General features: G+C 42.6%; 5 protein-coding genes across 16 annotated transcripts; 3 read left to right on the top strand and 2 right to left on the bottom strand.

The window, feature by feature from the left end:
• Nucleotides 1-11498: 11498 nt before the first annotated feature.
• Nucleotides 11499-20484, bottom strand: LOC134145218 (G-protein coupled receptor 83-like). Its single transcript, XM_062584526.1, has 4 exons — nt 20107-20484; nt 17622-17747; nt 15835-15968; nt 11499-15293 (listed from the first exon to the last, which is right to left on the bottom strand). The coding sequence occupies exons 1-4, from the start codon at nt 20482-20484 to the stop codon at nt 14669-14671; spliced, it is 1263 nt and encodes a 420-aa protein (XP_062440510.1). The 3' UTR covers nt 11499-14668.
• Nucleotides 20485-49989: 29505 nt separating this feature from the next.
• Nucleotides 49990-74539, bottom strand: HEPH (hephaestin). Of its 5 annotated transcripts, none has more exons than XM_062585089.1 (21): nt 74393-74539; nt 71008-71203; nt 68576-68820; nt 67638-67850; nt 66873-67052; nt 66206-66460; nt 65461-65629; nt 64112-64251; nt 61486-61617; nt 60663-60874; nt 59432-59582; nt 58916-59128; nt 57903-58113; nt 57487-57626; nt 56431-56562; nt 55379-55485; nt 54376-54601; nt 52766-52905; nt 52231-52393; nt 51564-51596; nt 49990-51113 (listed from the first exon to the last, which is right to left on the bottom strand). In XM_062585089.1, exons 2-21 carry the CDS (start codon nt 71169-71171, stop codon nt 50875-50877), a joined length of 3465 nt encoding a protein of 1154 aa, XP_062441073.1. In that variant the 5' UTR covers nt 71172-71203; nt 74393-74539; the 3' UTR covers nt 49990-50874. The 5 variants fall into 5 exon arrangements, 4 of the variants coding, with proteins under 4 accessions (XP_062441073.1, XP_062441074.1, XP_062441075.1 ...); XM_062585090.1 differs by having other exon boundaries at nt 67638-67790; XM_062585091.1 differs by lacking the exons at nt 71008-71203; nt 74393-74539 and having other exon boundaries at nt 67638-67821; nt 68576-68694.
• Nucleotides 74540-75129: 590 nt separating this feature from the next.
• On the top strand, nt 75130-96472 carry LOC134145373 (heat shock factor protein 3-like). 6 transcript variants are annotated; one of them, XM_062584803.1, is made up of 14 exons: nt 75130-75264; nt 78261-78369; nt 81007-81134; nt 83830-83954; nt 84797-84872; nt 85659-85720; nt 86177-86258; nt 86551-86684; nt 87531-87776; nt 88658-88763; nt 89823-89888; nt 91061-91127; nt 91698-91844; nt 96284-96472. In XM_062584803.1, the coding sequence occupies exons 1-14, from the start codon at nt 75148-75150 to the stop codon at nt 96370-96372; spliced, it is 1554 nt and encodes a 517-aa protein (XP_062440787.1). In that variant the 5' UTR covers nt 75130-75147; the 3' UTR covers nt 96373-96472. The 6 variants fall into 6 exon arrangements, with proteins under 6 accessions (XP_062440787.1, XP_062440784.1, XP_062440782.1 ...); XM_062584800.1 differs by lacking the exon at nt 96284-96472 and adding an exon at nt 92150-93742; XM_062584798.1 differs by lacking the exon at nt 96284-96472 and having other exon boundaries at nt 91698-92242.
• Nucleotides 96473-98497: 2025 nt separating this feature from the next.
• On the top strand, nt 98498-108376 carry LOC134145238 (V-set and immunoglobulin domain-containing protein 4-like). Its single transcript, XM_062584576.1, has 8 exons — nt 98498-98681; nt 100195-100551; nt 101209-101490; nt 102535-102603; nt 103831-103977; nt 104729-104842; nt 106725-106746; nt 107822-108376. Exons 1-8 carry the CDS (start codon nt 98627-98629, stop codon nt 107979-107981), a joined length of 1206 nt encoding a protein of 401 aa, XP_062440560.1. The 5' UTR covers nt 98498-98626; the 3' UTR covers nt 107982-108376.
• A 6698-nt stretch (nt 108377-115074) lies between these two features.
• Nucleotides 115075-123735, top strand: LOC134145240 (V-set and immunoglobulin domain-containing protein 4-like). 3 transcript variants are annotated; one of them, XM_062584577.1, is made up of 8 exons: nt 115075-115264; nt 117888-118244; nt 118989-119270; nt 120315-120383; nt 120938-121003; nt 121756-121869; nt 122547-122568; nt 123382-123735. In XM_062584577.1, exons 1-8 carry the CDS (start codon nt 115210-115212, stop codon nt 123593-123595), a joined length of 1179 nt encoding a protein of 392 aa, XP_062440561.1. In that variant the 5' UTR covers nt 115075-115209; the 3' UTR covers nt 123596-123735. The 3 variants fall into 3 exon arrangements, with proteins under 3 accessions (XP_062440561.1, XP_062440563.1, XP_062440562.1); XM_062584579.1 differs by having other exon boundaries at nt 121756-121889; nt 123382-123470; XM_062584578.1 differs by lacking the exon at nt 123382-123735 and having other exon boundaries at nt 121756-121889; nt 122547-123040.
• Nucleotides 123736-134290: the final 10555 nt, after the last annotated feature.

Raw genomic sequence — 134290 nt, 5'->3', positions numbered from 1 at the left:
AAAAGTTAATAGAGTTACCTGCTGATATCAAAATTTGGAGGACAAAATGGTTTTCAGAGCAGTAGGTCTTTTGCTGGCTACTTCTACTCTCATACTAGGCATCTCTGAGGAATGCAACAACAAGCTCAGTTCTCTAAGGTGGGAATAGTACAAAGTGAACTGTGTTACAACAGCTCATAATCTCTACTGCCAGGTGGATGAAATAACATTGCAAGAATTCAAGAATTATATCTATCTTACCCATGTCTAACCTCAGCCAGCAATGCTTCGGCAGATGCCGTTTCAATCCAGCCCTGAGCAGTGCTTTCAAAAGCACTGGGTGAACCACAGAAGAGAGTGCTGTAAAGGCAGACGCTTTCAAAGCATACTGCATCTGCATGGCCTGCAGAAGAAATCAGCAGATTTCAATGCTTCTTGTTATCCAGCATGATATACAATTACCCCACTGGGCCCCTCTGAGTTGCCATTTTGAGGACTAGATATTATTGGACTGTTAACCAGCTTGCCTGGGAGGAGAGCACTGTGGCACAGGATGAGGACTCTAGTGAGTAACTTGTTTATCTCTGTTATGGCCAGTGATCCTTGAAGACAGGCAGCTGCAGACAGCAAGGCCAAAACTCTGTCACTAAAACCTCAAACCTAAGAGCAATGTCCAGCTTCGAAGGACAAACTGCCCAAAGAACTGGCCCAGGTTAAAGGAGAGAGGAGAGTCTCCTGATGATTTCTGCAGTTCCCGAGATGAACATCCATCACAGAATGAGTCACACTGTCATTTTTGGAAGAGTAAAACCTTCCTACGTGCAAAGAAAAGTAATGTATAAGCTTGTTTCAGAGCGCCATCTTGTGATGCCCCTGCATGAATAACGGATTTGCGAGCAAAACCGGACAGAAGAGCCAGAGGAAATCAGAAATAAGAGCCCTTAAGAGCATTTTCAAACTTGACAGGGAAGTAGAACCAAGCAGTTCCCATTGATTCTTACTTCGTTGAAATTATCTGCTTTTCCCTTCCCTGCTAAAACAGCGTTGTACGCTCCTTCAGGTTTGGGATTTTCCTTTCAGACTTGACTCTTACTGTTCTGCTTTGGGGTAAGATTATCATCTTCAGCTTTGTTAAGGAAGCTTTCTAGAGCTGAAGACAGAGAAACAGGTGGACAAAGTCTACTTTGAAGAGCCAGCAAATAGCAATAATAATAATAATAACAATAAGTTAGTTCACAAGCCACTCAGTCAAAAGGAAATGCCAGAAAAAGGTAGAGAAAAGCAGTAACATATGTGGAAGTCAATGACTAACTCGAGATGGAGACATTAACTTCTCTCTGTTTGCTTTTCTGATTTTTCTGTGTACACTTGCTTTACTCTCCTCTCCCTCTTTCCTTCCTTGAAAAATAATACAGTCAACAAGCAATAATACATGCTGACGAAGGAAGATGTGATAGTTTTGTGTGCAACTGCTGCAACAACATGCATTTCAGAGCAGCAGGCTAGAAGATGCCAGACAATCTACGATTTAAATTTAACATTATCCTGCAGTGCAGTAGGGGGATCCGAGCTAATCTGAAACATGCCAGTACCAAAAAACTGAAATAAATACATAAATAAATACCAGAAGGCAGGAATAAGCATGCTTACCAACAGCCTGTCCATGGCAGGGTGGACTTCACACAGGCCATTTCACCCCAATGCATTTATTCCTTCTCTGAAGATGTGCTGCTCTTCTGGCCTCCATGTTTCTTCCCACCAGCTGCCCCAGCGCTCACTGGACCCAGGAGCCACCAAGCTTGACCAGCAGCAGTACAGCTCCTGTCCAGGCAGCACGACACAAGGACGCACTGGGCTCCCACAGTGCCGTCCGGCAGCACCCACAACAGAGGCAGCAGCCAGGCAGCAAGGTGGGGGGTGAGGTGGGACTACAGCTCTTCCTTTCAAAACCTGCTGAGAGCAGAGGAAACCTAGGTGCCAACAGCCAGTGCTCCACCTCACACCACTGAGAAGACTCCCACAGCTGCAGCAAAGCTTGCGGTGTAAATGTTATTCCAGGCTCTGCTCTTCCACCTAAAAAGCATCCTTCACCCTAACCAGCAGTCCAGTGAGTTAGCAATGCTAACACTGGAAGGAGGGACAGGTGCATACTGTGAAATCCTCAACACAGCCAGGAGGAGAGAGGCTAAGACTTGGCCAGCGCAGGAGAACAGCTGAAGCCCTGCCCGTGGGCAACCACATTAATCCTTGCACTGTTGCAACTTGCAAGTGCAAACAGCAATTCTCTTTGCTTGTCAAAAGCTTGAACTTGAGCAGGCAGTTACAGAAATAACAGAAATATGGCTGCTTTTCCATTAACATTGAGTTCTGATCTGAGCCTTGTAGCACTTTTCCTTCCCTTGGGACTCTAGGTACTTTGAACACAAATAAGATTTCCCAGAGCAACATTAACAACATCTCTGTCACCTCCGTGCCTCTGACATTATGCACATCTTCTTGCTGTGTCTCATCACCATGCTGTTCTAACAAGCCCAGGACACATGGGTTCCTTATGAAAGCTAGGCACTGCACAGGGGGACACACTCCCCTCCTAAGTTCTTCACACTCCCAGGAGATGCAAGCTCTTTTTCATCACCCTGGATTTGGACCAAGTCAAAAAGCTAGAATGCAACATGAACATTTGTCTGAACTAGAACTAGAGATAACACAAAAAGAAGAAAGCAACTTGTTTTTTTTTTCTCAACATGCTATTAAAAAATGTCTTTATATGATTCTGTAGTAGGCACACTTGAGCAAGCCACACTAGCAAGGTATATGATGTGAGGTTTCACAGCTGGGCAAGCAGGTGCTGGGAGTCAACGCTGCCAATTAGGAATCTGTTGCTCCATCACTGGAGTGCCTTTGCACCTGTCCCAGGCTGTGTGAGGCACTGAAGTGAAGAGCAAAGATGTTCTTATTTTTCATTCCATTGGACTACTGCAACTATTGCCTTATAACTTCAGAGACAAAGATTCATTAAAGAATCTGAAGTAGATAAAAGATTTAATTTCTGACTAAACAGTTTTCATTTTTGATAAATTAGCTTTTTTATCAGGAAAATGCTTTGTCAGCAAATTTCTGTCGAACTCTGCTTGCAGTGACGTGAATGCACACATTTACCCAGCCTTTCTGCAGCTGAAATATTCCCAGATGAATCCGGCACTCCCACAACATCCTCCTCTACCCAAGGGCGGTCTAGAGGCTTTGCTGATGTGATAACGCGACAGGTCCAACGGATGCTGCTTGTGGAAGAAGGTGACTGCTTTTCAGCCCTCCTATGCAGAGGGTTTGTAAATGTACCCAGCACTTCTCAAACACATCCCTTCCACTCCAGAGAATTTACTCTTTAAGAAAGGCAGCATATGAAGTCAAGCTTACAGTCAGTGTTGGTGGCATTGCTGTGGGAGTGAAGGACTGAAGAGCCACAGGTCAACGAAATGAGATTTTTAAGGAGGTACTTGTCCAAACAGAGGAATAGCAGAGGACTGGAGGAGCCTAAAGAACAGATAGAAGAACAGGTGGGAGGAAAACTGATATTCTTGTCTTAACAGGCTAACTGGGATCTTGGGTGTATAATCAAAGGCTTTGATTTGGTGGAGCAAGAGGCAGGAATGCAGCACAGAGAAGTGGTACAGATGGAAAAGATAGGACCGTTTAGCCCAGAGGGAAAGGAGCAAAAGGAAAAACCATAGAGGAAAAATGGACAAAAAAAACTTTGTAGTTAAGACTGTAGAGAAGAAGTGATAAGATATGGAAATACTGAGGAAGAAGCACCAGATTTTGCTAAGGGGAGAGTCAAAGACTAGTAGAGATAGAGAGCCTAAAAAACAGATAATGCAGTTGGCAGCAGAAATAGAAGCAGCACGTAGGGGGAGAAACATTAGTTCAGCTTTGGAGAAGCTGAGCTTAAAAATTATCACTTAAATGAATATGTAGGTGAGATACTGAGCAAAAAGGGAGAACTTAATGGATCCACTGTGGACACTGTGTGTCCCAATTAATAGTAAGAGATGGGGCCACTGAAAAAGAGTGTGGCAGCAGAGGGGAGTTTAGAGTCATCTGGATGGTGCAAGGTTCAAAGGTTGCACAGGATGACATCGGGAGGAGATCACAAAGGTGTATAAATGATCATACAAAAAATACATGATTAACTGTGCTAAGTCTCCTGGGAGCTCAGAGGGAGGTAGAACAGAAGGTCATTTTGTCCTTCACTGTTAGTGGTCGAGGTGGTTTAGGTGGAAGATGGCTGAACACATGTCAGGAAATGTCACAGCCTTTGCTCTGAGCCCTGCTTGATGTGAGCTGAGGACACTGAAGGTAACAATGAGGCTAAGTTCAAAAAACTTTATATCTACAAACTAGCTAGACATATCTGTATTTTCATTATTAGAGTTTGTGATCAGTAGAGAAAAATGAACTTGCAGAAGGATTTTAAGGTCACATTCCCCCTTACTTTTGACTGTAGTTCCAAGTAGGAGTCATCTTGCCTAGCACTTATCACCTAGAAGTTAGGCGTATTGTCTGAGACAACAGCTAACCTCTCTTTGTGATATGTGGCTTCAAAAAATAAGTAATTTCTTATATTCCAAGGGTAGGACAGGTCTTCTGCTGGAAGTGGCTGTCTCTCTCTTCACTGATTGAGGAGGTAACTGGTTTAGACTAGACACCTTATTTCTGGCATCCAAGAGTAGATAAGCTGAATCACTTCCATTTCCTGCCGGGCAGGATGGTTTGAGACCGTTTACTCACAGCTGGAAGACTCTTGACAACCTGCTGACTGGACTGTAGGCAAAGATAGATGTTTCAGTCTGAGATACTCTCCTAGTGAATGGTGCAGGGAAGAACCCAACTGCAACTGCCCAGCAGACCTGCTTGAAAGAAAAGAGGGATGCTAAGCTTTGGGGTGTTTGTAGGTCACACTCTCTCAGCTGCTGCATTAGGAGGTGTTTGACATGTTGATATGAGAATGCAGTCTCTTCACAGGGTACTGACCTGAAATAAGGCCTCCATTCTGAGCTTGGCCTCATCAGAAAACTTCAGTCTGGGTGCAGGATCCCTGCAGGGCTATGAGGAAGGTCATGAACACTTCATTAATGCACAAGCAGAAATGGGTTCTAAGTAGTGAGGGAGATAGATAGCAATCACTTTACTGACAAGATCGAGCAGTAAACACAAAGAGCATGTTTCTCTTGCGCACCGTGGTTCACTAAGGATTTTGACTCTAGCTATTGTTTTAAGTTAGATTATGGTCCTTAGGACTGTGTATATTTTTTGGATTTTTCATTAAAAGATAATGCTGGAGGAATCAGTTTCTATACATTGGGGTAAGGGTCAGTAAGACATTATACAGAGGAGTGAGCTGAGGTCATCCCTTTTCAGTAACATCCTCCAGGAGATAATAAAGACATGGACTTCCTGTTCCAGACTAATTCTAAATGGGTCATTTCCTTTGAGCACCATCAAGAAAAGGAGAGGAGGAACAAAAGCAAGTACCAGTTCTTTGCACAAAGGGAGAAAGCTTGCTTCTCACTCTCTACTTTTTCAATGAAAGGGTGAGAAAATTGCTTCTTGAAGGGCCTTTTAAAATGGAAGAAAAAAAAAATCCTTCCTTTTACTACATCTCTGTTTAAACACTTTAAAAAAATGTTGACCTCCAGATATTATGTGATTTCCTTTGTGCTAAGGATCATCCAGTAAATGTACAGGAGGATTACTAGGAACATTCTGAAACTTGTTGTCATTTGATTTAATAATGTTGGGTGTTGAGCTTCTTGGCGGCTCTGATTCAGAACAAATCATTAATTATTAGTATCTCACCTCTAGGTTTCTTGGAAGCTCTTACATAGATGAGACCTGCTATAGTTTCATGGGTTTTTTTAACATCAGACTTCTTTTGCAAAAACAAGGTGCAAAGTGGGCTGTGAATCATAAAAACGCATACAAAAGTTATTTAAAATTGCAGATTGGTCAGTAATATTTGAATTGGCAGTAATCCACATGGTGGAATCAATTTTTCTTAGACCTGTCCTTAGAAGTTGCAGCCACTGTTCAAACACTGCATGGACAGTAGATACTGGCAATTGAGGACCTGAACCTGCTCCTCAAAGCACAACAGCATGGATGTGAAGAGGAATGAAGCTCTTCTCATACTTCACATGTCAAGAGGAGGGACTGGCATGAGGGGCTGCCTTCCTAAGAACACCTACTTGCAGCACAACGTGCAGCAGCAACCACCCCCTATGCTTCCCGTCCAGTTCTCATCCCTGAAGCCACTGTCATGCAGCAGTTTGTTCCTGTTGTGCTGTCACCCTGTTTGGAGATCCCAGCTCCTGAAATCTCACACATGATATAAATGGTACCCTAGCCTTTTGGGCTTAGGATGAGACAAGAAGTGAATCCAACAGACCAGCGATGGAAGTCAAAGCTAGTTATCTGAGTCTGGTGTAGGTTCCTCCCTGCCACTCTTGAGACAAGCCTGAGTTTGGATAAAAACATCTGTTGTTTTGTGACTGCTGGTGACAGTGCCCTTCATGTCCCATCTGCCATCATTTATATCTGGACTCCATTACATTACTTTACCAGCCAGAAAGTAAGGAGTCCTGTCAGCTAAGCAAGTGCTGGGGAGACATGAACTCAAAGGCTCAAAGGCTCAGGCCCCTGTGCGCATGGCCCGACCTGCCGACACTCCAGTGGAACAAAACCTCTGTTTTCCGTTGTTGAAAAGCATTTCTTTTTTCCCCCCGCCCCAATCTCCTCCAAGGTCTTAAACGTAATTAGTTCTCCAGCTAGCTAAAATGACAGGGTTTCATTTTCTAGTAAAACGTCAAGATGCTGATGGTGCCATATAATCCCAGAACTGTATGCCACCCTTGTCTCTGTTGGGTCTTAACCTCTTTAGCTTACTTGAAAAGTCCATTTTGTACCTCACCAAAATATTCTGGAATGAAACAAAGCAAACTACAAGAGAAATAAACCACTTCACTTTAGCAAAAGAGCAAAGTTGTCAGCTGTTATTCAAGTAAAATAATTGAGCAGTCCTGGTAATGCTAATCTTATAAAAACAATGACAAGGTCTCCAGCGAGGTCAGAACCTCGGTGTGACACATCCCATCTGAAGAATAGGTTCCCATCTTGAGGAGCTTTGGACTTGCAGTGGGGGGAGACATCACGTAACGTACTCATGTCACCATCCAGGCCCTCAGCCCTTCACGAGTTACCAACCAAACGATTCCCCGCTGGTTCTCCATGATGCCTCTCCTTACGGTGTCTCCATTTATGAAGACATGTTTTCACATCCTGGCTTGTGACTCCATAGCTGAGAATAGCAGCTTGTCAATAAACAGCAGTGGGATTTTAAACAATAAATGAGACACCTTTAGATCAGATTTCCATGAGCTGAATATCAATACAAATCCCATTTCACTTGTCAAGGGAATATTAAAAAGGAAAAGGAATTGGGAAAAGTTTGAGTCAACACAGATGCTGAGCATGAGGGTTTTCCACATAACAAAACTGAGAGTTTTGTTTCCCTAGGGAAAAAAAGAGTCACTTCTCATTTTGTTTTGAAAAATCCACTCTTCTTCACCTTACTGGACATTAACCTCTTTGAAAAGAGTCACGCTGCAACAGTTATGTCTTTCTTGTAAAGCGAATAAAGTCATCACCAAGGAGCAATTCTTGAGTCTGAGTCAGTGACAAAATCTTCAAAAACTTGACAAAGTCCATGGTAGAAATAAATACTAGCTTAATAATTATGCAAACAGCTAATAATTACTGCACTAGAAAACTTACCTCCTGCACAATTACCACTGAATTACTTAATAATAGCAATAATCCAAATCTAAGTCTGAAAATAGGTTATCAATCTGACTAGTTTATAGTAATCTGTTTGGGAGCGTTTCTCTCATTCTTTGGGAGAAGAGGAGGTAGAGAGCTATACAAATAGTTCTTCAGATTTCTTCCTGTCACAATTAAAATCCAAATCGTCCTACAAGGATGGATTTATTTCCCCATTCCTCTAGCTCACTTCCATCTCTCTGTTTCTACATTTCTCGCAGAATAATGGCATTTGGTCTTGTTTACGAGAGCGCCACAGTGCTTTGCACTTCACTGCTGCTGTGAAGTGAACCCAATTAGCTGGTCCTGTTCTAATAGCTCAGGATATGACTAATTCCCTCCTAGCCTGTGGCGTTAGTCATATCCTGCACCAGGAGAATGTGGGGATATCTATCCTGCCTTTCCTTCAGATACTGAGGACAAATCACTGTAGAAATTCATTGCCTTTTGCACCAAATGCTTGATGCAGACCTACGTGAAATCAGTGAAGGCTTTTCCACTGAATTTAAAGACCTTCAACTCGGGTTGCAAAGGAAGGAAAAGAAGTAACTTTTGCCAAGTGCTAAAGGAGGAAAAAAATCCATGTGAAGCATTGTTATTTTTAGATCTTTGATTTTTTTTTCAAATATTATATAGAAAAGAAATATTTGCTTCTGTAGCAAATGGATGGCAGGGCACAGACTAGATGCGCATTAAAAAAAAAAAGAAAAGGCAGATTCATATTAAAAAAGGTTACTTAGTGCCAAACTTCCTCCACCTGGGTTACTCAGGACGGCGGGTGTTTTTGCTATGCCACATGACACTTCTGTTCTCCGGCAAGCTGTCGTAAGAACACGTCTTTAACTTCCGAGAGATAAAAGAAAAATCCTTACAGAGCCTTGTTCATAGGGGCCTCGCGTTGTTTTTACAGCACATTTCACACCACCACAGTCTGCTAAAGCTGTCAGTAGCCACGACCCAAGCACACAGGTCTGTACCCAGGATGCCAGCTGTTACTTCCACCATCAAACAAAGATGTTGCTTCTTTGTCTGCTGCGCCCAGCGTGGCCCGAGCAGAGGGAGGGGAGTGCAGACCCCGCAAAGCTCGTCTCCTCGTTGCCTTCCCGGCCCGGCTGCAGCCTGAGCCGTCGGGGCTGCAGCACCCCGGGGCCGTGCTCACTTCTGCGCGTCCCACCTCCTCCGCGCTCGGTGGCAAGGGATGGAGGTTTACAAGTGAAATGCGCTGGTTTGTGTCTCCAGGGACCCTTCCTTGCCTGTGTATCGCCACGTCTTTCTAAAAGGGTTTTTCACACAGTTTGCAAAGAAGGGGGCTGATCTTTTTTCTGTCTGAACCATCCTCCAGTACAAATAACCAGAAAAAAGTCTTGGATGTGCTATTGTTTGGACATTCATTGTCTGCTGCCTATATTCAAGTCACTGTATTCAGTATTAAATATGTTTTCATATATCAAATCCCTCCCAGGAAAGAGAGAGAGTCTTCTGACCTTTCTGGTGTTGCGTGGAATGAAGCTGATTAGAGCTGGTTAAATGATTTGCAGCTGCAAGTTCATTATTCTATTTGTAAAGCTTCTTGAAAAGAAGAGATATGAGAAATGACTCTTAAAAGAAGACAATGAGATGTGCTTTCCTTTTGGTATTATTGCTTAATTTTAATATTTTGAACAATAAAGGATTATTTTAATGTAAATGTGAGACTTCATATATTCAGAATATCACTTTTTTCAGGAAGCGAGGAGCTGAGAAGCGGTGTAGCTATAACTTTCATAACCAAGCTGCCTACCATACACTTTGGTAGTCACACTTTTAGCTTTGTTTCCAAAGAGACTAAATCTTGCTTGACTGTGGTGCATGTGTAGCTGCCAAGGAGTTGCTCTCAAATAAATTTGACTTCATCAAGTGGTTTTCAGCGGGGCTGTAGTAGTCTCAAAGGTACATACTTCCTGCCCTGTTTGCTTGATGGCTGGTGATGGAGAGAGATATGTCCCCAAAGAGAGAGAGGGGGTCCCATGAGATGTCTGAGGATCCCTGCTGGACCACTTGAAAGAGAAATGCACAAGCATCAGACTGTGCTTCCACTCTTGGAAATGTCTGTTGGAGAGAAAGATTTAAATTCAAGCTAGATGTGTGTGCACCCCTGTACGGATTGAGGCAACCTAGCTAATGGGAAGTGCTTCCAAGATCAGCTGTTTACTACATGGAGCTGCAGGCTGGGAACGAAATAGTACTTATAGCTGGTACACATGCACTGCTGACTTCTGCCCCAGGTGATCATAAATCTGCTTTTTCGAAGGACTTTTCACACTGAAGGGTGGCAAAACGCGTGGGGACATGAGCTGTGGTCATGGTACTGAGGATGTCAGGAGCATTTGTTCTGTGCTGACTACTTAACTCTCACAATGAAGAGGGGATACCTCCCTTTCAAAAGTTTAAAATTTATTTTTGAATTATAGGTTTTTCAACAAAACCTACAGGAAAGGGAGGGTCTTAAAGTGGATATTTTATTTGGATGTTATTAACCCCCTGACAACTTTTATGAATTGAATCTTATTGTACTACAACCATACAGAAATTTTAACAGAGCTTATTTTAAAGCAAGAGTATCTAGAGGTTGTCAGCATGTAACAGCGGTAAAATCTGCCAGATTTTTACAAAAACATAAGCTTTTGACAACTACCTGTTGGAAAGAATTTGTTTTACGGCAGCACAACACTGGCAGCTTGCCAAACTACAGATTCTTTCTGATGAGAGCACTGGTTGTGTAAGAGTTAGCACCAGATGTGCAGTTAGAAAATCAACATCGGTTTTCAATCTGGGAGCAAACCATCTGCCGCAGAGATGCTGCCAGGCTGCGGGAACGTCTCCCAGCCCCGCGGTGCCACAGGTGCACGAGGTGCGCTGGCCAGCTGGATGAGATCTTGACATGTCGTTGTGCATCCCTCTGTGCAATGACTGAAAGAAGCTGGAACGGGCTTGCTGTCCAGCTAAGAAGATGAATAACCAGAATAAACTCTGAAACTCCTTGCTCTGTGCCATATGGCAAGGCACAAGGACTGAAATACTCCTAGTCAGTAAGGGGAAAGCGCTGTCCTGGTTTCTGCATGTGTTTGAGCAGGCTTGAGCGTGGGAATGCCTTTTCTTCTTCTTCCTAAAGTCTTCTCTTCTTTTAAGAGTGATTATTCATTTGGCCACGAGTCAACACTTGAGAAATGTTTCTGTGTTGTTTTTGCCCAAGTTAGCAGGATTCAGTCTGTTACTCATGGCACCTCCCACCCCCAGCCCAGGTCAGTGCATCTGGCTTTAAATAAGAAGGGTGATTAATTCCAAGCAGCCAGAGGCAGGTAGACCAGCAGTTTACGAACCAGCAATGATTTTTCTGAACATTTACTTACTTACCATTGACTTACAGTTGCGGCCATAAACTCTGCAAGCTTGCCTGTGCAGCAGTAATTTCCGTCCAGCATTGCAGAGTCTCAGTGCCTCATTTCTTTCTTGGTATTACCCAAATCACATTTATTCCCGAGGAATAAGTTCTAACAGTTCTCTGGGAGCACAGTGGGACACGCATTCAAAGTGTAATATTTAGTTAATTAATTCTTTCCAGTGTAAAAAAGAAGAACATTTGAATGAAGAGATGTGTCAGTAGATTACTGATTGAACAATGTTGTATTTTAACAACAGACATCATGTTTCTAGAAACATTCCTGAACAGTTACATTATGGAAATGCCATTTGCAGCACTACAAATCCCAAGTATTCCAGCTGTTAAAAAGAAAGCTAGTGGTAGGATCAGGTTTATGTTGTTATTTGCTGGTAATGTAAAATGAGAGATCCAGGTGCTTACCTCTGCTGTGCCAGCTCTGCTCAGATCTCCGCTCACGCTTGTCTGTTAGCACAAACCAAGTTAACCAAGAAAGCGCTTATAAGCCCACGCGATACTGTCTGTTAAGCAGGTTTCTTGCAGGTGAATTGGAGAAGATATATGAGTCTCAGGTGCTTGTTCTCTGTGAAAAGGTTTTCTAATTCAGTTTCTTTCCCTAGGCAGATCCTTCTGCACAATAATCCCTGTAGAAATGTGGTCCTGATGGGTTACAGCAAAATATCGCTATTTCTAACAGGGAACATTTACTTAAATGGTTTGAATTGAATATGCCAGTGTATATGCAGTATTCAAAGCAATGTATGATCACTATTTTTGTGTGGTGTACTTCTATCCTCTCCTGCTTGCTGTAATTACCTTAGTAAGAAGTAAGAATTGCATTTTACTTAGTCTTTCCTCAGCTTCACAGTTTCTCCATTAGATGCAAATACACTATCAGGTTACACATTCACATTTTATGTGCCTATCAAAGTAACTTGATTTCCAGATTAATATATTTTCACTCGCACTGCCAATCTTCAGCAGTAATTCTAAGCTGTAGTAGTGTAATTATTATTTTGCATAGGAAGGATGAATCTCATTTTCCTTTCACTGTACGGAGACTAAATCCTTCACAATCAAGAAAGCTGAGCCAGTACTGAGTAAAAAAAAAAACTCATTATTCTTCCTGAGTAAAAAAACAGTGCCACACTGGTTGATTTTCAAAGCCATTAGTTTCAGTTTGGCCATGTGCTCTCACTTGATATTTCTCACTGCTGGCCCAAACTCAGCTCTGAAATGACTGGGGCTGGCTCCCACTGTGACCAGTTGCACCAGTAGCTGTCTGCACCAGCTGTCCAGGCCCTGCACACCTGCCTGCCTCCTCGCTGAAGAATCTCAGCTATTTCATCATGTATTTGGAGCCACTGCTCAAAACAGAATAAATACGGTTAAAAGCTCTTCATCAACACCAAGAGCAGCATGAATGGAATATCAGTATTTGAGGTAATTGCTGTGGCAATTATGAGATATTCTGCTTTATGAAGTGGTGGAATATATAAAGGTTTATAAATAAGCTCTCTTCATCTAATGCCACCTTCTCCTGTCTTCAGTCAGTGGGTCTTAAGAACTGCTTATCTTTTCTTAATACTCAGAGTTAAAATGGAAGATTTTACCTCTCACACAAAGCAAAGTGCCCTCTTCAGCAGCTGTCAAGCAGTTATCATGATTAGTTCTAAAAAGCGAGGGCAGCATGGCAAGCTCTGGGTAAGGACTGCGGGTCTGGCCCAGGGACACAGCTCTTGAAGACTGTTAAAATATTATTGGAATTGAAAATAGTTGACACTTTATAAGAATTGCTGATTAACAATGTTAAAACACTACAGTATATGTTTTCTTAGAAAATATAGTAATGTGCAAAGTTCTTTGGGGAAAGCCTAGACTGTTAACGAAGTCCTACAAATGTCAGCAGGGCAGGTTCCCACAGGCGAACACCTCTCTGGTCTCCACACACATCCTGTCAAGGCAATTCAGACTTTACCATCTCTGGCTGCTTGCGGAGCCCCTTTATTCCCAACCAGGTTTTCGGGGAGTGGATCAAGGGAGCTGTATTTGTGCAGCACTGCACTGGGTCCACCTCCCCTCACGCCCCATGCGAAGCCCCCTGCACTTGCCCTGCCACGAGCCCACGTTCCCAGCACTGGGGAGAGCCCCTCGCGGGCCAGGTCCCATCCCTGTGCTGCCACGCTACCACCCCCAATTTAGGAATGAGGTAGGGAGCTGTTTCTGAGGTCTGTTGGTTGCTGAGGGCCTTCTTTGAACGTACCTAACGAGGTTTTGTCATCCAGCCTGGGCATCTGCCTGGGAGTCACCAGCCTAACCTGCTGGGACTGGTGGAAATGGCTCTCACTCTGCTGGACTCAAACTGGTGTATGACTCTCATTCTGCTGGACTCACACTGGTGTCTGCACTGGTTATTGGTGCAAGCCACATACAGTGACTTTCATTACCAACTCTTGACTTCCAGATTATTTTCTCCTATGTGTATCTCTGTGTATTATTGAAAGATATCAAAAAAATAATTTTGTAAAAGGTGCAAAAATTGGACAGTTCCTCTGAAACCAGTTGCAGTTAATGGCTGGTGAGTGGGCATTTGTTTAGTCTTTAGGAAATTGATATGTGGTACATATTTTAGCAAAGGGTTGCTTCCTTAGCTGGCTAATGCTTCAGAGCGATCTCACTTGAAAAATTTCTTTCTTGATCACAGATTTCAAAATAAACTATGTGTTACGGGAGTACTAATAATCCTTACTGAACAGAAGAAACCATTTAAAGGTGAATGCTTGCAAATGGAGTGAGTTTTTTGCTGTTCTACTTCCAAGTTGTTCTCATTTTGTTTTTTGAGGTATTTCTTCAACTGTCACTGGGAAGCACAGCTGTCTGTGGTCCTGGCAGAAACACCTGAATGAATCAGATGTCCAGATCTGCGTAATAAAAATAACAGCAGATTCAGGAGCTAAAATTTTGCATTTTTAAATTTGAGAATAGCTGTAAATGTTACTCATCTTGAATAAATCAAAAATAAATTCCAAAATGGAACCAGCACAGTGTTTCTCTATGTATAAACAGATATCCCATTAAAAAGGGTGTGCATTAGTTGGTGTGTATACATTTGCGTAGGCTATGAAAGATTTCATGTGCTATTAATTACTTTGCTTAATTTTTGCCAGCTGTTCTGATTAACAATGCACCTGGTACTGCACACTGGGGCCAACATGTGGGCAGTCCATCCTTGGAGATTTTCTGAACCTGACTGGACAAGGTCAGGAGCAACCCAATCTAACTTCAAAGTTAGCCTGTTTTGCACAGGAGGTTGGACTGGATGATCTCCAGCAGTCCCTTCCAACCTGATTTTTCTGCAGTTTTGCAGTTATAACACAATATGGCCTGGTGAAGAGTTTAGTTTCCTGTCACGATTGGCTGGACACTGGATATATCTGTCTTTGCAGAGTTCCTTTGGGATGAGGCCCTTGTTTTCTGACAGGCGCTGTCTCTTTTATAATGGCAATTCTCAACCCAGGCATGCCTGAAAGGAGGGGATATGGACTGCAGAGCGTGGCTCTGGGCTGCACTCCTTCGCCGGCACACACACAGCAAGGATTTCAGCTCAGATCGGAAGCTCTCGTTCAACCAGCAATAAATGAAGGGGTTGTAGCAAGTGCTGCTCATGGCAAACCAGTGAAAAGCAAAGTACAGAGCGTTGTTGCTGTTGATGGCCCTACAGGAGATTAGCACCACATAGCAGTTCAAAGGGAACCAGCACACTGCAAACACTACAACCACCACCATTAACATCTTCAGTGTCATCTTCTTTTTCCGCTGATGGGCATAATATTGCTCCATGGTGATGTCCCCAATAGCATTTCTCAGCCAAAGCTTCTTGGCCACCATGGTGTATGTAATGGAGATCACAAGCAAGGGCAGGACATACAAGAGAACAAAAGTAGTTAAGTCCAAATACTTCCAGAATAGATCAGCAGGAGGAGGGAAGCTGGGAAGACAGACCATTCGGATTGTTCTGTTCCTGAAGATCAAGGAAGAAAGAACTGTTAACTCCCCTATCAGATGCACACAATACCTGGAGGGCAAGCATCTCAGACATTCTGAGTTTCAGTAAAGATATAGAGAGCAGAACTCATTCAGTAACGTGGCTGAGCATCTCCCTCAACAGAAAATCCTACATTAAGTTTGACCTTTGGCCTCAGTGATGACCTTTTTAAACAAATCACCAAAAAAAAAAAAAAAAAGAGTTTACCCATATTGACCTCTGTTCCTCTCTAATGAAGGAGGGGTTTCTGTGCCTGACTCAAATTACAGCACTGCATCTCTGAGCTGAAACCATCTAACAAACAAGCCTGAAAGCAATTTCATCGATTTTTGTTATCCTTTTGTGAGAAACACAGCATCCGGTCAAAAATACAAAAGACTTCTCTGTTTCACTATACCTTCTGTTTTTACGAACACAGATGGAGAATTGTGTGCATTAGAATCTGTGGGACTTTGATTAAGTTGAGTATTAAGTTGAATATTTATGAGTATAAAAAAGCACTGTGTAAATACCTTACCCGATATAAAATCTTGCCAGAGTTTGATAAATGGCATGAGGCAGTGAGAAGCAGCTGGCCATAACCCAGATGATAATGATGCAAATCCCTCCTTTCACCATGGACATGCGTGGCTTCAGAGGGTGCATGATAACCTGCAGAGAACAGACGTTCCAGAGGATTTGAAATGTCCTCAATTGAGAAAAATAAACTGCAGTTTTTGGACAAAAATACCCTTTCACTTTATTCCTGTCAGAGGGCAAACATTTCTCACTGACCAGAGTGAGAAGCAAACAGCGTGTATGCTCTCTGGGACAGCAAAGCACATTCAGCATGGATGTTGAGCGTGGTGCAAGTTGAAAGCCTGGAGGCTGTTCCGGCTTGCATTATAGACAGTGGAAGTTGTGTCTTGATTACTATAGGTGAACATGTTAAAAGGGGAGGTGGAGAGGATCATTTCATAGGACTTCTGAAAGTATAAGGACAGGAAAATGCAAAGAACTGTGCGAATATTAAGTGCTACTGCTGGCATGGTGCCTTCCAAGCAGAGAAACATGTCAGTATCACCCACCAGCTTGGCTTCAGAGATCATGAAGGCTGGATGCCCTTTGAACTACACAATGACTATTTTGGGCAGTGAAATAGTAGTTAAAAATAGACCTATCATGTCATCCAGATGGACTTTTGGCTAATAAGGTCTTCAGTACTTTTTGCATGTCTTTCCTATCCATTATAAATACCTACTTAACTGAGCTTTCTCAGCTTCCCTGGAGCATCTGCTCTGCTCAGATAGCTCTCAGGGCTAGAAACATCTTTAGGGACAAGTGTTGCTTTCTCTTTGCTCAGTTACATCTCCTTACTTTTATTTATATCTCTTGGGGCTATACTAACAAATTCCAGTTCTGAGGAATCTACCTCCCATGATCTTAAAGGCAACTATTGTGCTTGGCCTTAATTAAACGAACACTTCTTGATACCTAGGAATGCTTTGCAATCAATCCAGGAGATGATGATTAAAATGAATTATTATTTTAAAGATCCTTTTTGTGAATCAAAACTTTCTGCTTACAGGAGCTGCAACATTGCACGTAGAATACAGAGACTACCAAACTTCATATGGTAAAAAAGAAAGAAGTAGATAATGATCCATATTCCGGCAGTCATTGTAATTTTCTGACACCAGATGGAGCACATCACAGACAGCCAGAGTGGGATCCGTTATTATTTTGAACTTCATCTGGCCATGTCATTTATCATGTGAAATTGCTTTTCAGTTATAACAACGACTTCAGTGCTGCAAGAAAAATACAGTCTGCCTGAGAGCAAACCTTGCAGAATTTGCTGTCCAGTGCACAGTATTTATCAGCCAGGAAAAATGTCAAATTGTATTACCCTCCAAGGAAACCCTTAGGTTTCCCTGCACTCATTGGTTGACCTGTAACATCTTTCTGGTTCGTATTTGCCAAAAACAGTATCTTGGTGGGGGAAGGGGGAGTTACTCAGCTTAAGCTGAATGTACTACAACAGTTCTCAGTCCACCTGGGCACAAAATGCCAGTTGTAGGCATTTCAAAATAATGGGTCAAACCTAAATATCATAAGACCCATTGAAAATAAATAGTACTGGTTTGCTGGCATCTGAACTTCAGCACGTATTCATGCCACATTCATGGCTGTGCTCCACCACCATGAAAGCTGGAATCCATCCCTCCATACTTTGATTCCCAAGATAACACAAGGGTCTAGGGAAGAACTGAGTATTTAGCCCCTTATTTTCTAGCAAATATAGGGGTGAGGTATATTGCATACCTGGTGTCGATCCAGAGCAATGGCAGCAAGGGTCAGTACAGAGACGTGAACTGAGCAATACTGAACAAACCGGCTTATGTGACACATCAACTTTCCAAACACCCAAGTGCTGCTTACAAACCGCACCTGAAGAACATTAAAAAATGGATTAAAACTGAGCGCATTATCTGAAGCATAGGTTTCCCATGAGTTTTGTAAGGATGAATTGCTTTAATATAGTTTCCAGATGCTTTGTAGAAGTATTATACCCAGTACTCCTGGGAGAAAAAAATGACTATGCCAAAGGCTTTGAAACAGTAGATTTTTGTTATACTGAGCAAATAAATCTAGCTGTCTTTCTTGAGTAGTGCTCTGTGTACATGCATTTGTGTGCACATGTGTACACAAAATATGGGCTTTATGGATAAAGCAAAAGAATCTGAGCTCTACCACTTGGTGAGATTCTTTGCAGGGAAAAACATTAGCTGGCCTCCTTGAAAACATTTCCATTTTTATTATCTTTCAAATGTTTAAATTTGTGGATGCTAAAAGTTGCAAATGTCCAAAGACTGACGAGATAAATTCGTGGAAGAAAAATCCTTTGAGGGCTATGAAATACAGAAATAGCATCTCTGGGAGAGGAATTGCCTGCCTGTGGGGTATCCCTGCATGCTTCCCCTGTTTTTATACTCCTCCCGAGGTCTGCAAATGTTAGCCACTCTGAGAAACGATCTGGAGCTCCAGAGGCATGGTAGGGTCTTGCCTGCACTCTGATTGCTAAGCCAGTCTCCTCCTATCACATTGTGCAATATGCATCAACAGCAATTTCAGTGTTGTCAATTAAGTTTCACAATTTTACCGTTTGGCTGAAAAAACAACTAAAACTTTACGAGTTTGGTTGACTTCCTCATTGGTCTGAACCCTGCACTTATTAGGGCTATCATCACCTGGGCATGAAATCTAACTGCTCTTCAGCAGGGAGGGCTTAAAGTGTATCTTGAGATGGCAATGGAAAGGTCACAGGCACATTTCTTATTAATGCACAGTGTTGCTTATTGTGGCTTTTGTAGAAAGGAAATTATTCCTGAATAATTGTTCTTGTTTTAACCCCTGTGCAAACATTCTTATATTTGCAATACTTCCTTTATGTACAATATTTATTCCAAATTAGTGTAACCCATTTTGGAAGCAGATCAAGCTGATTTGAAATAAAACACATTTACTCCAGGCATGTGTCCACACAGAAGATTAGTCAAGACTGGCTAACATGTTTTCAGGCAATTTACAGTTTTAATCCAAGCTAATTTCCCTATAAGGAACTCAAGTAGCTATTCAAGTAGCAATGACTTGGTCAGTGAAGCCATAGCAATTTGCTGTTTCTTTGAAGGTGATTTAAAACTCTTCTCTAAGCAGAATTATAAGTATTTAATTACTTGTGCCTAATGTGTTGTGCAAACACACAAGAGGGCACTGTCCTTTCCCTGAACAGACTAAGGAATGCAAATCCCACCAGAGAAAGGCAGAGACCCTTGGACAGCTTACGGGCAAGGACGGAAGGAGAAGTATTTGGGATGCTTTCAAATCAGAGGACTTTGTCAAATTCAGATATACAGAAAGTCATACTTACACATTGTTTATGAAACATGACAGTGGAGCAAGAAGTGAATTAGTTGAATTCTTCCTGCCTCATTATTTAATTTTCTTTTTATGTCTTATGTTTTTAGTAACTAAAATTAAATAAAAGACAATCAACTCCAAGTGCACAGTTTGCAATGCACAAATAAGAGATGAGCCACACTGACACAGCTCAGCACAGAGCTAGCTGTTTCCTACGCAGTCATCTGCACGAGCAGTGACCTTGTTTGCATCATTTCCTTAGGAAACTGGCAGCTAAACAGACTTTGTAGTGCAATATGTGTCCTCATTTCCTTTCTCATCAAAAGACAAATAGTTCTTAGACATCTTTATCTCGCCAGAGTCTAGAAAGAAGGACAGGAAGAAAGTTAGAGGAGAGTGCCTGTTCCTGCGAGGTTTTGCAAGGTGACGGGCATGAACCCTGAGCCTGGGCTCCCTGGCTGGGGAGTCTGTGTGTGCGGGGAGGGGGAGCACGGCTGCAGCCCGCTTTACAGTGCAGGAGACAGGAGAGGGGAGAGAGCCGACGGGAAAGCGAGTTTCAGCCTGGCCCCGGGCAGATCAGCGTGCAGAGGCGCAGCCCTGACGGGCACAGCTGGTCACCAGCAAAGCACTCCCGCGCCGTGTGCACCCGTGCCCTCGGATTCGGACACGCGCGTGCGTACGCGTGCACGCCCTGCGTCCTAGCACTCCGAGCGCAGAGGCGAGCCGGACCCGCGCCGTCCCCAGCGCTGCTGCCCGCGGCCGGGCTCCCGGGGCGGCTGCGCTCCGCGGCGCCCTGCCCTCGCAGGCAGGCTGCAAAGCCCCGCGGCCAGAGCTGCCGGGCGGCAGCACCGCGAGGCAAGGGCCCCCCGGGCGAGCGCCAGCGGCTTACCAGCGTGAAGGGGGTGTTCAAAATGGTGATCATCATGTCTGCAACTGCCAGATTGGCGATGAAGAGGCTGGTGGCTGAGTGCATCCTTTTGTTCTTGATCACCACGTGGCACACCAGGACGTTGCCGAAGAGCGAGATACATATAATCACTGAGTAGGCTACTATTAGCAGTGCCTGCACCGTCTGGCTCTGTGACTCACCCTCATACTTGGTCCCACTGGCAAAGTCACCCAGGTCCTCCAGGTCCAGCTCGCTGTGGAAGAAGGACTGGTTTGGGAAGCCGTAGAGCGCAGAGAGGAAGCTGGTGCTGTTGTGAGTGTCTGCTCGCCAGAAGGGCTTGGAGATGTACTGGAAAGGGAACCATGTGTGTCTGCTCATGGTCAGGAGGTAAAGCACGAGGTCTGCCCGTGTCCCTGCACCCAGAGGACCCGCGAGGCTCGGTGTCCCTTCTGCCCTCCCTCTTTCTAGGAGCTCAGGTGCTGAGTGGGCAGCTGCCGGAGAGCACACGCTTGCGTTTTAAAAATACGTCCTATGTTTGCAAATTGTATAAAAGACTTGATAAATGGGTCCTTCTTCCTGTGCTGATTACATTTGAGCTTTGCTCCAGGGACGCTCCAGCTGCTGCTTTTTCCAGTTCCGTATGTCCTACAGACAAGAGCTGTTTTGATGCCGAAATATCAAAGATCCCGAACCACTTTCTCTGCGCATCTAGGAAGAAGTCCTAGTGAATATTTCCTTTTGGAGACTGCTTCTCTCTCACAACTTGTCCTTGAAAATCTGCTTTATTGTTTTTCCACATAGTCCTTAATTCAGTAGATCTCTATTTCCCAAAGAGCTTGTCAGGATCAAAACAGCAAGGGCAGCTTTCCCTACTTCTTTGCATCCTTAAAGTATCTCTGAGTGATGCACTGGAGGCAGCTTTGCTCAGAGACTGAGTGATCCCTCCTTTCCCTGTGATATATACAGCCTGCCAGATGACACACTGCACGTGAAATAGCCAATAGTGTATCTCTCCCTAGCTTATTCTGAGATGTATCGCTACCCCACAGATACGTGGTGGGAGACCCTGACATTTGCAGATGCTAGCAAAGCAGCAAAATGCAGAGAGAGCAGATGTTTCCTTGTCTCCTCCTCCTCCTCCTCCTGTTGGGTACCCGGCACAGTGGCTATGTGGGGTGAAGCATCTTGACTGATTTTCAGCATCTTTCTTTTTCTACCTTCCAGAGTTTGTGCAGACAGAGCACCTCTAAAGATTTCTGCCTCTGGAGAGCTCCCAGCTTTGTGCCTGGCAATGTCCTCTTCTCAGTCTCCCACGGAGCAGGGCACAGTGTAAGAAGTGGAATGGAATTTGAAAAGGAGAACATAAGTTTCCAGATGCTTTCACATGTCCAGAGTAAGAGAAGAGAGCTGGCTGCTACCACAGGCAGACCTTCTGGGTGCTGAGGCAGGAGGTAGGGGAGAGCAGGAGCAAAGGGGACCGAAGCAGCGTGGGCAGAAATGCTTTCTTTTCTCCTCCCTTTCCTTCCCAGATATGGTCATTTGCAGAGCAGCCTCAGGCTCTGAGCTCAGCAGTGCACAGGATGGATCCCTTCCTGTCCTACTCCCCAGCCACGGACCTCTAAGTTCTAGAGGGGGGAGATGGACTACTGCCCCAGCAGCCCCGGGCTGCTCTGCAGGTGGAAGGGGAGAACACGCAGCTTTTTATGCACTGGATTGGAGCCAAAAATCAACTTCTCCTGGGAGGTAGGGATGCCCCGAGTGCAAGATCGGAAGCAAGACCCTGGTTACCAAAGAAATGGCAACCGTTTCCCTGCATGTATCTTCTCACAGACTGACAGAAATTGCTGCTGATAGCTGAGTGGCAAATGCCAAGCTACTGCTGCAACTCTCATTCTCTTTGCTGCCTCCACCACCTTCTCTGGAGAGAAGGATCTGAAAAAACAGCAACAGTTCCAGTGCTTGAATCAGTCCTAATTCCTGGGACTCTTATATTGCCAATTGGCAATTTTCAGGTGCTGTTCAGACAAGAAAAAATAGCTGGCATTTGCTATTAGCAATGAAATTTCATTCCTCTGTTCGTCTTGGAAACCTGCCGGCATTATACGCTCTGAGATCAGAATGATGTTACAGGGAGCTCTTTTTCTCTGAATCTGGTGATTCTTTTTTCTGTAACTCTGGTGGCTATTCTAGCATCATAAACCTCACTCTTGTATGAGCCATATACTTCTTAAGGCCAAGACAACTTTTTGTTGTATCTACGTGCCCTGTCTCATTGGGTCTTCTACCTGACCGGCACGGCAGGCAGGGGTCTGCAGCACGGCCCTGCTGGGATGACTGGTTACCCTCGCTGCGGTCCCTGGCCGCGGCGGGCAGCACAGGGAGTCACGGGAGAGCCCGCTCTCCGTTGGGCCAGCCTCTCCAGCCCCGTGTGGGGAAGCCCCCAGGGATCGCTGTAACGACATTATGCAGGCTGTGGACCTGCGCTGCAGAAACATGCCGGGTTCCTCCAGAGATGTTACTACGTTTCTTCATTTGTCACTGTTCCCTTCCATTTCTTCGTAATGTGTTAGAGAGACAATTTAGCAGAGCAGCATTTAAATGCACATGCATAAAATAGATAATTTTAAAACACTCGGCATGCCAAAGACATGTCATTTAGTATTGTGTGCGTGTCCTAGTATCCTTGCGGAATTCTGCCAAGGGTTCAAACACTTAAGCAATCAATTGCTATTTTGCTGCAGTTATTATCCACTTACAACTGTTCTGAGCTGTTTCTGACTAGACTTCAGTTTACATTATCCATCATAACTTAACATTTGTGCTAGTTGTTCCAAGTCAAACAGAGAAAGCAAGAGAGAAATGTACTTTTTCAAACAAAATTTCATTGTACATCTGCTACATTTAAATTGCTGCATTTCAATTCCCCAAAGTCAACCTTCATTTCTATTCAAGACTTTGATGCATTTAAACACTACTTAAGCCAATTTTTTTTCAACTTTTCATTCTCATGAGGATATTTAGTCTTTGATTCTTTGTCTGTATCAAAAAAAAAAAAAAAGTCAAATCACTGAATTTCCCATTGAGATGAAGATATACTTTCCTAGTAGATCTAATGCAGACTAAACATTGATGAGCTGCAAAGAAATCAGAGCTATACTATAAAAATTCAGGTCCCTACTTGGTCAGTAGTCTAGCAAAACTAAATTTTAAAGAATCAAAGCACTTACTTAAAAAAAAAAAAAGAAAGAAAAAGAAAAATGTGGTTTGAGTTTGGCAGGTAAAATAAGGAAAGGTGTGAGCTTCTCAGATACAATTTTCCATTTGTTCTATACAACAGATATTGGTCCCATGAGGCATGTCATTAGCACATGTAATCTGATTCAGGTCCTGTTACTAGCTTTGTAAATCTACTTGGAAACGGACACATGTGTTTTTAAAATATACACTCAAATCTCATCAGCGCAGCTGAATTGTCTATTAAGAGATTAGCTGTGTCTGAATCTATAAACTCTTAAGGATTTCCTCCCACTTGGGAATATTAAATCACCAGATTATGAAAACTTTCGCAAGTCATTGCTGCAGTTCATTTTTAAATGGTGTTTCACTTGTTCTTCACCTTTCTAATTGTAAATTCCCTTATGACTAGCAACATGGGACAGCATGATCTTTCAGACAAAATCACAAAGATTGAATTGCCTTCACTCAGAGAGGAAGAGTTCGGTTGTTATGGATGAGTCACTGGACTTGGTTTCGTGATGTCTTCTGAGTACTTGCCTGCAAGGACATTTTCCAGACCGACAAACACAAGTCAGATAATTCTGCAACCAGTTTCATTGTGCATTATGTAGAGGTGTCCAGGGTCAAGACTGCTCACTCCTACACCTTAATTCAAGCTAAGTTTAAAGAAATGGCTTCTAAAGACTTGATTCAGCTTCACTATCTCACAGCACATAACTATGATCCAAATTGTATTTATGGTGTCTATCCCCCTAAACTATGTTACCAGTCTTAGTAGGTATACATTTTTAAAGTCTTCTCCCTGCCTGCTCCCATGAAAAGCTGTTGAGAGGGTTTTACTGACTGTCCATAAAATTTTTTTGAGGGGGGGATGCTGATATTTGAATGCTGATCAGTGTGAAAAAGACGTAATTCCGCTCATGGATAAACAGAGGTACAAAAGAGAATAGAAGAACTCATTGCTCCTCAGTGTATCTGGTCTGATTAGCTGATATAGAGTCAATCACACAGGCTCAGCCATGTACACCACCTTGTTAACGAGCTACTGGTAAATGACAGGCTGCTCCCTTCCTCATTTCCTCCAAATAACCACAGGATAGAGCCAGTTCCTTTTCTGATACAGTCCTGAAGGACCTCTCCATAGGCCTTCTTCCCATTTCCTCTGAGATTGATGAGAACCTGGTAAAATATGTCTTTTCATAAAATTTACTAACATAAGGTTGGCAGAAGGGTTAGACAACCCTTTCTCCAGTAGGACAGAAACCCTCCATGCCATGGAACAGCAGCAACAGCATTAACAGTATCAGCCAGTAATAATACCTGTTTTTCACACAGCATGGTCCCGTGGTGGCTGCCAAAGAATGTATGCAGATTAGCAGGATCAGCCTCTTCTTTTCCCCATCATTCTGAAAGGAGAGAAAAAAAATCAGTCACAAATAACTGTCTAGGAGAAGAGAGGCCACAACCAGATATGGAAGGGTCTACTCACACACCAGCACCATCTACCTTTCGCTAGGGTGCTCCTGCACAGTGGACCGTCATCAATCTTACCTTCAGCCAGGAACCACAATCTAATAGATCATTCTGGGCTTCATCTTGTAATTAAGCCTGCCTGTTTAATCAAGAGAAATAGCCAAGTTGAAAGATAACGTGTAGTGTTATTCACCGCAGATCTCTAGCAGACAAAGACCAGGACTGGCCTGGATATTGACGGGAAGGTGCATTGGTCTACTTTTGAGAGCTAGTATAGGTATCAAAAGTTTTGCTCAATCAGAGTTGGTAGACCACTTTAACGACTAAAGACTGGCAGTGCCGGAGGCGTAAAATGAAATGAATTGATGGCGTTGTTCAGAACTTCATCTAAATGGCTTCTTCCAATACTTGGCTAATATCGGTGGGAACAGTTGCATCGTTTAAATGGATATGGGATCTATGGCTGAATTGTTCAGTACAACTAAAATTCTTAATAGTGACATTTTGGGTAATTTTTCAATATCAGAAAATAATATTTTAATATATAATCCATCTATGATCTTTGTATCAGGTGCTGGGAGACAGATTGGCTGGTGAAGTCAGAATCTGATAAACAAAGATGTTATCGTGCAGCAAATGTAACGGGAAAAATGCTTGCATTACTTGAGTAATGAGTTAGTAAAGCTGCATAACATCCCTAATGTCCCTAGAGGTTATTCTATTTCATACCATAATTTATGTAAATTGAAGATAGATACTGAATTGAACATTTTCCTAATCCAAAAGCTCCTATCACGCGTAAAAGGTGTATTGCCCCCCTCCCCCGTGCGTCCCCCCTCGCTCTGTCTCTGGTGCTGAGCACGGCCCTCCCGCGCCAGCCGGGAGAGGTTGTGCGCAGCGGCCTGGGAAGCAGCAGCCAGGCTGCAGATGCTCGCCCTCCCCGCGCAGGCTTTGGAGCCTTTTCTCCTTTTGCCTCAGAAGGTAGGAGCAAAGCTTCAAAGAAGCTCGCAGTGCCTCCGCCAGAGCTTCCTCCCGGCAGGGAGCTGCGGTGCCCTGCAGGAATGCATCACAGGAAGGAGGGATCACGAGGTCTAGCGCCCTGGACGTCAGCACAAATTATTGCAAAAAAGTTAAAACAAGAGCTTCTGGTGAGATAATGAGATTTCTGGCTTGAAAAGGAAAAATGTCTCTGCTTTGCCATCCAGATTTCAAAGAGGCTGGAGCAGAACAGTTATGTTTCATTGCTTGAGCCTTGTCAACAGGAAGAAAATTCAAAAGCTAAAACGTCCAAGTGTAAATGAGAAAAAATACCCTCAATGGGCCTATTGCATCAGCCAGCTTTGTAAAAGATTTCTGATCCCTAGAGAGCTGCGGTGATTCGACTAGAAGTCGTGCACACCAGTGCTTTGTTTCAATTTTTTGATAAGCTTGATAAGAGAAGTTCACACTTCTCTGTTTTAAATACACAGTTTTGGTAAATAACAAAAAAACAATAAAAGCTATATTTCAAATGCTAGATTTTTTCTTCCATTTAAAAAGTAGGTTATAAATAAGACTTTGGATGGTCCTTGAAACCCATAATCTGAGAAATTTTCATCATATTTACTTTAATGCACTGAGGACTCTGCATTCTTCTTCATTTGCAATGACCAGTACCGCTTTTATGACTCAGAAAACATGCAATGAACACACAGAAATCTTGCAGGACTTTACATGGACTTCAGCAAGACTGACTAAATCCACCGTGTTTATCGATAACACAGCGAGTGCCCCAGGAACAAATTATAGAAAGCTTCCCTGTAATACAGACCAACGCTGTCAACTCAGACCTGTAAATGTATTTAATTGTCATGCAGAACAGTCTGATCTCTTGACAACGACGAAGCTTAGAACAGACCACGTCTGAAAACCGGGAAGGGCAGCGGAGCCCGGGGCGCGGGGCGGCAGGACGGGGCCGCGGCCCCGCGGGGCGCGTGCCCCCTCCTCCGGCGTGGGCGCTGCGGGGAGCGGGCACCGCGCGCCCCGTGCCAGCGCCAGCGCGGGCGCTTGCACCGCCCTCTCGAGACGGCGCGTTGGACTGTCCGTGGGGCAGAGCCCCGCCTGCCCGCGGCGCGACTTCGGACCCGTGTGCCCCTTCATCCCTGCTGGTGTTACTCAGCACAGGCTCTCGGGCACATTCCCCACCTGCAACGTAAGAGCCGTTTCAGACACGATACAGATTTTACATAATTTTTGAATTTACTGAAAGCAGACTTTCAGGCAAAATCATAAAACTGACACTCTGAAATAGTAACAGCTGCTAACACTTAATTTAGATACGCAGCTAATTCCTTCTGAATCTACCAGAAGCAATAAAATTGGTGGATATGTTTGGTGAAAATAATGATTATGCAGGATTATCTAATAAGCCTACAGTTTAACCTTCACATTGTGAATGCTTAAATGACTCTGTGCAGCCCAGAAACGGGAGACCCTTCTCTTTAAGCGCAGCACCCTGTGTCAGTGTTGGGTGACTCATTTCCAACCCGGACAGGATCCCCGCAGGTGTAGAGACAAATGATTACATCTCCCACCTCTGCTGTTCTGTCTCAGGATCCAATTAATGATCCATTTAATGAACTTTTAATGATGTGGACACTGAGCTGAAGTTCCCCAGTTATTTAACATAGACCACGGAAGCTGTTGGCAAGGTCTTTGGCCCTCGGCACACAGGCAGATGTGAGCTAGAGACCTCGGAGAAGATGGGCTCTGCTCCCTTCTCCTGACCCACGCTGCCTCACCCACTCCTGCCCTAGCGCAGAAACTTGCTTCAGAGAGGGGCAACCTCATACACAAACATCAAAAACCTGCCAGGGAAGTATTCCCATGAAAGCCAAGGGTGCTGCATTTGCAGGAGACTGCGCAGCAGTTAACTCTGATGGCCACCGTTGCCGGTGGTAATGTAGCATCACCGCAGAGCCTTGCGCCTGGCAGTGTCGAGGAGCTGTTGCTGCATAAATCTCTGTTCTCAGACCTCAACAAGCTGCAGCAAAGAATAGCGACTTTCAAGGCATTCGGTAGGTGGGGGCTTACAACACTTCTTTGGTTCGGGTTCTTTCAGTCCCAAATTTTAAGGTACTCACACTGTCAGTGTGAAATGTATATTTTTGTTATTGTTTTTACCAATTTTCCCTTAAATCAATTAAACAAATGAGTATCGTTCTATCACCCTTTTTGTCTTTTCAAGCTCGTGCAACTCAGAGCGACTCTGCGGTTTTCAACATGACCCAGCCACAAAATGAAAAGTTTACATGTAGGAACAGTGCACAAGCATTGGCCAATAATTCAAAGTTTGGATGTTTGCAAAATAAAGAACTTACAGAGGAAAATTGAGTCTTTTAGACCATTACTTCTGAGGGAGAGAGCAGGAAATATAGCCCTATGTCTCTCCCAATAACCTATTCGTCCCATGGTGGGTTTGAGAGGAGAAGACTAATCCTAGCTCCAATATGTGAGTGCACTACATCCCTTCCCAAAATCCTTATGCCCCTTTACTCCTTCTAGGAGACCCAGTAGGAAAGTATGTTGAGGAAAAGATCCCTCCAAGGTGGGACTTGCTATGGAACAGCATTATCCAAAGCTCACCAGAAGTCGCTGCAAATCTGCTGCAAAACTTTCTTCCTGACTAATGGGACTGACACAGGAGATGAATTAATTCCTTTTAATTATGTCTAATGTATGTGAAATCACTCTTCCTTTTACTGCCACACGCTCACCTATGATGTTAGTAGGGGAAGAGTCCCTTACTAAGAGAATACATCATAATTCTGAAGGAAAGGATACCTCACCACAGCCAGTTATCCTCAATTGAAGCATGAGGCTGCTTCTGATAATGACAAGCAAAACAGGGCCAGGTGCGAGTCCTCTCGCCCACATCTGCTGAATGCTGCTCAGGTTGAGCTCCTGGAAAGGACGAAGCACTCCTTTCCCGTTCGTTTACCTGCTCTCCCATCAGCTCTCACCTCCACGTCGCGTTGCAGAGCAAGTGTTAACATCGCATCGCGCTCAGAAACATCAGTTTGTGATTGTGCCTGGGGACAAATCCAGCCCAAGATCTTCCTGTTACTTAGCAAAACCATCCTTTTCCCCTTGACCCAAATCTGAGACAAGGTGCAAGCTGACCAGTCTGCTGGCAGCACGGATGGTGGCGTCCGCAAGCACAGCTTGCTCCGCGCCCGGGATGGGCCAGGAGCCCACGCGGGCAGCAGCTCCCCGAGCGGCAGGACCGTCGCGGCGGCAGCAGCACCCCTAACCCCCTGGTACAGCAGTGCCTGCAAGGCAGGGCCATGCTAAAATCCACATGCTCATAAGCCTATGCAGAAGAAGCAACTTATACCTGCTTTCTTCTTGGAAAAAGCAGCATCAGAAAAAAAAGGAAAAAAAAGAGAGAAATTAATTGTATAACAAGAAAACGCTCAGCCAAAAAGGAAGGGTGTGGTCGCTCCAGTCAGGAGTAATATACAGAACCTTTTGCATGGTCAATTTAAAAAAATTATCAGGCTTCATAATTTAACAGTCATCAGCTAATATACCGCATACCGATATTCTATTTCTCAGAAATCATGCTCCTCTTTAACAGAAGAAACCTATTCATAATGCCACAACGTGGAGAAAAAGCTCCCAGGAATTCTGTTCTCACCTGTGGATGGTTTTACTTTGTCTCTCTTAAGCTTTCAAGTCCATCTTGTTACACGTAGCTGGGATGCTGTCCTCACACAGTTTTACTTGCGAGTTGTCCTTTGGCAGTGAGTTCTGCAGCTTCTACAAAGCAAAAACAGGCGGAAAACAGAAATGGAGTAGGCAAATCCGTGAGTGCAGCAGAGACAACAGCCCACCAGGTGCTTACAGCCAACACCACAAGCCAGGTGAGGGCTCCTTTGCAATCCCCTCTTCCATACAGGTCTCTGGTGAAACCTCTGAAAGCCTTCACAGGGGAACACAAGCTCCTAAGCGTCAGTTTGGCTGTCACCCTGGGCAGTCCAGCTGTGCCATTCAGTTCTGAGCAAAGATGAAGTAGACATACCTGCCCACTTGAATAAGCATTTAGTATATTCAGTTTTGATGTTCTCCTTTAAAACCTGCATTGTGTTGGTTAGAGCCATACCAGCAACACCCTGGCTGTCCCGCTCCCAGAGGTGGGTCTTACCCCCTCCAAGGTCAGTGCTGCAGATTCCCCCAGCTCCATTTGAGTGTAGAGCACTGCCAGGAGCAAGGGATGCAGGCAGGGGCTCAGAAACTGTCCCTTTCAAAACACAAGGTGACCTTTGCAGCCACAGAAGCAGCCTGATGGTTTTGGAGCAGAAACAACACTGGCCACTAGACTGCTTCACTGAGAAGCCTTTGAGGTTTGCCAGGAGTTCCCCCTTAAGAGACCATCTCTATAACTTGCCTTTACAGACATCCTTGTAGAGAACATTTTAGGTATTTACACAATGGTGGCATTTAATGTACAGCAAATACATCCACTTGTTGATGGAGCCCTTTAAATGTGCTCTTAGTGCAGGTTCTGGTGAATAAAGCGAGGAAGGAGAGAGAATCAGTGTATACTGACCTGGAGAAAGAGATCGTTTCCCAGGGCTACCTGCGTAGCCGAGCACTGAGGGCAATCAGTCCCACCAGGATTACAGGTGAGATGTCGCTGAGCTCTGACAGAGCAAGGGCAACTTCTCTCCCTGATTAGGATGTGGCAGGAAATATCATCCTGAGGTTATCCCCCAAGGCAGGGCATCTTTTCAAAAACAGACATATCAAAAAAAGTATGGCTTTAAAGTGATGAAGTGTCTGAAACAGCCCAGAATAGTCAGAGGGCCAAGAAATTATGAGAGACTTAAGGAAACGGTACTGTGTCTAAGAGGTAATAATTGAAAATGAACAGGGAATTTCTTCTTCTCTAATCTCATGGGCCTGTGTGGGAACAATCTGAACCCTATGGGTGATCCTCGTCCACGCTTTCTGTACTGCTCCACAGCGTTGTCGTTGTCCATCTCTAGGATCATTTTCAGCTGCAATGTGCAGAGAAACATTGTCACTAGCTCTGAGGACCAGGGAGAAGATAGAGATTTACTTTCATGAAGGTGTAGCTCATAACACAAACCCTTGTATTTTAAAATTCACTGCCTGGTATAAATCTGAAACTACTCTAGAATAAAAACTGAACTGACTCTGATTTTACCGGCAGCTATGAATATTTAAATAGGAACTGAGAGCCCTGTTCCTTTACTATACAATGCAGAAGACAAAATGATTTGAAAGCAAGAGTAAAATGAGAAGCCTTGAAGCATTTCTGAAGACTCTCTGGAGGCAGAGATGCACAAGCTGTGAAATACACTGCTGCAAAAACAACTCTTGAACATCAGATTCCTTTTGTAAAAAAGGTGACTGGAGAACAGGTGGAGTTCTTCAGGTCATATTTGTGTTCTGTTTTCCTAATGAAAATGCTGATTTTTCACTGAAAATGTGAATGAAAGCCAGGATATAAATGTAAGCAATGCAAACTTGAAAATTTAGCTATAGACCAGAAAATTTACCCATTAAGAAAAAAAAAATTCCTTAGGAGGCAAGTATTTCTTTATAAAAATAAAATTTTCAACTTCAGTCTTTCAAGCCAAACTACTGTTCTTCAGTTTGCTGCCAATGCATGAGGCTCTCACTTCAGAGCTGAAAGCTGGAGGAGGCAAGCAATTTAGGAAGAAACAATCTTTTGCAGAAAATGTGTCTTTTAGGGAAGAAATTCATGGTAGAATGAAGGATTGCAACCTATATACATCTGAAACATTAGATGTGGAAGATTGCTCTATTTTAGATACATAGAAAGTAGCTTTGAAGCTCACTTTGACATATCACTCCCTACCTTCATCAGATTAGCACTCATCTACTTTACAGCAGCCTTTTACAGCTTTTATGGCTCTGGCATCTTCCGCTGGGATTCTTTTGTCCTTATCATATTCCTGGTCTCTTGCAACAGGATTTACTCTTCATGGGATTTTCTTAAATAAAATATTCAAATATTCATTCTTCAAATATTGCAGTGTTTCTGGGGATAAGTTTTGGAAACATTGACTAATCCAGTTTTGATTTGCATTCACACTGCAAAAAGTGTTTCTTCCAAGCAGTTCCTTTTCTCTTCCCAAATGCACTTCATTCAGCTCTCTTCCTATAATCACAGGAAAAGCAGAAGCACCCAGTGCTTTCCCTCCTTAACTTTACTGCCACAACCCCAGCTGCACTTGCTAAAATTCCTGCCTATCAAGAAAACAAGTCTACATCTCTTCTTTCCTTTCAAAGGTTAGGTGCACTGTTCATTTTTCTGAATGATCTCTGCAACCCTCCATCTGCTTTTGAAACCCAGAATTTTAGGGATGGTGACACCACACACTCCTCAAGGCAAAACTCTTGCCCCTGTGAAGGGACACATGGAGATAATTTCATCATTAGTAGGAAGAGTCTCTTCCTGAAATAGCTTTCTCTGACTCTCTGTGCTTGAAATGACTTGCTTGCTAAACTGCAATTTTTATGTTAGCGACATTCAGTTCGGTGCTCAAAAACAGCGGTCTCTTAGGTACAAAAATATTAGGCAGGATGTCTTCAAAAACGCCCTTCTGCTCATCTCTGTGACACGGTGCTCTGCTGAGTGGTACAAGGAATGCTGAGCCAAGCAGCAAGACATGGCCCCACATGACAATTTCTCTGGTAGCCAGGTGATTTTAAGAGGTTGTTGACCATCTCCCAGCTATACTTCAGTACCTTCCAATCTGTGCCTAGACAACTCTTTATGGAGCTGTAAACCAACCCCAGGAATAAAAGCAATACTTACCACTTCAGCTATGCATCTGATGAAAGGGAAGGTTTTTTAACACTCCTAATCTTTTGCTGATCCATTTTGGAGTGCAGCGCAACCATAGCTGTATCAGTAACGCAAAGGGATGTTACTACAGCACAAGGACAATATGCCAAATCCTTCTAAAATTCCTTTGTTACATAAAGTTACACAGCAGCTACTTTCCCTACGCATTACAAGTAGGATGTGAAAGACTGTCTTATCCAAGGTTTCCTCTTCTTTACCTCCTAACTCTCTCATTTCTAGGGAGATAGCTCATGTATGTGAGACCAAAGCAAAATCCTGCACTACCAGAGGCCTCTCATCAGGAAAGAAGGGAACTGTGTGTCAAGCATCTCCAGAGGCTCAAAGTCCAAGTGATAAAAAACTGCCTGCAGATGCTTTGTGATCATGATGAAGCAGCAGGAGGGAGATGACTCACAGCCCATTAGCAGAATCAATTTTAATTAACTGAGCTGTGATGATTTCATTACTGTTTTCAATAATCTTAATTAAATACTAAGTGATAACATATTAGGTAAGTTGAGCTAAATCAGCTTCTCATTTATCCTTGATTACCTTGAGATGGTTCCTAAAGATTCAAATGTAAAGGTCCAATATGTCCCATTAAAGATAGCAAAAGTTTCAATACAGGCCTAACTGGGGGAGCACAAGCAAAAGGGCTTACTAAAATGTAACCCATTCCTTATGAGGGGCATCAGTGGCAGGATGACATTCAGAATCACTCGAATTAATTTTTCCTGCCCCCAGAAGTGAGCAGAAATCTTGTAGGCACTACACCAAGCAGACAGAGGACTGCACAGATCTGAAAGTGGAATCTATGACTGGTACTGTACATCTCATGTACCTCCATCTGTGCCTAAACATCTCTTTGCTAAGTAGCAATCATACCTTTGGCTACGCATTTGACGACTCCGCTCTTATAAGCATCTCTCTCTTACAGACGTAGGCCCCAATGGCAAAATTGAACAGTGGCTGTTCAACTACAGGCAGGACTGCTGAAGAAAAAACAAGGCTGGAACCTTCAAATGCCAGAAGTACACATCCTTGCTATCCGAACTACAGGAATAGCTCTGATATCTTCAGATAAGTACTAGTACTCTGATGTGGTATGGGCATGATGACAGAGTAAATGCAGGGTATATATATATATAAATTTTTGGATAAAAGTATTTTCAAGAAAAGATTCTAAGTGACTGGGCCTGATTCAGCTCTCAGTTGTGCCAGTTCTGCACTGATGAAACCTTCTTTCAATTTCACACCTTATGGCATCTCATCAAGTCCACCTTGCACTTGGGAAATTGTCCATTTTCCAAAGAATTATGTGGGTGTGTTTTCCTCTGCACAATCAGCCGGTGTGTTGCCAATAGTTTTAAACTAGCTAACACCTTCATGAAAACAAATTATACCTCTTGTGTTTGTCTGTTTGTTGACAGGTGAAATCTTTTTCCAGGCGCAGTGGTGCTAGATATAACAGCAAGGACCACTGAGCTTTTGAATTTGCAGTTTGGTAGATGCTGGATCCAACAAATTAAAACACCTACACGGAAGGCGAAGAATTCAGAGTGGGTTGTGGCAGAAACCTGAATCCAAACAAATGATTAAGCGTAGGAGATGTTAGCACAGAGAGGCACCCTCCCTTTCCACCTCAGAGCTGTGCTTTTCCTTCTCAAATGTTGTTGGTCCAGGTGCTGTGGCAATTCCTCCATTCTACTCTCTCTGTTATCCCTAGAAGCAAAGGTCCACAGCTGAGTCACACCAGGGTGTCTCTACTTCAGGCCAGCCTCAGGAAGAAAACCACAGCTACACAGAAAAGAGCCTGAAATGTGCAGGGGTAGAAGCAAGCACTCCAAACAAACCAGTGCAGGTCCTTGAGCACAGCTGGGGGGTTAGCTTGGTGCCTGCTGTACCCAGACAAGCTGTTAGCAATGCATGTCTGTGCCATAGACCTCACCAGAGGTCTGTTCACAGCCCAAGCTAGCTCTGTGTGTTATGTGTTGGAGAAATAAAGGTGAAATTCTCCACCCATCGTCCAGTGGATCTCACGGGCTACAGGCACAAAAACTCCTTCAAGAAACTGGGCTTACCCAGCTCATCCTGTATGATGCAGGAAACCTGACCGCCAAATCAATATCCTATTCCCATGCTACTGTTCGTAAGTGTCAAACCCACATCCAGCACTGCTCTGCTCTGCCTTTGAATTCTGACTCTTGGGTCATGGTAACACCACGTGCGTCTCTACCCATCCAGTTACTTCTACGCTCTCTCCCACATTGCCTTCACCTATCCTAAACTCTTCCCCCAGTGAATCATTTTCCTCTTTAAAACATTTCTTGAAACTGTTTTTAAGTTCTGAGAAACTTGTGCTTGGAAGTGCTTGGTAATACTGTAAATTACTAGTGATCAGTGGAATAGAAACGATTCAGTCTTGCTTTTCTCTCCCGGTACACAAGTACTTGCGGAGTGTTTCTTGGAGTGAAGGAACAGCAGTTAAGCATCTGTGCTTACCTATTTCTCTGTAACATGTTCTATAAGAGCATGAATGCAAAAATATCCCAAAGCTCCTTTTTACCTGGTCCAACAAAAATAAGTAAGACTGGAAGAACATTTTCATGTTGTGTTCCCTGTGAATCAAGCAAGAGCTGTTAGCAAACTTTGAACTACCCCCTTCCTGAAAGTAATTAATGTAACGATAAAGGGGAAAATTTTCTGAAAATTAGGTAGTCATTCATTTTTCCTGTTGGGCTGTTTTGAAAGACCAAGGATTGAATCACTGAAAACACAAGTTCATCGGTGCAAAGAAAAGCACATATTAAGGAAAGCAATACTACCTAAAGTTTCTGCTTTATGATTCAGAGCAGTCGTGAGCCTCCAAAAACATTTTTTATGACAATGTCATTTATTTCTCTAAAATTAATCATTATCAAATAAGAATGATGCCCCTGGGATTGCAGTCATCGTGATAAGTAATTCAAATTAATACTATAATAGTGTCTAGAACTTTAAGAAGATCTCAGCCTTGAAGAAATGCTTGAAAGGAAAGAATAGGAAGAGAAGAAGAAACAAAGACATGATGTTGCCTTATCTCCTTCCTTACAGTCAAAGGCTGAACAGAAATCCAAAATCCATGGGAGAGTTCCTACCTGGGGATTTCCAACACAGACTACATTTTGAAAGTTTTCTCTCTTCTGTTCTGTACTGCTGCTAGTCTCTTAAAGATCTTCTCTTTAGATTATAACGAATCAGGTATTAAATGAATGCAGAATGCATCTTTGTTTTATATTTCCTTTGTTCATCAATAGACAATACATTGATTTCAGCTGTCCTAAAACAGACAGGAAGAATTAAGATTTTGGGCAATCAAATAATCTAAGCCATTCACCTTTTAGTTCTTTGGTTTGACTAATTACAGTTATACTTTGCAGTTCCTTGGTGACTCTGCTGTGTCTGTTAATGTTTTGCCTCTCAGAGGAGCAGGAAATAAGGGAGTCAGTGCTCCCTTTTTGGAATCAGTACTCAAGAGGAATAAGAAAGGAAAAAGAACAGAACCAGCTGAAGTCACAAGCTACTTCTTTCCAGAGAATAAACTCCCGTTGCATATATAGCCTTTCAGGCTCAAGGTCTCTTCAAGATCATGAGATAGATAAGAATTTGCTTTCAAACAAATAGAGACCTTGGGATTTACTTTGAAAGAACTTTCCTTCAGCCTGAACACTTGATGAATTACTTGCCATAAAGGAAAATTTCTTTCATAAGATTGCCAGTTAATTCTTCACCTCCATAAAACAAACACCTGGAGCTTTGTTTAGTGTCTCAATCCCAAGAGCTGTGACTGCATTAACAATAGCACAAGTGCCAGTCCTTAAAAAAAAAAAAAAAAAAAAAAAAAAAAAAAAAAGAAAGAAAGAAAGAAAGAAAGAAAAAAACAGTACAATACTCTGCTCCCAGACTTGGAGCTTTCACATGAATCTCGATGCTTGTATTGTATCACAGCAGCTGGAAAGATGCTGACAAAAGACTAAGCCAAAATTTAGAAAGACAGAGCTTATTTCACATGAGTAATCCAGAGATGAAAACATTTATTTGTCTTTAGTTCACTACCACCTGACCCCTTTGAGATGAATAGCATTCTCATTGTCTACGTTCTCCTAAAGTTTCCCAGAATTTAGCTCCAGGAAATATTAAAAATAATAATACGGCTGGGAACAGGTTGTCTAGTTTCTTGCATTCAAAACAAGAGCACCTCTAACATTGGCCAAAAAAGGTTTTATGTGGCTAGCCATCACGGTATTTCTAATTTGCATGGAAATCTTACCTCCAGGAGGTATTATAAATTTTTAATTACAGACAATCTGAACCAAAGTAACCTTGGATCATATCCAAACTTCTCCAGGGCTGGAAAGCGGGTTCTGAGTATGGCACTTTTTAAAAACCCTTCAGCCAACCTAACAGGCAAATGCTTACACAACCTTGAGAATCTTGAATGAAAGTGGCTATTAGAGCAAAGTTATTATTAACAGCAGCAGCATCTTAAGCTACTAAACCTTAGATGCTGGTACGGAATGTCTTCATAATTAAATATCAGCTCTCTTTCTGATTCACTTTGGAACATTTGCTGTGAGTCAACCTGAAACAAAACAGCAAGTCTTCGAAGCCTACAAACAGAAGATGTCTTTTTATCCTGTGATCCGTGTTTGTCCCTTGACACATATTGGGAAGTTTGCTTTTAGACAAAACGCTGAACAGCTAAAATCACTCCAAGGCGCAGCAGCAAAAGTCATGTCCAAAGCAGATGTCCAAATTTGCAAGAAGATTGAAAATATTCTTATGCATGTGAAAAACAAATCAAAGAAAACTTCTGCATAAATATGTGATTTAGGGTTTGTACTTATTTTAGTGCTATTTCTGTTATATGAAAAGCAGGCCAAGTGAAGGCAAAACTAGCTCTGAATTTCTAATCTCCAGCTTGGTCAGTCTGTTACTAATTAGCATCTCAATCGATAATGATTTTTTTCTCTACTTTGTATGCAACCAACTTCTTGGGGCAGGAATGCAGGAATTAGGTGGGCTGATATTTATTCTAAATGTTTTGACAGCAGTATAAAACATATCTCAGAGTGCTAGTGAGAAATAACTGTGTGAACCAAAATGTCTTGGTAACTCATTGGAAAGGGCCAAAGAGGGGTGATCCAAGGCTGGAACAACAGCTGGACCTGTAGCTCCAGAATGAGATGGTCCGCCACACACTTCTGACAAACAGGATAGAAGGTTAATGCTTCAAGACCAGCAGATGTTGGCTTGGAGCCTGGATGCTGCAAGTCAGGAATGAGAAGCGTTGTGGAGCTTTTGTGGAAGAGGCTATCCAGAATAGGTGGGGCTCCTTCCAATTACAATGGGGTCTACTTGGTAGAGTCATGTCACGAACCAAAACCATCTATTACAGATGCCTTTGGATGATTTTCCCTAAATGTTATTTGGATGCTTAGTAATGACTAAAAATTATGCTTTCTGGCTGAATGTCTGGGTTGAGCAGCAATTTGCTTCTGCCTTCTGGCTGCTAGAGTAACATAATGGATATAATGCTTATTTTCCTTTGGAACGAAACCTATATTAAAAGACTGCCTGGTCTGCAAGGTCAGGTCTTCAATTTGATAGTGCTCAGAGACAGGGCTATTCCAGCTCTGACATTAAAAATGTCACTGAAAAGCCCACAAGGTTAATAATCCTATACAAAGCACAGCATTCATCACTTTGGGCTGCAGCTGTAGCATTAAGCACTTCCAAAAAAGCACTTCCCGCCCCAGTACCAGGCACTCTTATGGAGAAGATGACACCACTGGTTACCATCTGTCAAAAGTCTGCTCTGAGTGACTCGCACAAAGTCCACAGCAGAACTAGGAATCTATTTTCCCCAGGCAACAGGGAAGGACATGTCCTAAGTTGTCATTTCCACTGAGACATCAGAGCCCTGTGTCTCTCTCTCTTCCCCCGCATTTGGCCAATGTCAGCACAGATACCATGCACATTCCCAGAAGAGAGCAGCCATCTGTAGCATGCATAGTCAGGGAGAACTGCTGCCCTGCAACAGGAACACGAGAGGATGCACTACTGCAGAAACCAAGAGCTAACACATACATTTCTTTTTCTTGTTTTTTAAAGCACACTAGAAAAGAAAAGCACTTGATCATAGGCAAGAAATTAAGTCTGGTTCATTCAAAAGAGGAATCTTCCCCTCCCAACCTTGCCTTCCTGTAGCTGAGCTACCTTCCTCACCAGTATGTGCTTAATAAAGCACATTAAAAAAGCTTAAAAAACTTACCTGGAAATATCTTGCACTTGTTAATGCAGAGTAACATTTAAGACTTGTCATCTCTACCTGCCTTGGTTTTTATTTAAGTATAAGACAAGATAGAAGAGAAAATACACATAGAAATGATGTAAAAATAAAGCAGCAGTCTGTAAGACCTTAAAATATGTGGTAAGGCTCACACCCTTATCTAAGCTGTATTTTTACTTCTTGAGTGATCTTTATCAAGATACTGCTACTCTACATGCCATAAGGAATCAATGCTTATATTTCACTCTGTTACAAAAATAGGGAATTTGGCAGTCTCCCTCATCTCTGTTCTGACACAGCTGCCTGGAAGGCAGAAGAGGGATAAAATAGTTTTTCTACAGTACATTCTTCAATATTTAAGTTAATACAATAGTGAATTTTATCTTGTTCCTTGACAACTGGAAACAAGGCATATATTTATAAAGTGATGGAATGTTTTGAATAGCTGAAAAAAATCAGTCTGCAAGTTCTCTCTTGAAGCATGATCTTATTAAGTGTAGATTGTTTCTACTTACTTAAGCGTAGGGAATTGGCTTGCCAACCTGCCAGGCCTACAAGATTCCTCAGGAGTAGGTGGAACACCAAGCTATGACATTATGTGAGGGACCTGACCTTCCCAAGCCCTTCACTGGTATCTAAGCACTTTGCAGGAGTCTTTACTTTCTTTCTATAATGAAGGATGATCCTTGGTTCTTTCCAAGTACAGATTTTTAGCAGTTTTGGATAGTTGCAGCTGGTTTCTCACCACACCTTGCTAGTAGACAGAATTGTATGGCATCACAAAAGTCTCTCATGCAGGCATGAGATAAATTAAATATTCCTTTGTCTAAGAGGGCCCTTTCAAAGCCCATGCAGACATTCAGGTAATTCTGTTCTCTCTCTCTCTCTCCAAATCATGTTCTGCAGATTTAGCTAATCACATTTTGTCATGGTCAGCTGAGTAGTGGTGTTAGGGAGAAGATTCTTTTTCCTCACATAAAGAAAGAATCTAACAGAAGTCTAATTCAGCTCTGAAACCTACAGGATAATGCCCTGCAGAAGTGAGTTCTGTGCTATAATCATCTCAGGATAATAACCCCAGTTAATATTTGTTGCTTTTTCATTTCAAAGTGTGAAATTTCTTTTCCTTAGCTTTAAGACAAAGCATATAAGAATCACCTGACTCTCCTCCATTCAGTTAAATAATTCATGTATCTCCATCCTACAGAAAGCTGGGCCTTCATCTTGTGTTCTAGATACAGGCTCCAGAAATGTGCTGATGAATATATACAGACCCTCAGCTGATGTTCATCAGACTTTAAACTATCTAATTTCCAGCTCCCTAGAACTGTTCACTCAGCCGTATTTTAAAGCACAACATCCTGAGTGAATTTCCAAATAAATGAATTTGGGTAGAACATTCATATCTATAACTGCTCAATTTATTTGGTTCCTCAAGAGCTGGGCAGCATTCATAGCATAAATTATTGGTCCTGATTTCTCTAAACATGTGTTTTAATGTCTTGTTGGACACTATGAGAACACATGTACACAGCCTGTTCCAGCAGAATCATCACCTGATTCTAATCACTCGGAACCATTTCAACTCTGCGGAAGTGCCTGCTTAGGCACCTAACGCACAACTGAGACAAACTTCATTTTTCCCCTGATGCCAATACACACTTTCCAAATCTTCACAGGATCCAGATGTATCACCGGATGTCAATGCACCCCACATCGCTTTTAAAACAAGCATGCTATAATTTTTATAAGACTCACAATTTACAGAGAAGAGGCAATAAAGCTCGACATTACTGAATAAGCCGTCCAACTGGAGTGCATAAAGCAGCAGGAGATCCTTAGGAAGGTAGTCAGTCAGATAAATTTTGGTGGGAGCACCGGCATGAAACCAGAACGCAGCAGCTCTCATGAAACAGCAACAACACAATGGGGTTTTAGTGAGTCAATTAAAACAGTAAAAAGCAGCCTAAAAGGAAGGAATTAACACAAAAGCTATAGTGCATCATGCTTGCACTGACGAAGAGCTGACAGAGACCACAGACCAGCTGAAGTAATTGTCTGCCCCAGGATATAGATATTTGATTATTATTCCATTACTGTTTGTAAGACTGATTAAAGATAGGCAAGATCTGAGAAGTATTTGGTTTGACCAAGTTTTATTTGAACAAAATGGAATGAGAAGGATTTTAAATCTTGGTTCCATTTCACCTAAATACTCAAAATCCACCAAATTATGTGGGGGTTTTTTTGGTTGTTTGGGTGGGAAGGGTTTTGTTTTGTTTTAATCAGTAAAGCTGATGTTCCCTTGGGTAGGAATGGAAGTGCTGCATATAATGCAGTAGGAAATACCAAGATCACCTGTTAATATTCAAATTCTTAGCAAATCAAAAAATTCTATTCCTAAAATCTTGGCTAAGCACTCATGATGCCACCTGCCTCCTTATAGTCTCCATGCACATAGAGATTAAGCATTATTTTAACTAAACTGGTGCCCTTGGGCATTTCAACCCATTGCATTACCATGGTTGAACAGAATCATTCAACCTTTCCTCACATCTCCTCCACCTCCAAGGTGAGCCTTGTAACCGGTATGCATGCTTTTAACATGATCAGACGTGGTGACTTATCTTCACAGTGATTTATCTGATTTTCTGAAAAAGGTGAAATAAGTGGTCTTGTCCTATATCCTGAATCATTGTTGACAATGATTGGATACTATGATCATCCTTCAAGAAATTTGTTAGCTAATGAAACACTGCAATTAGTTTTATCAAAACTTGATAAAACTTCACCTAATGGAAATCACATAATGCAGCCTTAACACCAAAAGCAAATTTCCCAGAAGGGTCTTTATAAAACACGAGTAAAACCTGGTATTTATTACATCTACAGTTTGAAGTTTCACACTGAACCTTCCCCCCTGTGAATCTCTAGGAAGAGACTAGCACCCATAGGAGAGCCATTTCTAAGCTATGAATCTGGAATATCATTAAAAACATAATAATGACTATGAAACCTTGAGGCAATTCAGCATACACAGTGCTTCTCAGACTGGCCATTAGCTTTTCCAAAGGATCCTGACTAGGTCTTTCAGCTTAATTCAAGAAACACCTCCACACTGAAGATCTCTAAAGGCTGCAGAGAGAAAACCAAGAGCCATGAGCTATTCCCTCACATGAAGCTTGTAACCACATCTTTAGACAGAGTGTAGGTGCAGAAGGAAGTGGATGGAGGAAGACTGGGCTCAGCAGCAACTGGAAGCCATTGTGCTAAAAAGATCACATCTTCGCTTCACGGTGTGCCTGAGCAGCAGGAGACAGGAAAGGTTTCTGCATGGGTATCAGCACTCACAGCAAAAGCTGATAAGATACTACAGTGGCCCCTGTGCCAATACATTTATGTTTTTTCCAGATGTAGTTCTCTTTCTCCTTTTGAGGGGATTTATTTCTAGACTTTCCAGAAAGTTATTCTGATTTTCTATCAACAGCTGCAGAAAGAGGGCTAGTCCTGGCCTAAACAGTTTACTACTTCTTTGACACTGAGCAAGTCATGTATTTGTTCCTTAGGCTAATTTTCAGATACGAAAAGAAACAACTGTATTTCTGGTGTTTATAGCTTATTTCAATAGCTAACACTTTATATTAACACATATTCTTACTCTAAATTACAAGAGAAAGCAGGGATTGGCTAAATATCCTGGAAGGCAAAAGAATAATCTGTCAGAAAAAACTTGTGTGAAGACTTTATTGATATTTTTTGAAACAATTGTTACACCTTGTTAAAAACTAAGTGAAACATTCTGATAGCATCAAAACATCTTTGGCAACTAAAAGAATAATTTCTATTCTTCATTGCAAAAAACCTTTTGAAATAAAATTCATAGTTTTGATATAAAACTCCCTCAAGCTTTTAATGAAATCAAAACTAGAATGCATGTTTCATTTTTATTGAAGCAAAACCTTTCAGTCAGGAAATGTAGGTTGTTTTTTTGTGAAACAAAAAGGATCTTAAAAGCATAGCATATCTTGAGAAATGAGAAATGGTCCATCTTGCTCTGCTTTATACATAACTGCATTTTCAACAGCATGGTAGGGCAGAATTTGGACTATGTACCTCAAATCTGTCCTGTTTTCATGCAGGATGAGAGATTCCCCACTGGACACAGGATTGGGAGACGCTCACAAGGCAATAAGGACTCCGCTTGTGTGGTTATACAACTGTTTTAATAAGGTGTTGTGTATACGTGATTTGGGCTAGTGCAAGAGAAGTGCATGTAAAAGACACTGTCTATAAATGTGTACACAGATGTTATATTTAGTATATCCTAAATGTCCATATTTAGGATAAACTGGAGACTATATGAAAGAACAGATCTCTCCCTAATGAGAATGATTTCTTTTGTATTGATAAAGGGAATCAGAAAGGAAGGTTTCTGAGGTTGCGTGCTTATTGTTACCTATTTATTGTACACTCACAAAACATCGATGAAAGGCAGCCAAAGAATACAAAGTTCATTACTCTGAGTAGATAAGCCAGGACATTGCAGTACTTTCACTTAAATGTCATTCAGCTCACAATTTACCTGTTTTTAAAACCAATGTTCCTGTTTAAATAAAAAAAAAAAGTCTGAATCTAAATTGGACTAGTCACAACTCCTTTGCTCAACCTTGTTCAATTCTTTAACTTTGGAAAAGCCAGCTCAAGTTTAACTCCAAATCATTCAGCCCACTATCTCCCATCTGTAGCATCTGTTCTATGGAATTGCTTACATGTAAGCACTGCGTTTGAACTGAATGAAGTTACAAGAGTGCCCACAGTAGCAGCATTTCTCCAGCAGCCTCTCCAGTATTTGTGTTTAACTGATGACCTGTTTATATTTTGCATTAAGCAGAAAAGAAACCTCTTTACTGACCTATTTCCTGTGGCACAATTGCCCTTTCAGACTCAGCTTTTTGCAGAAGGGGTGCACACGTATGTAGATGTGCAATCACACTTTCCAGGGGTCCTGAGTCCTGCCATATTCTTGTTTGTATCTCAAAGTGAATCAGCTTGACTTAAAGCAAAAGGCTGTTCTTCACTTACCTCTGGAATGTAAGCTTTAAAGAAAAGAACCCCTTAAACACAAAAATAAGGTTTAGATTGGAAGCTCCTATAGGCAGGGTTTGCTTTATAATGACAGATTCCAAAACTTTCCACTATCCTTCTGTACAGAAAAATAAGATACATTTTCTTTATTCTTGATTATACTGAGTAATGCAGAGAATTTTTTCCTCCTATGCCCAGCTCTAGGGTAGATTAAACATAGTCCGTAGCAGCAGTATCACACCTATTTAACTGTCCCTTACACAAGAGGCTTTTTACCTGTATCTTTTCCCAACAGACCAATTTATTCCTTCATTGTTTATCTATGGCTCATCAGGAGCTAGGTGAATTTCTTCTCAAGAAAACCAAAGAATATGAGGTTTACAAAGAACACCTGTTGAGTAATAGATTTACTTTTCCCTTCTCAAATAGGCGCAAATTAAACAAATTGATTTCCAAGACAGGCTGTAACCGAATTTAAACACCGCAAATGTTAATTTCCAGTAAAAGCTGTTTCATCAACCTGCACAGTCCTGCTGCTGTTATATCACCAGAATAGTCTATAACTAAATTAATCATTTGGTTTTGAGACCAATGCTTTGGAAAGTTTGGTATCTCACATAAGCATACTGCTTTTTTGTTTTCCCCCTTCCTCCACTGTTCATCCTCCTTTCTCTCTCTCTTTTTTTTTTTTTTTTTATAGCAACAAAATAGTTTAGATGCTTCTGTGGTCAATTTTGAAACTGTGCTGCCCCAATCTATTCCCAAACTCTACCAAGTTCTTTCAAAGATAGCTTCTCCATTAATGATGAGGTATGAATGGTAAACAGACAGGCTAAGAGTAATTTAGGATCAATAAAACCAGTCTGAATAAAGAAAGAACTAGCATGCAGAAGAAAGACTCAAATGCTCAAAGGAGCTGACCCAAATACCACTCCAATTTAATGTCGCCATACTAATGTTCATTCAATAATAGTCTTAAACTCTGCCCAGCCATCTTACTTTGTTGGTATAGCTTTGTTCCAAGGTGGCCAGCACGCATTTTGATGAAGCAGAGCCCCATGCTTCACAACAGTTTTACTGTGCTTATTCCACCTTGTAGAACCCCCTAGACTGCTTCATTCTGTTTACATTGATCTGGTCCACAGCAAGAGATTACAAGAAACTTATCTGAACTAAAGGTACAAAAACCACGAGCGTCATTTAAACTCAGTAGCAGAATGCTTTTTTTAATATGGGGAGTTGCCTGTATAATCTGTCATTCACATCTAAGAACACACATCCCCTTCATAATATTGACAAACAGATCACCCAAAACTGGTGATTACACCAAGCTCTCACTTGGAGCAAAAGGACAGCAAGAGCAGACAGCATGGATAAAGAATCAGCAAGAAAATATGCCCTTTTGAATTCAGTGAAAAGAACCCCACACAACAAAGCATAGCTCAGGTTGGCTTTAAGAGAGACAAACTACAAAAACGAGAAGACAACACAGGCATTTTCTGTTTGTCTGAACAGCTGCAGTAACGAATGTTCAGTTAGGCATCAAGTGCTGTTTCTGTGCCCATAGAGCTTAAAACACTTCCTGAAACAAAAGCTGTGCCAGTCAGCAACAAAAGACAAACTTTGCCAAACCTCATGCACCCTCAGTTCAGAATGTATAGAAACCAAGCTCTGCCTTCCAGGACCAAGCCCCAAGTGCTACACACCTCTGAAAGGGCTGGAGGCACTTTACAACCCGAAGAGCTTGAAAAGAGCTGCCAATACAATAGCACTGCAAGTGAATTACCCTGCCCAGCTCCTGGAGAGGCCTCTGCCTTTTCTTTATCTGTTCAGGCTGGCAGAAGACCCCCTCAGTGTCCTGTGACAATTCCCATGCAGAGAGTGCCAACCCCTTTCATTCACTAGATGTCCTCCAAATCCGTGCCAGATCTGATCTCCTAGGGAAGATTATATAGCTTAGAAAACCTCAAGGGAGTAATTCTTGCTCAAGGGAGCAAGAAAAAAAAATGTATTTTCTAAACTACTTTCATTTTCTGAAAATTTAATTACAGTGCTGGAGGGAGCAATGATCAATAATCTCTTCTATTGCCACTCTAACCAACAATTCCTGTCGTCATCCTCCCTTCCCTGAAAAAGGATTTCATCTTTTTCCAGTTCAGCTTTCTTGGTTAGTGGTGCTCTCATTTAATCCTAATGCACTGTCTCTCTAAAACTCCTCTCAATCTGCATGGACAAGTAACTACTTCCCTTGCATTTTCCATTGAAGGGCAACAGAAGAGCACAAGGGCAGCTTTAATATTTAGAATAGTAACAATATGGCCACAGCACATCCAGGAAATGCAATTTCAAGAGCATTTAGTAGAGTCCTCTGCTAGCAAGTAGAAGTTTGACAGGGAATAAACCAAAGGCTAACTTTTGCTTCTACTCAGATTCAACCTCTGACTGATCTTGCAGACTGTCTTGTTTTTGCAGCTATTGTGCTTGAATTTCTTTCCTCAGGCAGCACACACACCCACAGCTCAGGACCTCTGCTGTAACTTGCTGTGCCAATAAAATTATAATTGTAAACAGTCTACATAGCGATTATACTTCACAAAGCAAGCTGCACGTTAAGCCACATATTATTTAATTCAGAACCAAAGAAGCCATTACACCTGAAAGGCATTAAAATTATTTTCTGATAATTACCAGTGTCAGTCTTTTATGGCATGCCTCAGGTTAACTTGGCATAAACCTTTGTATTGCAGGGTTGAGGAGGGAATCAAGATAGCATTTTGTGTTTCCACATGCAAATCAAAAAAGGCACCCTACTTGCCCATCTTACACATTTGTACCATTAGTAGGCATATAAGAGGATGTCAGCTGGGAACACTGGCCCTGGCACTGACACAGAATAGGGATGCAATTGTCTGCCAGTTGATGTAATGTCATGTTAATTATGCTTATTACTAAGAAACTTCATAGCACTAATAAAGGGCTTTTCACCTCATCCTGCTGCAAACATCCAGCTGCTGCCATGTAAATGAATAACTCAGTTTTGCAGTCATCTAAGACATCCTGGAAAACTGTGGGTAATGTCTAGAAAAGTGGGTAGAATGTCTAGAAATGTCAAGTCAGTAAGAAAAGTAGGTAAATGTCTAGAAAGTTTATCAAGTCTAATTGGAGCCGAAGGGTAATATTAAAACTGCAGAGAACACTACCATAAGTGAATGTAATAGGAAATAAGCTTCTTTACGTTTATCTCATGCAAAACTTGAGACCAGTTCATTCATGAAAGTAAAACTGTTCTAAACTAATACTAGCAGCATGGGCCAGACTTTAAGGTTTTCTACAGCATCAAATAATCAAAAAGCATGGATACATTGATTTCCCTCTGCCCCCCTGAGCTGAGCCATACTAACAGATTACGTGAGCACTTCTAATCCTCTTCAGCATGTATTATCTTGAACCACTACAGAACACAGTTTGAGCTGAACTAGTTTATTTTGCAAGGGCAGAGTCAGTGGGAAAACTTACATTATCTACTGCCTCAGCTTAGCATGGAAGCAACTGCAGAGCAATTGAACCTTAAACTATTACCATTTCCAGCTGGGGGTGGGGGGGGGGAAATCACACCTGCAGGTCACAGTAGATCCTTATTTGGGTTTAACCACTGTTCCCATCCAAGACACTTTGACACACCAACTCACAGTCCACACAATTATAGAAGGCCAGAAAGAGACAAACACATTGTATACCTCTCATGGCATTTTTAAAAGATCTGAGGAACCATTAAATGCTAGACTTAGCCTAATCTGTGCAGACGATGAAGCAGAATACCATCCCAGTGTCTACCTGTGAAGCAGTGTGCAGACTCTTGATTGTACCCCTTGTCCCCTTCTTAAAAGGTGACTCCTTGGTGGCTGTATGTCCATTGGGGACAATCACTGACAGTGTCCTGTAGGATGCTCAGATAGGTGGCTTGCTGCCAAAGCAAACAAGCATTTGCTCACAGACTCCAGCTCAGTTACCAAAACTGTGAAGCATCTTTCCTCCTGCACATACTCCTACTGGCCAGTATAGCCAACTTCTGGTGAGATCCAGTTGTGAAGCTGTTAATAAACTATCCTGTTATAGTTTGTTGCAACAAAGTTGCAGCAAAATCATCAGTTTTGTCTAAAGTACTTCCACAGAGTTTTCTCAGTCTTAGGTGCAACTTCTTATCAGAGGACAGAGTCCTCTCCAATATAGCCACTCAGCTGAGGCCTCCAGGCTGTGGATTCAAGAGTACCCCCCGACACACACACAAAAAAGTACCACCAAAAAGCTGGAGCATCTGCCTCTGTGGTTCACGTTCTACTTGGCCCAAACAATGACGTTATACTGTAGGAGCTTTGAGAGCCTGCTCTTTAAAAGATTTGTACAAATTCAAGTCTACCTTCTACGTCTTCCTGTTACCGAATCAGTACTGAAACCCAGGTTTGCTGTATTCCAGCTTAGCACCCTAGTTACTGACTGAGAAACTAGAGGAGGGTAAGTTTCCTATCTTCTTTCTTGAAGAATACATTTTAAATGATTCCCTTATCTCACTCTCAGTTGAGACTTTTGATCCTTCCCCCCCCATCCCACAAACCAGAGAGGGACAAGAAAATAAAAACCTTTCCTGCCCAGTTCTTAGTTCTCATGACATAGCTTCTAAAATTTGCCCTGAGCTGTAGAGCTTGATCTCTGGTTTGCAATAGCAGCTGAACCAGGGCTGACAGCAAGCAAAGAGCACCCATCCTCAGAACATTCAACAGCCCTCCAGCTTCTCACCAGGCTTTACGAAGTCTAATGAAAGGAAATTAATGAGCTTTCTCCCCACTGCCAAAGAAAAAGGCAGCTGGAAAGATGCAGGGACCCAATATGAATTGAACATGATTAAATACATTGTAACGATTGCTGTGAATAAAACAAAGCTGATATATCAAAATAGCCTACAGTACTCCCTTGTCATTAGAGCCATTTAGCTGGCTCTGCTTTAATTGCCTTTGAAAGCCACTCAGAAAAGATTCCTCTTCTGCCCTTTCCAATTTAAAACTAGAGATTGAAATATGAAAGCATTAACCTGCATCCATTTAGATAATGGGATTCAGTGGGACAGACAGGAAGATAGGTATTTTATCAGGAAATGCTTGGTGCCTGATGGACAGGGCAACGTGAATGTGATGTGAGTGGACACAGGCGCATAGGGAGGATCATTGCCACTGCCTGAGGGAAGAGCTTCAGAGGCCACACAAGGCACCAAGACATTGGTCCTCAGCAGACACCTGCAACAGAGACTGAGGTGGCAGGAGGATGCTCAATCCTGACCCAGGAGAACACTGATGGCTGGAAGGAGGCACCATTGCACTTTTCCCCTCCAGATTCTGAGCAGAACAGGAGTCTCCTGGCACACACCTCTCCCCTCACTCACCCCCTACTCAGCTCCTTTCCCCTGTGGGGACAGGGATTAGCTGCAGAAGGTTCAGTAAAATGTTCATAGAGCATTTATCTATTATCTAAGACAGGCCTCTCCATCTCTAATTGCTTTCAGTTCTACACTGTCTAAAAAAGGCAAGCCCCCCCACCTTTAACATTCCTCCTTTACTGCAAGAATTCCCTTATCTCAGGCCTGCACTACCAAATACTTCATTGACTACAGGCAAACTTACTCTATGCAATTAAATTACACTAGCACTCCAGCTTTCTTTCCCTTCACAGTTGTCAAGTTTTCCAAGAGAAAATTGCAACTATATCATAGCAGGGAGGGAGGAGCAGGGGAGAACTCCATGTTTTTTTCTACCCCAAGTGTGAACTTACCTCACACATGATTGAGTCTAGCTTGGCTCACAGCAATAACTTGGAAACAGCTGAATTCTGGAGGTAATTTCAATAAAATGTATTTGAAAAAAAACAAAATACAAACCACAGAGCAAACCACATCAAAACTTCACAGCATTCTTACTCCTATGGCAAAAGGAACTGTGTAGATGCTGTGGTACAGCACTTTACACTTACAGCATGACAGAACCGATATGCAGGGAAGCCATTAAGACAGTGCAGCACATGCAAAGGCTTCATTTTCCAATGCAAGGCACAGGATGTCTGACACTAAAACACACTCCGTGGAGTATGGATGTGTCAAGTAAGGCTGATAGTAAGGCACAGCTGTTGTCATGGTTCTTGATGAATCTCTCAGACTCTATGACATGTACTACCCTGAGTTTTTATCAGTCCAATTATCCACAGAAAACCCAATGATCTAAATCTAAATTAACATTTTTCTCTTCTGTATTCTTATGATTCACAAAAAGCAAGGATTATTTTCCCCCTTCACATTATTTAGGTTAAAGGCTCACAGTTCTATATATCTGCTGGGAGACAGTACCCAAATCAGCCCTGGCAGTGGAGCAAGACTGGAATCTTGCTCTGACAGTTTTTACCACAAAAGACTAAGCAGAGTCTTCTGGAGAGAAGAAAACAGAAAATTTCTCAATTCTTTCCTGGGAGAAAAGGAATGTTTTAGGAGAACCTTTTTACTCCTGTTATTTCAGTTGACTGAAATGGTCCTCATATCTCTCCTGGAGGGAGCTTTTCTTAACAGAGTTCTTAGAAAGATATATGAAGATGTCATGGCTCCAGCTTTCTTCCTTAGCTTTCTAGAAGTTGAGTGCGTGACTGAAATAGTGCCCTAATATCTTGGTGTTGACAACATCCAGCCTCTGCTCCAAGCACACAACCAAAAATTCTTCCATGTGTTTTATATTCCTTGATTCTTTTTAGACATGAGTTTGAATCCATCATCCAGGATGGACCTCCGATTGCGCCTTAGCTTCCTTTGCTTCTCAAGATAGATGACTACTCCCAGGAGGAAACTGGCAACCAGGAAGAGCACCATTCCTGTAACAGCTAGAATGATGATTGTGGCTTCTACCTGCCCTGGAGCCAAATTAGCTCCAAATAGCATGACCTTCTGGGAATCATCCTCTAGTGGTGTCTCTGAGAGCAAACAAAAAGATAGTGTCAATGAGAGCTAGAAATACTGAAAGAGTCTGAAAAATACGAAGGAGTAAAAGATAGACCCAAAGGAATCAAAGCAAGTCGAAGTAAACCCAATTCAGGAGTCCTTCATTGCTCAGGTCATACAAGAGTTTGCAGAATAAATGGTTCTTTCCCTTCTCCAGCCCATTCCATGCCAAGACCTCAGTGTCTCACAGCTACTCAGTTCTATCGACTAACCACCGCTATTCCAGTTCATACAGGAGGTAATCTGAAGTTATCTGGGGAATCAGTAGCTGAGTTAGGAACAGTACAGAACCGACATGAGAACACGTGCCAGGACTCTCTCCTGCTCACTCTGCTTCCAAGTTTATCCTGGATGTGGATCTACCTTCTTTTTCCTCACACTCATGCCCCCACATACATTTAGCAGTGCAATGCATAGCATACCTTCATTGTAGTTTATGACCTTAGGTGCAGGCTCTGAAAAGAAACAAGAAGTGAGTTACAAAGTGTTGGGCTGAATAGGTGGAGAGTCCGGAACACAGCACTTTTGGCAAGGATCAGATCTGGACACAGTGGTTTTCCAGTGCTTGTAGTTTTATTTTCTCTTGTAGCTGTTTTCATTCTCCTACATTAAATCAAGGGATTTCTGTATTATCTACTTCTAGAACAGACCTCCTCCTATTGCACAACTCTACAGCCTTTGAAAGAAAAGCATGAGCAAAACCTTTGAGTGTCACTTATCTTTGAACGCCTCCTATTTCCTGGTGAAATTAGAAGCCTTAGGATATGCATTTAGATCAGAGGTAACACTTTAGTAAGAACAATTACTAGCTGATAGCTGAACAGTGCTTCCCAAACACAAGCTAAGAATAAATCTCATAACACTCTAGGCAATGGACACTCCTGAAACCAAATTGTTATGAACTCTAGCTGCAGCTATTACAACTTTCAAAGGGAATACCTTAAATTACTAGTACTTAATTAACTGCCCAATTAACTGGCTATTTATGGTATGCATAAAAGGATTTGTGATGCAAACACTCAGAATTTAGCAGCAGTAGTAGAAAGTGTTGTTAGACATTTATGGTAACAATTAGTGCTCACTCCCTACCTGGTTTGGGCAAGACTTGGAAGAGTATCTCCATGCCAGCATGAATATGATCAGATACATGACAATGAAGCAACCATGTCCCAGGGTTCCCAGTCAACATCTCCACCATTTCAAAGGTCCCAGGAAACAGATCCACAACATCTGCTCTGTAGTCTTTGCCATTCTGTCAAAGGGATGGGAGCCAGTTAGCATGCAGCACTCTGGGCATCTTTTGATAAATCTGTCTAAAGTATTGAAGACCTGTTAGTGTCATTAGAGTCCTCTACAGTACTACCACAGTTCATAAAAGTTCTACAAAAGATTTCAAAAAGCAGCTCCACAGCTGTAGCTGGGAAAGCAAACAGTCTGGTAATGCCTGATTCTAAGAAGGGTTAGCTACCTGCATCAGCACTGGGTAAAATCACATCCTTTTCTTAATTAAGTGAATTAGATGATTGCTGTGAACACATGCAAGGAGTTCAAGTCACTCAGAGTCAAGCAAAAGTGATGATATCTTTGTTTGGTCTCTGCTTTATAAGCAGTAGGATATTCTTACCTTGTATGTGAAAGTCTCAGCATGAAAGTGGACTGTGTGCACATCAATCTCCTGCCCCATTCCAAACAGGTACCAGTTTACCCACTCTCCTTGGAACATGGTCAGTCCGGGTAAGTTTGCATAGAGCTTCCCATTGATTGCTGCGCAGCAAATATTGTCAAAGTAGAAATGACTATTATTGAAAAGGCAAAAATGCTGCACCATCTTAGTAAAAGAACATGCATGGCAAGTTAGATGTTTCAAAGCTCATTTAGAAGCCAAAGCATCAACATTTTCCATCTTTCTTCCACATGAATCCCCAGAAGGACTGGTAATCTCTCCAGCCCAACTACCTATCTAATTTTCAGTGGGGCAACAGATAGGTAAGTGACTTGCCTCAAGGGACACAGTACAGCTCAGATAAATCTCAGACTACCTCTTTCTGAAACCTTGAAATCAGCCAGCAGAGAGAGTTGCTTCTGGAAGCTAGGATGTGTATGTTTGTCTTCCTGGCCCAATGCTAGGTACATACGTCTGCATATATATACATGCATGAATCTCTGAACTATTTACTTACTGAACAAGGAAAACGGGTAAATCTTACCAACAGACAAACACTGTCATTCTGTATGTCTCATGTCAGCTCCACACATTACACACTGATCCCTGGTAAAATTGCTGCATGGTGGGACTTCATTTCATAATTAGCACAGCAAGAAGGAAAATTGCTTTGATTGCAAACGCAGGAAAGGAACCAAAACAGTGACTGAGCTCAGTGATATCGTACACAGGAAAACCTCCATATTCAGAAGACATAGAACAGAATAAAATGGAAATAGATATGATCTGAGGACAGGAAGCATCTGTTTTAATCCCAGCTCTACCATAGGCACTTTCTGTAGCCCAAAAGCAAGAAACTTAACTTGTGTGTTGATTTTACTACCTATAATATTGAGTTGATGATTATAACTTAATGGATATGAATATTTGGAGATTTTTTTAATCACCTGCAAAATAACAGTTGTAATGATAGTATACGCAACAACTCTTCACCATTATTGCCACAATTGCTAAGAGACTTGCTTTGCTGAGAATACTTTAAATAAATTCAGATTTAGTGTGAGTGAAAGTTATCAAAAATTACATATTAACTTATTAAAAAAAATCTATTTATCCTACTCAGGAAGAAGTAGCTTTTTGACAATCAGCTAAAACAACCGACCTGTGCATTGCAACCACAGAGTTTGGTCAATTAATTTTAAAACTAACATATTCTAATAATTCCAAGATGAACAGAATGAAATTATTCTGACATTAATTTCACCTCTGATTGCATTTTCTGTCCTGAGTCACTCAGACACATTAGAGATCAGCCTCCCTGACTCATACCTTGCTATTCTTCCTGACAAGGAGTACCATAATAATTAGCCCTCATTGTAGATCAAAGACTTGTGCCTTATGTGCTACAATGTTGAGAGCACCACAGTTTAATTCTGACAAAGCAGAAGGGTGAGGATATTCACCGGGAATCAGGTTCCTGGCTTTTGGACTTTGACTATTAACAGAGGTCACAGGGCTAACATCAACTTTGCACAGTTTGTAGTGGGTAGCATTAGCTCATTAGGCATTACCATGCATTTTGTTGCTTTCCACAAATGTGTCATCCAGCAGGTTGGTGTCTCTGCGATTCCTGTGAGCGTAACGTTCTACATTCTCCTCCAAGTACCAGGACTGATTTTCATCAAAAACCAGGAACAGTAGAGCAAACTCCCTCTTTACATCCTTCCTGATCCCATCAGATTGTAGCACCCCTTTCCGGCAGATCTTTAAGGGTCCAATCAGACCGCTGTACATGTCCTAGTAGGAACGAGTAAGAAAAACTCAGATTTTTCTGAAAAAAAATGAGACTGATCTTCCTACCTTTCCCTCTGTACCCAGCCCTTCGCCTTTCAGCAACCATGTCTGCTGTTCTCTGCATCACCCTCACTAAAACAAATGGTGTGCTACTTCGTAAGTAATCTCATTGATGAAAATCAGCTACTAAAACGCAAGAACAGAGTCCATACATGCTCTCACAAATGCAAATCAAAAGGACAAATACAAATATCAAAGTATTCTCCACACTCCAGCTGCAGAAACATCTAGATCTTGAAATAAACCAATGATCTTTGGGCTGAATGAGATTCATTATTGCAGGATCCTCCAGTTAGTTTCCACCAAAATCAGCGCTACAATAGCTGATGCTAGCAATGCTCAAATCTCCCTATATTACTCACCTAGCCCAACTTTGGACAATTTTTGCCTTTTCAGATTAGCCCTGTGACTCCCAAATAATAGAAGATTTCATTCACTAGGAAATGTGCTTATAACAAATACCTACAGATAACTGAAGGAAGGCTATCGTCAAGTGAACAGTGGAACTGTTTTACAAGGGTTTTTGCTGGGGGGAAAGAAAAAAAGATAAACAGCAGGATCAACCTGGAGGATTCCTTCTCCAAGGAGAATGCTAGGTATGTCATCAGATGGTTCCTCTACCTCTTAACTGAATCTCTAGAATGTATCAAAAACATTGTTTTGTAGAGTTAGAGGAAAGTAGTCTAACCTCTGTTCTAGGATTCCAAACAGATTTTTTACCTTTACTGGGTCTACCATGGAGTAGTAGATCCAAGGGACACAGGCCGAATCATTTGGCCCTGGACCAGATCTCTCAGGAACTTCCCATCGGTATGTCACAATGTCACCTGAACAACAGAAAAGCACCATTAGCACTTGTGTGATGAACAAGTCCCCAGTTTGCTGAGCAGTATTCAAAAGCAGATCAAAAAAAGATGATCCTTTCTCAAAAGTTCAACTACAATTCTGGCTTCGTCAAACATTGCATCTTCTTTCCACAGACACCAAAAAGCAGAATGGAAGCTCCTCTCTAATAAGCACATGAAAAGAGGGCAAAGTCACAGGATGCACGCACTAACTGATATCAGTACAACTATTTTATCTGCCACTTCCAAGTCTAGCCCTGACCAAAGAAATTCCATCTGTCTTCACTACAGACAGAGCTTGAGATGATCTTTGAACTCTTAAAAGTATATTTATGATACTCATTCAAATTACTTAAGATTCCTATTTTGGATAATAGCAATACTTCTTAGAAAGACAGGGTCCAACTGAAGGGCTGGCTGTTTTGGAGACAGAACCTGTTCTGAAGCATGTGCAAGCTGAAGGGGGCCAAAAGTTATATGGCATCCGGACAGCAAAACAGACTGATGAGCTCAGCCAAGATCCTGGCAAGCTACTTTCTGCGTCACAAAAGCTACAGGTCCCAAAGAACTGAGGCAGGCATCCCCCCATCAGGGGCACTCAGGCCAGGATTACCAAGGGATGGCTGAGCTGTGAACAATCACCACCTTTCTCCTTCCCAGGCAGACCAGGCAAGCTGTAAGGGAGAGGGCTATGCAGAGAAATTTGTGCTACACTTACTCCAGAGGTCAGCAGAGAATATCGCATGCCATTACCACACCAATGACAATAAAACCACAGTGAACCTGAAAGATGTTCCTGTTCAGTTCCAAGTCTTTCCCACAGGAAAACAAGTATGCCTGAGCCTACTTAAAAAAACAAGTCTAACTGTAGGCTAAAATAAGCTTTATATGCCCATACAGAAATAACACTGGAGAACACTGACTTACCAGGATTTGCTGTTTGTGGTTGTCGTGTCTCCCTTTCCAGCACCCCATGTGCATGAATGGAGTAGGGTCGCGTAGCATTGTTCTTAAACACAATGTTGAGAATATCTCCCACTTCCGCCCACATAAAAGGACCTTGAGATAGAAGAACATAAATTAAGTTCAGCAAGAATTATCAACATACCTCCTAAGGATGTTCCCATCTCTCTCACCATCTTCCCCTTCCCAGAGGTATTTCCCTATAATGTTTACAACTGTCATTCTTCACTACCGTATCTTTACACGCCTCTCTCCCCCCCCCCCCCAAAAAAACAAACAGAATTGGAGGCTGGTTCCAATTCAAGTAGAAAAAAAGTAGAAATATCAAACTACAAGTCTCACAAGGGGGAAACAAAGATTGCTATGCATTTTCACTGTGCCCAGTGCAACTAAGGTTTGATATCTGAATATTACTGTACTAAATGTAACCTCATATTTACCATCCCCTACACTGCTGTGTAATACGTGTAACCTGGTAATATTCAATTTGGCCTGAAAATGCTACAAATCAGATCCACAAGCTATTTTAAATGGCATACACTACCTCATCTTGCTGGTCTGAAACCACCTGTAGTCTTGGCTTCACATCCCAGAGCTTTGTCTCCATGGACTACCATTGGACATTACAGTGCAGTCCTCTATTTCTCAAGGCCTGTCTACTTTTACATCAAAAGCATTTCTTTCACAGCTAAATCTTCACCTACATCTCTCAGACCGCTTTCCAAAAGTCAGTTATTTTTGTTTCACACAGAGAAAGCAGGTGTGAAAAAAACAGTTTGACTGAGATATCAAAGAAAGCCAGCAGCAAAGGCAGGCATGAGAATCCAGTCTATTGCAGGTTGTATTCAGAACTCTTGTTTTCTTCAGACCTGTAGTCCTGAACAGGAGACAGCCCTCCTCACTTACATAAACAGTATATACCTGAATATCTCAGAAGTTATCAGATTATAGCCCATGGAGTTTAAGACCCAGTCCTGCATGAACAAAAGGAGTACATATACCTTCTGCAGATTTCCTTACCCAGTATCCCTAGATGTTCATCACCATTTATCCTGGCCTTAGGGGTCTGGAATGTCCCATCAGTGTATTCCCTATAAACTGCTTTCTTGTACTTAGAGCCGAGCAGTCCATTTTCATTACTCAAAAATACATTGGAATAGCTGAAAAATGCAGAGAGAGTGCTGTGTTACCCAAATGCTCACAAGGAATGAGCAGCTAACCTGCAGTAGGAAAGTCATTTGCTGAACAGATTTCACTCTCCCAGTGACTTGTTTTGGCTGAAGAGAATGGCAGGGTGACTTACAGGGGTGTGGCCCCCCAGCAGCACCACAAGCAGCAGGACATGCACCATATGACAAGAAAATTGAAATACCTTAAACTTCACTAAGTTCTACTGAGAATCTTTGCCCAAGGCTTCCTCAAAATAGAGGTATTACCTCTCCACAGAGTGGTTATGCCGTTCCCTCTCCCAGTGGCGATCAGGTGCATAGTCCCATTCCACCTCCTCTGCCATGATGTAGTATGTCCGCACTCCTTTGTACTGAAGGACAGGAGCAGGGTCCCTGTTGCTGCACTTGGAAACAGAGTAATGCTCCCTCATTCCAGCATGGTAGTGATTGCTTGTTTGACAGTAGATCTCAAAAATCCCTGAGGGAGGCAGCATAAACAAGCAAATCAGCTTGTTTTAAAGATCCCAGAAAAGAGCTGCTTCTCACACAAAGCTTGTGATACAGCTGTTATTAATGTGTTTTACATATCTGTGTGTTTGTTTAGGGAGGTTGGTTGCCAGAGACTGAGATTCAGAAGTGTTTTTAGAGAAACCAAGCAAGAAAGGCACCATGTCCTAGATAATCATCTCAGGAGGTTTCCTTACATACACAACTAGCTTATTAGATGTGAGGAAACCAATTAGGAGACACAACTGTATTACCTCTACTGACATGCTGGATAAGTAAAAGATCTGGCCAGCAAATACCAGGAAAGAGGATATAGCTGGTAACATGCCACAAACACCTTTGAAAGAGATATAGTATTGCATGTCTAACCTTCAAACTAGGAAGCCCAGGATCTGATGTGAGTCTCCTCAAGTCATGGACAGGAGAGTTAGAAATTGACAACTCAGTGCTCCTTTATTCTGAAATATGTGTTTGCACATTTCTGTGGATCACAGGTAACCTCCATCAGGGCTGTTAGTACATACACACGATGTGGCAGCCCAGAGAATCAAATTGGAACAACATAGGATGAGATTCACTATTTGCTGTTCCTCCTCAGAATCAGATACAACAGGCAGGACCTCTGGCCTCCTAAATTGGGCCAAATGGGGTCTAAAGCACAGCTCATCCTGTGATGTGTAACAGCTCACATAGCGCTAAACATGCTAGCCACAGAATTAAATACTACAACTTAAGGCTTTTCCCGCTGCAAAGTTAGACATGCAGTTACTTACCTTTGTTATCAGGTTGCATAAAGGCAGTAGCAAATGTGTGGGGGAATAAGTTAGTAGAATCCCTCCGCATCCCATTCATCTGCAAGGTGTTGCCCTGAAACACAGCTCCATGTACATCTGCTTCAGTGCCCAAGCCCAGAAGGTGCCAGGACACATTCTCTCCTTCACATACATCCAGCCCAGGTAAGTTACCAAACATAAATCCATTGATGGCTGCAAAGGTAAAAACAATTAACTGTCCACAGTCAGACAGTTCATTCTGTACATACACCTTGAAAGGACAGGCCTGCCTGTGAAAGTGCATCTTGTTTGTAATTCACCCCAAATACACTTAGGGCCTACCTCTTGAGACAGCTCTGCTTTATGCCCCATGCCCCACTCTGCCTTTATACTCACTTCATTTCAGGCCAGTACAGCACATAACCACTCCAGTTTCCTAGCCCAGATATTAGATAGACACCAACCCATGTCTTGCAGGTTTACTTCTGCTACCTGCAGAACAGCATCAGGCCATACCATGCATCCTGTTCGATTCCGTGAAGCCATTATCCTTTTTCACAGAAGTCTCTTCCATCCTCAAATAGTATTTTATGTTTGCATTTAAATACCAGCTGAGATTCTCATCAAACACACTGAAGAGAAGGTAAAATTCTTTGTCGATCCCTTTCTAAGATATAACAATGACAGCTGTTAATTTTTAAAATGCACCAATTAACCATCAGCCTTACAGTTCAAGCTGTCTTGTCTGGCTCTCATTTTCCCCTTTCTTTTAACTAGGCCTGTTGGGAGTCAGGGATCTGTCCCTTTACTCATGTTGGATGGCCCTTCTTTACTCCACAATGGACACCATTGCTGGTTTCCCCTACCATTCCCCAAGTAAAGGGATCAAAACTCAGCCAAGAATACAAACCCTTATCTCTTTCCTCCACAATCCTTCGATTTAAGGTGCTGGGTTTCACTACCTGTCCAAAATAGAACCCTGATCAGAACTCCGCCTACAAGGCAGGTTAATGACTGTTCCACCCCTCTTTTCTCCTACAACAGTCTTGAATTTGGGTTTGTTTTTTTAATTATCGTAAGAGATTTAAGAAATGCATTACAAAGCATGGCACATTTCCTAACTAAAAGAATTCTCCCAGATCTGTTCAGATTCTCATTTTCATATGAACTTCCTTTGTTATATCCAGGAAGACAATCTACAGAGGGGGCTGACAAGTGTTTTCCAGTCTATGACTTAAGGGTGTGTGAGAAGTAGCTCTGCGCCCTTTTCAAATTAAGTATTCATTAAAGTGTTGCTCAACACTGGAGCCAGAATTGATGGCTCAGGTGATTTCTCCTTATCTTCCCTTTCCAAATAAGTCTGTGTTTTGCTTATACCATTTCACTACCTGTAATTGTTTTATCATATTCACAGCTCCCTCATGTGGTAGGCTACATATAAAGTCACATCCAACACACACTGTTCAACTGAATTTGTCTTAGAGTTTTAAACCCAAGCCCAGAAATCAGTTTAACGAAATTTCTTAGGAGCCTGAAACGTTAGCCTTTCCCACAAGAGATCTGTGGCACAGTTTTCCTGATGTAACCAGCAGCTATAACCTGCCTCACGACTTGGATTCAAGCCTCTTGGCCTCATATCTTTGCAAATGTTCATTCACATTTTATTTCCTAAGGCTTTGCTGATGTTTCATGTCTCCAGGAGAAAATAAACAGCCTGGTAAGAGCGTGTCAGGAATATCAGTTTTACCTGCTTGTTGCTGTCATCCAAAGTCCCAGGCTTGCAGATCAGTAGAGGGCCTACTAAGCCTGAACTGGGGTCTTTCACAGGATTCACAGCAGAACTGTACATCCAGGTCAGGCAGGGAGGGTCACTAGGTGTGGGCCCAACATGCTGGGGTACCGTCCAGTGGTATGTAAAATTGTGCAGAGGCTGAACAGAAACCCCATTCTGTGACAGACCTTTAAAACAAAGACTGGCATAATTATTCTTGAGGCTCCTTTACAAGCTTTGATACATCTTCATCATTTAGATTCACACTGGGCTTTACTTCATGTGATTAAAAAGACACACATCTGAGGTACAATACAGTAGTTCTTATAAAGTGTTCAGTTGCAGCTGTTCTTAGTATTTTGTAGAGTCATTCTTGGTGTCATGGCAGAGATAGGTATTGCAATAGGAAATAAATTAGGTCCAGCTACATCCAGCAAGATGACTGTTAGGAGAATGTGGTTTTCTAAGATGGAGTACACTGTGGATGTTCCTCTACTCATAAGGTCTCAAATAACTAGAAAGAGTTTGAGCTCTGATTTATTATTCTCATCCAGATTTCATTACAAAAAAACAGCACCCCTGGCACTCTGCTCCTGGTACCTCTTTTTTAGGCATCAGTTCAGGAGTAGTTCTCCTTTACTGAAGCCTCAAGCAGGCTCAGAGCACAAGGCAGACTTCCACTCAATTTCTGAGCACATTCAGTCCTTTCTGCATGCAGAAATCTCCCTGCACAGGCAATATAGATTATGGAGCTCAACCACCAGGATTAGCATTGAATTAAGAAAAATGAGCCACAAACCATCATGGTACTGCATTCCTTCCCACGCTTTCCCATAAGACACTCCATGAGGCTGGATGCTGAAAGGCCAGGAGGCTTTGTTAACAAACATCACCAGGATGGTATCTCCAACTTCAGCTTTTATCACTGGACCTGTGTAAACCGCAAAGAGATCATGTCACCAAGATGACTGGGGAAACAAAAGAAGTCACAGCTATTTTTCATCCATGGCTCAGGAACAGTTGATTTAGAACAGAAGTAGAGTCCTCATTCTCTGCATTTTTGCATTTCATTACACTCTTAAACTTTAACAAAGAATAGCAGGATTGTTGACAAAAATTATTTGAAAGTATTTAAGTCTGAGGATAATTCAAAGGAGAGGCTTCAGGCATTCACAGCTAGAATAACAAAATGGACAAGTGAGCTGAAATGCTCTCAGTAAATGCTTGTCTCTCCCTCAACTATAAGGTACCTTAGCCTTCTAACATGGGTGCCTCATGCAGATGTGTAAGACTAGTATGAGGTGCTCTAAACTCACATTTCAGTTCAGTTCGACTGCTAAGAGCATCTGTAAGCCATGGCTCCAGCCAGTTTAAAAAAAAAAAAAAACACACCAAACAAAAATCAGAACACATGTGCACTGTCAGTCTTTAAACTATCTAAACTATCTTTTCCTCTGGTCTGCAGACTCTTGACAGTCCACAGATTACTCCTAACAGTCTAAGAGACATCGAGAAAAACAGGCTGCCATCCAGAAATCCAGGCAGGCAAAATCTGTATAGATCTGTACCATGACATAATGGAGGCTCCAAACTGAAAATGCTTGAAAACAGCTGGTTGAAAATAGCTGGAGCTATTCAATAACTGCCCTGTGCCCCAGAAGACTGCTACCTTTAGACTCAACATTTCTGTTTGGGAAGCATGACAATTATTCAGAAAAATCTCATGCTGTGTCCTTGCTTTTCCTCAATTAATACACCATTAGGCCTTCTTGATGTGTTTGAAGGCACCACTCAGGTCTGGAGCTGTGTTCCTCTCCTCTCCAAATTAAGATTTAGGTTTGGACTACCCCCTGCAGTTTAACAGGATCATATTAGCATGTTTGTCTGTAACTCAGTCTGCTGCTGCCAAACAGGTCAGTCCCACTGTAGCTCTTCCACCTATGTTTCCTTGTCATCTTCTGCATTCTCCACTTCCTGGGTGTCCCAGTCCCCTGACATGCACCACCACCACTACTCCTTAAACATCTCAAGCAGCTTATGTAAATTGTAAAACCAATAGACAACTCCAAATAATCTACAGCTCAGTGAATTGCATACGCTTCCACAGGGTCTGATAAGCACAAGGGATTCAGGGCAGCAGCACAGCAAAGAGGCAGGGAGTGAAAAACATGTGGAGAGAGAGCAGGACCGTACCTGCCCTCTTAGAGGGTGATGATCAATCAGATACACAAACGAGCTGTGTGTAACGTTCCCACGAGGAAAAAATGACAGTGCCAGTAAGTGATCAACCAGCCTTCCCACAGTACAGCTTCGTGTGTTTTAGTATGAGAATGCAACAGAAAAAACAGCATAAACCCACAGTCCATTCCATGCATTACGGCTGTCTGCTTGGCATCCCATTATTTCCATCAGCTCCCCATTCTGGAGCTCAGTCTGTCATGGTCTTGCACCTCTTGTAGGACTCCCTAAGTATGACTTCCTCTAGTCACTTTATACAGATCACGTCTCTAGTGGCTTTAACCAGTCAGTTCAAAACCGACCTGTGGATGTAACTTGTTTATGTGACTAGATGTTTTCATCAATTATTCCTTCTGTGATTTTAGTCTACCAGTAGGAAATATTTGTAATGTCTTCCGTGAAGTCATATCCAAGATATCCTTCACTCAGCTGTCTTTCTAGGAGAATTTGGTTGTTTCTCATAATGCTAACCCATTATACTTTTTTCCTGGTCCTTAGAGCCCCATCAAGATCCTGTCAGCTCCTGACAGTTATGCTGCATCACTTTATGCATAGCTCTACCATTTTATTTTATTCAGCTGCTTGTACTTCTTTTTGCCTTTCTTCACACTATTCCTTCCCCTCTAAATGTATTCTTGTATTCTTTCCTTCTGTGGTCTTCACAGGAATTACAGTTGCTAACTTCTGGTGCCATTAGTCACTGCTGATACAGGAAACTGGACCACACCTATGTACCTCTACTGTGTACATGACAGTTATTATGTGTGATTCATTTCCCTCTGCAGACTATTTTCTTCTCTCATTACCCTCACTGTTATCTGCCTATAACAAAAAGGGAGCCTTCTTGGGAAAGCTTTCTGTGAGAAAGAGTTTGTACCATGTCTTGAAGATGCTCAGTCAAAAACACATAACCAAATGCTAATACTATTATCTGTTTAGCCAGAGTTACAAATACATGTTTTCCAGTCCTTACTATTAACCTCTGAAGACTGCTGTGGCAGAAAACCAATTCCTTTGCCCCCTAATTCTATATCCTAGTTCTGTCCACCTTACTCTTAAAGGTTGTCAAATACTACCTCTGGAAATTACTAGGTCAAGAAATGAAAGGGTAGTAAGAGTCAACCAGTACTGATGCCAAAAAAACCTCTTTCAGTGCTAGTGACAATGTGTTGCTGGATGATTCCTACCGAGTATCCCAAGATGTTTCTCTTCTTCCAATTGCTTCTTTTCCTCCTGGAAAGTCTCATCAGTATATTCCACATACTTTGCCTTCCAATAGATTCCTCCAATTCGGTCATGGCTACGCTTGAAAAACTGTTCTGCAGGGCTAAATACAAAAAGCAAGTTTTAGTTGATTTTTATGAAAAACAGACCTCTTCTTCCACTCTCCCCTCCCACCCCTCCATCTCCCAGTTAAAGTTTTTCAGATAAGGACAGCATCTCTGGTTTGGAATGACCCTGCAGAGCCCAGCACAGTTTCTCTGTGAATTATTTTCATCCTACAGATTCATCTACCAGCTGTGTTCAGGGAACACCTCTGGCATGCAGCTCTCTCCAGGCTAGAACACTTAGGTTCAATGGTGCAGATCTAAACAGCATCTCTGCATGAGGTGCACAGAAGAGGGCAATGAACAAAACAGCAGCGCAGTAAAAGAGTACTACAACATTGGGTTCTTTTGAGGCCAAGACAGAGCTGAGGACAGTTGCAGTTATAACTGAGAAAAACACACAACAGCTGTAAAGAGATTTCCTCTATCATCATCTTCCCCAAACACATATATAACCTGCTTTGCAGGAGAGTCAGTTTAGTTACAAGGACATGTAACAGATGCAAGAAACTTTCAGTTTTAAGGTCTGCAACAGAGTTGGTGCAGTATTAACCACTCTGCATTTCTATTTTTTCCATCTAAAAGAGGAACATCCCACCTAATAGCTTCACAGGGAAGGGAGTAGAGGAGGAGGAATGTCTTTGTTTCAGTTAGCTGAGCTCCGAACGGGAAACCACAAAGCAAATTCTATCACAACCATTTGATACATGGGATGGAAGACTCAAGGTCACTGGTTTTGATTTCCTAGAATTTGACTGCAGTAGCAAACCAACACTAAAGCATAACTGCAGGCTAGCTCTGCCACCCTGTGTCTGCTGCAAGATGTGCTTTCTTCATAAGTTCAGACTTGTAGCCTCCTTCTAGATCAGGCGCACTGAGCAGAAATGAAGCCCAGAGGTAAATGAGGCAGCTCACATACCATATTAACTGGGACCCCTAAAGTGGGTAGGTCTATGCACACAGTACACCTTTCATGTAAAATCCCCTGAGGGGATTGCCGAGTACTGCTTCTAGTACAGTTTAGTTACAACAGCTACATCTCTAGAGCGGCTGACACACCTTCTTCAATAACATATTCCATATAAATTGCAGGCTCATGTATTTTGTTAAGAAAGAACTTCCACATTTTCATCAGTAGCCTCTGTATCCCTCACACAGAGGCAGAAGCCCCCCAAACACTGCTTCAAGCACACCAGCCTTTTACTTACCTGCCTGCCTCACTCAGCTGTTTCCCATTGCTTTGGTCCAATCCAGAGGGTCCATAGTCCCACTGTACTTCCTTCGCAGCTATGTAGTATTTTCGAACTCTCCCTTTTAGAGTAGATCTTGGAGCTTGCTGAGCACACGGTCGGACTTCATAGAGTGCCCCCATTCCCGCTGCCGAAGACATGAACACACAGGCTTAAACCTCTGTCTGCCAGTTTGATCAGATAAGGAACACAACCCCACCCTCCCATCATAAACTGGTAATTCCTACTTTGTTACCCCTAAAGACACATGGCTGGGAGAAGTTGATTAGGTGGTCCTCACAGAAAGGAGACTTTTCTCTGCTAGTGAGCAGAGCTTCTTATCTTAGACATCAGATGTGCTACGTGAGAAAGGATGGAAAGCAAATAAAGCCTTCTGCTGTCCACAGATGTATCATGCAAGCGTCTATTACAGGGACTAGAGTTCTTATGACGCTGCCTCATCTTAACATTCAGCTATACTAGGTAAGTATTCAGCATTTATCAATGCAGAACATTGTATGGTAGGATGTGTCATCCCTACTATGTTCGGCCTGCATTTCAATTTATAAAAATATGAAGATTCACCTTATTCACTTGGGGTGATTTTTTAAGGAAGGATGCTGCCTAAGGTAGTGTCCCCAACCATGCTGTAAGGCCAGGGAACCACACTGACAGAGAAAAGGAAGACTATGAAGTACATGATAGAGTCCAGCCTCTGCCTTACCTTGTATGTGATCATTGACCTGACAGCTCAGTAGCCATCTCCCAGGGTTACTGGGGATCATGTCTGCCGTAACAAAAGTAGCTGGGAATAGGCTGGCCACATCTGTCCTGTGGCCTCTGATAATGAGCGTCTCTCCATGGAAGTAGGCTGTGTGAACATCAATTTCATTGCCCATCCCAAAGAGGTGCCATGCGATGTAATCCCCAGCACACATTGTCACCTCAGGAAGGTTCCCGAAGACATAACCATTAATAGCTGCAAAACCAAGCAAGTCAAAGGTAGAATTAGAAAAGGTGCCTTCAGAGCTTTTGCCTGCAGGTCACAGTACAAAGATATTTGGAAGACGGATCTGACCAGAACCTGTCCTCCTCCAGAGTTGTGGATGTGTACTCTACAGCACATTTCCTAATGTGAAATAACTCTAAATACTTAATACAAGCGCTCTCAAGCCAAAGATTAAATCAAGTAAAAAAAAAAAAAAAATTGGTGTTGCTGCATTGTCTCTGTGACATCGCTTAGCACACACTCTCATAGCTTGCTATCACCCTTCTTCCCTCTACCCACATCCTGGCATACAACAGCCAAAAGTGCATTTCAAGATATACACGAATGCCAACACCTCAGAGTATATGTGCAAAGCCAGTGGCTTCAGAAAGGTGATACCGACCATGCATTTTGTTGCTCTCTTGGAATTCTTCGTCGTCTTTGTCTACAGAGTCTGGATCTGTACAAAATGATGCTATGTTCTCATCCAGGTACCAGCTTAGATTCTCATCCACAACACTGAACATCAGAAAGAAATCAATGTCCACATCCTGGCGTCTTTGAGAAGCGTCAGTCAGTATTCCTAAGGCCAAAGGAAAGATGAATGAGTACCCCCTCCGCATCCAGAAAAGCACGTATCAGTCAAGGGATTAAAACATCAACAGAAGAGTAATTTCTTATCTCGCAAATTAGGGACTGATGCTTTTCCTCAAAATTCCAGTCCAGCTCTTGGTAGAGTTCTACCAATCACACATATACTGCATGCCCTGCTAATACACTTCTCAATTCCAAGCAGCTCTAACACTGCTTGATGCTCCTGAGCTACAACACCTTCGGTTTGTAAACCTTTGTTTATTCTTGCTGAAATCAAAATCCCTTTTTCTCTTCCCCATTTTCATGTACAAACCAGGTCTTAGACAAGACTCTCACTCCTAATGTGAATTTAAATGGCTCTCAGATGAAGAAGCCTATAAGCATACTTGCCCAGCCAGTAAAGGATAATGTAGTTATCAGAATCCAGCTAGAATAGAGGTCTCCAGCAAGCAGCTCCCAACTTGAGGGGATGTAGTATGACTAGTGTATATCCTCATCCTATCCTCATCCCAATCATCACACTCTTCACAGTATTAAACCGCAGCCCTAAGCTGCCTTCTCTTGGTAGTTTTACCTTTTTTGCATGTTAGCAATGGCCCAATTAATCCAGATGCAATGTCCTTTGGTGCATCAATATGAGAGTGGTAGATCCAGGTCAAACAGTTTGGGTCATCAGCAGTTGGGCTATGATCCTCAGGGACAGTCCAAGTATAGGTATAATTCCCTCCTGGAAAAACAGCATCATCCTTCTTCTGATCCTGGGGGGACATATCGGGATACAGGGATCCTAGAACAATTAATTGAGCAATCACAACAACCATTCAAGAAGAGCGGAGTTCGTATGTGCAACCCTATACTGAGCCTCTCACTCAGTATAGAGGACAGCACTACACATACATACTTTGGTAGCAACTTCCAAAGACTCACCATCCCAAGTTGAAACAGGGTGTTTAATCATTCTCTCAATGATTAACTGAGGCATAGAGCTATTGCAAGGCAACTTGCTCAGTAAACAGGTCAGCACAGAGTTAAAAAGATGATTCCCATTCTACCTGTTATTACTTTGCCCTTAACTAAGGCTCTACAGCCAGCATCTCTAAAATCTCTAGGATTGTTTCAAATACCAACTCTTTGGTCTCATATTTCATCATATGTGTAAACTTTCAGGCTTATCACACTCATGGCTCTCATACTATAGCACTTTAAATAGTGATTATTAATTCATTCTGTGATTATTCTTCTGTGCTGCTCTCCCACCTGTGAGCTTTTGGTGATGCTACTAAATTAAAGAAGGAATCTAGACTACATACTGTAATGCCTAGATCAGGAAATTACTCCCAGACCCACCAACCTACCAACTCAGCATCAGGTGACTTCACTAAACACCTAAATGAGGTTGCTTTCCAGCAATATAGCTTAGGTCTAATCAAGCTGTTGGTTTCTTCACAGACGCCCTTCCTCAGTGCATACTCCTAAATTCCCAGTGAAGAAACTGTCCCTTATGTCATTTACCTTCAGAGTCCTTTTCGTAGAAAACACCATGAGGATGGATTGTGTATGGCCGACCAGCAAAATTTTTTAGATGTACTTTAATGGTATCCCCCACTTCTGCTCGGATGACTGGCCCAAGGAACCCCAGCCACGCAGGTTTGGGAATCTCAGTGGTGTACGTGGAGTCTGTGTATTGCTTATAGACCGATTTCTTGTATGTGCTTCCCACCCTGTCTCTGCCAGACCAAAGGAATACTGAAGCCTTGCTGTTAGATTCAGAAAAGGGAAAGGCATCATAAGTCACATTACATAAAACAGTTCATCTATAACACAGCGTGATGACAAAATTTTCTCAAGCAAGTCCTAAAGTTTTTGGCATGGTACAAGACATTCCTTGCTGTATATTAACATGCCCTAAGCCAGCAGTGTACTTTTCCTCTTCCCGCATCCTATTGCTATGACATGGGTAACAGAACCTAATTAAGAAATAAACAGCATTAGCCTTTATGTTTGTGTGCTTTCTGAGTGCTCAAAATACAACACAGGGCAATAGCAAAATTCAGTTTGTGAAGTCTGGGACCAGAGTCACAAGTGAAGCAAATTCTTCACGAAAACACACAAGCACACCCCTGGAAGCATGCAACCATGCTGTGCAGATGAGGAATGAGAAAGATGTTGCTTCTCTATCTGATAATCACATAAGTGAAAAAAAGATTGAGGCACTTCTCACTCCTGTTTTAGCTGTCATTGAAATGAGTTTAAAAGCCCAATGCCTTTGTGGAGTTTGTAGCTCAGACACAATAGCAAAAAAATATCCTGAGCTCTGGTCAAAATTCAGTCTAAAAGAAGGTTATTTTCTAGTTAACAGATTCCAGATAAATTGTAGAATGACAGGCAGCTCAGGTAGATACGTCCTCAGCACATAACTAACTTCAAAGTTAAAACCTCCTACAAGTACTAAAGGTCAACACCAGAGAGTATTTAGTTTTTATGATTGTTTCTCAGCAGATAAGAGAATAATCATGGTCCAGGTATTTGTGGGACAGCCCTAAATGAGAGCTGAAAGTTTCTCCCCCATCATCATAGTAACAATCAGCCCACAGCAATATATACGGTCTTGAAATACCAAAAAACTTTAATCTTATCTGCAGAAGGTGAACAATGCAGATCAAAACATTGAAACAGTGGCTCTGTCATCCAAAATTGTGAAGGGAGAGCTCTAGCGACACAGTTTAAAGTGCACACATTTATGAAGTCATCCCTGCAGTGTATATCAAAAAGATTAAAGATAATTCTGCTTTATCACACACCTGCTTCTTTTTTCCATGCAGTTCATTTCTTCTAAACAAGAACAAAAAAAAATCTGAAAGCATTTTACCACCTCTATCACTTTTACTAATATCACATCCTTTCCTTGTTGCTAGTTAATGGGTTTTTATAATCATTGTATAAATAAGTCCTATTAGCTAATTGCTTGCAGTGGCAGAATAGTTTTTAAGTTCCTTTCAAGTTTAATGGCCTTTTATTTCATTTTCTTCTGCTCATCTGTTCCAAGAGAAGGCAAACAAGAAACAACTTATCATTGATTTCTGCAGTGGTAAAACTATTTTCTACTTATCTTGAATTCTTTTGGTTTCTTTTGCTGTGAGCTGGTTTATTTCAGTCTATTCAGCATTTCTAGATAGAGGAGACTTTTCCAGGCTAAACTGACAGAGCTTATTGGGTTTTTTTGTGGTAAATCTCTCCTGCTGTGTTGTTTTCAAATGAAGATATACTAACACTTCAGTGTTACTTATATGGGGTGGAGGGCATGGGGTCAAGATTCCATAGGTTTCCATTAAAAATTGAAACAAAAACGCAGAACACCTTAAAAAGCTGTGGAAGCCTAAACAAAAACAAAAAAGGCTCAGGGTTTTAAAAACAGAAATAAAACTGGTTTAGTAGTGACTCAAAGCAGTTACTACAGTTTTCAGATTTAATTTCCCACAAAACAATTTTAATCAACCCCTAAGATTTCATGCAGAAGTTCATGCCTTCATTAAGACTTGAAATTCCATGTAAATAAACACGAGACAGCTCTAAAGTCATTTACATCAAGGTGAAAAGTCATCATGCTTCAGAATATGTAAGCTGATCACTACTAGCTGGAACAAGGGAAAAACTAAACCTCAGAACAGCACATTACAGTTTTCTCTATAACAGAGTATTTGTACTGTCCTCTAATGTAACTGGCATTGGTCACTGCATGTTTGATTAAATTGATCATTCATTTTCCCAGTGTTAGAGTTTCTATGTTCCTATGATAGGACAAGTCAACCATTAGGCCCATAAAGATCAGATATGTAATCATGTCTCTTGCTTGCTTAGATGCCCCAGAAAACTTGCATAAAACTACTAAGACAACTACTATTTTAAGACAGTATGAGACCAAACAGCTATCAAAAAAAACATACAGATTATGTGCAATGCTTTGATTAGCAAGTATGTTCCTTCCTGTTGGAGCATAGTTCCAGTCCACCTCACGGATCCCCAGGTAATAGACTCGAGTGACACCTCCAGCAAATGCAGGTGACAGCAAAGGGATGTAAAATGACAACCACCAAAGCAATCCCATCATAGCCTGACGTGAAGGCCTTTTTGGAAGATAAGCTATTTGGGAGAAAAGAAGAAAAAAATGTAACATATCAGAAGTGTAATTTGACCACATAACCTTATTGTAAGTAAGCTGGTTTGAAAGTACTGAATATTCTACAAGGATATTAAAAAAAAGCAGAATACAATTGGATCATTATTCAAATATCCATGGGTTCTGAGACAAAAAGAAAATCAGTCCCATAACAAAATTAACACACAAATTACAGATTATGCCTTGCCAGTCCGTCCCCTGTACCAAACCCTGCTTCTTTCAAAAGTTTGATGAGCTCATTTTTTTAATTTTATTATTTTTTAAATTGTCTACAGTGCTCTTCCTCATTAAGGTTTCACTCAGGAGGAGAGGAAAGGAGCGCAGCCCCAGCACTATGTTGGCAGAAAAAGGTATTTGTAAATCTATACACTGTGTAAATGTCTTCTTAGGGTGCCAGGGTCACCTAAGCAAAGAGTGCCAAGCACACAAGAATACCAAGTGACTGTTTTTTGTTTTTTTTTTTCTTCATTTAATTCTGATGTCCTAAATCATCTTATAGGACCAAAACTAATGAAAAAATCCTGAGCAAGTAACTTTAAATTGTTGCCAACCTCTCTCTACTCCACTAAGCCACCTGAGGAAGTGTGATTTAGACACTATGAAGTGATTCTAAAGTTTAAGCTCTTTAAAAAGTTGTTCTCAAAGATTGGTTCTCTAATCCACAGACTACCTCTCAAATGGGTTGCACCACACTGTTCCATTAGTCTAGTTTCAGTAAGTATTTTCCCTACGATTTGGATTATGAAGTAAAAGGCTTATTCATAAAACTTCCAATTGACACCAAACTGGGCATGAATAAGCCCTAGAAATGTTCTGAAGAGATACGGGGTTTAAAATGAATATGACAACTTGTAAAGACTGTCTGAAATCAACAAAATACAATTTTATGAACATAAGGAGAAAATAATACAATATGGAGGACCAGAACTGCAGCTAAGGAAGAAGGAGCTTGAGCTTAAAATGGATGACAAACTAAATATAACCACACATGAACATCCCATTCAGTGATATAATTAAAAAAAAAAAAAAAAAAAAAAAAAAAAAAAAAAAAAAAAAAAAAGCTAAAAGCAACTATACTGTTCCCCTTTATGATTAAACCATTATCCAGAATAGATGCTCAACTCTTGGCACTGCAGAGACAGACATAAGCAACTTTGAAGAATCTCATCAGAAAGAAACAGGAAATGAGAGAATCAGAAAAATGTGATCTATCAATAAAGATTTAAGTATCAGTTCTGTTCAACTTCAGAAAGTAGGGCATGATGACATAACACTGTGTCAAACAGAGAAAATTTCTATAAAGAGAACTGTGATTATTTGTTCTCCCTTATTCTTGGTAATGAGGGCACAAATAAGCCAGGTTTATTCGCAGCAAACCTAGGTATTCTGTACGCTTTCTGTTAGCAAGACACCACACTAGAGCAGGTTTCTCTGAGGAGCTATGAAATCTGACTCAACACTAAGATAAGGAAATAAACCAGGTATCTAGTTTACTTCCAAACCTGGATCATTATGATTCCCAGACACACTATCCCAAATCTCAAAAGCCATTGATAATTAACTATTATTGATTCCAGACAGTCATTAAACTTAGAAGTCAAGAGAAAGCAACTCTCAACTTGGAAAAATCCTCTTTCCCATTCAGTTTGAGACAGAAGATTGTAGTGAATCTCTCTAAATCTGACAGAGACTTCTTATCCACAGTCTATCAACACAGTATAGCCCTTATCCAGCAATTCCACTGGCAAGCACTTAAGGAGGTCAGTATGATGTTCCCTAAAGAAACTCAGGGAAGTCCTTTCTCTGTGATGCAAGCAGGGTAGAGATCACAGCAGAACACAGGCTTCCAAAATCCTGCTCTTATACACTGCCCAATAACTACAGCAACCTCATCTTCCTGCTACTGCTGTGATAGCTGGTGCTTTTCGCAGGAAGTTGAGACAGCTGCATTCACACACTCATTCTGTTCTTATAATGAGGTTTCAAATCGAGGAGTTAAGAAAGCAGTACCAACACTATTCCACGCACACATGCCATAATGAGTATCAAAAAGCAGTGGTGACAACCACGAGAAAAGAAAGGCTGGCAGCATCAGCTCTCAACCCAAAAATACCAGTTATACTGGCACAGACCATGCTGAGAAAGGGGAAGTGGATGCTTTTGACTCAGCCTGAAGGGTGAACCACTAGTCACAGGTCAAAGTAAGCAGGAGTGGCTTTCCGGATAAAGTACACCCAGCATGTGAGCTGGCAGTCCTGGAGGAGTAGGAGCAGCCAAACCTTGGGCTAACTCTAGGTTCACTTCAGTTAAGATTTGATTTTCCTTGCAAACAAACAAAAATCTCCAAAACAAAAAAACAAGAAACCCTCCACACCTATGCTATGAAAGAGCAAAACTTAGACTTTATATCAAGCTCAAGCAGAAATTCTTAGAGTTGGTTGTGAAAACTGCCTACTGAGACAAACCCCTGCTGTGTTAGCCCGCTACTTCTATGTGACTAGGTCATTACCTAAGACATTAAACTTCAGTATTGGAACATCAATATATTTAATCAAATAAACCAGATCAAACCAGAAGTCATGGTATTCTAAACCCCTTGTGAATCTGCTCTATTCTTGGGGAAAAAAAAAAAGAGAAAAATCTTTGAGATGAGCTCACTGAGGTTTTACAAAGGTCCAGTTGGACCTTACACCACAGTCTGATCATGACATTTCACATTCCTCTGTAGCAATTTTAGGCCATCCCACAATTAAGTTTCATCAAAGACTATGAGAACAGAATTGTCTTTACAGTGACTCACCACCGTTGAGCCATTCAAGTACTGGAAGTTCAACTTGCGGATTCTTAAAAAAAATGATCACCCTCAGGGCTCAAATTCCTTAATTAGAAAGGATACTAGCCTTCCAGTTCTGTTATCCCTGAACCTTGGTGCTTTACAGCAAATTCTTACATGCAGGATTTTATTGATTCATTAATACAGGAAACTGCGAAAACTGGATTTCAGTGTTATTTGCTAGCTAATTACCCTCTATTTTATCAAGACAAAGGGACTGATCGCAGGGTTGCTAAGAAGAGATCACTGCCCCAGAAAGGAGAGAGCAGAGGGAAGGGAAAAAGCAGTATCCAGTGAAGCCGACGTTTCCGTCGCCTACCTGCTCGGGCAGGGCGAGCCGCAGGTCCCGCCGGGAGGGCCGAGGACTCACTCCGCAGACATTCTCCCCGCCCGCCTGCGAAGATGAGGATTCCCGAGGGGGCGAAGTCCAGGCCGCGCGGCGGGGAGACGCCCGGCCTCCCGGGGGCAGGCCGGAGCCGCGGACTGCCGCGACGGCGGGCGAGGCCGCGCAGGGCCGCGCCCGGGCGGCGCCCGCCCGCCCCGGCGGAGCGTCGCTGCCCGCCGCGCGCGGCGCCGGGCCGCCCGCTTCGCTCCCGGCGGCCCGGCGCCATCGCCGAGGGCTGGCGGCGAAGCGGCGCTCACCGCCGTCAGCGCCGCGGGGGGAAGCGGCCACTCAGGGCACCGCCCCTGCGGGGGCGCCGCGGCGGGGCGCGGCCGCGCGTGGGCAGGGCGAGGCCCCGCCGCGCACCCGCCTCCCCCGGGCGGCCGTCGCGGGGGGCGCAGCCTCCGCCCGCGGAGGCGGGGACGAGGCCGGGCCGGGCCGGGCCGGTTCGGTTCCTACCGGCGGGGCGGGGCGCGGCGGGTCCCCGCGCCTGCGCCGCGCAGCGCCCGCGGCCCCGCGCCGCACGCCCTTTAAAGCCATTCCAGTGACGTCACCAGCACCCCCTCACACCCGCCCCCCTGGGCGGGGCCTCGAGGCACTGGCCAATGGGAGCGCTCCCCGCGACGGCGGCCCTGCCCCCACCCGCGCGTCACGGCCGCCGCCGGTCGCGGGGAGCGCGGCGCTGCGCGAGGATGCGGGAGGCGGCGGCGCTGCCCGGCGCTGCCGGCGCCGCCGTGCCCGGCTTCCTGGCCAAGCTCTGGGCCCTCGTGGAGGATCCGCAGAGCGACACCGTGATCTGCTGGAGCAGGGTGAGGCGCGGCCCGGCCCGCCGCCCGCGGGGCCTGGGCGGGCGAGAGCAGCGTGCGGGCTGCGCAGGGCCGAGGGCGGGCGAGGCCCCGGGCGGGCCGGGGGGGCCGAGGGCAGGGCGGGGGTAGCCTCGTGGAGGCCGTGCGGGCCGGGGGGGCCGAGGGCAGGGCGGGGGGAGCCCCGTGGAGGCCGTGCGGGCCGGGGGGGCCGAGGGCAGGGCGGGGGGAGCCCCGTGGAGGCCGTGCGGGCCGGGGGGGCCGAGGGCAGGGCGGGGGGAGCCCCGTGGAGGCCGTGCGGGCCGGGGGGGTCGAGGGCAGGGCGGGGGGAGCCCCGTGGAGGCCGTGCGGGCCGGGGGGGCTGAGGGCAGGGCGGGGGGAGCCCCGTGGAGGCCGTGCGGGCCGGGGGGGGCCGAGGGCAGGGCGGGGGGAGCCCCGTGGAGGCCGTGCGGGCCGGGGGGGCCGAGGGCAGGGCGGGGGGAGCCCCGTGGAGGCCGTGCGGGCCGGGGGGGCCGAGGGCAGGGCGGGGGGAGCCCCGTGGAGGCCGTGCGGGCCGGGGGGGCCGAGGGCAGGGCGGGGGGAGCCCCGTGGAGGCCGTGCGGGCCGGGGGGGCCGAGGGCAGGGCGGGGGGAGCCCCGTGGAGGCCGTGCGGGCCGGGGGGGCTGAGGGCAGGGCGGGGGGAGCCCCGTGGAGGCCGTGCGGGCCGGGGGGGTCGAGGGCAGGGCGGGGGGAGCCCCGTGGAGGCCGTGCGGGCCGGGGGGGTCGAGGGCAGGGCGGGGGGAGCCCCGTGGAGGCCGTGCGGGCCGGGGGGGCCGAGGGCAGGGCGGGGGGAGCCCCGTGGAGGCCGTGCGGGCCGGGGGGGCCGAGGGCAGGGCGGGGGGAGCCCCGTGGGGGCCGGGGGGGGCCGAGGGCAGGGCGGGGGGAGCCCCGTGGAGGCCGTGCGGGCCGGGGGGGCCGAGGGCAGGGCGGGGGGAGCCCCGTGGAGGCCGTGCGGGCCGGGGGGGGGCCGAGGGCAGGGCGGGGGGAGCCCCGTGGAGGCCGTGCGGGCCGGGGGGGGGGCGAGGGCAGGGCGGGGGGAGCCCCGTGGAGGCCGTGCGGGCCGGGGGGGGCCGAGGGCAGGGCGGGGGGAGCCCCGTGGAGGCCGTGCGGGCCGGGGGGCCGAGGGCAGGGCGGGGGGAGCCCCGTGGAGGCCGTGCGGGCCGGGGGGGCCGAGGGCAGGGCGGGGGGAGCCCCGTGGAGGCCGTGCGGGCCGGGGGGGGCCGAGGGCAGGGCGGGGGGAGCCCCGTGGAGGCCGTGCGGGCCGGGGGGGGGCGAGGGCAGGGCGGGGGGAGCCCCGTGGAGGCCGTGCGGGCCGGGGGGGGCCGAGGGCAGGGCGGGGGGAGCCCCGTGGAGGCCGTGCGGGCCGGGGGGGGCGAGGGCAGGGCGGGGGGAGCCCCGTGGAGGCCGTGTGGGCCGGGGGGGCCGAGGGCAGGGCGGAGCCGGGGGCCATGCGGCCGCACCGAGTGGTGAGGGCAGGATGCAGAGGCTCTTGCCCGGTGGCGTGGGGCAGGTGAGCAGGAGGGCTCATGTGGGAGAGGGTGCGGGGACAGGGGGCAGTTGGCGTGGAAGGCTGTGGAGCGGTGTTCGCGGGGCAGTGGGGGGGGGGGCTGTGGCCAAGCCGCAGGTGGTGAGTGCGGCGTGGGCAGGGCCCCTGGGCATGCTTGTGGGTGCGGAGCCCTAGGGAGAGGGTTTGTTGTGTCTCCTGTGCAGCAGGCAGATGTGTGTGCCCCGAGCTGTGCTGGCATAGAGACAAATGCATGTGTATGCCTGATCTGGGCAGTGGGTCATCTCCAACATATATGTCTGCCTATAGCAAACATTACAGTGTGCCAAGTAGCATTTCAGCACTGAGAATATGTTAAGTATGCAGATACACAGAAAGGAGCATGTAAAGGCATGCCTCCTTGAAGAAGGACAGGTGTTGGGTAGCATGCATGTTGGCATTTCTGCTGATGCTTCCTCTTAAGTTGCATTGCTACAGGAGAGCCCTTGCTGCAATTGTTCCTATAATTAAAAGTGAACAAGCACAACAGCTTTAAGTGATCTTACATTTTACTGAGTAACACCTCAGAATATTCATATCTCAAATTGTATGTAATTACCTAGAAGTGATGATGCTCAGGAGAAAAGACTCCTTAAAAAGTAATTATCTTTTCATATTTTCTTCCTAAGTTTGGGAAAATAAGCCTTGTTAGTCTCATGTGCCTTCAGGCATAGAATATTATGAACACAGGCAGACTAGTGAGACATCTGAGACAATCACAGGCAACATTTATTTTAGTCCCATGTAATTTTTAAGTGCTTGGGTTTTGATCAGATTTTTCAGTTGTTTGGCCTTTTACAAAAATGAAGAGAAACTTACTGTTTTTCTTCTCTGTGAATAGTAAAAAAATTTCAGAAATACCTACCCGATTTCAGAAAAGTTGAGCTTGAGAATATACAAACAGTATCTGAAACTGTTTGTGCCATAGTTACGCTTTTTCACTGCTGGGTTGTGTTGTCTGAACTTTTAGTAACTGTAATATTGCTTAGTTATTTTTAGTGGTGACATAGTGCACACAGTGGGAGGACTTTGTCAGGAGGTAGTTGAACGCTGATCAAGGGAGATACAAGCCCTCTAGTGGCATGAATTCTGGTGTCTTTGAGCAATATTTACGTCTCTTGGGAACCAAGAGAGAAGCATGTGTGTGAGGGGGGAAGGGGTCATTTTTCTTTGTGTTAAGCTCAAAAGTTAAGGTTTTTTACCCCTGTTTGGTAAGAATGTTATATATAGCTATCTTTTTGGATTCAAACTTTTTAGTACAGTCCTCAGTACTCAGAAATGCCCATGAGGCAATTTTTTCACTAAATGATTTGCCCTTTCCTGTTGTAGGAACTAGCTTTGTCAATTTGCGTCTTGACATATGACTAGCTTTAGAAATATTGTGCTTGATCTCTAACTGTTACTTTGGTTTATTTCCTAGAATGGTGAGAATTTCTGCATTCTGGATGAGCAGAGGTTTGCTAAGGAGCTACTTCCCAAATACTTCAAGCACAACAATATCTCCAGCTTCATACGCCAGCTTAACATGTGTAAGTATGACCTGTTCTCATGTGTTTTTTCTGCCAAGTTCATTGCTGTTTGGCATCAATCTGTATTTCTTTAATCAAAGCAATTCACTTGGCAGATTTTTCGTCCCTGAAAATCTGAATTCTGGTCTTGAGGTTGCTTTGCAAAAGAGAACAATAATAAAAGAACTTGGCTTAGTCTTCATTCTGTGTTTCAGCTGAGTCCTTTTAAGCAATGACAATAAAATATTGTTTCATGTGTTGGTACGTAAAGCTTAGGTAGTCCATTTGGCTCCAATAGTGATGTTAATGGTAAGGAAAAAATAATAGCAAACTTGTGCATGTTTGTAGGAGCAAAGGCCATATCTACACCCATATGTCTAGTATATGAAACAAATTGCCTAGATCATGCTGTTACCTGTATTACTGTGTTGAAACAAGATTAGTCATGCTGGTGGATAGAGCTGGATTCATACATGTTTTGTGTGCTCTACTTCTGAGCATGATGTAGTATTTGTTATATAATACTGTACGTGTACAACTTGTACAGGCAAACAAACTGCAGTGAGATGGTAAATCAAAGACACACTACAATGTGCAGGGCAACAGCACACATCAGAAATAGTTGCTTTGCAGTACATGTTTTATGGGCCAAGTGAGGGTGAAGACTGTATAGAAAATGGCCCTCTTATTTAGATGGTCCATTTGAGGTGAGGAGGATTAAGTGACTAAGCAAATCCTTTTCAAGAAAGGATCAGAAAGATGCTCTAGGTCTGAACTATAGCTCTTTAGGAGCTAAGTTGGGTATTGCACCAACCAACTAACTGTATATGTTCTGTATCTCTTTATTCTGTTCAAATAAAATCTCTACCTTTTTTCAAAAATCTTCCTGTTTCATTAGGCTAGAAATGTGTTTCAGTTACTTTATACTCCTCTTTGCAAGAAAAGTAGGGTAGAATTTGTCATACAGCTTTGCTAAAGTAAGTTAATTTACAGCACTGAATTAATAATGATACTAAAGCTTAGTTGCAGGGAATTGTTGAGAAGAGGTGAATTTGTCTATTCCTCTCTAGCTCATGCATATTTAGATTCTGTATCAGATATGAGAGAGAAAGCGATCATTTAGACTCTTGGCATAGTGGGGAGCCTGCTATGTGTGTCAACTGTTGAGATTCCGATGCCTGAGTGTCAAAGGATAATGTAAACAAACGTTTGTCAGTTGTCTTGTAGCAAAATCAAATGCTGAAATCCAATTATTTTAAAGACATGCAGTGTCGTGGAAGGCTCCTTTTCCTGCTTGACCTATCCTAGGTTTGAGTAATGCTGTCTAATGATAGTGATGCCAAGATGCAGAGAAAAATAGAATACATTAACTATGTTAAAAACTTCAATGAGGAGAGATATGGATTGCTTTATCAACTGTATTTTGCATCTACCCTCTGATATTTAAGTAGTGATGGAAATAGGGCTTGCAGTGCCTTGTTTTATGCAGACAGTTTGAGTGGTATCATAGAATCAGTAAGGTTGGAAGGGACCTCTGGAGATCATCTAGTCCAACCTCCCTGCTCAGGCAGGGTCGCCTAGAGCATGTTAGACAAGGTTGCATCCAGGCGGGCCTTGTGGAGTCTCCTTCTCTGGAGATCTTCAGCCTCTCTGGGCAACCTGGTCCAGTGCTCCGTCACTCTCACAGTGAAGAAATTCCCCCTCACGTTCAGGCAGAACTTCCTGTGCTTCAGTTTCTGCCCATTGCCTCTTGTCCTGTCACATGGGACAACTGAAAAGAGTTTGTCCCCGTCCCCCTTGACACCCTCCCTTCAGGTACTTGTACACATTGATAAGATCCCCCCTCAGTCTTCTCTTCCCCAGGCTAAACAGGCCCAGCTCTTGCAGCCGTTCCTCATAGGGCAGGTGCTCCAGCCCTCTGATCATCTTTGTAGCCCTACGCTGGACTCTCTCCAGTAGCTCCATGTCTCTCTCATACTGGGGAGCCCAGAACTGGACGCAGTACTCGAGATGAGGCCTCACCAGGGCTGAGTAGAGGGGCAGGATCACCTCCCTCGACCTGCTGGCAACACTCTTCCTAATGCACCCCAAAGAGGATTGGGCGTGCATGTGTTTGCATAAGCTGAGATCTATTTTCTGTTCTTTAAAATGTTCTGTAGACCCTGGTGGTACATACCATTCATTTTATTTTATAGTTGCTTGGGATTGTAGACATGGGAGGGAAGGTGCAAAGTTCCACTTCTTCCACTGGCACAAGCGTGTTTTTGTTGTTGTTGTTTGTTGTTGTTTTTTTTTCCCCAAGACTTTTTAATAAATCTCCCTTCTGATTAACTTCTGCAATTGTTTGGCCATCACTATCTTACTTTAGGATACTAGTAATAGGCCTTTGCCATGCATGCTTGTTGTACAGCCTTTACTTTCATTCTCTGAGAGATCATTTGGCAGTGTTGTAGATACTTTCTCCAGCTGTGAAAATCAGAGCAGCTGGAATGATTGAGCAACAAAGAAAAATTATGTAGCCTCTTTTCATAGTTCCTACTCCCAATACCTATTACTGTAGGTATTTCAGTACCTTTGTGGGTATTTTTTAGCTATGCATTGTAACAGTCAGCTTTACATTGAAAAAAATGATTATTTTATTTTAATCCTTCTCCACAGATGGGTTCAGGAAAGTGATTGCTCTGGAGAATGGTATGATTACAGTGGAGAAAAGTTCAGTCATTGAGTTCCAGCACCCTTTCTTCAAGCGAGGGAAGGCACACTTACTGGAAAACATCAAGCGCAAGGTATAATCTAAAAATGAATTTAATTTTTTTTTTCTTACAGAAAGCAGCTTATGCAGTACAAGTCTGGGGGTCTCAAACACTTTAAAGCGAATAATCACATGTGAACCAAGATAGCATCAGAGTTGTGCAACAGCAAGCTTTTGTAGCTCTGTTTTGAACACCAGGTTTAAGGCTTGGCTTGGCTTGGCTTCCTCACATCAGCTCTTAGACATAACACACCCCACTATTCTTTAAGAATGCATTGGAGAAAGACTCCATTCTTTATAGCTATCAAACTAGATCCCTTTCTGATACAGAGCTCACACACACAATTACAGCCTAATGAGTCTTCAGTTTTGCTGGCATAGCAGAATTGGAAAGGGTCATAGAGTGAAAGAAGGAAAAGGAATACACTCCCGTTTGATGCTCATTGACAAAAGAGCAAAGGCTGCAGCAAGGGCAGCAGAAATCAGCTTACACAAGCTTGCCCAAATTAACTATGTTGTTCCCCCAAAGCTACGTTGCCACTAAGCTGCATTTTTGCTAGGGCTTTCCAATTTTCTCTTGTAAATTCAGGCTGTCATGATACATCATGCTGACATTTGAACTGCAGGATCTTTTCTTCAGAATATCATAATGTGGGCTACATTGCCCACATTAATAAAATCACAGTATAGACTTGAGGATTCACTGGAGAGTCACAATTGTGTTTTGATTGATCCTTCACTGAACCATCTGTGCTCAGAATCACTGTTGATTAAATGTAGTTGTACAGTTGCTGCTCTGACTCAGGCCTCCTCTTCTCTTCCCAGATGCTGTAATTGCTAACTTGTTTTGGCTTGCACACCTTGCTTTCTGATATGTTGAGACAGTCAGCTGATAAAATTATCAGCGTGTATCCCAGCTATGTTGCATTGGGTGGAGTATTCTAGAGGGAAGACAAATGCTTTATTTACTCTCAAGGACATTCAGATAGAACTGTTTAGTAGGCTGGTAAACATATTCTTTATTGCACAGGAATTACTGGTGATTTTTGTAATGCATAAAACCTCCATTTTTTTTCCTGCTCTTTTACGGTCTAGAATGGAGTTAAATTTCAGCACTTGCTGTAAACTGGCTTTCAAACCTCTAACAGGAATTCTAGTTTGCATGCAGGATTTCCTTCAGTTAACTCCCTTTTACTATTAGCAGTAGGATCTCAGCTGCTGTGCATCAGTCTGGATGCCCTCACTAGCTGTAGACTCTGAGACTCAGGTGGAATGTTTTACTTGGTTGGCCGGCTGTTTTTTTCAGATGTAGATTGACTGCGTTTGAAATTTCCATGTGCTGCCTGCGTCTTTTTGGTGGCTTATCAGTATAGGTGATATGCTGAAGGGGAAAAAGACAGTCATGAATTCATTTGGAGTGCAGTGTGTGTACCTGACCATCTACAACAAATAGCAAGACAACAAAGAATGTAGACGCAGAGAAGAACAATCAGGGCATTCAATCCGTCCTTTGTAAAAGTGAAAAATATTAGGAAATCTGTTAGTTACTTCTGTGGAATGATTACATAATAATTCTTTTCTATTTCATCATAGAGTGATGGAATGTTATTTTACAACAATATAGGTTGATTTATGTCCAGCCAATTTTTCTTGAAAAAGCGCTGTGAGTCAGCATACCTGCAAGCTATCTTACACTTCATGGGGCTAATTCTGAGATGCTTCTACCTCCCTCTTAGGACTCCATAGAAAAAAAGTAGAATCAGACAATACCATAGGTTGAAAGGGACCTCTGGTGGTTATCTGGTCCAGCCCCAACTCGTTCAGTTATGGTTAGTTTCTGTCTACAAGATTTTTAAAGTTATGCCCACAAAACCTGAACATATAATCCAGATGTGACCATCAGACCTATCTTTTTAAAAATCTTGAATTGTATATTAGCCATCAGTGCCACCATCTCAGAAAAAAAAAGTTATTGAAGAAAATGGAAAGTTTTTATTAGGGAAGTGTTGCAGGAAGGAGAGAGTGAGCTCTTTGCTTTCTAATCACTTTTTCATCATCATTTGAAAGACCTCAATTGATAGATTCTGCTGTAGGCAGAAAAGCAACTTGGGCTCTGGAGACAAGTCTCTATAATTTTGGAATGTCACTGGGCGGAGAGATAATAGAGAAAATGACAATATAGGAGTCTGCAGTTCAGGTGGAATGGGACAAATCTTCAGTCAAGTAGAATATATCTAATTAGACCTGTATTTTTTTTTCCTAGTAATTTAATGGAAAATTGTGCGTTCTGTGCTGCAAATTTTGCCTGTATTTAAGAGGGATGTGTCTATTGCATTATTACTGCACAAGCAGCTTCCACATTTTGTTTATGACTGGTGGCTTACCGTTTGACACTAGGGGGCAAGCTTTCACCAGACCTGTCAGAGAGAAGCACTTTGGGAACACCATTTTGAATTAGTGATGCCGTTTTAGCATGAAATACAATGGTGCACTCCAAGTGCTGTTGTCATATGCTCACTAATATCCCGTTTTTCTTCATACAGATGAGACTGTCCTAAGGACTACTTCTGTATCAAACGTGATGTTTTGTGATATGTAAAAATCCTATAATCTTACTTCCTTTAATGAAATTTGGTCCTGTTCGTCTACAGACTGACTACACCTCCTTTAGAAAGAAGTATACAGGGTATAGCCCTTAGTAAACCGTATATATCCTGATATTATTTTAGGTATCTGCAGTAAGAACCGAAGATCTCAAGGTCTGTACAGAGGATTTACACAAAGTACTTTCTGAAGTCCAGGAAATGAGAGAGCAACAGAACAACATGGATGTCAGACTGGCTAATATGAAGAGGTAGACTGTTTATTTCCAAAGCGCTTATGTATTGAATGTGGTCTGTATCTAATGGAGCCAGACTCTAAATGTGGGTTTCATTTGAAATGAAAACAAATTAAGCTGTATTTTTCCAAGAATCCTCGTTCCACCCCACACAGCATTCTGAATCTTACAGACCAGAGACTTAGACTGAGCATTTGTTGACTATCTTGAGATTTCATTTTGATTTCCAGCATCTGTAGTTGTTCTTTTAGAGGTACCAAAGCCTTTCCTGTTCTAAACACATAACAGGGCTAGACGTAGTGAGAAAGGGTTAGTGCTTGGCTTTCTTTTTAATTGGAAATGGTCTTTGTATGTCCTCATCTCTGTTCCTTCAGATTCTTGTTCAAGCACTGGGAATTCACTGTGATTATTGGCATGCAAGCAGGTTTCAACCAAAGCTCAGGAGATACCTTTACTCCTTCTGTTCCTTCTTCCTTCTTTTGTTTTCTTCTTTCTTTTTGTTTTCCTTGTATTTTAAAACTTCTGAGGTGATCTGTGTTGCACTTAGCCTGTTTCCAAACACTAAATCCTTATCCTAAGGCGTTGGATGTTTTGAATGAATACCTCATGTCAAGATTATTGGTGGAGCAGCAGAGGATGAGAACATCCTTATTAGTGAGTGTTTGGTCCTGCCTGGTGGAATATGGAGTTAATTTAACCCAGAGCTGGTGGATTTGATTAATGGATTGTTAGTCACCCACAGATGGAGTGTTGCCTTTGGTCCTGCAAGGTACTGTGAAACTTTGAAAGCTGTGGAACTAGAGCATATAAAGTAAACTCTGTTCATCCTCTGTCTTCTGATTTATTCTGCATTGCAGAGAAAATAAGGCCCTGTGGAAAGAAGTGGCAGTTCTAAGGCAGAAGCACAGTCAACAACAGAAGCTGCTGTCTAAGGTACCATTGCAGCATCTTCAGTGCTACAATCCTTATTCCTGCCTCTGTGATACTTGAAGGCATTCTTTGCTTATGTAGAATGACAAATGACACAGAGTTGAACAGGCTATATTAATGCAGTATAGAAAAAATATTCACAGTCCCCAAGTGTCTAAGAAATAGAGAAACAAAGAATCACGAGCAAATACTACGGAAGAGTCTTAGGGGAAAGGATTTCAGTGTTTGAAAGCTCAGTGAGGCTAGATCATTTGGAGAAAAATTAGTAAACCAAGTTTTTGGAATAATACAGCACTGGGCCTGGGGAAAGCATGGGGCTGGAGGCAGTGAATGGTAACAGGAACCATTAATTAAATTAAACCATAATTAAAAAGAGAGATGGCAGGCACATGGAATGTAGTCTGTGAAAGATCTCTGATCAGGACAGACCTTGAACACTCAAGAAGTCAGCTTGGTACCCAGAAATTATAGGTGTTGCTGCAGTGGATCAAATTTTCTCTGGTTTCTCTCTCAGCTGTTTCTGGTCTGGTATCTTCTGTAGAGACTTAAATCTGCCCAAATGGGATAATTTTTCAATACCATTTGTAACTATCCTTTTGTTTTTAAGACAAGAACACAAATGGAGACTTAATTTACTTATTAATTTCAATCACATAACTACACAAATTTTCACTGCAGCCTGAATTAAGTCTGAATTAATAATTTAGTATTAGGATTGCCATGCTGATCACTTCTTATTTTCTTTTTTCTTTTTTTCTTTCTTTCTTTTTTTTTTTTTTTTTTTTTTAGATTCTTCAATTTATACTAAGTTTGATGCGAGGAAATTACATTGTTGGGGTCAAAAGAAAAAGGTAATTACTGGCTAGTCACAAATTAGTGTTGGATGTGCAATGGGGGACAAGCTTCTAGAAGCAACATACTTAAAGTGCACAAAGAAAGTTTTTATCACTTGTGTTCTTTCATTCAAATTAGAGAATACTGATGGAAGTGGGGAAAAAAGCAAGAAAAGAAGAGATCATCTTGTTTATAACTAAAAAATAGCATGGAAAGAGAAGATGCATTAAATTTTGAAGGGCCAGAAACAGTAATGCTTTAAAAACGTGCAAATGTAACTGATTTATTACCAAACAAAAAGCATATTTAGAACGTAATACATCTGTAGTACATTCAGTAAAACCAATTTCAAAAAACAAGGTTTCTTAGAATTGGAAGTACAGTATTTCTTATTGTTACTGTTACTGTGCTTATTTTGCATTGCTACAACTTCTTACTGCTGAAGTATACACTAAAGCCATGTTTCTTTTCAGATCTCTAACAGATGCTGCAGGTGCTTCACCTTCCAAATACAGTCGTCAGTATGTTCGCATACCTGTGGAGAGTGGCCAAGCAGTAAGTCTTCCCAGGGGATGAAACACTGCAGTGGACAGGTTCCTATACAGTGATTTCCACCATCCTCCACCAGTCTTCCTTACAAGTGTTAATATCCTAATCTTGTAATCAAGTACAGTCCATTTTGAAGTGGACACATTGAAAGCATTACCCTGCCCACAGAATCATGCGATCTGTACAGTTTGGCATAGCTGAAATCTTAATAGGGGAGACAAGCTGCAAGGAGAATGCAGGTTCTATACCAAAACAGTCAGAATTTTGATTTATTCATTCTGTCCACTGTATCCTGCAGATGACTTTTTCTGAACGTAATTTGGATGGTGAGGATGGGAATGGTACAGGTCTTATCATTCGAGATATCACTGACACTCTGGATAATGCCACTGATGGGCTCCCTGCTCTGGCCCACACAAGTGGCAAAGCCAGGTAGGTATAAGGGTGAGACAGTATCTGTGCTTAGGTCATTAACTAAGTAGTCATGTTAATGTAAGTGACAGGTATGAATAATGGGAAACAGCCTCTCTGAATTTTTTACTGTGTTTACACACAATGGACCACTTTGTAGGCTGTCTTTTTATAGCATGCAGCATTGGCCATGGTCAGCAAAGCCTTTTAAGAGTTTGTATCTCTTTGCAAGTGCCTGTAATCTTAGCAAGCTAAGATTTAGAGCTTAATTTGTTGACACTTTTCTGCCTACTTAACAAGTAAGTGTGTTTAACTTTTTGACTGAGCAGGGACCTGAATGCATATATAGTTTACTATTAAGCAAACCAAGACTTAAAGCCTCCAGTTTAAGTACTAATCTTGATACTACGCTAAGTGCAACTGAATGGAAAATGGTTTTTGTATGGCCTCAGATCCTTGTAAGAACTTACTTGGTTGTCAATATCCAGAGTCAAATATAGACCAGTTTGGAATTTTTTATTTTGAGGGATATGGTGTGATGAGTTTCCCTCCCACCACATGCCCATGCACCTCTGAAGCCTTTAGTCTGGCAAAATGGGATGTTCTGCTCTGATACATGCTCTCTGTATAAGCAGTAATAAATGAATCAGCCTTTAGACAGTTGGTTCTTAAGGCAGCCTTAGGAAGTTATTTGCCTGCTTTTTTGAAAGACCAATTGATTATTTGAACCCTTGACGGATTTGACCTTATTAGGTATTAAAGTTCAAGGTACTAAATTTGGAATGAGGAGCAATACAATTGGTAAATTCTCCTGCATCTTGTTTCTGGGTGTGGCATATTATATAAAGTGTCTGTTGTGTTTTACAGAGAGACAGAGGCGCCTTTAGATTCTGGTTTACCTATTTGTCAAGTATCACAGCCAGTTGAGTTAAATTGTCCAGAACTTGCTCCTCCAGTTCAGAAAAAAGATGCTAACAAATCCAGTGAAATAGGAAATGATGCTGTGGAGCTCCATACTGCACAAGCTAATGCTCCAGAAGACCCTGTGTCAGTGATTGACTCTATCTTGAATGAAAACAATTCTGGAAACCAAAATGATCCTTTACTAGACAGGTTTGTATATCTTTATACTAACTCTTTTCTGGAAACTGTTTTATACAATTGTCATCCTGTGAGATCTCTGTATTAAATGCTTCTGTGTCAAAGTCTTAGAGAATGTATTTAGTAGAACACAGTAAATTAGTTTTTTAAAAGTTCAAGTGGGAATAACTCAGATAATGTGCCACTGTATTCAGTGCAATCTGAAGGCTTCTGCCTCTCTGGCACTGCAAAATGTGGAGCAATGGCTTGGCATTGTATGTTGTTTGTAGCCAAGTATTGTAGTATAGGAGATAGCTTGCAGCACATTGAGAAACCTGGTATTGGGGCCATGCATGCTGCTTCCCTTTCACTTGTCTCATGTCCTGCCTGCTGTCCTGAGAGGAAGTTAAAACGCAGCAATGATCTTGTTACTTACGTTACCAAAGAAGATAGCATTCCTTTAGATATAGATTATTTTGAGTCCTTTGCTTATCATGTATTGTCCCAAGGTGAAAGCCATCAGGCTGTAGCTCTCTACTAACAGAGATTAGTATACAGGCTGACATCTGAGAACATTCAGAAGATATTAAAATGAGGGAGGAAATATGTATGGAAGGAAGAACTGCTTTTTTGATATGATAGCTATTAGTATATATGCTGTTCAGATAGCCTGCCTTGTATCTGTTCTGCAAATAGTCAAACTGTGAAAAGTAATACAGAAATGTGGTTTCTTGTATTTGTATAACCTGTTCTGCACTCCTTGCTGTATCACTTTGGGTCTCCTTTTGTCCCAACAGCTGTAACAACCAAGAAGTTAGGAGATCATTTCCACAAGTTTGTCTACACTGTGGTGCAAAAGAAGGCTCTAACTGCTAGACTGTTTCTCATAGTACAATATCATTTTGTATTTTTAGGGAAGAAATCCAGGATTTTCTAAATTGCATTGACGCCAGCCTTGAAGAGCTTCAAGCAATGCTATCTGGGAAGCAGTATAACCTTGGTTCCGAAGCTTTCAGTGATGTGAGTGTCTTTTAATATTCTGATTTCTGAAAGATACTAATTAGGTTGTATTATGAATTTTTTTTATTGATTATTGCATATTGTAATGAGCAAGAGGGAGGAAAATCTTGAAAAGTAAATAATTTTGGATAGAGTCGTACATAGTCATCCTAGGAATCTAACAAAGTACAAGTTAATATAAAAGCCTTTTCCAATTTATATAGTATTTTTCTTATGTATAACTCAAATTTTTGAACTGTTTTCTCTTCAGAATGTGACAGTATGTGAAAAGACTGATTTTCTGTTTGCGTGTTATGATATGGAATGAAACTCAGCCATAGAATCATAGAATCAGTAAGGTTGGAAGAGACCTCTGGAGATCATCTAGTCCAACCTCCCTGCTTAGGCAGGGTCGCCTAGAGCATGTTAGACAGGGTTGCCTCCAGGCAGGCCTTGAAGATCTCCAGAGAAGGAGACTCCACAACCTCTCTGGGTAGCCTGTTCCAGTGCTCTGTCACTCTCACAGGGAAGAAATTCCCCCTCACGTTCAGGCAAAACTTCCTGTGCTTCAGTTTCTGCCCATTGCCTCTTGTCCTGTCACACGGGGCAACTGAAAAGAGTTTGTCCCCGTCCCCCTTGACGCCCTCCCTTCAGGTACATGTGCACATTGATAAGATCCCCTCTCAGTCTTCTCTTCCCCAGGCTGAAGAGGCCCAGCTCTCGCAGCCATTCCTCATAGGGCAGGTGCTCCAGCCCTCTGATCGTCTTCATAGCCGTACGCTGGACTCTCTCCAGAAGCCCAGAATTAGACACAGTAAATTCAGAACAGAGACATTCCATGTCTCTGGAATTAAGTGAGAAATGTGATGACCTTCTCTTTTGTGACCATCAATTTTCTGCCTCAGGTTCAAAGTAACTTGCTGTAGGCCTGTGGAGGAGAACCATCTTCCCTGTGTTTTAGTGGTGGCTGGAATGGTCTACCAGATCCTGCTGTCCTGTCAGGAGTTGTCTTGAGGCTCTGTTTTAAGACCCTTATAATAAGACATGTTCTCCTACATATGGTCTGGTTTTCATTTTCAGACATTTAATCCTGAGCTGCCAGCCCTGGATATGAATTTCATGGAAACTTCCCCTAGCATGCAAAATGTAAGATATTTTTTTTTTCTGTGATGGGGAGGATTAATATATTGAGAGCTGAATTTTTATTGACAAAGTTTGAGGGTTGGGACCGATTTAATAGCACACGATGAAACTGCTCTTTTCTCTAATCTTGCTGTCTTAATATTTTCAGTTATCATTGTTGACATATATAATTTCAGAGAGTTCTCAAAATAGTTTTAAGTCTTATGTTCCTACCCACAGTAATATACTCAGTTTAAATAGATGTTCAGCATACTGTCACTTTGCTTTTGAGTAACGTATTCTTTGCTTACTAAACACATCTGAACACATCAGGAAAAGGGAAACAAACTGGTGTCTGTTCACTCAGCTGTCTATATTGAGAAAAATTTTTAATTCTTAACTATTACTTCTGTACTGTGCTGAGAACGAGGGGGCTGGGAAAATCATGTCGTTTTTTGTTCCAAATGTGAGTACAGTTTCTTAGCTTGTTTCTCCTAGCATCATAGATTTCTAGGATGTCTTTCTGCCAAGTGATAGCTAGGTCTTTCAGATATTTCAGATGAGATTGTATGCATTAGTCTATTTGAAAACTAAAGGAAAATTATTGAAGGAAAAATTATAATATAATACAGTATATTTATTCTGAGCACAGCTATATGGCATTTCCTCAGGAGACGCACAAGTTCTGTGCAGGTGTCCCTTTCTTGTTCTAGTGCCTAAAATTGTCTCATACTACAGAAATCCCTTACAAGTGTCACTTGTTTTATAATCCTGAAATAATACTTAAACTGGGACTGAACCTCCCTTTCAGAAGAGCTTAGATGATAGCTGAGGTAGAATACAGCTCTGTTCAAGCAGTGTTTGCAAAATTTAATTGTATTGATGAACAGTGGGATTTAACTGTGCTGTTCCAACAAGATGGACTGTAATAAGGTTTCTGATTTGGGGGGTAAAGTAAATACTTGTTAACAAGAAGCTTGTTTGGCTTTAGTAAGTTTGTCTGTGTTTTACCATGTCTTTTAAGAATTCCTGTTTGCTGGTCTTCATGAGCAATAATGGGCTTGTGGAGTCAGAAGTGTGCATTGGCCAGCTGTTTTTTATCTCCTCTCTTCTCCTTCACTTTTAATTTTGTTAGCCAGTCAGTAGAAACTTTTTTGTTAAGCATTTTGCCTTATTCTGTGTACATTTTGCTTCAGATTGCAAACTTGGCAGACAGCGCTGAAGATCTGGAAGGAAGTGAGAGAGAAGCAGCAGGAAACAAAGGTGGGCAGGAAAGAATCTGAGAGCTGTAGCAGTTCCAAACTCTTCCAAAATTGTGTGTACTTAAATTGAGTTTTTCTGGCCTGTAATATGGCTTTCTTCCTTCTGTTTATGAGAATACTGGGAGATACCACTGATACTGATGGAGCTGTGCCTCAATCTTACCAGCTCCAATCTTTACCCCATGTATGCATTAATTGTTCCCCTTTTCTTACATGTGGCAGAGTGCCACAATATGGGACACAACTGCAAATCTCATTGCAGATGTGTCTCCTATATGGGCTACAAAACCCTACAAATGCGATGCTCCTTGTTTTACTACTTGAGTGCTACCATTGCATGCCTTGTGTATTGGTGGCTTGAAGCATGCTTCAGATATTGATGTTAACAGACACAGGAGCCACAGTTCTTAGACTCTTACCGCTGTGAATGTAGTCTGTCAGAGCAAAACTGTACAATTTCCTTCAGTGAATGAATTTTTGAAGCAACCTCTTTAGTTTTTCTTGCCTTGAATAAGAGCCTTCACTTAGGTGCCATAGGAGTCTGGAGTTCAAGATACTTGTTTTCCCTCAGATATGCAGCTGATACAGTACAAGGCCAATCCTCTGCTTTCATTATTTGAAGAATTACCCTCTGGTGAAGCTGCAGGGAAGATAGAAGATCCTAAAGACCTTCTACTGGCCCCCCTGGAGGAGAAACCTGAAGGAGGATGGAGAGCAGGTAGTGAAACTATCTTGCCATTAGCAGCTCCAGCAAACCAGTCTGAACCTCTTGATGCTCTGGGAATGGGTGATCCACCTCTCCCCTCAGAGGATGGGAATGGAGAGTATAAATTGTTTCCACTCTTGCTGCTCAGTCCTGTTGCTAACTTCATAGAAGAGGCCTCTGAGATAGAACCTTCTTGAACTTGTATAACATCTATAACTGGCTTAGTGATGTAAAATAGGTAACAAAGATAAATGGATCAACGAGAAGTTTTACCTTCTCTCTCCTCTCCTGTCTCCTGGGTGTCATATTCTGTATAGACAAAAGAAGGTCCTCTTTCTGCAAGCAGAGAGCAAGCCTGGAAAAGCTGAAAACAAGGTCAAAACAAGAACTAATGGGACTGAAGGCACTGGGAGGAGGGAAGAACAAGCTCCCTGTAAATATATTGCAATGTATTCTGTAACTGTTTTTATCTGATATTCTTATGGCAAGAAGAAATCCGTTTGTATCCTGTTTGTAAAATCTGGCTGTTTTTTTTTATTAGCTGGATAGTAATGTGGTATGTAATATTTTAACATAGGTTTTTCTCTTTCTGAGAGTCTGTTTCAATAGGTGGCTTGTCTATTGATTCAAATTGTGTGATTTTTTTTTTGTTTGTTTTTAAGTTTGCGATTTCTTTTTTAATAGTTTGTGGCTATAAATTTTTGCATCTGTTTAGGTCACTTTCCTATTCCTAGACTTGCTCCTAGGTACTCACAACATTTTTCCTATGGAAAATTACATTTTAATTGTGGAATATTACTTTTTAACCTGCTGACACATGTCCATTGCCACAGATTTTAGGTGTTATGGTAGTAAATGCTCTCCACTCTGCATAAAGCTGATTTCTCATGCACATTGCATGGCAGTTCTTCCAGGGTAACTTGCATTTAGCACACAGCTCACTCATGCTCAGTAATTTTAAATTGAACTAATTCAGGAGACAAGTAGCAAAGTTCAGAGCTGTCCTTGAAACAAGAGCAAAGAAAAAGGAGTAATGGAGTAATTTGCACTGACATAGGACAATACATTGAGATTTCTCTTCTGCTTTCAGTAGCTAATTGTTTACCTAACCCTATATGAGCATTGGACTTCTTGCTGCATTTCTGCTCGTGGGATCTTAAAGATGAATTTACACGATGCATTAAATCCCTTGATAGTGAATTACGAAAAATAGTGTCTGCTTAATCAAAAAATTTTTCTCTAAAAGTCCTTCCTATGCTGTTCTCCTATTTTTTTTGTTAGAAGCTGTAATATAGATGACAGCTGTTAGCCCTGGCTTTTCAATGGGACAGGTCCTTCACAAATAACAAATTTGTAGCTGTCTTATCACTAGCACATGTAAACCCAAAGATGCAAAACTGTTAGGGGCTAGAAGATGTCTGGAGGCAGGTTGTATAATTTCATGGGTAGGAATATCACATGATACTACTTTCCCAAAGACCTCAGTCAAAACAGTGAAAAACGAGCTTTTTTTTATGCTGTTTTGAACAAAGCGCAGACAACAAAGTTCTATGACAGGTTGATCTTCTGTAACTTCCATTTCCTGAACAGGCTAGACTGAAATATAGTTCCTGTTATGGATTCACGTTCCATCACGTTCTTCTGTGATGGCAGTGCATCTCACCATTAGATATTTGATCTAATTACCTAATATTTTTTTTTAATTCAGTTTCTCTCTTAAGAAAATAAGAAACCAAGACTTAAGAAAACTGCAAACAGAAACTTGTGCTGCTGTATCTGGTTTATGTACTGATCTGGGAGAAGTTTATGCAAGTTTACTAGCAAAGATTGCAATAGGAAGGGGATGGCTGAATAGCAGGGAAAAAAAAACCTACAAGCTGAAGCAATTAAACTCATGGATTGCAAAATCAGTACTGTTTCTTGTATGTGCTGTTTTCTATATGTTTCTGTGTGTGCTAATACATTTCCCAAAACAGGTTACTAAAAGAGCTTTAATGCTTTGGAAGGAGTCTCATTATGCATCTGATGATGATTTGAAAATAACTGAAGTGTAAAGGTTAGCCTGGCACCTGTTTTTTTGGAGCTGTCGGCCTGAGAAAGATGGAAGATTTGATTTGTTCTTAACCCATGTTCAACATACCATGGAATCAAAGCTTTTGGGAGTGGGACTAATTGCCACTGACAGTGTAGGGCCAGGTTGAATTTGAGAGTTTGTGTATTGTCTGTACGTGGGTAGCTTGCTGGGTGCCAGCCTTCACATCTAAGTAGTGAGGGGGTTTAATATTAAGTGGTTTTCCTAGGTGGTATTGTAAAAGCCCAAAATACTGTTTAGTGATGTTTTTGAGAAGAGGACTTGTAGTAGAAGGCTCCATAGTTGACAACTGAAAGTCTTGATGGATTGTGTGCTGTAAAATGGCAATTCTGTCTTTTCAGACACTTTAGGAACCTGCTCTATTTTTAATTTCAAACAGGTGCTAGAATAAAGAACATCTGTGCCCCAAGCTCAGCAAAATAAATGTTACTGCTGTTACAAAGGAGCAAGTATTGATACTAGAGGAGATATAGCGCAGCCAACCCCTGAGCAATAGAGGAGGGCTATGTAGGCACAGATCAACTGAAATGAATACATGGGAAGTGAAAGGGAGAGTGCTGGAATTGAACTTTGAATAGAGCTAATAGACAAGTCACTTAGAAATTATAATTGGTGTAGAAAGGATGTGGTTGTTCACAAACAGCAACCTGTCCCAAATCTCTCGCCTCCTATCCACTACTCACTTTTTTTTTTTTTTTTTTTTTTTTTAAAAAAAGGTATTAGATACCAGCCTTGTTGCAGATCAGAGGATGAACACCACTGTCTGGCTGTGGTTACTGAATGGGCCTTCATTTCTGCAAAAGGTCCCTTAATGTGCAAAAGCTGAGATACGATGTTGGACCTCTTTTTGCTTATTCTGGGAGTCCAGAAGAAATTTTCTCAGCCTGAAACCATACTTAAGAATGACACTGAAAAGGACGGTATAGGGAGATATCCCTGAGCAAACAATACCAGGTTGCTTTTGCAATGTTGAAATGTTCAGATGTTTGACATATTGTCAGTAGTATCTAAATGATTCTTCATGGCCAACAGTGCTGAAGGTGGAAAGATGAATCCTAGGGGAAAAACTCAGATTATAGGTCTCTCCTGTATTTGGCATGGGAATGGAGAATGCATAGACAATGCTTACCAGTACTGAGTAGAAATATGAGTTGGTATTAACCTACTAAGATATTGCTAGATATTGCTTGAACAAAATCACTGAAAAAATCAATGAAAGCTCTATGATTGTCAGGATGGAGAATAGTTGCCATGTTGAATGGAATGACTCCTAAATTTGGGGGTGGAGGAGGTGGAAACAGAAAAATTCTGGATGTAGTGGACATGTTTCCTTACTTTTTTATGTTTATGCAAATAAATACTGTCATAGCAGAGGGAGATTTCCATGCATCTGACAAGCAAACTTACTTGTTAGGGAGCTATGTCCTAGTACTTGCTATAAACCACTTGTAATGCATCAATGTAACTGCTTTTTAGAGATCCCAATAAGAGGGGTACTGAGTCCTCAAAGTATTGATTAAAATACCATTTATTATAGATAACATGAGAAGGTAAAAGGGATAGCACAGAATCTTAAGTCTCTTCAGATGCTGGGAACTTCAAGTTGTAAAGCACTAGACAGACCTCTAGTCAGGGCATGGCATGCTGTGCAGATCCCATCCACGCTGAAGTTCACTGGCACTGTTATCTTTAGAGTTTTTTGTAGTATTTTCTTAGAAGTAAACAACACCATTCATTTTTTTTCTACTGTTGAATAAAAGAATGTTGCTTCTTCATGCTGCTTCACTTCAAGATAAAAGACAAGGACACCCTTGTGGTGTCATTGCCAGGTGCCAAGTGGTAGCTGCCTACATCTTCCTGCCTTACAATTAGCCAGCTGAGTTTGTCTTGTGGCGAAGTGATATGTGTAGCACACAGGCCTGTGCTTGCTCAGGTCAACTGTTATGTGAATGACTAACTCATGATGTACAATAGTCTTCCAGTTAAGAGCACATCACCACTGCAGCCTGATGAATAACAAGTTACTTCTACCAATACCCACAGTTGCTTCATTGTAATGCACGTTTCCTTCCTTCTCTTGTGTCAATACCCAGGGCCAGTGCTACTTGCTTCTAGTTTTAGTGTGCTGTATCGCAGTAGCTGGGGAAGGAAGGATTAGTTTTCCTTGACTTCAGTGTGGTAAGAATTTACAGAACACACCCAGGCATGAAAAGCATAGTGTGAACAAACAAAAAATGCTCATCACATGCTCCTTTCATCATCAGTTTTCGTACTCTTTCAGACTAGCACTTTACCCCCAGTCTGTTGCACCTTAGCTATCTGTATGTTATCTCATATTGCTTTGTGCTTGCTCACACAGAGCTTTCCAGAATAACAGTTAGTCCTGTGACTTGCAAAGGGAAGGATAACAAACCATGCAATGCCTACGAGATGTCCACAGCTGCTTGAAGAGGAATTCCACAATCCAATAAAAGTTAAATACTTTTGATGAACTCTTCATGTTCCTCCAGAGAGAGATAGCTCAGCTCATGATGGTCTTCCATGTTTTCAGTAAATTGCTTTGACACTAGTTTTTCCTGGACTACATGATGCCACCTCATCCTGCCCTGCTAAAAATACTTTGCTATCTCCTAAAGAAAGATTGCCATTTTGAAAAACAGTATCTGTGTAATTACAGTTTTCCCAGGCAGAAGGAAGAGACATGATTGCTACCAAGCTTCATCTCTGTGTACAAGTGTCTGTACTTAAGTTGCATCATATAAAGGACCTGAGAGATTTCTCCTGCCTGTGTTCCCACTAACCAAAAAGGTATATATATCAGTATAAGTATACGCACACACCTTTTTTCATCAAGCAGTGGTAGTTCTCAGTCTAACAGTTTCAAGGATGGCACATACACTGTTAGCAGTAGGTTCCCTTATGACTTGCTTTGAGCCAAGATACACTTTTGTCTTCCTGCCCAGGCATCCATAGAAGCAGTTTCATTAACTTGAACTTAAGGTGTTCTTTTTTTTTTTTTTGAACCAAGAAGTATGGAAACACTGCAACCAGCACAAACAATTTCTTCCTCTCAATTTGAGTGGCTACAGATTGGAATTGCATCTCATGGAAAATTTCTGATGCAGGAAATACAGGGCTGTGAAGAAGAAGGATGTGAAAGCAGTTCCCAAAAATCTGTTGGTAACTAACAAATATTTTTGATATTTTTTCAAGTAGGACATTTGCAGAAATATTTAAGCTTTAGGTTGACTAGGTATCCTCTTTAATTAAAACTACAAATGTAGTATACCATAAGAAATGAGCTGAACTGATGTTTCTCCAGGCTGTGACTACAACAGGTTATAAAGATTTTTTTTTATCCAAATAAAGGCAAGGAGATTCCAGAGTTGGAAAACTGACACCTGTGTGTAATAAAATCAGTCTTCAGGGGAACTTAGATCAAAATATTATAACCTGAAAAGAACCAAATTCAAACTCATACCGATAACATTGCTGTAATTAGATGAATATTAATATCAAATAATCAGTTTTTTTCATATATGCATATATGCTTTTAAGCACCCTTATTACGCAGAATAAACTATCAATGACTCAAAGAATACATATAGAAGCAATCATATTAAAAGTAAAAAGTATGAAAGAAAAAGGAACAGAATAGTATCAGAGGTCCAGGACATAATATACAAATCTCTCATTTTTAATGTAAAATTACATAACAGCCTAGTGAAGTTGTGCATAAATGATAATGTAGGTGGGGCTATTTTTAAGCTCTGCATAATAGTACAACAAGCAAATTTTCCCCTTGTTTCCAGTACTTCAGAATCAGTTATGCAGAACTGATTGATCTAGTGTCAGGTACTGTGATTTTACAGACGTAAATATTGTCATACTGTAGTTCAAGGGAATTTTATTTTGGCATTTGGTCTAAGATTTTGTTGGCTGTGTTGACTGTGTTTTATTAGTCTGGCTACATGCTTTTGCAGGCTGGAGGTTGAATATAGATGTAATAATAGCAAAGTGCTTACTGAATGCAATGAAGTATTAAGCCTAAGAGATTTATGTCATGAATAAGATAAGAAAAATGGAGCTATAGAGAAGGGAAATAGTTATCTAAAATCTCTTGAAGGTTATATTTCAGTAGAGAGTAGCCATTTCTCCTAGACAGATCCAATGCTGAAGTTAATAAAAAAGATTAAATTGTTTATCTAAATGACTACATTCCATTAAAGTTAAGAAGTCATGATTTCATAGTCTCAACCTTTTTTTCCTTTTTTTTTTTCCCTTCTTTCTAGGCATATCGTTGTTTACCTGTTTTCAAAGCAGACCATAGAGAAATCCAGGTCCATATATCCCTAATCTGTATTGTTAATTGAATGCAATTAATCAATTAGTCAACAAAACAGTAGGAAATATGAACTAGAGTAGAAATAAATCTTAATCTTCCTTCTTTTTGTCCTCTGTTAGGATTTCTTTTCTGCCCGCACCTCTGACAGCCATCACTAAAACATACTTCTTTTATTTAAAAAAAAAAGAAAAAAAAGAAAAAAAAAGGAAGGGAGGAAAAAGAGGAAGGAAAAACAATCAGCAGCTGTTCTGGATTCTAGATGACAAAGTGAATAAAGAAGGGAAGTGTTGCAGCTTTACTTCCTAACCTTGAGAGATTAGGTCTGTTTTACTTGAAGAAGCTGCAGTCCTGGAAAGGATGGGGATGCTGGTGAGAACTGCTGTGCTTATGAGCACTCTTCTTTTCTGCAATGGTAAGTAATGAAAAAGTTTTTATGTTCAGAGGAAGCTCCTTCCCTGACACAGGTCTGTGTAGGTGTTTGTACAGGGACTTCAGGAACAGAAATACAGCTGAAAAAGCCAACTTCTTTGCATACTTCTGGTTTGGTGTTCAGTTGCTTCAAATCTAGTGGCTGCAGAGTGTAACAGTGCATGAAGCATGTGCAAATGCTGTCCAATACAAAGCCCTTATATCTAACATAATGAGTTCTTTCAAAGAACATAGCAAGCAGGACAGCACTAGACATCTGGTTAGCTCTGATATTCCTTGAGCTAAAACCAAAAGGTACTACCCATGGTCCATAAAGACTTTCTGTTCTGGCTGGCATGCCAGCTTCCAAAAAGCTCTGAAGTTCTGAAGGGAAGCATGAATAGCTATTAAAACTGAACAACAGTAGTAAGGAAAAAGACATATTGCTGTAATCACAAGGCTAGAGATACAGCCACACACACAATTCATCTCGGTCGGATCCTGATCTACTTATTGTCTACTTACATGAAGAAAGATTCTTAGAGCCCTTCAGTTTGACCTTAGATGTGCCTCCATATCATCTGTAGGATGGCACCAACAAAGGGGAGTTTTGGAAACCAGGAGGAAAGACTTAGGAACCTTAAATGCCTGATGTTTCCTGAAAAAGTGTCTGAAACTGTAGGTTCACCCCTAACAATAAGGAAAATGATGTGAAGAAACACCTTTTTCTCCCCTCCCCCCCCTTTAATATATATAGCAAAAATGGGAGAGTTTTAGACTTGTCTGATCTATTGCTTAAGTTGCTTAAGTTCAGGGTAGTATGGAAAAGCAAAGAATGATTGTTCAGCCAACAGGGAAGAGGAGGCGTAAAAATTGTGTCGTGATTTGCTGTTAACATGCTGTGCTTCTCAGGAAAGTTCTCTGGAGATCTTCAAGGCCCCCCTGGATGCACCCCTGTCTAACATGCTCTGGGTGACCCTGCTGAGCAGAGAGGTTGGACTAGATGATCTCCAGAGGTCCCTTTCAACCTTACTGATTCTATGAAAGCCCTGAAAGTGAAATTAAGTAACAGAAGGATAATGTTAAGTGTGACTGGGGAGCTGTGGAACTTAGATTTGGATCCCTCAAGCTCAAACCTTTTACTAATTCTCATCTCATGCTCTGCCTGAGGCTGAATTTGTCTCTTGTTTGTCTCTTGTGCTCTGTCTGGTGCTTACCTGTAAACACCAGACAGAGCACGAGAGAGAAATTCAGCACATATGCCGTATTTTAGGACGCAGCTGACTGTGAGAAGGATTATCTGTCATCTTCACACCAAGTTGCTCTTTTGTTAGCCCATCCCCTGCAAGACATTCCTTCACTCTACATTGACTGCCAGCATTTGTGATCTGGTGAATTCCATTTGCTGATGTTCTCACCATTGTTTCACAATTGCCTTCGCTATGATGGTGGGGTTTTGTTTAGTTGGGGAGGTTTTTTTATTTACTCTTCCTTTTCTCTCTCCTTTTTTATTGCAGCTCTTCTGGACCTGGCTGGCCTTAATGAAATTGAAGGTGTATGGAAGGGATCTACCATCTTGCCATGTAGCTATGTGCCTGTGAAAGACTTTGTGCAGCAAACACTTACTTGGGCTGTGGTACATGACCAAAGTTCAGGCACCATCTTTCAGAGGGACAGCTCTGGTGATCACATTCTACTGTCTGAGTACAGAGATAGGATCAGTATCCCAAAGAATTCTCCAGGGAACATGTCTCTTCACATCTTGAAACTTGAAATCTCCGATAGGGGAACCTATACTTGCCGAGTCACCTGGAAAGCCAACAACAACAGCCTGATAACAAAACAGATCACCACGAGAGTTGAGGTGGTTAAAGGTAAATCCAAAAAGAAAGCTATGCAAGAGTGGAAGTCTTTGTTTTTCAGAAAGTATTTAGCAATTTAATAGACCATGTAGTCAGTGTTCACTTGCTTCCAACACAGGAGCATTTTGTTGAGTACAGTCTGACTCCTCTGAGAAGCAGGAAATGAGTCAGGGAAGAGAATTCAGGCCCATGATACTGCATTGTCCAGCTCAAGCATTAGAGGGAAGTTTTTTTTTTTTGTTTTTTTTTTTTTTTTTTTTTTTGTGGCCTCTTACTCCCTGACTCTACTTTTGTCTAATTGCCCAATGTTTCCATGAGATACACAGGAGAAAGGAAATAACTAGGATATTGCATTGCTCTTCTTTCACCAAATACATCCCAGAATTCCCTTTCTTTGGGCAGTGATGATTTATAGAGGAATGGAGGTGGCATCAACACAGCAGAGAAGGCCTTCAGTGTAGGAGTTGCAATGAGTGGCATAGCTAGTATAAAGCTGTCTGTAGGAACAAGAGAGCTGAGCTTCATCTGTGCAGAGAGGTGACATAAGTGGTGCCTCTGTTCCTTCTGGAAAAGGGCTTAAACTCAGCAAGTGAACTGCCGTAGAGCATAGGGAAGACTTCTAAAACAGCAAGACCAATATGACCTGAGCCCAATCTGCTTGTCTTTCAGTTGCAGTGACTAAGCCCATCATCAGGGCTGGTGAGCTGGGACTGATAGTCCCAGCAGGAGCCAGGACCAGCTTGACCTGCGTGGCCAGCGGATCCCCACCCATCAGCTACCGCTGGTTCCTCGGAGAGCCGGGAGGAAAAGCTCAGCATCTGAGCAGTCAGGCTGAACTCACATTTGAGAGTCTGCAACCCTCCGACTCAGGGAAATACTACTGTGAAGCAGAGAACAGGGTTGGGAGAGGTGTTCCCCAGCAGAGTGATGCTGTAGAGCTGATGGTGAGAGGTGAGTCCCCAAACTAGAGCTTATCATCTCAGCTGTGGGAAATGATCAAGACAGTTTCCTCTTTCTGTGCACAGATCAGAAAATTAACATGAAATATGAGTTGTGATTTTAGTGCCACTGAGAGAGGAAACCCCAGGGTTTGACCTCCTCCCCGCTTCAGAGCATGGCTGATCATGGCAGGGCTGAGAAAAACGTTCCTGTAGGACCCAGACTGTGTGGGGTGGGAGCCCCACTCTTGCTCTTGACATACATTCCTCTTACCTGGGTTGTAGTGCCCATGGGGAGTGAGGGAATCATCCAGTTGCCGGTCCCTCCCACAGGGTCCCAGTCAGACAGCGGCCCGGCACTGGGACCTGCAGGCACCCCAGGCCCAAGCTCCCTTCGGTGGGAGGTGAGGCCAGCGAGGGCTGAAATAGAGGCAGGCTCAGGACTGCAGAGGAAGTGCCGCTTTCTTCCTGGCAGTGTGTGAATGATACAGGGCATGGGAATAGGGCTTTGAAAAGAGTGAGCCAAATCTACCTTAGTGTCTTTTGGGGCTACAGATCCTTTGTCCAGGTGGGATAAAAGTGGGTGCCCATGTGCCCCAGCTGCAGGCGCTCAGTTCTGGGTGGCTGGGCCAGAGCCCTGTGACAGCAGCCAAGGCAGCACTCGGGGAGCCGCAGCCTGGGAACCAGGGTGCCGCAGAGCTTCAGCGGGAGGTCTCCTTGGCGAGAGAAGGCCGCCTTGCGGCTTCATCTGCAGGAAATGGTCAAGGCAGTTTCCTCTTTCTGTGCACAGATCAGATAATTAACACCAAATATGCATTATTTTTGGAATAGTTGCACATCAGTGCAAAAGAATGTACAGCAAAGGAATAGAAGTAATTAAGACCATACTTACTTTCTAACACTGCTGGCAACCAGTCCCCTACCTGTCCTCTACATGGGTGGTTGGTTGGTTTTTCACTGACTTACAAATCAAGTGGGAAAATTCTCCTGTTTTACTACAGCGAAAGAAACCATGGTCAAATTCCTTTGTTGCCTGTCACTTTTATTCAACTTGCAGATCTGCCCAGAACAACAGTGGTTTTTGACAGTGATGTGGGAACCTCAGAGAGATACCACACAACCACAGGTGAGGGGTTAGTAGCAGTTACAGCTGACAGTTAGAACAAGGAGTCAGTTGGAGGATTAACACTAGCATTTTGCAATGGCTTTTGCTGCTGGGGAACACTCTTGAGAAAGTATTATTTTTAGTCTGTTTGGCTCAGCTTTTAATTTGTCTATCTCTGAATACAAAGCATCCTGCTTTCCTAACTCTGCAAGCTTTTTGCTTGCTTGCAGGAGGTTTGTATCCAATCCTTTCTGAGGCTGTCTAGTTGTACGTATATGTGAGTTTTATGTGTTACCACAGACTGTTCCATCCTGTGGGCTGGTTTTAGGCTAGCAGCATTTTGAGCCTGTATTCTCAAGGTTGGCTATAGAGAGACCAGTCTTCTGACAATTTCCATGGTCTGTGTGGGCTGTAAGGTAAGGTTTTGGGGCATTGGATCACCTGTTCTCTTTGTGGGTTTGGGCTTTTGGGTTGATTTTAAGTGTACTCCCACCCCATCCCTCCATATGTATATCAGCCAGCCTAAAGGAGGATTGTCCTTGGGAAACAACCTAATAACTCTATGGCTGGTGCTCATAGGTACCCCAGTAGACGCTCAGACTCTGCCCCCCAACAACAGGGGTCTTTCAGAAGGAGATAACACAAACACAAGTGCAAGGAGCTTATTGGAAGAAGCTTAATGGCAAAGAAAAAGTTAATTGCAAAGAAAAGAGTCAAATTGGAGGTTTGATGTCGGTGCTTAACATTATATTCTGCTGCTGGTGAAAAGATACTTAATATTTTTATTGCTTTTGCTTCAGCTTTCTGTCTGAATGAATTTGGATGTGTCTGAGGGCTGCTAGAAATACCGCTTCTTAACTTGTAGACCATACAGGATAGTCTGGAATTTGTTCTCCCCCCGCCCCTTTCTTTTAAAGGGCTTTTTTTTTTTTGCTTGTTTTTCTGGTCTTTAGTGAAAACCACTGAAGTGGAAAGCAGAGTAGTAGTATTTCCACTGGTAGATACAGTTGATACAAAAACTGCTTCAAACTGGTCCAAATTACCAAGGACAGTTGTTTTGAAGGAGGCTTGTAATTTGCATCGTTTATGGATTGTGGAACTAAGACTCAGGACAGAGTAGATCTGCTTGTGGAAACTGTATTTTGGGTAATGCTTTGTCTGAATTTATAGTGTGAATTGCTGTGTGAATAGCTTTCAGCAACTAGAAACTGACGGGAAGATCTTGACAATTTTTGACTGTTCTTACAGAAAAGAGTCAAACAGAGCTGGTATTCAGAACTACCTCAGTAATCCCTCGGACTCCACGAAGCTCTACCACTGTGGCAGATCTGCCTCTAACAGTAATGACTTCTGAGACTGATGTAGGAAATCCAGGAAAGAATCATACAACTAAAGGTAAGCAGAGAACAGAATAAAAGCTAAGAAGGTGATTAGGGACCCAAATTGGCTGCTCGGTCAGGACCTTCAGTCCCTAATGTTCTGCATTTTGGCTTCAGCTGGTGCTCCCAGTACATCTAGATTCTTGAAAAGACTCTGAATCTAAGAAAAGATAGAGTTTTATAATTAGGGTGGTCAGAGTTCAACATAGTTGCATTCCCAAACAGCAGTCTGTTCTGGTCTTGTCTTTGAATGTGAAAGCTGGATGAGCAGAAGAGCCTTAGTGTCCAGTTTAGGCACATCTTTCAGTTCATCTAGCTTTGCAGTGCTGTAGGGAACTTGAACAGTTCCAACAACTGAACTGTATCTGTGAATGAAGAGGGCTGATGGTATAAACTGATCTCCCAAATTTCATGACTCGTTGTAACTATTCTATCCAGGTCTGCTCTGAGTGGTTCTCACAGCTTTGGTTAGCCTGAGCACCTCCGAGTAGTAAGTTCTGCCAGTGGCTTTTATGGTCCCAATGTCTCGGTGAGATGCAAGAACAGTAAGTCTAGCTAGCTTACACAAACACACCTATTCAAAGCTAAGTGACTGAGGTGGTGATAGGATGGGGAGAAGTAGGGATAAGAACAAGTAGTATAACTGCCTGCCCATTACAAAGGCTGGCAGAGCAGCCAGCCTATTTTTCCTCTCAGGCAGATGGTCAATAGCTATTGCAACCCAGAAGCCTTTCTGTGTTTAAAAGGTTTGTTCTTTGTCATTCTAGATTTCCAGAAGACTCACCTGTCCCTGTACCTGATCATCCTGATTGTTGTGGTTTGTGGTGCTGTTGTTTTCTTTATCATCTTTATTCTCCATTGCATTAGAAAGCCCAAAAAGGGTAAGTAGAGTGTTCTGGAAAACTTGAATGTACTGTGCATGCCCAGCTTGGCTTTACTCCTTAGGGCCTTTGTGGATGGATGTGGTACTGTGCTCATTACTACCTGTAGCATGTCCAATATTTGAATCATGAAGGTACTTAATTGAAATATACGTGAATCAAAACAGGAAGACTGCAAAGGGTAGAGAAGTCCCTTTTTCCTCAGGATGAGGAAAAAGATCTCATGAAGAGTCTAAGAGGCTCTTTCAGACACTGACAAAATACGCCTTTTTAGAAAAGCAGCAGTTGCATTACACACACTCAGGCTGCTTTCTGGACTTGCCCAGCTGCTGCTCACTGAGACTCTGGGGTTGTAATTATTTCCCAAATGTCTTTGGCCAGTCTAGTAGGCAATCCACAATGAATCTAGACCCTATGGGATGATGCATTTGAAAGTGCCTGCCTCAAACTGCTTCTTGAGATTAAACACCAGAGGGCAGGCAATTAGCCTCAAGGCCAGAATTATTTGAGCCAGTCTGCCCCTTGCTGAAATCTCCTCAGATTTCCACTTTGGGCTGAATCTAGAGTATTTTGCCAATCAATTCAGTGTTGCATGTGGTTCCCAGGCATGGTTTCTAGTAATTTCAGATGCTAAAAGCAACCTCCCTTTGACACCGAGGACTGTGCCTGTAATTAACTGGCTGGAGCCCACTAGAACTAGTTGCACTCAGTAATTAGACCTTAGAAACAAAATAAGAGAAAAGCTTTTCACATTTGCTGCCTCTGAGTAGGCACCATATTAGTGCAACTCCTACAAACTGTGGCAAAAGAAAGGGGCTACCAGAGGAGGCCAGTTTTGGTGTTGATTCTGCTGTAGAAAATACTTTAAACTTTATTTAAATATAAACTTATTCATCTAAATCTTGATTGAATAGGCATGTACCATAGTCTCTTTCATCAGAGTGCAATGTCAGCGTTATTCAGCTTCTTTCCTGCATTTTTCTCTGCTCTATCAAGCTTATACATGATGGTTATTTTTCTCTGGTTTTCCTGCACATCACATAGTTTGCAAACCTGCATGCTCTACAGAATTTCTTGATCAGCTTTTAAGATTTTTAATAGTAAGTTAATCTTGTTCTGCTGTTGTAAAATACATGTTTGCACCAACTGCTGTTTAATATTTTCCATGGTTAGTACCTAGATGAAAAACTGTTGTAGTTAATTGTCCTTATTTGATGTGAATTCCTTGCCTATTTAATCTTCAAGCGTAGGATAGATATATACATTGAATGTTTCTGTCTTCTGTACTAATACTAAAAAAATCCTGCCCAAACACTTTGTTAAAATCTTTTCTCACTAATAATATAGAGTTCAGAAAGCTTTTTTTTTTGAATACCAGTGGCCGAAGTTTTCTCCTTGTGTCTTTGTTTCCTTAATTACTTTTCTGCAATTCCTATTGCTATTAATTAGTATTAATTATCAATAATTAATTGATAGGTTTTTTAATTCTTCTTTTTTTTTAGTTCTTTTTAAGAAATCCAAAGTAGCCACTTTCAAAATTGTACTTTGTTGAACTAATGAATAACAGAAGTGTGAGACCTGGGAACTTCTTGTTTCTAAACTCAACTTTACCTTTGACTTTGGGCAAATTATTTTTGACCCAGTTGTGCTCCATCTGGGTGTGGGGGTTTTTATTATTTATTTATTTATTTATTTTTATTTATTTTTATTCTTTTGACCTGAATCCTGGGAATAAGTCATCAACTACCTCACACAATATTTAAGGTTTCCATTTTTATTCTCTTCAGAAGTCATTTGTTTATATTGAGGAAAGACATAGTAGAAATTTTTGTTTCAGAGTAAAAATGCAAATTGGTATAAATTTTTGACTGTTCTTTTTCAGCACATGCCTATGAAGTAAAATTGTGAGTATAATCTTTTATCTAACATTCTGAGGAGGCTTTGGGGGCTGTCAGAGAAAGGAAAAAATGTTGCCACTTAGCTGTCAAGATGAAAAATCTCTTTGGTAGTATGGATGAGGAGATTAAAAGTTACCTCAATGGTACATTTTATGGATGTTTTGTGGTTCCTACATCAACGTATAATGTAGGAAGAGAGATCTTTCCCTTTGCAGTATTAGAATCAAAAATGAGTGTTCAATTACTCCTCAATCTAATAAGGCAAAGTGAAGATTGTTTTCCAGGGTTTCCTCTCTTTTAGAGAGCCAGTACTCCTGATGCAAGAATCAAATGATGTTTACATCCCCAAAATATCCTTGGCTGAACTTTCCTCTTTTAATCATAACTGGGGCAAGATGTTATAGCTATTTCTAAACTCAAATGTTAGCATCCTGTTCTACTTGTGACCTATGCAAAACAAGCCAAAAAGCCTAATAATCTAGCCAAAACATCCAGGGAGAACTATGTATCATGACATTCAAATCATCAGTATTTTAATTTATACCCAGATAAAATGTGCCAATGATGTTTGCCCAGATGCTGTGCTTCCTAAACAGTCTATAAAACATATTGAAGCAACAGTTGAGCCTTGAGCAACTGAATGCATAGTGTGATGGCATTTGTCCCCACAGATTTATCTTATTTTAAAGATACTAGTTGTCATAAGCCGTATGGGTGGATGTGGGCTGCATTAGGTTCGCCATTTATTTCTTCATGGTTCTCTGCATATTTGTTTTGCAAAAAGCAGTTGTCTGGTTATGTCATTCCAAGAAGTGCTACCATAATTCTTGTGTTGCTTAAATCTTTTGCTGCCTCTGAAACTCTCCCTGAATTTGCAGCAATGTTGCTCTAATGTCCCACATTGTCCTTCATCTGGAAGCAAAGGACAAGATTCTTTCCTTCAGGATACTGTTATAACCTAGTGCCCTGATTTATATGGCTCTGAGTCAGATCAGAATCTGTCTCAAAAAATCTCTTCAGCTGGGAGATGCGTTATGTACTTTAGTTACAACTTTTTTTTCATATTGTATTTTGATTTCAGCCGTAACAACTCAATGAAAGCAGAGGCTTCTTCAAGTTTTGACAGTGCGGGTCATTATGAAAAACCCATCTCCTCTACTGAAAACAACTATATGACAGAGCCTGTGAAAAACAACAGATCTGAAGAAACAAACCTGAAAGAAAACGAATATGACCTTTAGAAACACAAAGGAATCTGAATGTGAAGTGAGGGACGCTGTATAAGAACCTACAGTTCTCTATAGGTAGCAATCTTGAAGAGCACCTTTATCCACACAAAACTTATCTTGCTCTTCATCTGTTTCTCTAAAAAATAAGTTTTTGATCTTCCATGGCTTGTGGAGCCTTAAATTTCTGCAGTGAAAATGTGATCCTCTTTAGAAACTTTGCTGCTATAAACTGCTGTACAGGTCTCTTGATTTTGCTTTTCTTAATTCCCTTTCACCACCTCTGTAGAAGAGTGGCATTTGAAAGCTAGGATCTGCAGATCCCAGGCTGAAAGCACTATGGTAGTCTTGCTGCTTTATATGGTCAAAAAGAATTTCATTCTCTTTATAAACAACTTGTCTGATAGGAGTAGAACTGGCACAAAGTATTGCTAAATAGCTCCATTCAACTTCCTGCATTTTAAAAAAATGCAGGAGGATGCTGGCCTGAGAATTGGTGCATCTTCCCCCACGATCTGCCTAGAATACTCTCTAAATGGTGTTGTTTCCTTTTAAATGCAAGATAACTGTTAAAGAAGAGCTGAAACACAGCTTAAAGCTGGGTTAAAATCAAGGACCTTACCACACTAAGAGCAGAAGCATGGAAAGAAATGTCCTGTGAATCTATCATCCTGTACTTGCTTTGCCTTTCTGTGGTATGTTCACAATAAAAAACAGACACTTTCTAATTACACTAGAAGCTTTCAGTTTTAGAGCTGGACAGCTTGGGCAATTTTAATACTGCAACAATGCATATCCTATCTGAGGTCAAATTTTCTTTCTTTTTTATTGCATTTTTAATATTAGAAAGATATGAGATACTTTTCCTTAAGCTTGAGGCTAGAATTGTTTACATATGCCTAAATTACTTTGATATGAATATGACTATCTTTATATGATCTGCTCATCTTCAAAATACCACTAAGGTAAGCAATGACAGAGGTGCAGAGACAAAGAGGATTCCAGTGAAAAGCGGGCTGATCTGTGTATATCCAAGCACTTTCACTGTCCATGTCCTATGGGTGATGGCTCTCATTTATCCTACAGGTGTATTTCAGCTGTGCCACAAATTCAAAAATCAATTCAATTCCAGCTGCATTGCAAAACCACAGCCCTGCAAATGTGGATAAATAGCAGTTTTATATTGGCTGGACAACTGTGACCTGGAGCTGGTGATGCAAAATAAACTGTTTTAAGGCCAGCAGTAAAATTCAGGCTCATGAAACTGAAGAAATCTATGAACTAGGTTCTCTGTGGTTTGTATCACAGAGGATGCATCAGGATTGCACATGCTGTTGGACAGCAGGGTAAAGCAAGATAGGGACTGGATCCTAATCCAGCATGGGGTATATCTGGGGAAAAGAGCAGTTGCTCTGCATCCTGTCGAGTGCACTGATGAAATACTATAAAGAGCTGCAAGCCAGGAAGAGAAGCTGAGGTTAAGGCAGACCTTCCTAGACCAACACACATGTTTACTGAAATCAGAGTTCCACTAGCCTTTATGGGGCTACTGAAGGAAGAACAGGGAAGTCTGTAAGAACAGGCCTTGTGAGATGATGCTACCAAAAGCATCGATACCCAGTAAGAGGGTGATAACTGCAAGCAAGGGAAGGATTTGTACTGGTCTAATAGCTGAACTTGCCCATTTGTACTCCCATCTAGGGGACTCAAGGATGTGGGCACAAGTAGGAAATGAGTACTCAAGTGATGGCATGTATGGATGGCTTGCTTACTGCTAGGAAGTGCTGACAAGGGTTTGACTGAGGTAACAGGCAGCCCAGAACTGATGTCAGTGACCTGGAGATTGCTGGTAAGGGAAGTTAACTTTCAGCAAGATCACTTTTGCTTCATGTTTGTGTTATGTGACTCAGGCCTTGAAGGAGAAGCTGATATACAAGAACTTTCTGGTTCTTTAGGTGGAACAATTGCCATGTTCTCGTGACTCTGCTATTATCTGGTAAATGTGAGAATCGTGGTGCAATGCGACTGTAAAAGCTAATGCAGTTAACTTCTCTGAAACATCCCCAAAGTGTTTAGTAAACCTGATTCTGTTTAATCAATTCTGAGTTTGCTATGGCTGGACCTAGTAAGAATCTCTGTCTTGCAGTAAAATTTATCTTTTTTTTTTTTTTTTTGAGTGCAAATGGTTCATAAAGAGTACTTGTTTCTTTCTTTTCATTTGTTCAGTTCTGACCCCCATCACCACCTACTTCTTGGTGGTTTGCACAAAGCCAGGTACTGCATTTCACCCCCTGCAGCCTGAAAGTCTTTTTTTTTTTTTTTTTTTTTTTTTTTTTTTTTTTTTTTTAATATCACAAGGAAAACAGCACAGCAAGCTCTTCTCTAGCCTTTGCAGACTGTCTCAAAGCATGCTGGTAAGCATTGAGGCTCTGCAAAGCTGAGCCCTATGAGAATCCAAAGCCTTATCTGTACTCCTCTTTGGGCTACTCCTTTTAAATATTTCATTATATTTATATGACCAGGTCGCTAGGCATAATGTCTGAGACATTAGAGGCTTTTTCCTCATGCTTTTGGATGCAAAACTGAGGAGTCCCTTTAGAAAAGAAGAAATGGGCAGACTGAGCCACTCAAGCAGCAGAAGACTTGGACATATGTGTCTATCCACAGCAAAGGGACATCTTGTAAATCACATTTGAGGAACTACAATTCGTGATGTTTGTTTTAGCTAAGTAGTTGACTTATCCTTTGTAATTATAGCTTCAGGAAGTCTTGCATGTCCGGTTCAGAAAATAGTCATATCAGCAGTTTTAGCTTGGTTTTTCAGCTTGTGATGGGGCATGTTTCCCCAAAATCCAACTTTACTTTTAGTCTTTTGAACAGGAGATAAGTTTTCAGGACAAGCTTCTCTTACCAGTCAGGGGCCAGGATGTACCAATGATTGGTTTTAAGTCAAGTCTCTGAAAATGGACTCATTCACTCTTTCAGAGACATTGTTTGAGTTTTAACAGTGCTTTTGTTTCTCCAGGCAGGACTCTCTTAAATCTGGCTAGTGGTAATTTGGTAGCAGAGAATGGACAGATGGGGCACAGGCATTAGCCCTCAAGCTAAAGTTTCTGTTCCAGTTCAAACAAATTGGTTCCATACTGGTAGGTTCAGCAAAGTCAAGAAAAGGCAGCAAAAATCAACTTTCGATCATATCAATAAGGATATGTTCTGCAAGAGGGTGCAGTGCTCTGTCTCTGTTACTTTCCTCTGCAGGATAACAACTAGTCTTAACTCTTACCCTGGAGCCTCACATACACTTGTTGCACAGATCTTGCCATCCCATACACAACCTGTTCCTCCAGGCTACCAGTGCTTGCCATAGGCAGGTTTATTGCAACAATAAGCAGAACTCAGTTTAAATCATATTCAGAAAGCCAAGCGTACGTGTGCTTCTACCCAAAGAGTGAAAGGAGACCTGCACTGTATTCATCAGCTGACCAATTTTGTGAAAACAAAGATAGTAATTGGTTTTCATTGCCCTGCACAGAGGTGGGAACAAGCCATCATTGACAAAGTGCAGCAGTTCCAGAGAATGGTCTGACCTCAGCTGCTGTGCAAAAACTTCCTAATTAAACTGAACAAATATCTGTTGTGATGGAACATAGCTGTGGCAAAACCAAACATATTAACCTTCCTTCTCAGGCCCATCAGCAAATGGTTCCTTGTATTTCAAACATATCTACCTTATGCTCAGATTTTATTCTGAATTTCTTGTGAACCCTAGACTTCCCATGCTGATGTATGTGAGCGAAGACTTTCAGGAGAATCTGCTGTTTCTTTCTGTCCATCATTCTTTTCTTTCAAGACAAGAAAACTCTCCAAACAGAAATCTTCCTCATTGACACAACAGCAAAGAAGTGGAAGGGAAATGAAATTATTTCTTGGAAGCATCTCAATGGTGGTGTTGAGCAGAACATTTCTTAAAACTAAATGCTAAGGCATAAATATTGAATAGATATCAACAAGCTGCTTTAGTGAGTGATTAAATGCCTATAACAGAATCCACTAGGTCAGTAGATTTGCCTGTATATGCATTTCTTAACTTCTGTAATTCTTTCTCCCATTCTTAATACTTAGCAGGCACATATTGATTCCATATGTAACATCTGTTCATAACCTCTGCATCTGCTTGTAAAGGTACTGCTACAGAGTGTGCCTAGAATGGCATGAATGGCCTCCTGGGTTGAAATCCCCCATGCCCTGCCATTTGTAAGCTACATCCTCAGAAAACACTGTGTGAGTTTGCAGAATATGAAGCATGATGGATTTTGTGCGTGAGCCGGACTACTGCAACAGAGATGTGTACCAAGGTAGTCTGTGGTTCTGTGAATATAAGAGCACCAGGTGATTATCTGTTCACCTGTAGATGGTAAAGCTTGTGTAATATTAAATGCAGATGACTAGGTTGTTAATCTCTAGTTTCCTTATGTACTTTCTCCACATCCCTGGTGATATGACCGCATCTATAGCGGTACCACAATTGGGCATAGTTTCTGGCCAAGTGATGGAAAATGCAGCTTTTCCATTCCTGTTGTAGTAAAGAACAGGATATTGTTTTTAACTTCTCCCCATCACAGAAATGGCATTGTACAAATCCCAGTTACCCCAGTTAAGTACAAGGCTTGTTCCCAGCATCAGTTGTCTGGGCTTAGGTGCTAGTTCTTATTTCCTCATATAGACTTATAGCAGTCTAGATTTTAGAGGAATAGCAGGAAGAAAAGAGAAATCTTCCCTGGACTGTAAGAGATGGTACACTTAGGGAAAGGGGAAGCAATGCAAGGAAAAGTACTGCATCAGCAAGCTAGAAATATAACCCCACATCTTTTTCTTCATTTGTTCTCGACCTTTTGCACACTATGATTCAGACATCTATGCACGTCCCTTCCCCATGATTCACAAATCCTTTGTGCCTGCCCAAACAGTGCTTTTCATGTTAGGAAGTTGGTCTTAGGTAGTTTAAAAGAAGTGCTGATGTCTGGACTGCCGTGGCTTATGGGACATCTTTGCTGCTTCAAAGGGGACCGTTGCACTGAAAAGAAGGATAGACTGTTCCTCCTCAGTACGTGGCTCAGGGCAGGGAGCTGAACTCACCCTGTGATCATGCTCAGAGACCTGCCATAGAGGCTTCCCATGCATTTGGTGTGTTTAATGGAGTACCTGGAAAATTTCACCAAAAAAAAAATTTTTTTCTTGCAACTAGATTATAAACAAATGAAAGAAATCAGAAGATTTTGTTTTTTTAAAAAAACGCAGTATATCAAAAAAATTGCTACCTTCCATTTTAGGAAATTTCATCATAACAGAAAAGTTGCAGAAAGACTTAAACTGAAAGTCTAAATTTAGTCTAAATTCCATTTTCTATTAAAAAAACCCTAATAACAGTAGCATGCTAAGGTTTTGTGGTCTATAATATTTTTTTATTCCGAACTGTGTTCAGCATTACTCAGGGTGATTTAAATTGTGCTGGGCTCAGTTCTGAGAATGAAGCTTTCATCTTTCCTGAACTGCCAATCATACTGTAGTAACTGAAATTTCTTATTACGTTGGATTGACATTTCATATTATATGAGCTTGTTCTCAGTCGATGTTGGTTGTCACACTGATGATATTTTTGCTGGTAACTCCTCTATTTGAGTTCATCTCTGCCTGAATAATTAAAAAAAGTATTTAGTCACACTATCTCAGCCATTACTAGGAAGAGATTAGACAGATATACTTGTAGCCCATATCAATAAAATAGGGAACTTCAGATAAATAGTATTTTGTATATATTTTTGGCTTTAAAGTAAATGAAATAAATCAATGTGTCTTTTTTTTAAAAAAAAAAAAAAGACAGTAGCAGTAAATCAAAAAATTAGCAGCTTGGGGGGAAAAAGGATGCATGTTTGTGTTACTGATATCTACAACATTTGTGCTATTCAACAAGGACTTGAATTTGGCTGGGGGTGCTAAAGATGTGCCTTTTACTGTTTGCCATAGAAGTCTGCCCAAGCCTGATCTAAGTCAGACCCTTGGGGAAAAAAAGGCTGAGACTGCCAGGCAAAGAGGCTAGGGCTGGCTTTCCTCCTCATTCATGTCACAGTCTGTCCTGCTCAGAAGATGAGTAGAGTTGCCTCAGAGAAGTCTCTTGCTGCAGAAGTTGGTACATATGCATGGTGGAAGAGCTGAGCACCGAGGAGGAGAAGACAGAGAGGAAATGGAATTGCGCAATTCAGTCTGTACTTTATGTTCCTATATGATGTTAGGTGAGTCAGTTCAAATTTCCCAGATGTAGGCTACTGTGCTTTCCATTTCTGGATGCCTGGTTAGGAGCGCTCATGGTGTGATGGATAGAGATGCTGAGCATTCCCAACCGCTAGCAAAGGTGATGAGAGTAGTATTTTGGGTGTCCCAGGTGCCGTGGGGTGTTACATACACTGGAAAATCAGATCATCCAGGGCTTCTGAAATTGAGCATCCAAAACTAGGAGATATTTTAGGCTTTCAGTTCTTTGTGCCACAGTTTTCTACACTTACAATGTGGCTAACATCGTGCTTAGCCTTACAAAGGTTCTGGGAAGGTGAACTGACTGATGAGCAGGAGCTCTGTTCTAGAACCACGGAGGAAGATGGGACAAGTTAGAAGCAGAGCCAGTGAACTGGCACCACTTGTCCTGTGCATGGCAAAACAGTACGTAATTTTGTAAGTAATGCCAATGTCATCACACACACATCTGAGAGAACTGAATTACTGAATTCATGCTTCTCAAGCATCCTGAAGTTTGCTTTCCCTTGCTCCTAAGTGCTTGACTGTGTAGTCATAATAAAGCTCTTTCATTGTGAAGTGACTGCAAACATGGAAAGAAAGAAAGCAAAAAAAAATCCCATCCAATTACAAAGAGAATAAAAAAGAGCATTTAGAGCATTTCTTGGAAAAAGTCAAAAGAATGATAAGATAAGTGGATGGGGACAAGAGAACATGAAAAGGAAACAGAAAGATCCTTATAGCCTTTGTTCATCCTCCACCCCTGTCATCAGTGAAGTGGGCTGGTGATATTTCAGAAAGAAGGAAGGAAAAAGGGCAGCAGCACAGTTTGGATCCTAGATGATATAGGACAGAAGAAAAGGAAGTATTCTTGACTTGCATTCTGGTCTTGGGAGTGTGGGTCTCTCTCTGAGTAAGTGGAGGGAAAGTAGGACAAACCTGCAGTTCCAGGAGAATGGAAAAAATGCTACAGGTATTGGTGCTTGTGAAGGCTTTCGTCAGCTGCAGTGGTGAGTAAATGCTTCCTCATATTAGAGAAAAATCTGAGCACAAAGAGGGCAGGGGAAATCTTTTGAATTATAGTGTTTTCATTTTTAAAAATCGTCAAGTGTGGAAAATCTCTAGTTTCTTAGATGAAAAAAATAGAGGTTGGGAAGAGTCTTCTTTGGCATCAGACACAATGATGTGCTTTTGAGGGTGGAACAAACAGTATAGTATAAGGTAAAAAGTCAGATCCCAAGCCCTCCAGAGCAAGAACAAAATAGGAGAGATCCTTGGATCTGCTCCGGTATATCAGCGCTCTGCAAAGACCATTTTGGAAGGAAATGTGCATGTTCTTTTTGAGCTTAATAATGCATCACTATTGTTTTACTAGCATGGTCCTGGTAAGGAAGAAGAGGTACAGCTGTAATTGTGAGCCTAGATTCAGACACATGCATAATTCACCTTGCTCTCTTCAGCTATACTGATTCTCTAGGTGCACTAGGATAGGTGATACTGGAATCTTTACTTTGATTTACATGCCCATAAAACATCTGCACCTGCTCCTGGTGCATCGACACTGACAGAGAAAGGTTTCAGGAAACAGGAGAAAGAGAAAAGCTACAGCTGCTTTGACAGTTGTATAAAGGCAAAGAATTGCTCCTAATATTCAGAAAAAAAATAGATTAGAGTCCTTTTCCCATCTAGTCATGAAAAATTAGCTTTACAGGTTTCTGTGATCAGCCTCTTAAGCTGCTTTTTGTGAGTTAATGCAGCTGAATATAAACCATGCATTTCTGGGGAAAAAAGGAGGAGGAGGGGGGAGGAAGGAGAAGGTGGCATGGATAAAGGTGAGCCAAGTCTAGCTAAATTCAGGTCATCTGCCACTTAGATGAGGCACTTCCCAAAGGAACTATGGTCTCACTGGGCAGACAGCCAGAGAAATTGGGAGGATGAGCTGGATACCACAAAATACCTGCTACTCCTCCTCACCCTTCTCCTTAGTGCTTGGAAGGTACTTGTTTGTCTGCTTGGGGCCAATATAAATCAAGAAAGCTAGGTTATATCTGAAGCCCTCAAGACTGGATCCACTGTGCTTTTTTCAGGTCCAGTTCTTCAGAGCAGATACCTAATGGCGCCAGTCTGCATGGCACTTCCATACCACCAGGAAAGCTGGGTGCTAGTAGTCTAGAAAGGGAGATGTTCAGTTGCTTTACAAAATGGGTCAGAATATGGAAGTTTAAAATTTTTTGTGGTTATCATGTGTTATGGATGACACACATCCCTCTGACCTGTCTGGGATACTCTGATACGACTCTTCAGATTTTCTCTAGTCCAGCTCTATCTATCTCTGGTGGGAAGATTCACATTGTCTGGAAGATTATATTCCAGTTTAATAATTGCCCTGGGAGGAAATATTTCCATTAAAAATGCTCTGTCAGAGATTTTTCTTTTGCTGCATTTCTCCATTCTTTCTAATGAGCTCTCCTTTGGGGTCAGCCCCACTAGTGCTGGAATCAATTACACACAGGGTGCCACTGACTCCACAGTGAATCAGTGCATGCTAGCAGCTATTTCATGGCATGTAGCAATACAAAGCAATACTGCAGAGATGTCTAACTAAAATTGTGTCTAGAGAAATACACTGGATGCTAAACACACTTGAAGCAGAGAGCACCAAATGCCTTAGGAGTATATCTAAGCAGTTTTCTAAATAGTTTCCATCCTTCTTAATTTACCTGGAAGGGATTCTGTGAAGAGCATGAAGAGAAAGGGAAAACCTTCTAAAGCAGATATATCAAGGAGCTGCATTTGATAAAGATGTGAGATTCAAAGAATGGAGCTGTGCCTGCTCTCCCAAAGTTATTTGATAAAGGAAAAACATTGCTCCATGTCAAAACCAAGCTTCCTGAGCATTCAGCCCCAACAGTCCTCTAGACTGTCCTCCTGGACAGAGATCTGCAGATCCTCACTTTCCTTTGAATGGTCCTTCCCGATAGCTCTGGTACAAGCTATTGCACAGAGGAGTGTTTCTGCCTGCACAGCTATACTGTTGTGACCTGTGAGCAACAGGGAAGTTACACTGGTGACGTTAATCAGTGCAAAAGTGCAAAAGGACCTAATAAAAATGCTTAATTGCAGTAAAACAACAAAACTGACTTGTTCATCCTTCTTTCCACATGTAAGGTACAGAACAACATTGCAATTGATGTCATCAGAGTGCCCAATGTCTTTGGGGGTGGGAGGAAGTCCACTGCTGTTTGACTAATCACCTGCAAGTAGAAGCAGAAAGCCAAGCCACAAAAGCAGAACATGAAGGCTAGGGAGCAGGAATTAGAAATGCACCTTAAGATCTTATGAACACTATAGCTGTGATGCTGCCACAAGGAGCAGGATTTGTGCCTCTCTGTACCAAGAAGGAATTTGAAAACTGGCAAGCATCCAGAGAGAATCAATAAAAATAGCCATGGAGTTGAAGCAACTGTCCACATCCCCATGCTCTGTGAGATGTACACAAGCCCAGGTTTAGCCAGCTGTGGTATTCAGCACATCTAACATGTTGGCTTCCACCTTCTGGTGACACCTGTCTATCATAAGGACATTTTCTCCTTTACAGTGTTATTTCTTCTCTTCAACTGTTGTTCCCTGCAGCCCTCCTGGATCTGTCTGGCCTCCACCAGATCAATGGGACATGGAAGGGATCCACCACTTTACCTTGTACCTATGTGCCTTCAGAAGGTTTCACGCAGCAAACGCTCATCTGGAGCATGGAGCGAGACTATAGCACCTCCACCATCTTTCGGAGAGATAACTCTGGTGACCATGTCTTGTTGTCTCAGTTCAGAGACCGTGTCACTGTCCCAAAGAACAGCTCAGGGGATGTCACACTTCAAATCAAGAACCTTGAAATCCCTGATAGTGGACGCTATACCTGTCAAGTCATCTGGAGTTCTGAAAATAACAGCTTGGTAACAAAGGAGGTGACCACTACAGTTAAAGTTGTCAAAGGTAAATCCAGTAATAAAGCTCTGCTCTTGCACACCATTTCTAATTCACAAAGCATGTGGTACAAGATGCAGCTGGTAGGAAGCACATAGCGCAAGGAAGAGTCTTTCACTTCATCATGTACCTGCATCCAAACCGGGTGCTGAGGCATGCTGTTGGGAAGAGTGTCTGCATTTCTGTTGCTGCTAGCCCATCTCTTCTGAGGAGGAAATGATGCATCTCAGCACTGTGATAGTGTGGTGGACTGTGGAAGGGGGAGCAGTTAGTTCAGACCCAAATCTAAATCTACCAGTGGACCACTTGAACACACTGCTGCTTGAGATAGCACTCAAATCTGTATTTGATTCTATCCAGAAAACCAACATCTCTGTGATTCCTGTAGCAAGTAGGAAATCAAGTGTGTGTTGTATTCACCAAGTATGGCTTCTCCCCTTCCAGAACATCCTCAATGTGTGCTAGAACTAACTCTTTCTGCAAGGTGGGTTTATGGCAGGGCAGAGAGGGCACCATTCCAACAGAGCTGCCTTGCTGTGATACGGCAGTTGCAATGAGTAGCATAGCTACTATAAAGCTGTCTGTAGGAACAAGAGAGCTGAGCTTCATCTGTGCAGAGAGGTGACATAAGTGGTGCCTCTGTTCCTTCTGGAAAAGGGCTTAAACTCAGCAAGTGAACTGCCGTAGAGCATAGGGAAGACTTCTAAAACAGCAAGACCAATATGACCTGAGCCCAATCTGCTTGTCTTTCAGTTGCAGTGACTAAGCCCATCATCAGGGCTGGTGAGCTGGGACTGATAGTCCCAGCAGGAGCCAGGACCAGCTTGACCTGCGTGGCCAGCGGATCCCCACCCATCAGCTACCGCTGGTTCCTCGGAGAGCCGGGAGGAAAAGCTCAGCATCTGAGCAGTCAGGCTGAACTCACATTTGAGAGTCTGCAACCCTCCGACTCAGGGAAATACTACTGTGAAGCAGAGAACAGGGTTGGGAGAGGTGTTCCCCAGCAGAGTGATGCTGTAGAGCTGATGGTGAGAGGTGAGTCCCCAAACTAGAGCTTATCATCTCAGCTGTGGGAAATGATCAAGACAGTTTCCTCTTTCTGTGCACAGATCAGAAAATTAACATGAAATATGAGTTGTGATTTTAGTGCCACTGAGAGAGGAAACCCCAGGGTTTGACCTCCTCCCCGCTTCAGAGCATGGCTGATCATGGCAGGGCTGAGAAAAACGTTCCTGTAGGACCCAGACTGTGTGGGGTGGGAGCCCCACTCTTGCTCTTGACATACATTCCTCTTACCTGGGTTGTAGTGCCCATGGGGAGTGAGGGAATCATCCAGTTGCCGGTCCCTCCCACAGGGTCCCAGTCAGACAGCGGCCCGGCACTGGGACCTGCAGGCACCCCAGGCCCAAGCTCCCTTCGGTGGGAGGTGAGGCCAGCGAGGGCTGAAATAGAGGCAGGCTCAGGACTGCAGAGGAAGTGCCGCTTTCTTCCTGGCAGTGTGTGAATGATACAGGGCATGGGAATAGGGCTTTGAAAAGAGTGAGCCAAATCTACCTTAGTGTCTTTTGGGGCTACAGATCCTTTGTCCAGGTGGGATAAAAGTGGGTGCCCATGTGCCCCAGCTGCAGGCGCTCAGTTCTGGGTGGCTGGGCCAGAGCCCTGTGACAGCAGCCAAGGCAGCACTCGGGGAGCCGCAGCCTGGGAACCAGGGTGCCGCAGAGCTTCAGCGGGAGGTCTCCTTGGCGAGAGAAGGCCGCCTTGCGGCTTCATCTGCAGGAAATGGTCAAGGCAGTTTCCTCTTTCTGTGCACAGATCAGATAATTAACACCAAATATGCATTATTTTTGGAATAGTTGCACATCAGTGCAAAAGAATGTACAGCAAAGGAATAGAAGTAATTAAGACCATACTTACTTTCTAACACTGCTGGCAACCAGTCCCCTACCTGTCCTCTACATGGGTGGTTGGTTGGTTTTTCACTGACTTACAAATCAAGTGGGAAAATTCTCCTGTTTTACTACAGCGAAAGAAACCATGGTCAAATTCCTTTGTTGCCTGTCACTTTTATTCAACTTGCAGATCTGCCCAGAACAACAGTGGTTTTTGACAGTGATGTGGGAACCTCAGAGAGATACCACACAACCACAGGTGAGGGGTTAGTAGCAGTTACAGCTGACAGTTAGAACAAGGAGTCAGTTGGAGGATTAACACTAGCATTTTGCAATGGCTTTTGCTGCTGGGGAACACTCTTGAGAAAGTATTATTTTTAGTCTGTTTGGCTCAGCTTTTAATTTGTCTATCTCTGAATACAAAGCATCCTGCTTTCCTAACTCTGCAAGCTTTTTGCTTGCTTGCAGGAGGTTTGTATCCAATCCTTTCTGAGGCTGTCTAGTTGTACGTATATGTGAGTTTTATGTGTTACCACAGACTGTTCCATCCTGTGGGCTGGTTTTAGGCTAGCAGCATTTTGAGCCTGTATTCTCAAGGTTGGCTATAGAGAGACCAGTCTTCTGACAATTTCCATGGTCTGTGTGGGCTGTAAGGTAAGGTTTTGGGGCATTGGATCACCTGTTCTCTTTGTGGGTTTGGGCTTTTGGGTTGATTTTAAGTGTACTCCCACCCCAAGAACACTTCCACCCCATCCCTCCATATGTATATCAGCCAGCCTAAAGGAGGATTGCTACGCTCCCCCACTCTTGCAGATCTGCCCGCAGCAACGGCAGCCTCCGGGAACGATGCTGTTTCAGCAAGGCCTCCCATTGCCGCAGGTAAGCGGAGACCTTCACAGCACTAAGCAAAAGGCTCATGCAGAAAAGTACAAGATTAGCACTAACGAGGGCAGACCAAACAGGGGACTTGGCAGCTGCTTTCTGCAGCAGATTTTGTTTCAGGGAGCAGATTCCTAGCCTGTCAAATACTAGATTTTCTCTAAGTGAGAATTCCCCTCTTGGCCTCCTGTCCGTAGGTCTTCTGGAGCTTGATTTTTCCCTTAAGTTTGCTTTGTGTTTCTGCCTTAAAAGGGCTGAAAATTTTACCATTGAACTCAGGACGGATGTCACAATTTATCTAAGTTTTCGCTGCTGTTGAAGGTTTTGTTTGATTTTAAAGCAAAATGAGTATTTAATGCAAATATTCACCAGCCTTAGTGAGCCTGCATAGCAGGGGCTTGGTGCAGAGTCTGCAGAGCAGGCTGCCACAGCTTGGCTTGAGGTCTCACTCAAAATGCCTCATGTGGCTCTGCTCAGCACCACTCTTGCAATGCCAGTCTGTCCTACCCATTAACCCTGGGTAAGGAATGCTGCCCCATGGGCATGGGTCAGCCCCAGCGCCCAGATGTCATGCGACGTCCACGCGGGGTCTCCAGCCAGGTGGCCGCGGCTGGCAGGGCGGCAGCAGGTCCCAGCACTTTGCCCCGAGGTAGCGCTGCAGTAAGCAGCCCCACGCAGCCCAGGCTGCAGGCAGGGACGCGGCCTCGCTCGGCCACGGTGCCTGCGGACCAGGGCTCATCTGTCTCACCCAGGGCTGCAGCGGGACAGCCTGCCACTGTACCTCATCATCCTGGTGGCCGGGCTCTGCGTGGCCACGCTCGTCTCCATCGCTGTGGCCATCGCGTGCCGAGGGAAGCCGAGGGACGGTGAGCAGAGCAACATGCAGGTGGGAGGAGATGGGAAGCGGGTGGGCGTATGGGTGCTAGGACCGGCCCTGGGAGAGGTGCTGCCTCGGCTGGGCTGTGCAGTGCAGCCACTGCTCTGGGGCCACTTTGCACATGCTGCCCCAAGTAAAGACCAGGGCGCTCGGCTGAAGCCAGCTCCATGGGGTCCCTCTGGCAGGACAGCTCTGTCCACACCTGCCCATCCCCTGCCCTCAGTGCCGGACACCCCAGTGCGGAGCATGAGCCCCTGGGAATCGCCATCACCCTCCTCTACACCGGATACCCCGGTGCAGAGCGTGAGCCCCTGGGAATCGCTATCACCCTCCTCTGCACCAGACACCCAAGTGCAAAGCATGAGCCCCTGGGAATCGCCATCGCCCTCCTCTACACCAGACACCGCAGTGCAGAGTGTGAACCCGTGGCAGCCTGGAATCACATCAGCTCATGACCTGGGGAGGCAAAAGACCTGACAGCCCCATATGTCACTGTTCATTTTTGTCTGGAAGTCTCTGTGCTGATGGGAAGTCTTTCTTAGGGAGAGCCGAGGTGGGAAGATGATTTCCTGAAGGTGGGAATGCCTGAGAGCAGCTGATCTTTTTCTTTGTCAGATTAATAATAAAATATATTGATGTATATCTTTGATTCTCCTTTTTTTTCAGAACCCCTCTATGAAGTTGCATTGTGAGCACAATTTTTCATCTGTGATGTTGAGAAGACTTTGAGGGATTCAGTACTGGCATCTGTTTCAGAAAAACCTCTTTTCTCACTGAATAATCAAAGATTTCCTTGACTCTCTGGGGGGAGGATCTGAAAACTTTGACAGTGTATTTGATTAGCAGCATGAGGATATTAACATTTAAATGCAGAAGATAGTAAGAGAGGGTCTATCTTTTAATACATTTGAATGAGAGGAAGATATTTTGGGTCCCTCGCTCTGTCTTGCAGATGCCATAGGAAAGCTGTTCTCTGTAGTAAGCTTCCAACATTATTTCACAAAGCAGAGAATACAAATTCTCATTTCTTCCCTCAAGATAAGTTCCTCACTTAAGAAACATACCCCAGTGGTTATCCAAATATGTTATTTCATGCAATTCCTGTTTGCTTCTACCTATAAGAACGTATTTCCCGCCCCATCTTAACCTTACCCTCTCGTGGCCCCACCAACTGCTGTTTTAGCAATTATATATCTACAATATATACCCATAATAGTAGTTATTTGGCAAAGGTTGGACTACATAGTGATAGTCCAACTTTTGGAAAGTCTATTGAATACCAGTATGATCACGCTACCGCCGATTGTGATACCAACGTTAATTGTTTATTTCCTCTTTTTGAGTGTGCGTGTGATTCTTTTGATACTGCTTTCTAGTTTCTTTCAGAGCCTCTCAGACTCTTAGTAGATTACTGTAGGTTTAGCTATTCTGTGGTCAAGGTGTAGATCAAATGACTTCTGATTTATTCCTCCTTCTCATTAATCTCTCTGTGTTGTTTCAGCCATAGCACTGTAGATGTCCTGAGAACAGAAGCTGATTTGGAAGTCCCTGCTAAGTGCCTACAAGAGGAGGTAAATTCTAGGACTGAAGCATCATATGAAACTGTCGCCACAAAAGACAATCATTATAGCAACATATGTACTGGGAAAAACATTTGTGAGTGCAAGACCCTTCTGAAAGCAATGGAATCAGAATATGAGGTAGAAAATTTTTAGTAGAGTATCTGCATTTCCACATAAGCAGCTATGCAGAAGATGGAGCTGCATATCTCATATGGTGAATTTTACCAGCGGAAACTATTTTTCCTGTCTGCTTTCTCTGCTGATAAATATACCAGTCTCATTGTTTTGTTTAACCTGGGGGAACTGCATAATCTTGGGCTCTGGTGAATACGGTCCTGCCTGTTGGTGTGGAAGCCCTCAGCCAAGTGGTTCTCTACCTGCATTTATGTAGCTATTAATTTATGAGCAGCCTAAAGGACAAAGGAGGAAGAAGGGGCCTGGAGAGTAAAAACACGTAAGCATTTAGCCTGCAGGTGTAGGTGTAGCTGGCTGCAACACTGCTGGCCAATAATACCAGCAGAGTATATTCTCAAGCATGTGTTCCCCTGTTTGGACATCACAGACTGCAAGGAACCAGGAATTATGCTGGGAGTAGAATGTTCCCTGGCTTTTACAGTTCAGCAAATACTGGTTGTAGAGCTTGTTTGCCCTTGAGTCTTCATTTGAGAATGGTAAAGGGACTACAGAAGGGGCTGATGTCCCAGAAATGTCATTTTTTCCAATCAGGCTGGAATACATTACTTAGAGGGAGAGGGAGTGGCCCAGAGCTGATGATCCTCGTAACCCCCCACTGGCTATTTTTCTTCTGGAAAAGCAGAGGAGGTGTTGAAAGAAATGTTAGAATTTTATTTTATTATGTGAGGGCCAGAGGCATAGTAACATAAAAGCATTGCAGAATATTAGCCTTCTTAATGATTGCTTAGAAATAAAACTAAGGCATTTGGTATAGTGACTGAACAAGAGACCTCGCTGGACTCAGCACAGATTGATACCAATTTACTATGGGGAATATGACACAATCTTTCTGTCTGATTACAATGGAGATATTAATGCTGACCTGTGTCACGGGGTTGCTGTGAGCTTTCATGCTTGTAAAATGTCTTGAAAATTGCTTGATTAGTGCAAAGCATTTTCTTCCTTGAGGCAAATACAAAAGGCTTCAAAGGAGTCAACCTCATACTGATTCTGACTTCCTTGATATTTTACCATCCATTGCCTTCATATTTCTTTTATTTACAAATCTGTGCTTTTGCTCTGTCTCCTGATTAAATTCTGAGAAACAGCTAGAGAGCTAGTCAGGGCCACAACTTGACTTGGGAGTTTGACTTGTGTTTGTCTTCTAAAGAGGAGAGGACAGGAGGGAGACAGCATACCCACACATCAGCCCACATCAAACTCCTCTCATGACTACAGCTTACACCAGACCCTATAAGGCTAATTTTCAGGGTCTTGGTGCTGCCTTACTTGAAGATTTTCACAAACTGCAGATATTTACCTCTGTGGTGACAGCATGGTAATATATAGAAAAATGAAGGTGACAGAGTGAGGCCTGAAGTCAATGGAAAACTCTGATTTCAGTGAGTTGGTCAGGTGTATCAGTGATTGAGCTAGGGACATTTAGCTGAGGGTTTCCCAACAGCACCTTTCTTCCAGACCCTTCAGCTAGTTCTGTTTTTTCAGTTTATTGGTCATAATCAGGTGATAAGTGTTATTATGCTACTAAGTCATTGTCAAAGGTTAGAAGGATTCTGAGGATACTGCAATACTGACTTCCTTCAGTGCCACTGGATGGCTAAAAGAGGAGCTGGAGAAGACAGATGATCCAAATGATATAAAAGCCTTGCCTGTGATTTAGCTCAGGAGTTAAAATCCTTGACTTTCATCTCACACCATTACTCAGTATGTTGATCTGCTCTGCAGGAATTTTAAAAAATCTTTGGCTTCCTATTTATCGGCTGTCAGAGATTCAAATCAACTATTCTTTTCCAAGCAAAAGCAAAGCTGTTTTCTAACAGCCAGTGCTGCAAATGCCTCTCAGTTCCAGAGTCTCAAGCCAGATTCTTTCACCTCAGGCTGTGCAGTCCCATGATCTTTAAGCTACACAAGCCTTGAGGACAGCAGAGTTAGCAAGCCCTTTGATGACCTTTGACAGCCTTGAATCTGCAACACCTTCCAAGCCCATGCCTAAGCTGCAGGCTTAGGTGCTGATTTACGGGAGGGAAAAAGCATGGAATAACAATGTGGTTATCTCCTATTGCCACCACCATGCTGTATGCGAGCTCTTCCGCCCCAAGGTACCACTGGAGCTGGAGGAAATGGCCCCTGCACTGTGGGTCTGTCTCAGGCACAAACCTGTGAGGACCACCTGTCCTCCCTGCTCGCAGCTGGGCTGTTGCTGGCACAGCTGAACTGCCCCAGGGCTGGCTAGCAGATTTCATTGCCGGCCAGCAGGCCCTCGTCAGCGAGTGCTTTGGGCAGTCCTGTGGGCTCCTTTGCCTCAGTATACCTGGGCAATGGCTAAGCATGTTGCAATCACAGCACAGCTGGAAAGTAAAGGTTGCACTGACTACACGTAAAACCTTAAGAGTTCATTGCTTCCCCTTCCCCCGCTACTGACAATACCCTGACAACTAAATGTGTTCCCAGGGTTAATTCCAAGCAGTCTTGTCGTGAAAATGTAGCTTTGCATGTAGAAAACAATTTCCTATGCACCTGTCAAACATAGAGAAGCTGTGAGGATAAAAGCCAGAGCAAGGCAGGAGAAAATAACACCGAGAAACAGTAAATCATTTCTTCCTGAAACACCATTTCCTGTATACATCTTAAATGTCAGGGCCAGGCCAAAAGAAGCACCATGACTGTGGACTTAGAGATGTGTAGCAATCAAAAGAACTGATACTGCTGGAAGAAATGCAGAGAAGGTCACATCCTCTAGAAAGCAGGAGACCCGATTCAGCAGCCTGGATGAAATCAGCTGGTGGTTTTCATCCAGCTCCCAGATACCAGGTGTCTGTCTCAAAACCTCCAGCTCTGAGAGCCACATAATACCAGGTAGCATTTTATGTTCCCAAGCCAGAAGGCTCTACTTCTCTTCTAGCACCACCTACTGACAAGAAAACAAAAACTGCTGTGCTGTAGGAAACAACCCAAAATGAGAGAGAACAGACTGAAGGCATACCCTTACACGTGCTGCTGGGAAGCAGCTTATCAAAGCAGGAGTGATGAACACTGTACATGCTTGAGTGCATAAAAAGAGGCATCACGTTAGGCGAGTTAGGTGGTGTAAGGCATTGGCTAGAGAATGAGGTGAGATTGCTTGGAAAGGAAGGAGTGAAAAAGGTCCAGGCTCTGTGCCCCCTCCTCTGCCTGTAGCAGGGCATGACGCTGACTCTGGCTATCCCAAACTCCAGCTGAAGGTGTTCACTCTTCTGGGAAATGAGATGTGAAAAACCCTCCTAGTCAGAGTCCATCAGAGCTGGTGGGTTTCCAGGAATCATTTCAGTTTCCACACATTTCCATATTACAATAATGCGAACTATTTAAACTCTTTCAAATAATGGTCCCCCACCAGGCCACAAATATGCCTGCCTCTGGCACCGTTTTTCACTAGTTCAAGTCCCAGGAAATTCAATTCTAGCTGCCAGGCAGATTGAGATGACTGTCACGCAAACTGCAACACTGAGCAAGAAATTAGGCTTCTTTTAAACTTTTTTTTTGTCTTTGTAGTCTGAAAGGTTCACATTTTCAAAGTTTCTCTGTAACTACAAGCTCTAGAAGCGCATATACTATTAAAACTACGATTTTTACCTAATCCTTTAGCTCCAGGATCTAGAGCTTTGAGAAGAGTGCCAATTTTCATAAAACTTGCAATGAAATACCAAGCCTTGCCAATGCCAGTTCCCCAAGTGGCTGAACACTTTGTTGACGGTGCTGTCACCTCTGTGCCATGTCATGAACCCTACAGCCACAGACCCCAGAGGAGAGCCCATGCCCGCCAGCTGACCGACAGACAGGGAACGGCTATGAGGTCCTCAGCCTGCATGCCCACTGAGCAAAACTTCCTATATACCGAGGACTGTTGCCTCTTCCTACCACATGGCTTCCAGCAGCCATTTCCTACTCATTCCTCTGTTTGGCTTTAACACAATTAAGAGTAGATGGGACAGGCCCAAAAGTATCTTGCCAAAGCCTGTTGCCACCTTTAGGGAAATGCAGACCTTACAAGATTCAGCTCTAGACTTGAGTCTGCTTTGGTTCTGCAGCTAACTGCCACTTGGACTTGTCTGAAGACCATCTGACTGCTGCTCCTGTGTGAGCCAAGGAGGCGGGCAGCTTCCTGGGTTAGCTGCCCAGAAAGTTAAAAGAGAAACTCAGCTCATTCTGCAAACTCTGCATCTCTCTACAGTCCTGTCCTGCTGTCCTGGGCAGAGAAAGGGTTAAAAATTGCAGGGGGAAGGGAGCAGGAAGCAGGGCAGCTTGGCCTTGACAGACGTTAAAGAAGGAGAGGGGAGGAGGAGGCTGGCTCTTGGAGGAGGTTTCTCTGTGGGATCAAGGGAGCTGGGGGGAAGGAGTCCCCCTCTGCCAACCAGTCAGCGTGTGCTGGAGCTTCTGCAGGTGGGAAATATCTCTGCTTAGCCAAAGCTAGTTGGAACTCAGAGAGATCTGCTCTGAGCAAGGAGGGCTGAGGTACAGAGAACCATCTGCAAGATGGAAAAGTGAGGAAGTCCTGAAGGTGTGTGCTGAGTAGGGAAGGTCCTGCTGCCTCCTCTTCTGGTGCTTGCAGGCTTTGGAGCTGCTTGGATAGTATCTCTTCCAGAGCTGCAGTACATCTACTGACAACTGCTCTAAAATCAAGAGAGCAGCTTTTTTTTTTTAAAAAAAAAAAAAAAAAAAAAGTCCACATGCCCTGCATTACTGTTAATAATCTTCTCTGAATGTGCATTTTAGCTTCCCCCTTTTGCCAGGTGGTTCCTGAGCTATAAGGTCATACTTTGCATTCCCAGGCTTTTCTTCTCAAGTGTGTGAAATATGTTCTTTAATGCAAAACCTGTAAATTTTGTTAACATTGGATTTCTTGTAATTATGAGGAGGAGCTGTTCAAACTATGAGCCCAGTGCTAGTGCGGTGTAAGGTTGCTGTAGTGGGGTATAAGGAGCTGTGCTTAAATCCACCCCAGGGCTAAAAATGAAGCAGAAATGGTCCTTTCACAAAGGGGTGTCATGCTGCATGTTCTGTTCCTGCCTTCACCTGAAGTTCCCTGCAATAACCTTTGTGTCCAAACAGGCTTATTTGTGTCCCCTTTGTTAACCCTTTGTTAACCATTTGCATTTTACATGAGGAGCTGCTACTGTGGGTGCTTTGTCAGGGGGCTTCCTGCCTCTGGCCTGGCCTGTGCACTAGTGCTGCTCATCTGCTGCCCTCCTCCCTCCGTTTGACATCTCCAGGCAGCAGTCATCTATCCTATGGATTTGAGATGCAAATACTTGGGGTGGTGGGGGATGGAGGGGAGAGGAGGAATAAGGGGACAGGGAAGGGAAAGGGGGATGTCAGTCCTGCTTTAGCAAAACAAATGTATAGGGAGAGTCATTGTCTTTCATTAAATCAGTCAATACAGCTGGGGATGAGGCATCAGATGAGATCTGGGGCATGTAAGTCCTCCTTGATGGACTTTTACCAACCTGGCATATGTCACTGCTGTCTTGGTCTTCTCTTCCTGGGTAGGAAGTGTAATTACAAGTTCATGTAGCTTTTTATGGCCTGAGCACTGGAAAGAACAAAGCGTAACTTTTACCTTTAGAGCCCTGGATTACAGTGATGCTACTTCTTCAGGACATTAGTTAATTATCAAGCAAATTTTCCTTCTATCTCTGTACGAGCATTTTATGCTGCTTGTATTACAAAAGGTTTCCTAACACAGTAATGGATGCTACAGGATGGCTGTGCTGCAGTGTCAGGCTGTTAACACTTTCCAGGGGGCTGGCAGAGCCTGGCTGTCCTTGTTTGGGTTGTGGCAGGGCTGGGACCTGCTCCAAGCATTAGTCTCTTGGCATATATGTTGGTGCTGCTCTCTTGCACATCCAGCTGGCCCCCAGGTAATAACTGGTAGAGAAGGGAAGCATTATCCTGCCCAGGCACAAGAAGTGCTGAGACCATTAGAGAGGTGTGTGAGGTCTCTTGTGCTTTGCTGCTGGGGATAGTGTAATTCATCCCCACACTAGCAGTGTAGCTAGTGCATAAAGCGCAGAGCACACTTCCCCAGAAGTTGGCCTTGAAGACACCAGGTTTAAAAAGCAGCTTTTGGTGTTAGCAGTTTCAGGGGCAATGCAGAACAGAAGGAAGGAGTGGACTGGATAGCCACTACCATGATCACGTGGAGTAGAAACGTGTGGTACAAGGCTGGTGCTAAGTGGAGAAGGAACTGAAAACATCTCAGCTTCCCCAACATCTCCTCACAGCAAATCCAGCCTCAACAGGCAGGACTGGCTATCTTTTTTTTTTTTTTCTTTCTAAGTCACATCCTTATCTTTTTTTTACAATTAACCTAGTGGTTTATTCAAGATTTGCTGCCATTATAAGCTCCCAACTCCAAATTCCCTAACTGACTGTGTAAGACTATGTTTTTTTCTACTTTTGATTCCTCCAAGGAGCTCCAGGGGGCTTCTTCAGAAACCCTTAAGCCTGGGGGAAGCCGCAGATGGAAAAGGCAACAGGGCTAAGGAAGGGGTAGCAAATGCCCCAGCTGGAGCAGACCCTGTGTACTTCAGTTGTTGGCACTGTCTTTAGTTCAGACAGCAAACCGGTTTTGGTCATCATCAGCAGAACAGCAGAAATGCAAATAGCCTCTCTCCAGTGCTTTGGTTGTTGTTTCTCCCTGTGCAGCAAGTGTGCAATTATTTTTTTATTTATATTTTTGGCATGCTTGGTAGTAAAAGCCTTTTTTGACCTGAACATTTTTCTTCTGAAAGTCACAGAGGGCTTTGCTGTGCTGTGTCCCCACTGAGTGACAGAACTTCTCCTTTCCTTGCACTGGTCACTCACCCGTTGACTCCAGCTCTGCACCAGCACGGAAAGGAAAACCTCAGCTTCCGCTCTGAAACTACACTGTCTCCAGATAAATGCTATTTTGTAGTAGCCAGTGCAGTGTCATGAGACTTGCAACTCCCCTTGCTTCAAAGCAAGGTGGAATTGCAAGGTTTGTACATTTGAGAGGACATGTTGGCTTTTAAATTGTCAGGTTTCCCTGGCTTTCAGAGCCATTCTGAAACCATTGTTCTCAACCTGGAGAAAGGTGAGGAAGTTCTGGACAGAGAAACTGATCCCACTTTAAGCTGATGTTTGTTCTTGCAGGAAAGGATGGAATTAAATTTTTTCCCCTTTCCCCCACCAGTATAGAAGGAATTGGAGGCTACCCAGAGAAGAGTCAGCAAAAAAGGAGAAAGGCAAACACCAGCAATGGTAAAAACTGTGAAACTGTAAGAAAACAGTGTTGAAGAGCTTAAAATGAACACTCAGCTAGCTGTGGTGCAGGACTTTAGGTCTTCTGAAACCACGGGGGCTGTGATGGCAGAAAGAGTTTGAGTTGACATAGCTGCCTGCTACATTAAGGATCTACTGAGGACAAAATCACCCCTGAAATAATAGACTTTGCTCTTTTTTGAAGCCAGCCTCAGCAATGTGGATCAGGGGATGTCTCTGAGTCATGAGTAGGTGCTGGAGAGAGACCACGGGAGTGTGAGTCATAATGAGTAGGACTGTGTTTGTCCAGAAGTGCACAATAAGCCCTGCAGATAGGACATAGGCAGAAAGCAGAACACAATTTGCTTAGGCAATGCTATATATTAATTGGTCACAACTTTGTACAAATCCCAACTTCTTCAAAATATTTGGCAAGAAATAGTAGCAAGAAAAAAAGACCAAAAACACAATATTAAAGTTTACCAATATTTTCAAATGTTGCAAAATTTGCTAGTGGTATTGCCCTGAAACAAGTCAGTAGTATCTTGGTATTTTCTTTCCGTTTCTGAGTTTTCAAATGTAAACATCTTCAGAGAATTCAAAATGTCAAATGGGGCTGGGCATTCATCCTGTGACATTCTCCCGCCTCAAGGTACCTCAGGTTGTGGATATGAATTGTCACAACTCAGTCATTTAAAATGTTAACCAATCATTGTATCTTCAGCTGGGATGATTTGGAGGGAATTATTTTAATAAAATGGTGGAAATGTAGCAAAAGCAATAGGCAGCCTTGCAGCAAATGCTGACTAGGAATAACCAGCCAAAACCAATAAGTATTTTCCAAACAAAAAGGGCTTCAAGGAGAAGTTGATAGACTACATGGCTTAATTTTAAAATGCATTGAGCAAACAACCACTTTGCACTGGCCAAGGGAAGTGAAGCATAAATAGTCTCCACTTCAACTAAAAGAAGATTCCTGTAAGTCCAATGAAAAAATTCTATGTTATAGACAATGCTGCTACTGCCCATAATGCTGTGGTTGTAGTAGCCATAATAGCCATAACCTTTAACTGAACAGGAGCTTAATTAGCAGCCTGCTAGTTAATGTTGTGAAAGAATCAGCACTGTCTTTGGCTGCAGGGAATAAGGAACCTGGGCCAGATTCTTTTCTTTGTTTTGCTGTCATGGTGGAATTGTGCCAGCACCACAATTATAGAGATTTGCCAATAAGATGAATACCCCAATAGGCATTTCCAAAACTGGGGTGGAAGGAAAATGTGACAGCATAGGAGTCAGAAGTAAACATTCAGTAATGAGATGGTTTGTTTGATACCTCTTTGGGTTTTTGGGAAGAAGACAGACAGGAAACTTCCCGCCTGAGTCAGAGGAAGGGGTTGGTCTCATTGGTGTCGCGCTGTGTTGCTAAGCAAGTGCCTCACTTGGGGTATTTGACAAACTGACACTCTGCCACACTGAGTGTCAAACTCAGCTTGTCAAATACACGTAGTGCTGCACTGCAGCTCTCCGAAGTGCCGTCGAACAGATCTTTGCTGAGGTGGCAGCCTAGGCAGATGGAGAGGAAAAAGAAGGGCTGAAGCTGCTGTTAACTTCAGAGGATTTTTTTTCAGTTAACAAAACCTTCATTATCCCCACCCTATTTTGCACTCCAATGCTTTTCTTCGGGTGAGATAGAACTGCATGAGCAGATACTGCCTTGTGCTGTGGAAAACATCTGCTGTGTTAATCCAAAGGCTGAATACCAGTAAAGCTGGAAATGATGCTGAAAACTTTAAACTAACCTTCTGCCTTAGTTGTACGGCTATACTGGTAGCTGGAAATATTGACAAAATGGCCAAACAAACATTCAGACATACAGTTTGGGTATATCATCAGGAAGACCAACACCTCTGTAGACACAGAAAGTCTAAACAAAGACCCAGAGAACATATGGCAGGGGAGCAATTTTGCACTGGATAGAGATAAGGGCTTGATCATCTAATAGATTTTTCACAGATTTCATTTTTATTCTCCTAAATTGAAACAACTTGTTGAAGTTTCTCAATTTAATTTCTTTTATTGGGTCCTTGTTGTAATTTTGCATTCAAGTAATCAGGCACTCCGCAGTGCCTCTGTACAGTAAGGTACTTAGCTAAGTGCCGAAGTCTAGATGTGTGAATAGTTCAGCTGTAACCGGTGACAGATCCCAAAGAACATGGGATTGGACTTCTGTATCTTAACACAAGTTTGGCTAAAACCAATCTTTTTACTCAGATGTAAGGAGCTGAAGAGGGAACATTTCAAGCCTAACTGAAAAAAAAAAGGGGGGGGGGGGTAAAAATCTGCCTCTGTATACACAAAGTGATTTGTCATTGACTCTGTTAGAGGTTAAGTTCAGCTGCCAGCTCTGGCTCAGTGCCATATGTGTTCACTTTCATGAAAAAAGTAACCACAGCATCCTCTCATCCTTGCAAACATTAGTCCCAATCTCCCTCTGCCACCAGGACGCTGCACTGTTAGGCAGAACGGTTGCAAAGATTGTAGCGCTAAATGAAAACCAAACTGTCACATATGGAAACAATAAACTTCTTCTAGAATGAAGTGAAACTTCTGTTGTGAAAACTAACCCCTTTGCTCCATTTCCCGCTCACACAGAAAGCCTCTGCTGCAAGAAATGGAGCTTTCTACTCCCACAGACTGACATAATCCAACCTTTCAGCACAAAGGTAACCCTTCTCTCCCACTATTCCCTTGCACACAGACCAACAGATTCCTTTAGCAATATTGTGCGTTAAAGGCAGCAATGCATTAAAAAATTAAAACCAAAAATATACAAAAGATATCGCTAAATATTAATGTGCTCTGTGTCCTTCTGGGATGCTGAGTTAAGAATCTGAGTCTAAAAACAGATTTGAAATACTGATACTATGTAACTTTTCTTAAAAAACTCATCATGACTCCTAAAGTACAGTTGTTTTGTATAACACTATTCTAATGTAATGCATACTCTTCGCATGCCAGGCCCAGGCATAGCCTGGTTTTAATAATGGCCTTTTGAGCTTTCTTCCAGTTTCCCTGATTTTAAATTCACATGACCAGCAGCACCAGTTTCTAAGAAAGCAGCCAGGCTATTTTTGATACCACAATGATAAACTAAAATGGTATGTTAATTATGTGTTGGAAGGCAGACTATTAAAGGGCACAAAAGTATGATTCAGTTAAGGTATATTAACAGTGGCCTGCAGTGGCTGATTTATTCAGTCTTTTCTGTCTCTAACTTCTAGGATTCTACTTTAGAAAGATGATCATAGGATCCCATCTAATATTACACACACAGAAATAAGCCTGGAAAGGGGAGAGGTTTTTATGTAAAAATAGAAAACAAAAAGTGGTAAT

Source organism: Rhea pennata, chromosome 11, assembly GCF_028389875.1.
Source record: "Rhea pennata isolate bPtePen1 chromosome 11, bPtePen1.pri, whole genome shotgun sequence".
Lineage (NCBI taxonomy): Eukaryota > Metazoa > Chordata > Aves > Rheiformes > Rheidae > Rhea > Rhea pennata.
This window is presented reverse-complemented; position numbering and strand designations above follow the sequence as displayed.

Excerpts from the sequence above, each read along its gene's own strand:
- LOC134145240 (XM_062584577.1), top strand. The coding sequence starts at position 115,210 with ATGGAAAAAATGCTACAGGTATTGGTGCTTGTGAAGGCTTTCGTCAGC. Across the intron at positions 121,870-122,546 it reads CCGAGGGAAGCCGAGGGACG|AACCCCTCTATGAAGTTGCA; the intron begins GTGAGCAGAGCA and ends CTTTTTTTTCAG. Across the intron at positions 122,569-123,381 it reads CCCCTCTATGAAGTTGCATT|CCATAGCACTGTAGATGTCC; the intron begins GTGAGCACAATT and ends GTGTTGTTTCAG.
- LOC134145218 (XM_062584526.1), bottom strand. The coding sequence starts at position 20,484 with ATGAGCAGACACACATGGTTCCCTTTCCAGTACATCTCCAAGCCCTTC. Across the intron at positions 15,969-17,621 it reads TTGCTCTGGATCGACACCAG|GTTATCATGCACCCTCTGAA; the intron begins GTATGCAATATA and ends TGTTCTCTGCAG. Across the intron at positions 15,294-15,834 it reads CTGGCAAGATTTTATATCGG|GAACAGAACAATCCGAATGG; the intron begins GTAAGGTATTTA and ends CTTGATCTTCAG.
- HEPH (XM_062585089.1), bottom strand. The coding sequence starts at position 71,171 with ATGATGGGATTGCTTTGGTGGTTGTCATTTTACATCCCTTTGCTGTCA. Across the intron at positions 67,053-67,637 it reads ATTGCTAACATGCAAAAAAG|GAATACTGACTGACGCTTCT; the intron begins GTAAAACTACCA and ends CTTTGGCCTTAG. Across the intron at positions 58,114-58,915 it reads TATGCAACCTGATAACAAAG|GGATTTTTGAGATCTACTGT; the intron begins GTAAGTAACTGC and ends TGCCTCCCTCAG.
- LOC134145373 (XM_062584798.1), top strand. The coding sequence starts at position 75,148 with ATGCGGGAGGCGGCGGCGCTGCCCGGCGCTGCCGGCGCCGCCGTGCCC. Across the intron at positions 86,685-87,530 it reads CACACAAGTGGCAAAGCCAG|AGAGACAGAGGCGCCTTTAG; the intron begins GTAGGTATAAGG and ends TGTGTTTTACAG. Across the intron at positions 88,764-89,822 it reads GTTCCGAAGCTTTCAGTGAT|ACATTTAATCCTGAGCTGCC; the intron begins GTGAGTGTCTTT and ends TTTCATTTTCAG.
- LOC134145238 (XM_062584576.1), top strand. The coding sequence starts at position 98,627 with ATGGGGATGCTGGTGAGAACTGCTGTGCTTATGAGCACTCTTCTTTTC. Across the intron at positions 101,491-102,534 it reads TGTAGAGCTGATGGTGAGAG|ATCTGCCCAGAACAACAGTG; the intron begins GTGAGTCCCCAA and ends TTCAACTTGCAG. Across the intron at positions 103,978-104,728 it reads AAAGAATCATACAACTAAAG|ATTTCCAGAAGACTCACCTG; the intron begins GTAAGCAGAGAA and ends TTGTCATTCTAG.